At 38.3% G+C, this 121019-nt stretch overlaps 18 protein-coding genes and 3 pseudogenes across 18 annotated transcripts; all 21 read left to right on the top strand.

Moving 5' to 3' along the window:
- The first annotated feature begins 2339 nt into the window (after positions 1 to 2339).
- Positions 2340 to 3752, top strand: LOC115412623 (trace amine-associated receptor 13c-like). The gene is made up of 2 exons (XM_030125223.1): positions 2340 to 2509; positions 2936 to 3752. The coding sequence occupies exons 1-2, from the start codon at positions 2340 to 2342 to the stop codon at positions 3750 to 3752; spliced, it is 987 nt and encodes a 328-aa protein (XP_029981083.1).
- Positions 3753 to 6512: 2760 nt separating this feature from the next.
- LOC115412622 (trace amine-associated receptor 13c-like) lies at positions 6513 to 7913 on the top strand. Its single transcript, XM_030125221.1, has 2 exons — positions 6513 to 6682; positions 7097 to 7913. The coding sequence occupies exons 1-2, from the start codon at positions 6513 to 6515 to the stop codon at positions 7911 to 7913; spliced, it is 987 nt and encodes a 328-aa protein (XP_029981081.1).
- Positions 7914 to 9646: 1733 nt separating this feature from the next.
- On the top strand, positions 9647 to 10931 carry LOC115412621 (trace amine-associated receptor 13c-like). Its single transcript, XM_030125220.1, has 2 exons — positions 9647 to 9816; positions 10112 to 10931. Exons 1-2 carry the CDS (start codon positions 9647 to 9649, stop codon positions 10929 to 10931), a joined length of 990 nt encoding a protein of 329 aa, XP_029981080.1.
- Positions 10932 to 16145: 5214 nt separating this feature from the next.
- On the top strand, positions 16146 to 17494 carry LOC115412784 (trace amine-associated receptor 13c-like). The gene is made up of 2 exons (XM_030125446.1): positions 16146 to 16330; positions 16675 to 17494. Exons 1-2 carry the CDS (start codon positions 16158 to 16160, stop codon positions 17492 to 17494), a joined length of 993 nt encoding a protein of 330 aa, XP_029981306.1. The 5' UTR covers positions 16146 to 16157.
- Positions 17495 to 20080: 2586 nt separating this feature from the next.
- LOC115411986 (trace amine-associated receptor 13c-like) lies at positions 20081 to 29534 on the top strand. The gene is made up of 3 exons (XM_030124291.1): positions 20081 to 20250; positions 21351 to 21478; positions 29464 to 29534. Exons 1-3 carry the CDS (start codon positions 20081 to 20083, stop codon positions 29532 to 29534), a joined length of 369 nt encoding a protein of 122 aa, XP_029980151.1.
- Positions 29535 to 32554: 3020 nt separating this feature from the next.
- On the top strand, positions 32555 to 33864 carry LOC115412460 (trace amine-associated receptor 13c-like). The gene is made up of 2 exons (XM_030124988.1): positions 32555 to 32727; positions 33045 to 33864. The coding sequence occupies exons 1-2, from the start codon at positions 32555 to 32557 to the stop codon at positions 33862 to 33864; spliced, it is 993 nt and encodes a 330-aa protein (XP_029980848.1).
- A 4484-nt stretch (positions 33865 to 38348) lies between these two features.
- LOC115412673 (trace amine-associated receptor 13c-like) lies at positions 38349 to 39649 on the top strand. Its single transcript, XM_030125287.1, has 2 exons — positions 38349 to 38521; positions 38839 to 39649. The coding sequence occupies exons 1-2, from the start codon at positions 38349 to 38351 to the stop codon at positions 39647 to 39649; spliced, it is 984 nt and encodes a 327-aa protein (XP_029981147.1).
- A 3682-nt stretch (positions 39650 to 43331) lies between these two features.
- LOC115412676 (trace amine-associated receptor 13c-like) lies at positions 43332 to 44635 on the top strand. The gene is made up of 2 exons (XM_030125291.1): positions 43332 to 43504; positions 43825 to 44635. The coding sequence occupies exons 1-2, from the start codon at positions 43332 to 43334 to the stop codon at positions 44633 to 44635; spliced, it is 984 nt and encodes a 327-aa protein (XP_029981151.1).
- Positions 44636 to 51978: 7343 nt separating this feature from the next.
- On the top strand, positions 51979 to 53944 carry LOC115411985 (trace amine-associated receptor 13c-like). Its single transcript, XM_030124290.1, has 3 exons — positions 51979 to 52151; positions 52469 to 52952; positions 53609 to 53944. Exons 1-3 carry the CDS (start codon positions 51979 to 51981, stop codon positions 53942 to 53944), a joined length of 993 nt encoding a protein of 330 aa, XP_029980150.1.
- Positions 53945 to 57380: 3436 nt separating this feature from the next.
- Positions 57381 to 58687, top strand: LOC115412667 (trace amine-associated receptor 13c-like). The gene is made up of 2 exons (XM_030125280.1): positions 57381 to 57553; positions 57868 to 58687. The coding sequence occupies exons 1-2, from the start codon at positions 57381 to 57383 to the stop codon at positions 58685 to 58687; spliced, it is 993 nt and encodes a 330-aa protein (XP_029981140.1).
- Positions 58688 to 60360: 1673 nt separating this feature from the next.
- LOC115412780 (trace amine-associated receptor 13c-like) lies at positions 60361 to 61758 on the top strand (annotated as a pseudogene).
- A 402-nt stretch (positions 61759 to 62160) lies between these two features.
- Positions 62161 to 66416, top strand: LOC115411984 (trace amine-associated receptor 13c-like; annotated as a pseudogene).
- Positions 66417 to 70223: 3807 nt separating this feature from the next.
- LOC115412781 (trace amine-associated receptor 13c-like) lies at positions 70224 to 71634 on the top strand. The gene is made up of 2 exons (XM_030125444.1): positions 70224 to 70393; positions 70815 to 71634. The coding sequence occupies exons 1-2, from the start codon at positions 70224 to 70226 to the stop codon at positions 71632 to 71634; spliced, it is 990 nt and encodes a 329-aa protein (XP_029981304.1).
- Positions 71635 to 73864: 2230 nt separating this feature from the next.
- On the top strand, positions 73865 to 75262 carry LOC115411983 (trace amine-associated receptor 13c-like). Its single transcript, XM_030124289.1, has 2 exons — positions 73865 to 74034; positions 74443 to 75262. The coding sequence occupies exons 1-2, from the start codon at positions 73865 to 73867 to the stop codon at positions 75260 to 75262; spliced, it is 990 nt and encodes a 329-aa protein (XP_029980149.1).
- A 5236-nt stretch (positions 75263 to 80498) lies between these two features.
- Positions 80499 to 81864, top strand: LOC115412735 (trace amine-associated receptor 13c-like). Its single transcript, XM_030125369.1, has 2 exons — positions 80499 to 80668; positions 81045 to 81864. Exons 1-2 carry the CDS (start codon positions 80499 to 80501, stop codon positions 81862 to 81864), a joined length of 990 nt encoding a protein of 329 aa, XP_029981229.1.
- Positions 81865 to 83747: 1883 nt separating this feature from the next.
- On the top strand, positions 83748 to 85134 carry LOC115411982 (trace amine-associated receptor 13c-like). Its single transcript, XM_030124287.1, has 2 exons — positions 83748 to 83917; positions 84312 to 85134. The coding sequence occupies exons 1-2, from the start codon at positions 83748 to 83750 to the stop codon at positions 85132 to 85134; spliced, it is 993 nt and encodes a 330-aa protein (XP_029980147.1).
- An 804-nt stretch (positions 85135 to 85938) lies between these two features.
- On the top strand, positions 85939 to 87025 carry LOC115411981 (trace amine-associated receptor 13c-like). Its single transcript, XM_030124286.1, has 3 exons — positions 85939 to 86108; positions 86529 to 86873; positions 87013 to 87025. The coding sequence occupies exons 1-3, from the start codon at positions 85939 to 85941 to the stop codon at positions 87023 to 87025; spliced, it is 528 nt and encodes a 175-aa protein (XP_029980146.1).
- Positions 87026 to 102010: 14985 nt separating this feature from the next.
- On the top strand, positions 102011 to 102871 carry LOC115411980 (trace amine-associated receptor 13c-like; the record flags this gene model as incomplete). Its single annotated transcript, XM_030124285.1, has 1 exon — positions 102011 to 102871. A coding segment is annotated over one exon (861 nt), but the record flags the coding sequence as incomplete, so codon positions are not given.
- A 3815-nt stretch (positions 102872 to 106686) lies between these two features.
- LOC115411978 (trace amine-associated receptor 13c-like) lies at positions 106687 to 108092 on the top strand. The gene is made up of 2 exons (XM_030124284.1): positions 106687 to 106856; positions 107282 to 108092. Exons 1-2 carry the CDS (start codon positions 106687 to 106689, stop codon positions 108090 to 108092), a joined length of 981 nt encoding a protein of 326 aa, XP_029980144.1.
- A 3813-nt stretch (positions 108093 to 111905) lies between these two features.
- On the top strand, positions 111906 to 113310 carry LOC115411977 (trace amine-associated receptor 13c-like). The gene is made up of 2 exons (XM_030124283.1): positions 111906 to 112075; positions 112500 to 113310. The coding sequence occupies exons 1-2, from the start codon at positions 111906 to 111908 to the stop codon at positions 113308 to 113310; spliced, it is 981 nt and encodes a 326-aa protein (XP_029980143.1).
- A 4386-nt stretch (positions 113311 to 117696) lies between these two features.
- Positions 117697 to 118537, top strand: LOC115411976 (trace amine-associated receptor 13c-like; annotated as a pseudogene).
- The last annotated feature ends 2482 nt before the right edge of the window (positions 118538 to 121019 follow it).

The following is a 121019-nucleotide window of genomic DNA, read 5'->3' as shown; positions in this document are numbered from 1 at the left end:
TGGACTGTGTTGTATTGTATACCTTCAGTCCAGAGGATGGCACGGTTCCTTTAAGCAGTAGCTTCTTCTTCATAAAGGGGTGGATGTTATTCAAAAGTTTAGTTTGCTAACACCTACTAAGTTGAGGATTGTATTTTCCTTCTGCTTCCATAAATGACACACCATTATTAATATATTCTAATAGTTTCATCAGGGCCAGCTGGGTCCTTTATGGGGCTCTAAAAGGAATTTAAAGTGGAACTCTGCAAGATTTTACCATTTTGGTTCTTCTTCACTGCTTATGTAGCATTTTTCTCTATGGAGGTCCCCCTACAGTTTCCAAGTACATAGTCACTCTCGTAAAATGCACACTTAACCCTCCCCCTTCAACCATATACATTTGACTTCAACAAAGCCAGCGACGAGTAGGCAAAAAATAGTGACGGGGGGACATGCGGACAGGAACCCCCCAGCCATCCAGGTGGACAGGTCACACTGACACGCCAGTCAGGGGCTCCATCTGCAGCCACTAGCACTGTGCTGCTAACATTAGTCACACAGCTTAAGAGCTAATAGGCTAACAAACATCAGCAGTTCCCACCTGTCACCGCGTCCCGGTGCCACTAGCGACTAGCATGCTATCATCTCAGGGTGAACATTTATAACAACAACAATCATCTAGCCCTTCACCTGTATAAGAGACAAGTATCATACAATACCAGGTATGACCAAACATCAAGGCGAGTTGTTAAGCCAGTCGCTATTTAGATAAAAAAAAAATTAGACATGTGTCATATAATGAATTACATACTACATACATCTCGCAAAAACTGGACAAACTGACAAAATTCTGTGGCTAGTAGTAAGAATGCACTCCTGAGCTAGACAAAGGATGCTCTAGTAAACTGAACGAACATAAACACACCTACGTGACACAAACAACCATGATTACTAGGGAGTATGCTAACATCTCCGTTAGCTAGCAAGCATCTGGGCATTGTTCATAAAATGAGTTCATAAATGAGTAAACACTGTTACAACCAATAACATCATCAAGAGCACAAATCCACGAAAATACATGGACTATAGAGAATTTATCAGTGATACAAATACAGCAGCAACAACACCAAGTCTGCATCCGTTCAGATGCTTAGTTTTCGTTCAGCTCTCACCATTCTGCTAAAGCTGGACCAACCCAGACTCTTGTCTTGTCTCTTGTCTCATCTTGTTTGGTCACTCACTCCTTTCTTCTTCCTCCGTCCTCTGACAACGACCACCTCTTCCTTTTCTCTGCCAGCTCTGCTATGGTAAACGCCTGTGAAATGAAGGCATGGCTTGCTTATGTTTACAGCTACCCGGCCATACCTGGCTGGGGGAGTGTTTGTGTCAAAGTGCCCTAAACCGCGCCGTTTCTCGCGAGAGACGAGACCTAGGCCACCAGGATGGTGGCAGAGAACTTGCAAGTGGCATATTCGGCCTTAGAGACACTAGTGGGAAGGAGGAGGGCTTCCAAGCTCCCCCTAACAAGCCATTTAACCATCACAAATTACTCTGAAATTGTTTAATTTAAAAATGTTACATATTTCCACTTTAACATGGAGACCCCCACCACCTCTGCATTCCCAGTGTCACTGACTATTGAAAACCCTATAAGTCAGGTCCATAAGTACTTGGACAGTGGCACAAATTTTGTAATTTCTCTTCTGACACTGCCACAGTGGATTTGAGATGAAACAGTTCAGATGTGGTTGAAGTGTGGATTTTCAGCTTTAATTCAAGGGGTTTAACAAAAGTATTTTGTGAACAGTTTAGGAATTGCAGCCATTGTCGTGATGGAAAAAATGCCAAACTCAAGGCTTCAACACAGTGGTCTATAAACTAAAGAAAGATGACATGGGAGATAAGAATTACCATGAGATAAGCATTACTGACAGGTTTCTCATAAATTGAAGTACAGACATGAAGTGACTATTCATGTAGTACAATAGTCAAGAAAAAGCTAGAAAGGTACTGAAACATGAACTGTTCAGCAGAATCAATAGTTAAACTAAGTCTATCATTTTTAGATTTACTCAGTTTTTTCTTCATTGCTATTGTCTTTTTATAGTTGATAGTTATAAAAATGATATATACTCCAGTAATTTTGTTTGCTTTGTCAACTGTTTATCTTCAAAACTATTTTGAAAGAGTCCAGTCTAATCAGTATGTGATCAGTATGTAGACCATGTTCAGTCCTAGGAGTGGCTTCTGAACACTGAACCAGAATATGATGCAAGAATTTATTTGAATATTATTTGGGGTGGAGATAAAATATACGACCAATGCTCCTTGGAGTTTATTCTCTTCTCCTCTCTCTGATGATGGAAACCTTAGAGGAAGCTGAGCTCTGCTTTCCATCATTAAACAACTCCTGCAGGAAGCCGGGTCGGTCTCAGTTGGAGGACGTGATCGTTTTCACCCTGCTCTCCTCCATCAGCGTGACAACAGTGGTTCTGAACCTGCTGGTCATCATCTCTATCTCCCATTTCAGGCAGAGATAATCTTCTCTGCTTGACATATGCAATGCATTATTTTTTTTTTTTTTAAACTACTGAAAAGAAAAAAAAAAGTTTAGGGGAAAGCACCTGCTAATATTTCTGCTGACACCATTAGACAGTCAGTCAGGCATCGGTTTAACTTGTTTTATACATGCATTAGGAGTTAAGATGATAAAGAAATTGAGAACGCTGATGATTCATGAGGTTTTCCTATTCATGTTTTTACCATTTCTTCAGTAGATAAATAGGATTGATGGATAAGATGTTTCCATAGTGCTTCAATCAATGCTTATCAGTTATTTGTGAGTGTGTTTACATTGTGTCTGACCACATCTAGTCCTAGTTAATAATATCTAATACTCATGTTATAAATGCTTTAATACAACATTGGGTTGAATGCTACTGTTTTCCCATTTCAGGCAGCTCCACACCACCACCAACCTCCTCCTCCTCTCTCTGGCTGTCGCAGACTTCCTTGTGGGTTTTCCTCAGATGCTATTCCTGATTTTCCAAACCAGTGGATGTTGGATCCTTGGTGACATTGCGTGTACGATGTATTACTTTTGTGGTTTTCTTGCTGTCAGTGTGTCAGTCGGATGCATGGTTCTCATATCAATTGACCGCTATGTGGCTATTTGTGACCCCCTGTTGTATCCTACAAAAGTCACTATGAAAAGAGTTCAGTTCAGCATTTATCTGTGTTGGATATTTTCTGCTCTTCATGCCAGTTGGATACTGAGAGATTTACTCAAACAACCAGGCAGGTATAGTTCCTGTTATGGAGACTGTCTAGTTATCATTAATTTTGCTGAAGGACTTGTCGACCTTATTGCCACATTTTTTGCCCCTTTTCTCATCATCACAGTTTTATACATGAGAGTATTTGTGGTGGCTGTGTCTCAGGCTCGTGCCATGAGATCCCATGTTACATCAGTCACACAGCAGCATCCAACTGTAACTGCACAGAAATCTGAGATAAAAGCAGCCAAGACACTTGGTATTCTTGTAGTTGTTTTCTTATTGTGTTCTTGTCCTTATTATTGTTTCACTGTTGCAGCTGAAAGCAACTCATTTGATTCTTCTTCTGGAATTGTTGAAACTTGGCTCGTATATTTTAACTTCTGTCTGAACCCTGTCATCTATGCTTTTTGTTATCCCTGGTTCAGAAAGTCTGTAAAACTTATTGTGACACTTCAGATACTGAAGCCTGACTCCCGTGAGGCCAATATACTATAGAGAGACATCATTCAGAACCCATTCTTTGTGTGATATAGTGACTTAATTGGTTGTATGTCTGTTGAAATTAATGACACTTTAAAAGAGTTTGTAGTTACTCTACATGAATAACAATAAACTTTGTAAAATGTAGATTTATCACATCATAAATGTAGGTTATTATGATTCCAACTCTGCCCTGATTTAAACTATAGATATTCACTTCATTATTTTACAAATAGTGAAAGTTATTGCTGTGCTTGGATATTTTACCAAAAAATAAATAAAGAAATAAACAGTGTATGTTTCTACAGCCATATACAGGTTCGAGAACATGAATTTTGTCTGAGATCATCTACCCATCCTTAATACTGTGGGGAGACATGTTGAGACCCAGGCCTCACTTCACCACATCAAAAATCCTGTGATCACAGCAGATGAAACCTTGTTAAATCATAATCATCACTTAAGCTTGGCAGACTGCTGATTGAAAATTACAAGTTTTCTTCTCAGTCAAAGAGAAAAAGAACTCTACGTTCAAGTAGATGCATCTATTACCCTTTCATCATTATCTGTTCTGTCAGTTACAAGCAGCTATGGCCCAAAATGTGACATACGATGTCACAACAGTCATAATCTTGGCAACAAAAGTCTAATCAGTTCATCCTTACATAGTAAAGTAAACAAATGTGCAAAATTAGGACAAAAAAAAAATTGTGAATGCATCCCTGTGATATTACATTCAGATATGAGTCACAGCAAGCTGGACCTTTGGCAAAAAAGTTTCCACAGTTCTTCCTTGCAACCAGGTGAATATCTTACCAAATTATGTGACATCTTATGTGATTCTGTCCAACTATTCCTGTTCCTTTTAAGCAGGAGCTTCTTCTTCATAGAGGGGTGGATGTTGTGCTAAAGTTGAGTTTGCTAACACCTACTAAGTGGAGAGTTGTATTTTCCTTCTGCTGCAATAAATCACACACCATTATGAACATATTGTAATGGTTTCATCAAGATCAGCTGGGTCCTTTATGGAGACCTAAGCAGAATTTAACATGGAGACCCCCGCCACCTCTGCATTCCCCCAATGCTAGTGACTATGAGAAGATGAATTTTGTTTGAGATGGTCTCCTCACACAATAAAAAACTGAAGTTTGGTGGCAATATGTTGAGAATGAGGCCTAAATCCATCACATCAACAATCTTTGACAGCACCAGATGAGACCTTGTTAAATTATGGTCATCACTTCAGCCTCAGAGACTGGACTGGTTAAATATTAGAAGTTCTGACTCAAAAGTTATGGGGACCTAAGTAGAAGTTAACATGGAGACCCCCACCACCTCTGCACTGCCAATGTCACTAGCCACATTTACACAGAGATCCCAGAAAAAAGGTGAGATGGTGATCCCACCATTTTTCCACCACTGACCGATTTACACAGCCAAGCTGAAGGAGTAACAGAGGTAACACAGGCTGGACTTTTACACAATGGACCTGTGTTCCAGAATCAAAGGGGCGGTGATGCAGCACTACGCAACATATAGTATGACATATCACTTCCACGTTGGAAATACCCCAAGCATAGCGGTGTTGCTAACCTCTCCAGAGTTGACCCGTCTTTCACCGCTCCACAAATGTTAGCATGGATAGAGTCCTCTGCCAAAGTGACAACAGCTCGCAAATCTCAGCATCTCCCCAGTTTGGCATCTTTCTGGTCACATTGATATGTTTGTTTACTGTATGCGCCCTGCAATCATTTTTAAATCCCCCGGCTCGGGGGTCGCAGACGCAATACGTCATCAAAATGACACACCTTGGTTGTGGAATAAGAGGTGCTCCTTTTACATAGCGTTCATGATTCCACCTTTATCACGGCTCTGTTACTACCTCCAGAGGCGTTACAGAGCTTTGACTGAGGTGGGACCAAATGATCCCACCATTTGGTTTACACAGATAGTGTTCCAGAATAAAGATGACATTCCCGTAACAGAAGTGTTGTGTTAAAGGGGCTACTGACTATTCCCAGTCCTACAAGTCAGACCCATAAGTATTTGCACAGTGACACTAATTTTGCAACACTGCTTCCGTACGCCACCACAGTGGATTTGAGATGAAACAGTCAAGATGTGGTTGAAATGTGGACTTTCAGCTTTAATTAAAGGAGTTTAACTAAGATATTGTATTTACCATTTAGCAATGGCAAACATTTTGGTGATGGAAAAAATGCCAAACTCAAGACTTCCACACATTGTGCCTTGAGCGTCATGTTTAATCTGCACTTTACAAAACTTTAAACCTCAATCATGAAATCAGAATTATTGAGAATTTTTTTCACAAATTCAAATGCAAACATTTGAAATTCAAATGCAAACATCTGAATTTGTCTATTCACATTGTGTAGTGATTGAAAAAAGACAGAAAAGTATTGAAACAGGATGAGCTGTTCAGCAGAATCAATTGCTAAGAAATACTAAATTTATCACTTTTAGTTTTTCTTCATAATTGGTAAATGACTTTTTCTAACAGATAGATATAAAATTAAACATGCACTAGTGATTTTGTTTGCTTTTTAAACAGTTTCTCTTAGAAACCATTTTGAAAGGAGTCCAGTCTAATCAGTTTGTGATCAGTATGTAGACCATGTTCAGACCTGGGAGTGGCTTCTGGACACGGAACCAGAATATGACGTATTCATTTTTGTCTTTGAATATTACTTTGGGTGGAGATAAAAGATCCAACCAACACTCCGAGGAGGTTATTCTCCTCTCGTCTCTCTGATGATGGATGCCTTAGATGAATCCGACCTCTGCTTTCCATCATTAAACAACTCCTGTAGGAGGATGAGTCGCTCTCAGTTGGAGGCCGCGATCCTTTTCACCCTGCTCTCCTCCATCGCTCTGATCACTATGGTTCTGAACCTGCTGGTCATCATCTCTATCTCCCACTTCAGGCAGATATGACTTTCTCTGCTTGGCCTATACAATGCATATTTTTCTGTATTACTGAAAGGGAAAAAAAAAAGGTTTCGGGCAAAGCACCAGTTAATGTCTGAGCTGACAGCATTAGACGGTCAGAGTTGGGCATTGGTTTGTTTTAAACCTGCATTAGGAATTATGATGTTCATGTTTTTACCATTTCTTCAGTAGATCCTCAGGGCTCATAAATGTGTGTTTTCATAGGGCTTCAGTCAATGCATATGAGTTACTTACTACTACTACTTACTACTGTTTAGATTTTACCTTACATATATTTTTATATAGTGTCTGGCAATTTCTGCTCCTAGTTAATAATATCTAATACTTATGTTTTCCTTTTATAAATGTAGTATAGCATTGGGTTGAATGATACTGTTTTCCCATTTCAGGCAGCTCCACACCACCACCAACCTCCTCCTCCTCTCTCTGGCTGTCGCAGACTTCCTTGTGGGTTTTCCTCAGATGCTTTTCCAGATTTTCCAGACCCGTGGATGTTGGATCCTTGGTGAAATTGCATGTACTATGTATTTCTTTTGTGGTTTTCTTGCTGTCAGTGTGTCAGTAGGAAACATGGTTCTCATATCAATTGACCGCTATGTGGCTATTTGTGACCCCATGTTGTATCCTACAAAAGTCACTATGAAAAGAGTTCAGTTCAGCATTTATCTGTGTTGGATATTTTCTGCTCTTCATGCCAGTTGGATACTGAGGGATATACTCAAACAACCAGGCAGGCATAGTTCCTGTTATGGAGACTGTATTGCTATAATTAATTTTGCTGAAGGACTTGTCGACCTTATTGCCACATTTTTTGCCCCCTTTATTATCATCACAGTTTTATACATGAGAGTATTTGTGGTGGCTGTGTCTCAGGCTCGTGCCATGAGATCCCATGTTACATCAGTCACACAGCAGCATCCAACTGTAACTGCACAGAAATCTGAGATAAAAGCAGCCAAGACACTTGGTATTCTTGTGGTTGTGTTTATTTTGTGTTCTTGTCCTTATTATTGTTTCACTGTTGCAGCTGAAAGCAACTTATTGACCTCTTCATCTGGTGTTGTTGAACTTTGGCTGATATATTTTAACTCCTGTCTGAACCCGGTCATTTATGCTTTTTGTTATCCCTGGTTTAGAAAATCTATTAAATTCATTGTTACACTTCAGATATTGCAGCCTGGTTCCTGTGAGGCCAACATACTGTAGGCGGACATTGTTCCATTACTACAACCAGGAATTCATTTTTTCTCCAACTTCATGCACAAACATTAAAGGCTATATAGTACAAAAGTAACTGCGGATGAATTTTCTCCATGTTTGTTGAAAATAAAGATATACATAGCAAAATAATTGCATGTGATGTGGGTTTGCTCATATTTACAGGTTTGTAATAAATGTTCTGACATTTAACCAAATAAGATGAGAAACATACTGTGCTCCTGCTACATTCAGGTTCAGCAAACAGCTATTGTGTTCAGTGTTACAGCTTTGTATAAAAAATGATGTGATCACTCTACAAATCATAAAATCCCACTAAACACAAAACAGCTTGGTTACTGCTTGATGCAGTGGAACTTTTGTCATTTTAGACTTCACCTCCACTGACTGGTAACCCTAAAAATAACAGCAGGCATGCAATTTTCTACATACAGCGTAATTTACTATCTAATGCAAAACTAATGACCTCTGTGTAAAAACAGGACCAATAGCATTTTTTACAGATTAAATACATTTTAAATAAGCCTTGTAACAGTTTACCTAGTTTACATTGTATATTAATTTTTAAAAAGTGACAATAAAGGGCACAGATTCATGTAGTGCTTTTCTTTTGTCCTACCTCCATTATTCATTCACCCTGTAGCTCAGTTCCTTGGAATTGTTTGCCTGCTTAACAATTCTGCTTATCGATTTCGCCTTCGTCACACATGCGTGATGACATCACATATTAACTGCATTGTTTTGGTTTAGAACGTAGCCAACATGGTGTCGAGGCAGAAACATACCTAAGTATGGCTATATTTCAGGTGTAAACACGACACCAGGGTACTTGTAACACTTGCAAAGCTTCCATTTCTTCAAAGAGGGGAAATACCTCCACTATGCTAAAACATCTGTCCACACCTAATGCAGTTCATTTGCAGGAATGTCACGTTTCATACACTACTTAGCGACCCTTGTGAATCTAGTGGCAGAGAAAACACCAGGGTGTCATCCAGGCCCAGTTGTGGGGGGAGTAACAAACGTCCTGCCCCTTCAAATATAATTTCTGAAGGTAGGGAAAAGGGAAATGAGGTCCACAATAGAGGGATAAATAGAGGAATTAGTAGTGTGTCTTAAATTTCACTTTGTACATTTGTATGGTGTGACCACCCCCCCATCATCTGTTATTATTATTTGTGCATACTGTATATATATTCTGCACAGAGATGGAAATATAAAAGACTATTAATGCAAACAAACCCCTCTGTACTCTTTTATTCCCTCACCCAATGAGAATCGATAAGGAATGGGATCGATAAGTAAAATCGATAATGGTATCGGAATCGTTAAATTCTTATCAATTCCCATCCCTAATTCCCATCCACCACTTAGCTGTTCTAAAATCACTGGAAGGCTTATTGTTTCATTTTGTTCTTTAGAAGTATAACTAATTGGTTTTTTTTTTACATAGTTCCCAAGAATAAGCCAGAACACAAAATTACACATGCAAAATTGGAAAATTATACATGCACATATGAATTCCACCAAATTAGTCTGCGCTTGTGTGTTTCACTGCCCAACTATACTCTGGAGTATAAGGACGGGCTTCTCAATACATGTCATATCTGACTCTTCTTGGGCAGGGAGATAAGATATTGTAAAGATAAAACAGCAGTTGATGCAGAGCTTTCATCAGAAAGCTGGTAGGAGCTTACGTTCTTCTCCTCCTCTCTTGGACAATGGAAACCTTAGAGGAAGCCGAACTCTGCTTTCCATCATTGAACAACTCCTGCTGGAAGACAAGTCGCTCTCATGTGGAGGCCACGATCGTCTACACTGTGCTCTCCTGCATCACTCTGATCACTGTGGTCCTGAACCTGCTGGTCATCATCTCTATCTACCACTTCAGGCAGAGATAATCTTCTCTGCATATGTTATACAATATGTTTATCATTATTCTCATAATTGCAGTTAATGTCAGGGATACAATGAGTCTGTTCATATACATAGTAGATGAATAGTACTTATAAATAGTCTGTTAATTGTAGAGGTTTTTGTCAATATTTAATGTCTACTGAGCTTTTAACATTTATTATATTGAGGCATATTTTTACTATACCTGACAAATTATACAACCAGTATTGCACCATCTACTTCCTTCTTTACCTGTTTCTATATAACAACTGTATTTCATTTAATTCCAGGCAGCTCCACACCACCACCAACCTCCTCCTCCTATCTCTGGCTGTCTCCGACTTCCTTGTGGGTTTATTACAGATGCCATTTCAGATCTTCCATTACAGAGGCTGCTGGATCCTGGGTGATTTTGCTTGTGTTGTTTATTACTTTTCAGCTTTTCTTGTTGTCAGTGTGTCAGTAGGAAACATGGTTCTCATTTCAATTGACCGCTATGTGGCTATTTGTGACCCCATGTTGTATCCTACAAAAGTCACTCCGAGAAGAGTTCAGATCTGCATTTATATGTGTTGGATATTTTCTACTATTCATGCCAGTTGGATACTGAGAGATTTACTCAAACAACCAGGCAGGTATAACACCTGTCATGGAGAATGTGTACTTGTAGTGAATTTTGCTGAAGGAGTTTTTGATCTTATTGTTACTTTTTTAGCTCCCTTTCTCATCATCACAGTTTTATACATGAGAGTATTTGTGGTGGCTGTGTCTCAGGCCCGTGCCATGAGATCCCATGTTGCAACAGTCTCACAGCAGCATTCAGGGACTGTCACTGCACAGAAATCTGAGCTGAAAGCAGCCAAGACACTTGGCATTCTTGTAGTTGTGTTTATTTTGTGTTCTTGTCCGTATTACTGTTTCACTGTTGCAGCCGAGACCAACCTGGTTGGGGCATCGTCTGCAGATGTTGAGCTTTGGCTGATATATTTTAACTCCTGTCTAAATCCTCTCATTTATGCTTTTTGTTATCCCTGGTTCAGAAAATCTATTAAACATATTGTGACACTAAAGATACTGCAGCCTGACTCTCGTGATACCAACATACTGTAGAAAGATACTATTCTGTCTGTTACAGGAAACTCTTTCATCATGTAAACAAATTAAAATTAACATTTTATAAATAATTGTGGAAAATGTTCTGTAGACATACATAGAGAATGTGTCTTTATTTTATTATATGATTAATGTGAATATGACAGTTCAAAAACTCAGCTGTCACTGGTGTTACTGTGAAAACAGTGTACAACTTATTTTCATTGCATGACATCACAACCCTATGAATTATCTTTAAAAATAATGTTTGGTTGTATTGTTATGCTGTCATTTGATCAGAATTAACTGCTTCTAATAGGGTTTATTGGTCATACATAGAGGATTTCACACTTTCACCACTCTGAACTGGTCATGTTATATAAAAACACAACATAAATGGTGACTAAAACAACCAATTTCCTTCTTCAGTTCATAACAGTTGGGCTCAAATCTGATCCTTTCAGCTTAGTAAGTTATCAGTGCTATCAGGTTTCCTAAAAGGAGGGACATTTTCTGTGGGCAGGTGCAGGAAAACACAGAGGACAGAGAAGCACTCAGAAGACTTTCTGGATGTATTACCCCGGAAACAAGGAATGAGCACGAGAACAGGTTTCTCAATGCAGGAATTGAAGAATGTACTTCCCAACGTACAAAGTTATGTAATACAATTGTCAGATGGACAGAGTGTGTCTCCATGATTGGTTGTCTAGTGTAGATACACCTATGAAATGGTTGTGCGCCAAACCTTACAGATGACATAGCAACGGACACGTGTGCACAGATAATTTAGGAAAACTACTGTATGTCTATGAACCTTTGGATGTAGAAATGTTGTCTGCACATCCTAATGGAGGTCAGAGAAAAGGCAACATGTACAGAATGCAGCATAACATGACCTGAAGCCTGACCTCTACTAACTACAAATTGTTTGCTAAAACCCAAAGATGTCAGAATTTCTGAAACACAAGGAAGGCTACCTTATTTTGTTGAATAGGAAATACATTTGGCAACATATAACACTCTGTGACGCATTAGACAGTGGTCTGAATCCTGGTAGAAGCTGTGACAGCAATGTCATTTAGCCCATATGCTAACATATTTTTTTAATGCCATGCGATCTGCCTGCACTACGTTCACCCCTGGTCGAAATGTATTGGCCATACTATCAGTGGAAAAGACACTTGTCAGGGACATGCCTGGCTTTAACAATAGAGTCATGGAAAAATGTTTATGTTTGAAGGATAGATGGGTGAAATTTACTCATAAAAGAATAAATGACTGAAAACATATACTGTGTATTTTTGTTTTAATTTAAATATAATACTATATATATATATATATATATATATATATATAAATAATAAATCATATTTTAAAATAGTGGCCCATGTACTTTGGTGTATCCTAGTTGTGACAAATGGTTATAGTGCATCTGAAAACTGACTTGCAAACTGCGCCTCACCAAAAAATTATTTCACCAGCTGCCACTGGTTAACTATATCGTCCTCAGGACCTTGTGGAGTTTCTCACAACTATGAGAAAAAGAGTAAAATTGAAGTCTTGATATTTGTACCTGGTAGTACCTGTGATGTCACTCTGGAGTAAATGCAAAACCCACTGTAAAAAAAACTCATAGTGTTATAATGCACTGTGATTGTTAAACTGGACTGACTGATCAACTCACTGATGAAATGTACCTTTTATCTATATTAAAAAAGCCAAGTGGCCTCTGTGTGCATGCATGTATGTGTGTCCGGGAATTCACATAAAATCCGTGAAGAGCTGACCACTGCAGTGTTGCATACTTATGTATTTTTGGTCAAGGAAGAGACTAGCGAAAACAGCAAGTTGATAGGACCAATATTTGGAGAGATATTAGTCATTTTGGAATACAATAGCCTTAGGCTGCCTACATAGTAAACATGTGCGATGTGTGCAAGAGACTAATGCAACGCAAGCAACACATTTCTTTTCATAGTCAACACATTGAATGCAAGCAAGCCGGGGGACGTGTAATATGCGATACACCGCTCATGCAATAGGGCTCCGAGTCAGGTACAGTCCAGGTGTCAAACCAGGTGATATTCAGATCAAAAAGGCTACTGAAGAAGAGTGTATTCTGATGTTTGTTGCACCAGACATTTTGAGGGTAGGAATACTAACTCATATTCACTGGAGAAAAATCACATACACAGCCACTGGTAACGTTCAACCCGGACTCACTGAGCCCGTGTCACTTTTTATTAGTGAACATCCTGTTTGACCTTTCAGTTTAAGAGCACAAAGAACACAGAACAGGTTGTAATACATAACAATGCTGATTTTGAATCACTGGCGCAAAAAAAAAAAAAAAGCCAAATATAGACGGTGGTATGTTCGGCTTCTGAACGGCAGCAGAGACGTAATCAGGACAAGGAATTCATAGCTTTTGTTCGGCCTATGCAAATTCTAGAACGGGAGAGGCTTTTCCAATATTTCCGAATGTCTGTCTGCGACCTGCTGGCTCGAGGAGCTCGCTTTCTGACGGAGACTCCTGTGAATCACTAAGATCTTCTTCTGCAAAAATAACGTGTTGAATTAAACTACATCCCTTGCGTATTGCCCCTACCAGTGACGTATGGTATTACATGTGCCGCTGCTTCGCGTATCAAAAAAAATGGACAACATATTTTGAGATGCAAGCACGCATCATGGTGGCCAATGCGTCTCAATTCGTTGCAATGTGTTCGCGTCTGCATGCCCTTGTGTTGACTATGAAACGGCCCTTACAATCACATTGCTATGGCCAGAATGGTTTGGCAGTGACTGCTGTTTAAATGCGGTACAGCATGCACAAATACACAACAGCATAACAACTACCACATCTAGAACCCGTGGATCCCAATGGGTCAATGTGCAAGTCACATTTATCCTTTAGCTATCATGAGTGCTTGATCTTATATTTGCAGGCCTCCTTCATGATAATACAAGTTGACATTATATTTCCTTCATACTGACCTGCTTTTACAGTCTGACTGTAAGTTTTACAAAAAAGAGCAAGATTATATTGTTTAACTGCAAATCAATACACTCCATTACAGAAATCACAGCTGTAGTTTGATATACTTGTTTTTCTCCCTTTAAACCAGCAGTGTCAAACATACGGCCCACTGGCCAAAACCGGCCAAACAAAAGTTCCAATCCAGCCCACAGGAGAAATTTGCAATGTCTAAAAATTACACAGAAGACCGTAACAGTCAAGGGTGTCACTTGACTAAATATTTTGTGTATTTGTAGATCCACTGCAATCTGTACGTTGTAATGCACATGTAAATAAAAAGCTCAGACATACACTGTTAAAACTGCCCTTTGGTTGTTCATGGTTTTTCATGTCATTCACATTTTTTGTCAAAGGATAGTTTGTAATTGCAAATGTAGCACCCTACCCCATGTGACTAAGAATACTTACAATTAATTATTTCAATCTGTCACTCTGGGCGGGCTCTGGGTTCTTCAGTTATGTTTTGTGGTGTTGTATCAACTTAAAATAACAGTTGCAACAGATGATATACTTTTAATCATCAGAAATATGTAAGAGAATTAATTGTTTGGTGCTTCCACTTAGTAGGACATGAAACAAAATATGATGAATGCCAAGAAGAAGAATTATGAATTTAATTAGTTTGATGTGGGCTGGTCCCTTTCTTTGTTTCACTCAATATATTTTAACTCTGAGCTAGTAGTAATTGTTATTTTAACCAAATCAATATTTTATAATGAATTTTATTTACTACTCACATACAGTACTTTAAAAATAAAGTCAGTGTATTTACATCAAATGATGAGTATCACACACAACCCTAATTATCACTTATTAAAGGCAATAAACTTTGACAAGCAAAATAAAATAAAGGCACGTGCAACTGATTTTGTACTCACACTGTCCACAATTGGCGTGTGGTGTGTATAGATGATGGAAAAAGAATGAGGAGGTTATGGATGGTGAAGAAGAAGGGAGAGAGGAGATCCAGTGACCACGGCCTTGACACACGTGACTTCTGGCTCTCAGCCGACACCTGTCACTCACAGCTCCGACGGAAAGCAAGGTCCAAGAAGTGTATGTTGGTCCTGTCCTCTGGCAAACATATATACATGTGGTTTAACCCATTATATCGACACTCTCTATGCATTTTCATAAAATCATTCTGAGTTCACATAGCATACCACATTAACACATTTAGCACAAGTAACGTGAGGCTTCTAGAGTTTAGCGTGTGTAAACCACTGTTAGCATGCTAGCGCGCTAATCACGTTTAGCTTTACATTGCAACATTATCAGCAATAACAGTCCGTGACCACCACAATACAAACATTTACCTTCTGTACGCTTTTGTATGCCCATTTACCATCGACAAACTCTGCATCTATCCTGGTAGGAGGGCAATACTCTAGTATAACAGCACAATCCCACGTCGTTTCTTCATCGTTCTCTCAAGCTGTTTCTGCGTTGACCTAACCTGCCTCCTGGATGTCCCACCCCCATATGTCACGATTGGACGACAGTTAAATGACAACAGCAGGAAACCAATAGACAAGCTTCACAAAATAAATGACACATCAAAACATTTTCTTGCTCATGCAAAACCCAACAGACAATTTTATTACAGCATTAAAATTAATTACTGTCTTAGCTTTGGCCCTTTTCTCTTAAACAGAAACACAAACCGATTCCTTATTGCAAATACATGAATTACAATCAAATGAACGTGATTTGTTTTTATAAGCATAACTTATTTGTTATTTATTTATTTATTTATTTATTTGTTGAATAGATCAACTTATTCATATTTATTACTTTTTTGTTTTTTTAAGACCGGGCTACATGAACATTTCCATAATGCAAATTTTCTCGTTTTTTTGCACGAATACAAAGAGACAGATTTGGAGTTGTCATCATTTATAGATTATTATGATATGGTTTGGTGTAGGCCGTGAACTAAAATGAGTTTGACAGCCTTGCTTTAAACATTACTTTAGGTGAAGGAAAATATAAATAATTCAGCTGTTTGACAAAGACCTCAGACCGATAAACCACTTGGGGTTTACAGTGATCTGTTCAACTACACCCAAGAGTCCTGGGAGTGGCTTCTGAACAGAACCTGAATAAGACTTAAACTTCTGCCTTTGAATATTATTTTTGGTGGAGGTATAATGAAGACACAGTCAAAGCTCCCTGGACTTCATTCTCTTTTCCTCCTCTCTCTGATGATGGAAACACTGGATGAAGTCGTGTTCTGTTTTCCATCGTTCAACAACTCCTGCAGGAAGACGATTCGACCTCATGTGGAGGCCACACTCATCTACACCCTCTTCTCCTCCATCACTCTGGTCACTGTGGTCCTGAACCTGCTGGTCATCATCTCTATCTCCCATTTCAGGCAGTGATAAACTTCTCTGCATACTAAAAAACAAATGCATTTTGTTATTATATTTGGAAAAGAAAGACCTTTAGCGAGTATATTGTTTACCAGTGTTTACAATTCATTGATTTAGAATATTTGTGTAGTTTTATATGTTCCTCATTTCATTATTCATTATTATTCAATTGGAATAAGGATGTATGCTTTTCTTGTGTATCCTTAAATCAAACATGTTTTCTAGTGGTTTCATATCAGTTTAAACTCATGTTTTTACTGTGCCTTACAATTTAGACTTCAATTATTGCTTTTCCTTCTCTATCTGCCACTGTATAACTTCATTTTAATCATTATTTATTTTTCAGGCAGCTCCACACCACCACCAACCTCCTCCTCCTCTCTTTGGCCGTCTCAGACTTCTTTGTGGGTTTATTACAGATGCCAGTTGAAATTCTCCTTTTCCAAGGCTGTTGGATCCTGGGTGACTTTGTGTGTGCCATGAATTACTTTCTAGGTTTTCTTGTTATCAGTGTGTCAGTAGGAAACATGGTTCTCATTTCAATTGACCGCTATGTGGCTATTTGTGACCCCATGTTATATCCTACAAAAGTCACTCTGAGAAGAGTTCAGATCTGCATTTATATGTGTTGGATATTTTCTACTCTTCATGCCAGTTGGATATTGAGAGATTTGCTCAAACAACCAGGCAGGTATAACACCTGTCATGGAGAGTGTGTACTTGTAGTGAATTTTGCTGAAGGAGTTTTTGATCTTATTGTTACTTTTTTAGCTCCCTTTCTCATCATCACAGTTTTATACATGAGAGTATTTGTGGTGGCTGTGTCTCAGGCCCGTGTCATCAGATCCCATGTTGCAACAGTCTCACAGCAGCGTTCAGGAACTGTCACTGCACAGAAATCTGAAATGAAAGCAGCCAGAACACTTGGCATTGTCGTAGCTGTGTTTATTTTGTGTTCTTGTCCGTATTATTGTTTCACTGTTGCAGCTGAGACCAACCTGGTTGGGGCATTAACTGCAGGTGTTGAGCTTTGGCTGATATATTTTAACTCCTGTCTAAATCCTCTCATTTATGCTTTTTGTTATCCCTGGTTCAGAAAATCTATTAAACATATTGTGACACTAAAGATACTGCAGCCTGACTCCCGTGAGACCAACATACTGTAGAAAGATACTATTTTGTCTGTTATAGGAAACTCTTTCATCATGTAATCAAATTAAAATGAACATCTGATAAATAATTGTGGAAAATGTTCTGTAGACATACATAGAGAATGTGTCTTTATTTCATTATATGATCATGTGAATATGACAGTTCAAAAACTCGGCTGTCACTGTGAAAACAGTGTACAACTTATTTTCATTGCATGACATCACAACTGTATGAATTATCTTTAAAAATAATGTTTGGTTGTATTGTTATGCTGTCACTGGATCAGAATTAACTGCTTCTAATAGGGTTTATTATAAAGGATTTCACACTTTCACCACTCTGAACTGGTCATGTTATATAAAAACACAACAAACGGTGAATAAAACAACCAATTTCCTTCTTCAGTTAATAACAGCTGGGTTCAAATCTCATCCTTTCAGCTTAGTAAGTTATCAGTGCTATCAGGTTTCCTAAAAGGAGGGAAATCTCCTGTGGGCAAATGCAGGAAAACACAGAGGACAGAGAAACACACAGAAGACTTTCTGGATGTATTACACAGGAAACATGGAAGGAGCACATGACAACAGGTTTCTCAATGCAGGAACTGAAGAATGTACTTCCCAACGTATCTTGTCTGATACAAATATCAGACAGAGTGTGTCTCCATGATTGGTTGTATAAACCTTAAAGCTGCGTATGACTTTCACCACTAATTTTTCTTCAGATTTGTAAAACCTGAGTTATAGCCTCCTTATCACAAATCCATTAGTCTTTCCGTGCTAATGCACCTAAATCACTTCCCTCACGGTGAACAACTTCGAAGTGTACTCCATCATAAGCCGTCTGTTTGTTTGTGTATGAAACTCAAACCAAATCGTCACTCTGGCCTTTTTGGAATTCCACGCAGCTGCAGCACCAAGAAGCAATGAAGCCGTTTCTGTGTTTCTTGCTGATGCAGCCATACTGTGACTGCGTGGAATTCCCATTCCCACAATGCACTCTGCGACAAAATTTCTGAAAAGGCCCAAGTGACATATTGTTTGATATGTTAACAAACAGATGGTTTGTGATGGAATACATTTCAAAGTTGTTTCACCGTGAGGGAAGTGATTTAGTTACATTAGCACGGAAAGACTTATGGATTAGTGATAAGGAGGCTATCACTCGGGTTTTACAAATCTGAAGAAAAATTAGTGATGAAACTCATACACTGCTTTAAAGATGACAGCAACGGACAGATGTATGCACAGATAATCTAGGAAAACAAGTGTATGTCTATGAACCTTGGGATGTAGAAATGTTGTCTGCACATCCTGATGGAGGTCAGAGAAAAGGCGAAGTGTACAGACAGCAGCATAACATGACCTGAAGCCTGACCTCAGAACTAATTGTTTACTAAAACCAAAAGTTAGCTACCTTATTTTGCTGTATAGGAAATACACTCAGCAACATATGAATCCACACAAGTCCTGATGCTTACTGGTTTGTTTCTCACATGAGCAAGTATTTGGAGATTACACAAAACATGTTGCAACCTGTATTACTTCACTTTATATTTTTATTTTGTAGCTAACAGTATTCAAGTTATGTACAGCTGCTGGTGGTGTAGTTAAAAGCATCAAAGACAGTGCTGTTTTACAGAGTCTGGTAATACTGCAGATATATGCTGAGTCAATAATATTCACATAGTGTATTATTACTAAAGGAACAAGCTGCTCTTTGCTCATAATCAAGTGGAAATATCACATGACATTTTTATCCGGTGTTGTCATGGTATACAGAGCAGATCAGAGTCCACTTGTTTGGTTAAGAAGCCTTTAATCAAAGCCTCAAGGACAGAAGTTAGCGAGGCAGAACGCAACACAAAGATCTGACCATGTTCTAATCATGTTATAGTCACAATCACGGACACATCTGGTAAAGAGATTTTCCATCAGTCGTGTTAATTATATCGTCCTCAGCACCTTGTGGAGTTTGTCAAAACTATAAGAAAAAGAGTCAAATTGAAGAACTGATATTTGGACCCAGTGATGTCTGTAGTGTCACTGTGGAGTCACATGCAAAACCTTACAATGGACTGTAATTGTTAAATTGGACAGACAGGTCAACTCACTGATGAAATGTAGCTTTTATCACATTTATCCTTTAGCTATAGTGACTGCTTGATCTTATGTTGGCAGGCCTCCTTCAGGATAATACACTTTAGCAACATAGTTCTCTCATACTGACCTGTTTTTACAGTCTGTCTGTATGTTTTACAACAAAGAGCAAGATTACATTGTTTAACTGCAAATCAATACATTCCATTACACAAATCACAACCGTAGCTTGACAGACTTGATCTCATCCCTTTAAACATTACTTTAGGTAGAGAGGAAGATAAAAATAATTCAGCTGTTTGACAAAGAACTCAGACCGATAAACCGCCTGGGGTTTACAGTGTTCTGTTCAGCTACACCCAAGAGTCCTGGGAGTGGCTTCTGAACAGAACCTGAATAAGACTTAAATTTGTGCCTTTGAATATTATTTTGGGTGACGATGTAATGAAGACACAGTCAAAGCTCCCTGGACTTCGTTCTCTTCTCCTCCTCTCTCTGATGATGGAAACGCTGGATGAAGCCGAGTTCTGTTTTCCATCGTTCAACAACTCCTGCAGGAAGACGATTCGACCTCATGTGGAGGCCACACTCATCTACACCCTCCTCTCCTCCATCACTCTGGTCACTGTGGTCCTGAACCTGCTGGTCATCATCTCTATCTCCCATTTCAGGCAGAGATAAACTTCTCTGCATACTCAAAAACAAATGCATTTTTTATTATACTTGGAAAAGAAAGCCCTTTAGCAAGTATATTGTTTACCACTGTCTACAATTCATTGATTTAGAGTATTTGAGGAGTTTTATATGTTCCTTATTTCACATAGTGAATTAGAATAAGGATGCATTCTTTTCTTGTGTATCCTTAAATCAAATATATTTTCTAGTAGTTTCATATCAGTTTAACCCTTTCATGCATGAATTATGAGAACCTTAATCAAGATTTTTTTTTTTCCTGAGAGTTTTTATTTCTCTTTAGGCATGACAAAAGCAATGTGATGGATTTTTTTTTTTTTTTTTTTTTTTTATGAACCTATTTTTCACTGGGTTACAGAAATGTCCAGTCAGCTGGACACCATGCATTTACTGACATACTATGTGAAAATTATGAAATACATTATTTTAATTCTGTTAATCTGTTCTCACATTTTAACATTCTATAACCTCCTGAGACCCAGCAATGCATTTTTGTCCTCTGTATGGGACAAGAGTTTTACAGCGTTATAAAAAAAAAAAAAAAAAAAAAAAAAAAAAAATGCTGTCCATTGCAAAGGACATTCCATAATTTTAAAAAAATCTATCTGAAAAAACTGTCATATCATGCTGTTTCCAATCAAGGCAATTATTAAATGTAAAAAAGCCAAAACTTTTCCTTCCCTGGGTCTCTACTTATTACTCAGATATGCCAAAAAAAATTGTTGTTAAAAAAAAAACCAACCTGTTAATTACAGTCTAATAACCATTGGAAATTGATTAACACTCAAATATGTTACTGCAGGTCAGGTTGATCAAGAACAGTAATGGTATGAGTTGCATTGTATGGGATGATGCATAAGCGTCCACTGTGTTGGTTGATATGCAAGTAAAACAACAAAATCCATGAATATACAAGAGAACAACTTTGAACAGCTGTCCACTGTAGTGACCACTAGGCATGAAAGGGTTAAACTCATGTTTTTACTGGGCCTTACAATTTAGACTTCTATTATTGCTTTTCCTTCTCTATCTGCCACTGTATAACTTTATTTTAATCATTATATTCTTCCTTTTTCAGGCAGCTCCACACCACCACCAACCTCCTTCTCCTCTCTTTGGCTGCCTCAGACTTCCTTATGGGTCTTCTACAGATGCCAGTTGAAATCCTCCTTTTCCGAGGCTGTTGGATCCTGGGTGATTTTGTATGTGCCGTGAATTACTTTTTAGGTTTTCTTGTTGTCAGTGTGTCAGTAGGAAACATGGTTCTCATATCAATTGACCGCTATGTGGCTATTTGTGACCCCATGTTGTATCCTACAAAAGTCACTCTGAGAAGAGTTCAGATCTGCATTTATCTGTGTTGGATATTTTCTGCTCTTCATGCCAGTTGGATATTGAGAGACGTTCTTATCCAACCAGGCAGGTATAATTCCTGTTATGGAGAGTGTCTAGTTATAATTAACTATGTTGAAGGAGCTGTTGATCTTGTTGCAACTTTTTTAGCCCCAGTTATTATCATTACAATTTTGTACATGAGAGTATTTGTGGTGGCTGTGTCTCAGGCTCGTGCCATGAGATCCCATGTTACATCTGTCTCACAGCAGCGTCCAATTGTAACTGCACAGAAATCTGAGATAAAAGCAGCCAAAACACTTGGCATTCTCGTATTAGCTTTTCTTCTGTGCTCTTGTCCATATTATTGCGTCACTGTTGCAGAGGAGAACAACTCGACTGAGGCCTCACTAGTAGTTGTTCAGATGTGGTTGTTATATTTTAACTCCTGTCTAAATCCTATCATCTATGCTTTTTGCTATCCATGGTTCAGGAAATCTATTAAATATATTGTGACACTTCAGATACTGCAGCCTGGCTCCCGAGACACAAATATACTGTAGAAAGACAACAGATTTTCTTTGTAACTGGAAGCTCATTCATTTAATGTTAAAGTTAACACAAAGTCACGACTATGAAGTAAAAAATGTAGTAATCTGTTTATTTAAAAAACACATTAGTAGAAAAAAAATGTCTTTAATTGACATTTAAATGTATGTGACCTGTGTTAAAATTAAGGATTTGGTTTCTTTACATGTTCAACAAAAATACTAGTTCTTGGCAAAACAGCATTTTCCTCCCATGCACCTAGGTCATGAAATAATCTCCATTTTAGTATCATAAAGAATCATAAAGAATGCATTGAGAGAGGAATGTTTTTTTTTGAGAGAGAGATCACTGTGTTTGAATAGCTTTTATTTGGATTTACTGGTAATTTGTGTATCCTGTACATGTTGATTTTGTATGACTGCTACCTTGGCCAGGTCTCCCTTGGAAAAGAGACCTCTGACCTCAATATGACTACTTCCTGGTTAAATAAAGGTAAATAATAATAGCAATCATCATCATAGCTGCATACAAAAAAAAATTGTGAATGACACAGGATTCCAAATGTTGCAGCAATTTTATAAATAATGATTTGCACTATAGCCAACATGTATGATTTGATTGGAATGACCTCATGGCTCTATAACAGTCTTTTTCATGTAGGGCACAGGTGTCAAACATGCGGCCCAGGGGCCAAATATGGCCCGCCAAAGGGTCCAATACAGCCCCTTGGATGAATTTGCAAAATGCAAAAATTACACTGAAGATATCAACAATTAAGTGTGTTAAAATCATTTCAGGTCATTTCAGTCTAAAGTGGATCAGAACCAGTAAAATACTATCATAACCTATAAATAAAAAAAACTGTAAATTTGTCTCTTTGTTTTAGTGTAAAAAAAAAAAAAAGTAAAATTGCACAAAAAAATTGACATTTACAGACTAGCCTTTAACAAAAAATGTGAATAACCTGAAATGTCTGAAGAGAAGTATGTGGAATTTTAATAATATTCTCCCTGTTATTTAATGTTTTGTGTATTTGTAGATCCACTGTGATCTCTAAGTTGTGATTCACTTGTATAAATGATAAACTAAGGCAATACATTGTTAACACTGCACTTATTTTACTAAAGAATTTTCAGGTTGTTCATATTTGTTCATGCTATGTTCAAGTGCAATTCATAGACGTAAACACTTTCATTACGGAATTTACTTTTTTCACTCAAAAGTTCTTATCCTATTATTTATATTGTTTTACTGGTCTGGCCCACTTTACATCATATTAGGCTGGATGTGACCCCTGAACTAAAATGAGCTTGACAACCCTGATGTAGGGGGTCAGCACAAACATTTTGACCTCATTCTCACTCTTGTCATCTTACTGCAGAACCCCAAATCACAACAACCTCCTCATTACATGGTGTACTTCATGTAATAACCCCCCCCCACACACACACACACACACACACACACCCTTTAAAAGCCTGGTCTACTGTGATTGGTCAACAACAGTCGTGGTGAAATGACTCATATTGTCCTAATGATGACCCATAACTGGTCACTCATATGTTCTCTAATGGGGACATAAACATTTGAATGAATTTCAATGGAAAAAAGAACATAAAGCCCTGAAGGCATCAAAAGGTTAAGTTTTCCAGGAAATTACAGCACTTTAAGCTGAACTTATTCTGCTTTTCCCACTTTTCACTTTCCATTATTGTGTTACATAGCGCCCCCCCCCCCCCCCCCCATGTAAAAGGTGAAGTAAGTTTCAAAGTGGCCCACCACAGGGAGCCTCCTTCGTCACAGAAGACAATGTCATGAGGTCTGTGAAAGCTCCGAGTTGGTTCTTTGCTCTTTTTTTTTTTTTTTTTTACATGGTCTACATCAGGGGTATCAAACATGCAGCCCAGGGGCCAAATGCAGCCCGCCAAAGGGTCTAGTTCGGCCCCAGGGATGTTTATGTTTATGTTTATGTTTACGCATTTGGCAGACGCTTTTTTCCAAAGCGACTTACAGGGGAAAACCAATTAAATCACTCAATCAATCAAATTTTATTTATATAGCGCCAGATCACAAAAAAGTTATCTCTTGACATTTTATATATAGAGTTGGTCAAAACCAGACTCTAAGTCAATTCTACAGAAACCCAACAGAATCCTCCAGGAGCAAACACTTGTGACTGGTGACAGTGGCGAGGAAAAACTTCCCTTTAACAGCAGAAACCTGGAGCAGACCCAGACTCCTGGAGGATGGCCGTCTGCCTTGACCAGTTGGGGTTAAAGAGAGAGAGTAGAGAAGGGGAAAAAGAGAGAGCGATAGAGATAGAGACTGGGGGAGAGGGGGAGAGTAGGGGGAGACACATGGAGGCGGTTGAGGATAAGTGAGTGGTGATGATGAGGGCAGGGAAGAGGCCGGACCACCGCAGCAGGTCCAGAGATAATCGTGAAAGAATCTGTGGTTGTCCTGGGAAAAACCTTATTAGAATATTTAAAATGGAATGTTTGAAAGTGCTAGGACAGGAGGTGCTCTCGGAAGAGCTGGGTCTTCAGGAGCTTCTTGAAGATAGGCAGGGATGACTCTGTTCTTGTAGCACTTGGTAGAGCGTTCCACCAACGTGGAACGACCCATGAAAAGAGCCTGGATTGTCTTGTACAAGGTCTGGGGACCACCAGACTACGTTCCCCAGACGAGCAGAGTGGTCGTGGGGCGATATAAGCTTTTATTAGTGCACCTAAGTAGACAGGAGCAGACCCACTGAGAATTTTGTAGGCTAGGATTAAAGATTTGAATTTGATGCGGGCAGCTATGGGTAGCCAGTGTAACTCAATGAGTAAGGGGGTGACATGTGCCCTTTTAGGCTGATTGAAGACCAGACGCGCTGCTGCATTCTGGACCATCTGTAGTGGTTTGACAACACAAGCTGGGAGGCCCGTTAGAAGAGCATTGCAGTAGTCAAGACGGGAGATAACCATAGTCTGCACCAGGAGCTGGGTGGCCTGTTCGGTTAGGTATGGCCTGATCTTTCTTAGGTTGAACAGAGTGAAACGGCATGATCGGGTGACAGAGGCAACGTGATCCGTGAAGGTCAACTGATTATCAATCATGACTCCCAAGTTACGTACTACACTGGTAGGAGCCAGAGGTATGGAGTCAATAGTGATGGAGATGTCCAGCTGTATGGTTGGCTTAGCTGGGAAGACCAGCAGTTCAGTTTTGGACAGGTTCAGCTGAAGGTGATGGGCTTTCATCCATGCAGATATGTCAGAGAGACAATCTGAGATCCGCACTGAGACTGTGGAGTCATCAGGTGGGAATGACAGATAGAGCTGGGTATCATCAGCTCTATCTGATGATGTTTTTGTCAAGTGCAAAAATTCCAGTCTTGAATTGAAATAAGCAAAAAAAAATTTAGCTTGAATTGAGGAAAACATCTTGAATCAGGCTAAAAAAAAATCTTCAATTAAGTAAAAAAAATCTTCAATTAAGCCAAAAAAAATCTCAAATTTAGCAAAAAATCTTGAATTAAGCCAAAAAAAAAAAATCTCCAATGAAGTCAAAACAAATCTTGAGTTAAGCCAAAAAAAAAAAAAAATCTTCAATTAAGTAAAAAAAAAATCTTCAATTAAGCCAAAAAAAATCTTCAATTAAGCCAAAAAAAAAATCGGTAATTTAGCAAAAAATCTTGAATTAAGCAAAAAAAAATCTTCAATTAAGTAAAAAAAAATCGTGAATTAAGCCAAAAAAAATTCTTCAATTAAGCCAAAAAAAATCGGTAATTTAGCAAAAAATCTTGAATTAAGCCAAAAAAAATCTCCAATTAAGTAAAAACAAATCTTGAATTAAGCCAAAAAAAAAAAAAAAAAAATCTTCAGTTAAGTAAAGACTAATCTTGAATGAAGCAAAAAAAAAAAAAAATTAAATTAAGTAAAAAAAAAAAATCTTGAATTTAGCAAAAAAAAAATTAAATTAAGTAAAAAAAAAAAAAAAAATCTTGAATTTAGCAAAAAAAAAAAAAAAAAAATCTTCAATTAAGTAAAGAAAATCTTGAATTAAGCAAAAAAAAAAATCTTCAATTTTAAGTAAAAAAAATCTTGAATTAAGCAAAAAAAAGTAAAAAAAATCTTCAATTAGGTAAAAACAAATATTGAATTAAGCCAAAAAACAAAAAACAAAACTTCAGTTAAGTAAAAAAAAAAATCTTGAATTTAGCACAAAAAAAATCTTCAATTAAGTAAAAAAAAAAAAAAAATCTTCAATTAAGCCAAAAAAAATCTCAAATTTAGCAAAAAATCTTGAATTAAGCAAAAAAAAAATTCTCCAATGAAGTCAAAACAAATCTTGAGTTAAGCCAAAAAAAAAAAAAATCTTCAATTAAGTAAAAAAAATCGTGAATTAAGCCAAAAAAAATCTTCAATTAAGCCAAAAAAAAAATCGGTAATTTAGCAAAAAATCTTGAATTAAGCCAAACAAAATCTCCAATTAAGTAAAAACAAATCTTGAATTAAGCAAAAAAAAAAAAAAAAAAAAATCTTCAGTTAAGTAAAGACTAATCGTGAATGAAGCAAAAAAAAAAAAAATTTAAATTAAGTAAAAAAAAAAAAAATCTTGAATTTAGCAAAAAAAAAAAAAAATTAAATTAAGTAAAAAAAAAAAAAAAATCTTGAATTTAGCAAAAAAAAAAAATCTTCAATTAAGTAAAGAAAATCTTGAATTAAGCAAAAAAAAAAATCTTCAATTTTAAGTAAAAAAAATCTTGAATTAAGCAAAAAAAAGTAAAAAAAAATCTTCAATTAGGTAAAAACAAATATTGAATTAAGCCAAAAAACAAAAAACAAAACTTCAGTTAAGTAAAAAAAAAAAAATCTTGAATTTAGCACAAATAAAAATCTTCAATTAAGTAAAAAAAAAAAAATCTTCAATTAAGCCAAAAAAAAAAAAAAAAAAAAAAAAATCTTCAATTTTAAGAAAAAAATCTTGAATTAAGCAAAAAAAAAAAACAAAAACAAAAACAAAAAATCTAGAATTAACAACCTAATTTTGTTTTAGTGCAAAAAATAACATTAAATTATGAAAATATTTACATTTACAAACTATCCTGAAACAATTAAATGTGAATAAGCTGAACAAATATGAACAACTTGACATGTCTAAAGAAAATTAAGCACAATTTTAACAATTTTCTGGCTGTTACTAAGTGTTTAGTGTCTTTGTATATTTGATCCATAATGCACATGTAGAAATGATAAGTTGAGGAATAATACTATTAAAATTGCATAACATTTTCTTACGTTTTTTAATTTAAATTTCAGTTTTTTCAGAGGTTTTTTTTTGGATAGTTTATGAAAGTAAGTATTTTCATAATTTAATGGAGTTTTTTTTTATGCTAAAACACAGACAAAAATTTGGAGTTGTCATTGTTTATAGGTTATTATGTTATTATTTTACTGGTTCGGCCCACTGCAGATCAAATTTAGCTGAATATGGCCCCTGAACTAAAATGACTTTGACACCCCTGGTCTACATCGTCACGTACTACAAACAGTGCAGGCCTAGCATCAAGAACACACCTACAAGCTGCAGTCAGAGCAGAGGTCAGGACAAATGTTTAGCCATATCTAGAAGATGCTGTTTTTTGCTCTGTGAGGAGGCGACTTCTTCATGTGCATTTCTACAGAAAGTAGACTGAGAGACAAGAGCTAGAAATGAATTTTTAACACAATTATTCAACACTTCGACCCCAGCTTTTTACTGTGTTCACTTCAGTTCACCCTGGACTGCTTTCTGGCCACAACTTAAAGTTTTCCAAAGAAATGGGACCCTTTTACACTGTCTTTTATTAAACAGATTTTAACCCTTTATAGGGCACTCATTGACACACTATGAAAATCAAAATTTCACCCTTAGTGTGCCACTGGACATCGACATCTACCTCCTTGTCAGTTGCCGTAACAAAAATCTCCCTCCTTTTGCCATGAACCATCCAAGAAGCATTTGTTAAAAAGTAAACACATGCAATGAAGCAACTATTATAAGGTCATAAACTGATTAAAATCACTCAAATTCACTAGTTACAGCTTCAAATTTTCAATAAAATCTCTCTGAATCCCTGTATAATGTTATAAACATAACGTGCTGCACACTTTTAATACACCTAAGCCAAATGTAGTGTAAGATTCTGTTGAAAGTTACTGCCCTGTAATTTAGATTAAATTGTCTTTGTGTAATACTTATTACAGACAGATTTATATGTGAAAGTACTCAGATATTATAACTACACAACGTACAAGAAACAGTAGGTCAAGGTCAGTTATTTTCAACAGGCCTCTGCTCCATGCCGAGAAGTATCCACACTATAAATTTGGTGCAGATATCTCAGTGCATTCTTCAGATAATGCGATTATGTCATTGAATGGAAAGACAAAACAGACAGATGACAAAACAATTACAATACCCTTCGGCCGAGGGGTAAAAATAGAACTTCCTATTTGACTATCTATTTTGTGTGTGTTTTTTTTACAATACCATTACAAAAGTGTTTAATCACAGAACATATCATATTTAAAATAAGGACTGGATGTCAAAATTTAAAGAATATCAACATAAAATCAATCTAAAACCCATGTTTGTTACACTGTCCTTCTACACTCCTAGGATTGGCCTCTGATCACAAAGATGGAGTATGACGTATCTGACTTTGTCCCTGGTTATCCTTTTGGGTGGAGCACAAACATAACTTATATCAGCGGTATGACAGAGTGCAGATCAGAATCTGTCTGTGGTTTGTTTTCTTCTCCTCTTCTCTCTGATGATGGAAACATTGGATGAAGCTGAGCTCTGCTTTCCATCATTAAACACCTCTTGCAAAAAGACCATCCACCCTCATGCGGAGGCCACCGTCATCTACACCCTGCTCTCCTTCATCACTCTGGTCACTGTGGTCCTGAACCTGCTGGTCATCATCTCTATCTCCCACTTCAGGCACACATAATCTTCTCTGCATGGCCTATACAATATGTATTTATTCTGCTGAAAGACAGGGACTATGGCCTTGAACAAGGCAAATAGAGCTTAAATGTCACATTTAACTGACGAGAACAGAGTTTTAAATTTCTTGTGTTTATTATAATTATTATTTACAGTAGTTGTGTCTGATTAAAGCACTAGAAGATTAGAGCATTTGGGTATTAGTTTATCTTTATTAGTTATGTTGAAGTAAAAAAAATCTTAAATGAATTTTTTTTGTAAACTTATAAATCTCTTTTCTCAATTTGTTGTGGGCTATGTGTTAAATAACTATATTCTTCCTTTTTCAGGCAGCTCCACACCACCACCAACCTCCTCCTCCTCTCTTTGGCTGTCTCAGACTTCCTTGCAGGTCTTCTAGAGATGCCAGTTGAAATCCTCCTCTTCCGAGGTTGTTGGTTCCTGGGTGACTTTGTATGTGCGGTGTATTGCTTTTTTAGTTTTCTTGTTGTTAGTGTGTCAGTAGGAAACATGGTGCTTATTTCAATTGACCGCTATGTGGCTATTTGTGACCCCATGTTGTATCCTACAAAAGTCACTATGAAAAGAGTTCAGTTCAGCATTTATCTGTGTTGGATATTTTCTACTGTTCATGCCAGTTGGATTCCAAGAGATTTTCTTAAATACCCAGAAAAGTACAGCTCCTGTTATGGAGAGTGTCTTGTTGTAGTAAACTCTCCTGAAGCAGCTGTTGATCTTGTTGTGACCTTTTTAGGCCCATTTCTTATCATCACAGTTTTGTACATGAGAGTATTTGTGGTGGCTGTGACTCAGGCTCGTGCCATGAGATCCCATGTTGCATCAGTCCCACAGCAGCGTTCAGGGACTGTAATCGCTAAGAAATCTGAGCTGAAAGCAGCCAGGACACTGGGTGTTGTTGTGCTTGCTTTTCTTCTGTGCTCCTGTCCATATTATTGTTTTACTGTTGCTGCTGATTATAACTTACCTGGTTCATCAACAGGAGCAGCTGAGCTGTGGTTGTTATATTTTAACTCCTGTCTGAACCCTGTCATCTATGCTTTGTGTTATCCATGGTTCAGACGGTCTATTAAACACATTTTGACACTTCAGATACTGCAGCCTGGTTCTTGTGAGGCCAATATACTATAAAGAGATGCAAATTCTATTCTCTATAATCTGCTTATCATATAATTCAAGACTAAAGATTACTATGAATATGCTAAATAATTGTGGATATTTTTTCTGTGTGTTTATTAAAATAAAAGGACAAGAATTGCAAATTTCTCTTTAATAGATGTTATTTATCTGACTTGGTATCACTCATAGTATTTATTCACTTTCATGTACAAAACATGTTACTAGTAGTTGGGAAGATTCACATACCAACTGTATGTAACATCAATATCACTTTTAGATGTATTCTGATGAAATTTAAGACCTATGTTTTAAAATTACAGTGACTCCAGTCAAGTCCTCTGTATTTCATAATTTTACAAATAATGACATAACTTGTCATTTGCATAGTTGAATATTTTATTTACCTTGACACAGATCTGCTGCTGCTGCTGCTATATAGTACAGGTTTGAGAGAGCATATAAGACCCAAAGCAAACTACAGTACATACAAGTGTAAAACATATTAAGGCCTCTGTTGACACCAGAATTGTGTAAACTTTTCTAATAAGGTCTTGTTACATCCCATCTGACATTGTTGAAGAGATTACAACATCAGTCTGAAACTGAATTGAAAGCAGAAGCTGATTATATTTCAGTGTAATCATTATTACTCAATAGATTAAATGGTGGCACTTAAAAGTGTTTGTTTCACAACAAAATTACAACTTTTAGTTGATTTTTGATGATGAGATATATTTTATTCTTTACATCGAGGCAGGGTTTCTGAGTGATTTTTTACAGTGACAAAAGAGGAAAGAAAGAAAAAAATGAACAAAAAGGCCAAAGTAAGTTGTCATGTGATACATATTATCATGAACATATGATTAATGAAGCAATTTAGAAATGTAAAAACATGCAAATGTCTTTGTGACATACAAATATATCACAAAACATCAAACTACATACTTTGTTAAATAAATAAATAAATAAATAAATAAATAAACCTTTTTAAAATGTATTATTTTTCTTGCACAGAACTTTAGAGGAACGATTTAAGTGTGTATAAAATATTTAACTGTTCAGCATGGTCAATAATAGTGTCACAATCACTATAATTGATCGCTGGAAAGCCAGGACTTCTACAGTCATGAGACAAATAAAATAAAAGAAGATCTTTGAATTCTGTGGTTTTACATATTAGGACACTTCAACAACTGATCAGTTCCAGGTTCTAAAATTATTTCAATCTAACTCAGTGTTTTTCAACCTTGGGGTCAGGACCCCACGTGGGGTCGCCTGAAATTTCTAGTAATTGATAGAAATAAAAACTTACAAATAAAAAAACATATGGTGAGTTGACAGAGACAATCACAATCCATATAAGACATAACAAACTGTGAAGCTGAAACTGAAGCACTGTGGTACTGTTTATTTTTCAAATATTCATATGAGAGGGAGAGTGTTTCACAAAAATGACCACTGTTGCAAAGTTACTCACAACTGATTTGTGTTAAATGCGCAGGTTCAGCATGTAACGTGAGTGGACATGATGGGTTACACACAAAACCTGGAATGAGACTGAAGTTTCATGATAAACCCACATGTCTGGATTAGAAAAACCACATCCTCAAATTTCTCACAGTGTCTTTATTTACAGTGGTATGTAAGTCCATTTACAGCCATGTTTTCCAGATCAAATGTACTGACACCTAGGTAGCTTTTCATGTCCCATTTTTGGTCCTATTTTTGGCCTCGATATTTCATTAAAAATTTATTAATTTTGGGATGGCTCAGAGCAAGAGTGTGTGTGTATATATATATATATATATATATATATATATATATATATATATATATTTTTTTTTTTTTTTTTTTTTTTTTTTTTATTCCCCCCGCCCCCCCATTTATCATAAGTCATCATTAGGTACATCCTGGGAGGGGGGGTGGGTCTACATTTCTCTTTTATTATTGGGTCTGAAGAGCTGGCAAAGTGTCAGGTACCAAAATAAACCCGGTTTCATGGAAACACCCATGTACCTGAGGATTCCAGAATCAAACATAAGACCATCTGTCCAAAAGTCCAACATCACAAAGGCATTGACTCCCTTTGTGTTCATACTAATCATGTTTTGTCCATTTATTCAACTTCAACAGACTTAAAGTTTAATCCACATGGTCTGACTCAAGGTAACCTCATGTTGTTGCGTCATTGTACATTATGTCATTGGTTGGGGGAGTGGGGGGCGGGCAAAGAAGACTCAGACAAATGAAATAAATATGCTTGGACTGGATAGTTACTAGAGTATGGAGACCTTGGAAGGAGGGGAATTCTGCTTTCCACAGCTGCTGAACATCTCCTGCAGGAAACCAGTGCAGCATCATGCAGAAACTGTATTCATTTACATCCTGCTCTCCTCCATTTCTCTGCTCACTGTGACTCTCAACCTGCTGGTTGTCATTTCCCTCTCCCACTTCAGGCACAATCATATTTTAACATATCATATTTTTTTCATTTTCTAAAAGCTGGTTTTATGAGAGAAGCTGTAACTTTGTCTTATCATTAATACAATCTAACAAACATGTTTTTCATTCAGTGTTGTTATGGATTATACTTTTATTACAATAACTATTACATTATTATAATAATAATGTTTGCATGCTTTTTACTCTGTAGAGTGTGTATTAACATTTTATTCATTTAACCTTTGCATTTCATATGTTTGTGAAAGATAATGTTTTTGTGACTGACTTCTAAAGATGAACATATTCAGTAATGCTGATTTCTCTCCCTCAGGCAGCTCCACACCTCCACCAACCTCCTCCTCCTCTCTCTGGCTGTATCAGACTTCCTTGTTGGATTCGTGCTGATGCCCATTCAGATTCTCCTCATTGGCGGCTGCTGGGTTTTAGGGAGTTTTGTGTGTAGTTTGTTTTATTATGCTACATTCATCCTTACATCTGCTTCAGTAGGAAACATGGTGTTAATATCTGTCGACCGATATGTGGCTATTTGTGACCCTCTGCAATATCCCACTAAAGTCACTCCAAGAAGAGTGAGAGTCTGTGTGTGTCTGTGTTGGGCCTTTTCTGTGTTTTATAATGGTTTGATACTGAATGACTTTCTAAAACATCCAGATCGATATAATTCCTGCTATGGAGAGTGTATTGTGGAAATCGATCACATCACAGGAGCTGCTGATGTTATTTTAACCTTCATTGGGCCCATTACTGTCATTGTAGTTCTGTATATGAGAGTATTTGTGGTGGCTGTGTCTCAGGCTCATACCATGAGATCACACATTGCATCTGTCACACATCAGCATTCACAGACTGTAACTGCACTGAAATCTGAGGTGAAAGCAGCCAGGACTCTTGGGGTTGTCATAGTTGTGTTTCTGATATGCTTCTGTCCTTATTTTTATCCTTCTCTCGCAGGTCAGGACATGTCAACCAGTATGGAATTTTCAGTTTTTGGTGTCTGGTTGCTGTTATTTAACTCCTGTTTAAATCCATTGATCTATACATTTTTCTATCCCTGGTTCAGAAAATCCATTAGACTTATAGTTACTTTTTATATCATGAAGCCGGACTCCTGCAATGTCAGTCTAATGTAGAGATGCATGTAGAGAGGTTTGGATGAGTGGGATTGTGGGATACCACTACATAACCATCAAATGTGAATTAAAGTAACCCACAGAAGTGCATGCTGTATCCTACAAAAGTCACTATGAGAAGAGTTCAGTTCAGCATTTGTTTCAGTTGGATTCCAAGAGATTTTCTTCAATACCCAGAAAAGTACAGCTCCTGTTATGGAGAGTGTCTTGTTGTAGTAAACTCTCCTGAAGCAGCTGTTGATCTTGTTGTGACCTTTTTAGGCCCATTTCTTATCATCACAGTTTTGTACATGAGAGTATTTGTGGTGGCTGTGACTCAGGCTCGTGCCATGAGATCCCATGTTGCATCAGTCCCACAGCAGCGTTCAGGGACTGTAATCGCTAAGAAATCTGAGCTGAAAGCAGCCAGGACACTGGGTGTTGTTGTGCTTGCTTTTCTTCTGTGCTCCTGTCCATATTATTGTTTTACTGTTGCTGCTGATTATAATTTACCTGGTTCATCAACAGGAGCAGCTGAGCTGTGGTTGTTATATTTTAACTCCTGTCTGAACCCTGTCATCTATGCTTTGTGTTATCCATGGTTCAGACGGTCTATTAAACACATTTTGACACTTCAGATACTGCAGCCTGGTTCTTGTGAGGCCAATATACTATAAAGAGATGCAAATTCTATTCTCTATAATCTGCTTATCATATAATTCAAGACTAAAAATTACTAAGAATATACTAAATAACTGTGGATATTTTTTCTGTGTGTTTATTAAAATAAAAGAACAAGAATTGCAAATTTCTCTTTAATAGATGTTATTTATCTGACTTGGTATCACTCATAGTATTTATTCACTTTCATGTACAAAACATGTTACTAGTAGTTGGGAAGATTCACATACCAACTGTATGTAACATCAATATCACTTTTAGATGTATTCTGATGAAATTTAAGACCTATGTTTTAAAATTACAGTGACTCCAGTCAAGTCCTCTGTATTTCATAATTTTACAAATAATGACATAACTTGTCATTTGCATAGTTGAATATTTTATTTACCTTGACACAGATCTGCTGCTGCTGCTGCTATATAGTACAGGTTTGAGAGAGCATATAAGACCCAAAGCAAACTACAGTACATACAAGTGTAAAACATATTAAGGCCTTTGTTGACACCAGAATTGTGTAAACTTTTCTAATAAGGTCTTGTTACATCCCATCTGACATTGTTGAAGAGATTACAACATCAGTCTGAAACTGAATTGAAAGCAGAAGCTGATTATATTTCAATGTAATCACTATTACTCCATAGATTAAATGGTGGCACTGAAAAGTGTTTGTTTCACAACAAAATTACAACTTTTAGTTGATTTTTGATGATGAGACATATTTTATTCTTTGCATCAAGGCAGGGTTTCTGAGTGATTTTTTACAGTGACAAAAGAGGAAAGGAAGACAAAAAATGAACAAAAAGGCCAAAGTAAGTTGTCATGTGTTACATATTATCATGAACATATGATTAATGAAGCAATTTAGAAATGTAAAAACATGCAAATGTCTTTGTGACATGCAAATATATCACAAAACATCAAACTACATACTTTGTAAATAAATAAATAAAAAAACCTTTTTAAAATGTATTATTTTTCTTGCACAGAACTTCAGAGGAATGATTTAAGTGTTTGTAAAATATTTAACTGTTCAGCATGGTCAATAATCACTGGAAAGCCAGGACTTCTACAGTCATGAGACAAATAAAATAAAGGAACATCTTTGAATTCTGTGGTTTTACATATTAGGACACTTCAACAACTGATCAGTTCCAGGTTCTAAAATTATTTCAATCTAACTCAGTGTTTTCCAACCTTGGGGTCAGAACCCCACGTGGGGTCATCTGAAATTTCTGGTAATTGATAGAAATAAAAACTTACAAATAAAAAAAATATACGGTGAGTTGACAGAGACAATCACAATCCATATGAGACATAACAAACTGTGAAGCTGAAACTGAAGCACTGTGGTACTGTTTATCTTTCAAATGTTCATTGTGGTCAGTTTCAGATGCTGCAGCTCTTTCATAATTCATAGTTTTAGTTTGAGTTCTTGTTTGTTCAGTATTAATTGTCAGCCTTGTAAATCCAAGCTGGACTGACTGTACATATCCTGACCAAGGAAAATAAAATTCTCACTTTGTGCAGTAATCTACACCTGGATTTTCTGCCTCCGTCCATAATAATATACACTATATAGCCTAAATGTCATCTAAAATTAACATTTATTTGCAACCTAGTATAGCAAAGTATCACATGATCAAAAACAAATTCATTTTAGCAAAAAAAATTTTCAATTTTGAATGTCTGGGGTCGCCAGAAATTTGTGATGTTAAAATGGAGTCACAAGCCAAAAAAGGTTGGAAACCACTGATCTAACCTCATGTGTGGGTAGCACTGTTGCCTCACATCACGAAGGTCCAGGGTTCGATTCCATCCATGGGCCTTTCTGTGTGGAGTTTGCGTGTTTTCCCCGTGTGTGTGTGGGTTCTCTCCGGAAACTCTGGCTCCTCCCACCATCCAAAGACATGCACTGATAGGTTAATTGGTTAATCTAAATTGCCCATATGTGTGAATGCGAGAGTGACTGGTTGTTCATCTCTATATGCCAGCTCTGACGACTCAGCCAGGGTGTACCCCGCTTTCACCCAAACGTAGCTGGGATGGGCTCCTGCGACCCTAATGAGGATAAAGCGGGTTCAGAAGATGAATGAATGAATGAACCTCAAGTGTAAAATAAAAGCAACAGATTCCATTCTATTATTTAACAAAATGAAAATGATGATGCAGTGTGTGAAACATCAAGTACACCTAGGAGGGTAAGTACACAGGTCTTGCTAATTTTATCGATCACCACCTTTATAAAAGCACAGGTTGCTTGCTAGCCTGGGGAATTCAGGTGTGTTCATGCAAAGCTAAGAAGGAAAAACAATCTTAGACAGACAATTGTTGCTGTACATTGATCTGGGGAGGATTTTAAGGCCAGTTCCAAACAATTTAAAATCAATCAGTTGACAATGAGAAGATTATTCACATGTGCGAAATATTTAAGACAGGAATGAATATCACAGCCAACTCACCCCAAAGTCAGACTGAATGATGCTCAGAGAAACGGCAAAAATCCCAACAGCTGCTGTACGTGTTAGACTCCAAAGGGGCTGATGACTCCACTATGTTATATGTTAAAGTTAAAGGCTGTACACTTACAAAATGACTGAATATGGCTTGCACAGCACCAGATTTGGTGGAAATCAACCATAGTATATCAACACAAATACTACATACCACCGACCAAGCACGGTGGTGGAGGGCTGAGAAGTTGTAGGACCTGAGCATTTTGCAGCCACTGAGTCGACCATGAACACTTCCAAATGGGTGCTTCTATGAAACTGGTCCCTAAAAGCAGGACGAGGGCTAAAAATTCAAACAAGATGTGGACTAAAGTTATGAAGCAAGTTTAGAAGCACTTTGGGTCTGTTTAAAAAATAAATATTTACTCAGATAAAAGAGAAACTATTTTTCAGATAAAACACATTTGTATTCGACACGTGCATGCAAAAATCTGCATGTAACACGGTAAAAAGGACACGAAAATTACGCACTACTAGTTTTTCAGAAACCTTTTTATTCTCTCACAGGTACATTTTGGGAATCAAAGTAAATATGAGAGGGAGAGTGTTTCACAAAAATGACCACTGTTGCAAAGTCACTCACTATTGATTTGTGTTAAATGCGTAGGTTCAGTGTGTAACACGAGTGGACATGATGGGTTACACACAAAACCTGGAATGAGACTGAAGTTTCTTGATAAACCCACATGTCTGGATTAGAAAAACCACATCCTCAAATTTCTCACACTGTCTTTATTTACAGTGGTATGTGAGTCCATTTACAGCCATGTTTTCCAGATCAAATGTACTGACACCTAGGTAGCTTTTCATGTCCCATTTTTGGTCCTATTTTTGGCACCGATATTTTATTAAAAATGTATTAATTTTGGGATGGCTCAGAGCAAGAGTATAATTTTTTTTTTTTTTTTCAATTATCATAAGTCATCATTAGGTACATCCTGGGAGGGGGGGGGGGGGGTCTACATTTCTCTTTTATTATTGGGTCTGAAGAGCTGGCAAAGTGTCAGGTACCAAAATAAACCCAGTTTCATGGAAACACCCATGTACCTGAGGATTCCAGAATCAAACATAAGACCATCTGTCCAAAAGTCCAACATCACAAAGGCATTGACTCCCTTTGTGTTCATACAAATGATGTTTTGTCCATTTATTCAACTTCAACAGACTTAAAGTTTAATCCACATGGTCTGACTCAAGGTAACCTCATGTTGTTGCGTCATTGTACATTATGTCATTGGTTGGGGGAGTGGGGGGCGGGCAAAGAAGACTCAGACAAATGAAATAAATATGCTTGGACTGGAGAGTTACTAGAGTATGGAGACCTTGGAAGGAGGTGAATTCTGCTTTCCACAGCTGCTGAACATCTCCTGCAGGAAACCAGTGCAGCATCATGCAGAAACTGTATTCATTTACATCCTGCTCTCCTCCATTTCTCTGCTCACTGTGACTCTCAACCTGCTGGTTGTCATCTCCATCTCCCACTTCAGGCACAATCATATTTTAACATATCATATTTTTTTCATTTTCTAAAAGCTGGTTTTATGAGAGAAGCTGCAACTTTGTCTTATCATTAATACAATCTAACAAACATGTTTCTCTTTCAGTGTTGTTATGGATTATACTTTTATTACAATAACTATTACATTATTATAATAATAATGTTTGCATGCTTTTTACTCTGTAGAGTGTGTATTAACATTTTGTTCATTAATCCTTTGCGTTTCATATGTTTGTGAAAGATAATGTTTTTGTGACTGACTTCTAAAGATGAACGTATTCAGTAATGCTGATTTCTCTCCCTCAGGCAGCTCCACACCTCCACCAACCTCCTCCTCCTCTCTCTGGCTGTATCAGACTTCCTTGTTGGATTCGTGCTGATGCCCATTCAGATTCTCCTCATTGGCGGCTGCTGGGTTTTAGGGAGTTTTGTGTGTGGTTTGTTTTATTATGCTTCATTCATCCTTACATCTGCTTCAGTAGGAAACATGGTGTTAATATCTGTTGACCGATATGTGGCTATTTGTGACCCTCTGCAATATCCCACTAAAGTCACTCCAAGAAGAGTGAGAGTCTGTGTGTGTCTGTGTTGGGCCTTTTCTGTGTTTTATAATGGTTTGATGCTGAATGACTTTCTAAAACATCCAGATCGATATAATTCCTGCTATGGAGAGTGTATTGTGGAAATCGATCACATCACAGGAGCTGCTGATGTTATTTTAACCTTCATTGGGCCCATTACTGTCATTGTAGTTCTGTATATGAGAGTATTTGTGGTGGCTGTGTCTCAGGCTCGTACCATGAGATCACACATTGCATCTGTCACACATCAGCATTCACAGACTGTAACTGCACTGAAATCTGAGGTGAAAGCAGCCAGGACTCTTGGGGTTGTCATATTTGTGTTTCTGATATGCTTCTGTCCTTATTTTTATCCTTCTCTCGCAGGTCAGGACATATCTACTAATGTAGCATTTTCAGTCTGGGTACTGTTTTTTAACTCCTGTTTAAATCCATTGATCTATACATTTTTTTATCCCTGGTTCAGAAAATCCATTAGACTTATAGTTACTTTTTATATCATGAAGCCGGACTCCTGCAATGTCAGTCTAATGTAGAGATGCATGTAGAGAGGTTTGGATGAGTGGGATTGTGGGATACCACTACATAACCATCAAATGTGAATTAAAGTAACCCACAGAAGTGCATGTTGTATCCTACAAAAGTCACTATGAGAAGAGTTCAGTTCAGCATTTGTTTCAGTTGGATTCCAAGAGATTTTCTTAAATACACAGAAAAGTACAGCTCCTGTTATGGAGAGTGTCTTGTTGCAGTAAACTTTCCTGAAGCAGCTGTTGATCTTGTTGTGACCTTTTTAGGCCCATTTCTTATCATCACAGTTTTGTACATGAGAGTATTTGTGGTGGCTGTGACTCAGGCTCGTGCCATGTGATCCCGTGTTGCATCAGTCCCACAGCAGCGTTCAGGGACTGTAATCGCTAAGAAATCTGAGCTGAAAGCAGCCAGGACACTGGGTGTTGTTGTGCTTGCTTTTCTTCTGTGCTCCTGTCCATATTATTGTTTTACTGTTGCTGCTGATTATAATTTACCTGGTTCATCAACAGGAGCAGCTGAGCTGTGGTTGTTATATTTTAACTCCTGTCTGAACCCTGTCATCTATGCTTTGTGTTATCCATGGTTCAGACGGTCTATTAAACACATTTTGACACTTCAGATACTGCAGCCTGGTTCTCGTGAGGCCAATATACTATAAAGAGATGCAAATTCTATTCTCTATAATCTGCTTATCATATAATTCAAGGCTTCATTAAAGACTACTAAGAATATACTAAATAATTGTGGATATTTTTTCTGTGTGTTTATTAAAATAAAAGAACAAGAATTGCAAATTTCTCTTTAATAGATGTTATTTATCTGACTTGGTATCACTCATAGTATTTATTCACTTTCATGTACAAAACATGTTACTAGTAGTTGGGAAGATTCACATACCAACTGTATGTAACATCAATATCACTTTTAGATGTATTCTGATGAAATTTAAGACCTATGTTTTAAAATTACAGTGACTCCAGTCAAGTCCTCTGTATTTCATAATTTTACAAATAATGACATAACTTGTCATTTGCATAGTTGAATATTTTATTTACCTTGACACAGATCTGCTGCTGCTGCTGCTATATAGTACAGGTTTGAGAGAGCATATAAGACCCAAAGCAAACTACAGTACATACAAGTGTAAAACATATTAAGGCCTTTGTTGACACCAGAATTGTGTAAACTTTTCTAATAAGGTCTTGTTACATCCCATCTGACATTGTTGAAGAGATTACAACATCAGTCTGAAACTGAATTGAAAGCAGAAGCTGATTATATTTCAATGTAATCACTATTACTCCATAGATTAAATGGTGGCACTGAAAAGTGTTTGTTTTACAATAAAATTACAACTTTTAGTTGATTTTTGATGATGAGACATATTTTATTCTTTGCATCAAGGCAGGGTTTCTGAGTGATTTTTTACAGTGACAAAAGAGGAAAGGAAGACAAAAAATGAACAAAAAGGCCAAAGTAAGTTGTCATGTGTTACATATTATCATGAACATATGATTAATGAAGCAATTTAGAAATGTAGAAACATGCAAATGTCTTTGTGACATACAAATATATCACAAAACATCAAACTACATACTTTGTAAATAAATAAATAAATAAACCTTTTTGAAATGTATTATTTTTCTTGCACAGAACTTCAGAGGAACAGGGGCGGCCGTGGCTCAGGTGGTAGAGCGGGTCGTCTAATAACCAAAGGGTTGGCGGTTCAAATCCCGCTCTATCCTTATCAGTCCGTTGTGTCCTTGGGCAAGACACTTCACCCTCCTTGTCTCCAGTGCCACTCACACTGGTGAATGTTTGGTGGTGGTCGGAGGGGCTATAGGCACGAATTGGCAGCCACGCTTCTGTCAGTCTGCCCCAGGGCAACTGTGGCTACAGATGTAAGTTACCACCACTAGAGGGAGAATGTGAGAGCAAATGAATAATGGATCAATAATGTAAAGTGCTTTGGGTGTCTAGAAAAGTGCCATATAAAATCCAATCAATTATTATTATTATTATTATTATTATTAACAACGATTTAAGTGTGTATAAAATATTTAACTGTTCAGCATGGTCAATAATAGTGTCACAATCACTACAATTAATCACTGGAAAGCCAGGACTTCTACAGTCATGAGACAAATAAAATAAAAGATCTTTGAATTCTATGGTTTTACATATTAGGACACTTCAACAACTGATCAATTCCAGGTTCTAAAATTATTTCAATCTAACTCAGTGTTTTTCATCCTTGGGGTCAGGACCCCACGTGGGGTCGCCTGGAATTCAAATGGGGTCACAGCCAACTCACCCCAAGGTCAGACTGAATGACGCTCAGAGAAACGGCAAAAATCCCAGCAGCTGCTGTACGTGTTAGACTCCAAAGGGGCTGATGACTCCACTATGTTATATGTTAAAGTTAAAGGCTGTACACTTACAAAATGACTGAATATGGCTTGCACAGCACCAGATTTGGTGGAAATCAACCATAGTATATCAACACAAATACTACATACCATCGACCAAGCACGGTGGTGGAGGGCTGAGAAGTTGTAGGACCTGAGCATTTTGCAGCCACTGAGTCGACCATGAACACTTCCAAATGGGTGCTTCTATGAAACTGGTCCCTAAAAGCAGGACATGAGGGCTAAAAATTCAAACAAGATGTGGACTAAAGTTATGAAGCAAGTTTAGAAGCACTTTGGGTCTGTTTACAAAATAAATATTTACTGAGATAAAAGAGAAACTATTTTTCAGATAAAACACATTTGTATTCGACACGTGCATGCAAAAATCTGCATGTAACACGGTAAAAAGGACACGAAAATTACGCACTACTAGTTTTTCAGAAACCTTTTTATTCTCTCACAGGTACATTTTGGGAATCAAAGTAAATATGAGAGGGAGAGTGTTTCACAAAAATGACCACTGTTGCAAAGTCACTCACTATTGATTTGTGTTAAATGCGCAGGTTCAGTGTGTAACACGAGTGGACATGATGGGTTACACACAAAACCTGGAATGAGACTGAAGTTTCTTGATAAACCCACATGTCTGGATTAGAAAAACCACATCCTCAAATTTCTCACACTGTCTTTATTTACAGTGGTATGTGAGTCCATTTACAGCCATGTTTTCCAGATCAAATGTACTGACACCTAGGTAGCTTTTCATGTCCTATTTTTGGTCCTATTTTTGGCCCCGATATTTTATTAAAAATGTATTAATTTTGGGATGGCTCAGAGCAAGAGTATAATTTTTTTTTTTTTTTCAATTATCATAAGTCATCATTAGGTACATCCTGGGAGGGGGGGGGGGGGGGGGGTCTACATTTCTCTTTTATTATTGGGTCTGAAGAGCTGGCAAAGTGTCAGGTACCAAAATAAACCCAGTTTCATGGAAACACCCATGTACCTGAGGATTCCAGAATCAAACATAAGACCATCTGTCCAAAAGTCCAACATCACAAAGGCATTGACTCCCTTTGTGTTCATACAAATGATGTTTTGTCCATTTATTCAACTTCAACAGACTTAAAGTTTAATCCACATGGTCTGACTCAAGGTAACCTCATGTTGTTGCGTCATTGTACATTATGTCATTGGTTGGGGGAGTGGGGGGCGGGCAAAGAAGACTCAGACAAATGAAATAAATATGCTTGGACTGGAGAGTTACTAGAGTATGGAGACCTTGGAAGGAGGTGAATTCTGCTTTCCACAGCTGCTGAACATCTCCTGCAGGAAACCAGTGCAGCATCATGCAGAAACTGTATTCATTTACATCCTGCTCTCCTCCATTTCTCTGCTCACTGTGACTCTCAACCTGCTGGTTGTCATCTCCATCTCCCACTTCAGGCACAATCATATTTTAACATATCATATTTTTTTCATTTTCTAAAAGCTGGTTTTATGAGAGAAGCTGCAACTTTGTCTTATCACTAATACAATCTAACAAACATGTTTCTCTTTCAGTGTTGTTATGGATTATACTTTTATTACAATAACTATTACATTATTATAATAATAATAATGTTTGCATGCTTTTTACTCTGTAGAGTGTGTATTAACATTTTGTTCATTAATCCTTTGCGTTTCATATGTTTGTGAAAGATAATGTTTTTGTGACTGACTTCTAAAGATGAACGTATTCAATAATGCTGATTTCTCTCCCTCAGGCAGCTCCACACCTCCACCAACCTCCTCCTCCTCTCTCTGGCTGTATCAGACTTCCTTGTTGGATTCGTGCTGATGCCCATTCAGATTCTCCTCATTGGCGGCTGCTGGGTTTTAGGGAGTTTTGTGTGTGGTTTGTTTTATTATGCTTCATTCATCCTTACATCTGCTTCAGTAGGAAACATGGTGTTAATATCTGTCGACCGATATGTGGCTATTTGTGACCCTCTGCAATATCCCACTAAAGTCACTCCAAGAAGAGTGAGAGTCTGTGTGTGTCTGTGTTGGGCCTTTTCTGTGTTTTATAATGGTTTGATACTGAATGACTTTCTAAAACATCCAGATCGATATAATTCCTGCTATGGAGAGTGTATCATTGAAGTCGATCACATCAAAGGAGCTGTTGATGCTCTTTTAACCTTCATTGGGCCCATTACTGTCATTGTAGTTCTGTATATGAGAGTATTTGTGGTGGCTGTGTCTCAGGCTCATACCATGAGATCACACATTGCATCTGTCACATATCAGCGCTCACAGACTGTAACTGCACTGAAATCTGAGGTGAAAGCAGCCAGGACTCTTGGGATTGTCATAGTTGTGTTTTTGATATGCTTCTGTCCTTATTTTTATCCTTCTCTCGAAAGTCAGGACATATCAATTAATATCGCATTTTCAGTCTGGGTGCTTTATTTTAACTCCTGTTTAAATCCATTGATCTATACATTTTTCTATCCCTGGTTCAGAAAATCTATTAGACTTATTGCTGCTTTTTATATCATGAAGCCGGACTCCTGCAATGTCAGTCTAATGTAGAGATGCATGTAGAGAGGTTTGGATGAGTGGGATTGTGGGATACCACTACACAGCCAGCAAATGTGAATTAAAGTAACCCACAGAAGTGCATGTTGTATCCTACAAAAGTCACAATGTGAAGAGTTCAGGTCGGCATTTGTTCCAGTTGAATTCCAAGAGATTTTCTTAAATACCCAGAAAACTACAGCTCCTGTTATGGAGAGTGTCTTGTTGTAGTAAACTTTCCTGAAGCAGCTGTTGATCTTGTTGTGACCTTTTTAGGCCCATTTCTTATCATCACAGTTTTGTACATGAGAGTATTTGTGGTGGCTGTGACTCAGGCTCGTGCCATGAGATCCCATGTTGCATCAGTCCCACAGCAGCGTTCAGGGACTGTAATCGCTAAGAAATCTGAGCTGAAAGCAGCCAGGACACTGGGTGTTGTTGTGCTTGCTTTTCTTCTGTGCTCCTGTCCATATTATTGTTTTACTGTTGCTGCTGATTATAATTTACCTGGTTCATCAACAGGATCAGCTGAGCTGTGGTTGTTATATTTTAACTCTTGTCTGAACCCTGTCATCTATGCTTTGTGTTATCCATGGTTCAGACGGTCTATTAAACACATTTTGACACTTCAGATACTGCAGCCTGGTTCTCGTGAGGCCAATATACTGTAAAGAGATGCAAATTCTATTCTCTATAATCTGCTTATCATATAATTTAAGACTAAAGATTACTATGAATATGCTAAATAATTGTGGGCATTTTTTCTGTGTGTTTATTAAAATAAAAGGACATGAATTGCCAATTTGTCTTCAATAGATGTTTTTTATTTGACTTGGCATCAGTCATAGTACTTATTTACTTTTCATGTACAAAACATGTTAGTAATTGGTGGGAAAATTTCTTACAACACATGCCAACTGTGTGTCACATCAATATCACTTTTAGATGTATTCTGATGAAATTCAAGATCTGTGTTTTAAAATTACAGTGACTCCCGTCAAGTCCTCTGTATTTCATTATTTTACAAATAATGACTTGTCGACCATGAACACTTCCATCTACCAGAGGATTCCAGAGTCCAACATAAGGCCATCTGTCCAACAGTCTGACATCAATCACAAAGACACTAACTTATTTTTCATTTATACATTTTCACTCACAAATATATCCACTCCTTTCATCATAAAGTGATCTTTCTTTTTTTAAACAGCCATGGGGGTCATTTGAGTACAGGTCTTGAGTACAGCCCCCTCTTGTTTGCTATGGTGATGGACAGGCTGTCAGATGAGGGTAGGCAGGAATCTCCATGCATTATAAATCAGTGGCGGTTGGTCAATAGAGGGCGCTAGGGCACTGCCCAACCTGTCTGACATGAAGAAGAAGATGATAGGAATCAAAATATTTTTGCAAAAATATGAATATTTAAATAAACAAGCTATACACGATACAGCCTATGAGTACTGTGTATAATACGCATGTAAGCGTAGTTTAAAAATGTCTTTGGTCATTGTCGTGCTGTGGCTACATCTAAAGGTAACAGCCAAAAGTAGGAGGAGTAGTTAAAGGGGTTGTAAAACTGTGTAGGAACATCATCAGCATGACCCTGAACAACTTCATAGCCTTGCACTAAACTAGAACACTGAGGAACATCTGTTCTGTTCTGACCAAACACAAGCATCCTCTTCACAAGCATGACAGGTCACTTCCATGAGTATTTGTCACTAATTCCCATGTAGTCTATGCTTCTACGTAACTGGCTCTAGCTAGTATTACTTCATACACAGTACATGGAAGCACCAGTAGGAGGGGTTTTCCTCTTGTGGTGTGTTGTCCATGTTCAGACGTGCATCATTTACATTATAGCTGTTAGCTTAGCTCTGTTTTGTAGACATAAGCCAGGCCCAGTAAAATCACAAATGGTCTTTCTTTTCATTTTATATCAGTTTGTGTTGTGAGTAAAATGAACTAAAGATTCATTGTATACACTATAACACAGTAACGTCATATTAGTAATGGGAAGCCTGATTCTTTTTACTAACTCAATTCTTTTGGCTTGTTCATCTCTTGTGAACTGATTTAGAATCGATTCATTTGATTCACCATTTTAAAAAAAAATATGGTCAAATCTAGCAGGTATTGGTTGCAAACTGGTGGTGTTAAATTGACAGGTAGAAGAAACAATCAATCTAATCCTTAATATCTGTCTTTTCTGTCCATCTGTGACTAATGTAATCAGAAAATTACAAACATTAATAAAGATTTTCCACTAGTATATCAACATAGTACTACTTTGTCAATAGTTAATTGTATTTAGTATGCTTTTAACTTTTTATCTATCTATCTATCTATCTATCTATCTATCTATCTATCTATCTATCTATCTATCTATCTATCTATCTATCTATCTATCTATCTATCTATCTATCTATCTACAGGGTGGGGAAGTAAAATTTACAATATTTTGAGGCAGGGATTGAAAGACAGTGTATGACCAATTAGTTTATTGAAAGTCATGAGAATTTATTTGCCACAAGAAAATTGACATAATAGAAAATGTTTTTATTCTATGTGTCCTCCTTCTTTCTCAATAACTGCCTTCACACGCTTCCTGAAACTTGCGCAAGTGTTCCTCAAATATTCGGGTGACAACTTCTCCCATTCTTCTTTAATAGTATCTTTAAGAAAGTCGACATTGCTGTGTGATGTTCTATTGGTAGTAGGGCTGGGTGATATGACCTAAAATCAATATCACGATAATTGGGTAGTTTTACCACGATAACGATAAATGCACAATAAATAACCCGCCCCCCAACCCCCACCCCGGCCCGCACAAGGACCACGGCAAAGTGACTTCCTTTTGTTCATTTATTATAAACATTTTACCTTTCTCGTAAACTTTTTTGAACATACGTTTATGTATTGGCATTTTGGCAGTAATGTCTTTGTTGAGGTAATGTCTCTTGTAAACAAATATAAATATTGCCAAGTGCAAAAGAGGTTCTTCTGGCTTGTAAACAATAACAGAAATAAAATAAATCAATACAACGCTAGAACAATAGAAGAGGTATACGTTTTACACATTTTTAACAAACATTTGAACTAGTGCAATGACCAAAGTGCAAAAATGTCAGTGTAACACTGATTAGAAACAAAACGAGCTTCAAAAGTGCACTTAAAAAAACACAAGCAGAATTGCTTTCTCAACTCAAAAGATTTCAACCTGACTCCCTGCAGTTACATATTATCACTCTAAACACTAATATTTAGTTTAGGTTTTTACTTAGAAACACTAGCATGTTAACCATTTCTGGTTTAAGGCATGATCTGAGGCATGTAACAATGTTGCCTCCAGAGCTGAAAACTCGCTCAGATGGGGAGCTAGTGGCTGGTATACAAAGGTACTTTTTTGCCACCTTACTCAGAGTGGGAAAGTGGACATGATGTTCTCTCCACCAATCTAGTGGATTTCCCTCACTATCCTGCAAAGGGGACACCAAGTAGCTGCTCAGCTCTGCTTCTATTGCTTGCTGGCATGACACAGTGGGTGCATTTGAAGATGCTGCCTCGCTTCCTTTGAAAAAGCTACCCAATGACTTTCTTGGCTTCTTTGGTTCAGAAGATGACGATGTAGAAGGCTGAGGTTCAGTTGCAGTGTTCCCTTCGGTTAACTGTGTGTAGTCTGCAGCTGCTGACTCCATCTCTCTTTTCATTTTTTCCTGAATGGCGAGGACACGATCTGCAGAAATGTAGGATGCCTTGAATCTGGGATCAGTAAAACTGGTCATGTCCAAAAGGTCCTCAGTGGTCGGATCTGAGAACTTCTCATCAAGGTATGCCAGGATGTCAGATTTTATGGCTTTTGTCAGATCAACATCATCATCATCCTCAGCCAGCACCCGTGACTGGAGAATGTGTAAGACAGGCTTCACGGATGAAATTGTCACATACTCTTCACCTGACAGAGCATCTATGAACTCCACCAGTGGAGCAAGGGCTTTGTTCATGGCCTCCAACACATCCAAGTCAGACCAGTTTGGTATCAGATGCCTTGAGGTTTTGCCATCAGAGAGGACCTGTGATAATAATAATAATTATTATTATTATTATTTTTATTGCATGTATGTTGTGCTTTTCAACTTAATATATTTTTTAAATAAATCTTTTGACTATTTTCCCAAATGCCTAAATTTAAAAGAGTGGTGGAAACTATTTTGTTGTAATCACTGCTGTTGAAAGCCAACTGCCTCTTTAAAATGCATTGAAACTTAAGTCCCTAGCTTTGTATGAAACAGTTCTTACGTTATGAAAAAAACTTTTAAATGACAACAAAGCAACAACAGAAAAGAAAATTAGTATCTAATTCTGAGCCCAGTAACATATACAATAAAATAAAGCACTAATGATAATAGCTTACCTGTATGATGGCTTTCTTTTGTTCAAGTAGCCTTGCTGTCATCAACTGCATTGATCCCCATCTGGTGGGGCATGATGTTTTAAGTTTGTGTTGAGGCAGGTTTAACTCTATCTGTGCCTTGCACAAAGCTTTCTTCTTCTTCCAACTACAGGAGAAGGAACTGACTATTTTTTTTTTTACAGATCTTCATGGCCCGGTCCACAGCAGGTTGTTTTTTGAGAGCATTTTCTGAAACAGACACACACATAAACACAATTTAGCTTTTATTTGCAGATAAAGCATAATTTAGTATTTGATATGGTCAACTTTGTACAATGACACAGAGAGCATGAGATGCAGTGGTGGAATAAGTACTTAATTTTCTTATCTAGGTAAAAGTTCTGATACAAAAGCAATAAATGTACTTAGGTTAAAAGTAAAAAAAGTACTTTACAAGTAAAAAACAATTCACTCAAATTATCTGAATAAACTAGGACTAAATCTCAACTAAAACAAGATTAAACCAGGACTAAACCAGGCCCTGGCTAAAGTGTTAATTTTAAGAACTAAATATGTTGAAAATTCTTTTACTTTTGCAGCAAATCAAAAACGTAGTGAAGTACAAAGTACACAGGCTATGAAATGTAATAAAGTAAAAGTATCCATCCCAAAATGTACATTAATATAGCTTCAAATTTGTACTTTTTACTTAGTTATTCCTCACTGATTAGCTGCTATAGCCACGTAAGTGTCATTTTATTCCTAATATACACTGCTGAATAATTACTAATGGTTGTTTAGGCTTTCTTTCCTATTATCCCTACATTGTACAAAGTTAGTCACAGGAACACACACACAGAGTTAGCTTATGCCAATAATACAGTACAGTTGACTTCGTTACCACCAATATATCCCAATTAGGTGAGCACACTTACCGATTGCCAAGTGGAGTCTGTGTCCAAAACACTGTACCCGCATCCACTGGTTGAGCTCTGCAGCTTTGACAACGTTTGTACCATTGTCTGTTGTGATAGCCACGAGATTCAGTTCTCTGAGGTCCCACGATGAGAGCATGAGTTTCAGGCCCTGTGCTATCATCTCTCCTGTGTGCTCATTTGGAAAATACGCCGTTTCGAGCACTCTGGTGCGCAGTTTCCACTCGTCAATAAAATGTACAGTTAGGCTCATGTAGGGCTCCATGGTACGACTGGACCACAGGTCGGATGTGGCGGCGAAATGCTGGACCTGTTTTAGCTCGGCAGCAACCTTTTCTCTCTCAGTCTGAAACATTTTGGGGAGCACAGTTTGTGAAAAATATTTTCGCGATGGCACGTCGTACCTTTTGTCAGCAGTCTGGATTAAATGTCTAAACCCTGGACGTTCTACTGTACCCATGGGGACCATATCCTTAGCTATATGGTAGGCAATAGCGGTTGTAATTTCGATCCACCTTTTTGACGTCCTCTCATATGGACTCACGCCTGCAAATGCCTCCGTTATCCTCTGCTGTCGGGGGGAGGTAGCACGCTTCGTACCTTGCTTCTCGATTTGAGCTTTTCGTGCATCTTCGAACTCAACAGCGTGCTTGTGCTGCAAGTGATGGAAAAGGTTGGACGTGTTGCCTTGGCTCGTCACAACAGCTTTCAGACACACCTTGCATTTTGTGTTCTTCTGTTCAAAGTCATCTTTGTCGAAACCAAAATATTTCCAAATTACAGATGTTGAGTTTCTTTTCGGCACAAGCTCAGTCGGATTTTCTTCGGCTAATTCCACGTCTTCGACTGTGTCAGTCACTTCAACATTCAAACTGTCCGCCATAACTCTGCGCAGCGTCTTCTCTCTTGTTCAGACAGGATTGGTAGAGTCACGTGACTACACGGTACGTCAGGGGCCACTCTACTCGCTGCTGCTGCTGCTACTACTACTACTTGAAGGGGAATGAACAATAGTCTACCAGCACAAGTTAGAATATATAGACTTTATTTATTATTAAAACACCGAAAATTACCGCCATGGGCAAAATGACGACGGTCATCGTCGTCATTTCCGGTAACGGTAAATTTACGGTATATCGCCCAGCCCTAATTGGTAGCATGTTCTAAAACGCCCCAAATACCATAATCCAGAGGGTTTAGATCTGGGCTAGAAGGTGGCCATAAACATGATTCCCAAAAATTGCTAAACTTGGATTTGCAGAAATCTTGTATTTTTCTAGCTGTGTGGGCTGGAGCACCATCCCGTGTCCATACATAATTTCCATCTGGGTAGTTTGCTTTAAGCCATGGCAATACCTGGTATCTGGATGGATTTGGTTGGATCCTTTAGGATTTTGGATTTGAGAGCTTTAATAAAACCTTTGGTATGTTTTTTCTTGCTTCCTCCACTTCCAGACTTTCTCGTAATAGTTTTGCTCATAGTCATTCTCTTCTTTACATTATAAACAGTCTTTATGGACACTCCAACTATTTTTGAAATCTCCTTTGGCGTGACGAGTGCATTCAGCAAATCACACACTCTTTGACGTTTGCTTTCTTGATTACTCATATGGGCAAAAGTTCCTGAAAAGGTATGGATAATAGTGTTAGGAATGATTATGACATCAATATATGTTTGGTTTCAAAACAATTGACGTAGTGCCTGCTGAGAAAAAACAACTAAATGTTCTTTGTAAATTTTGCTTCCCCACCCTCTATCTATCTATCTATCTATCTATCTATCTATCTATCTATCTATCTATCTATCTATCTATCTATCTATCTATCTATCTATCTATCTATCTATCTATCTATCTATCTATCTATCTATCTTTCTTTCTTTCTTTCTTTCTTTCTGTCCCCACGGTTTGACTTAAGGTAACCTCATGTCATTATATCATTGTCATTATGTCATGGGTTGGGGGTGGACAGGGGAAAAGAACATTCAGATAAATTAGGTAAATATGCTTGGACTGGAGAGTTACTAGAGTATGGAGACCTTGGAAGGAGGTGAATTCTGCTTTCCACAGCTGCTGAACATCTCCTGCAGGAAACCAGTGCAGCATCATGCAGAAACTGTATTCCTTTACATCCTGCTCTCCTCCATTTCTCTGCTCACTGTGACTCTCAACCTGCTGGTTGTCATCTCCATCTCCCACTTCAGGCACAATCATATTTTAACATATCATATTTTTTTCATTTTCTAAAAGCTGGTTTTATGAGAGAAGCTGTAACTTTGTCTTATCATTAATACAATCTAACAAACATGTTTCTCTTTCAGTGTTGTTATGGATTATACTTTTATTACAATAACTATTACATTATTATAATAATAATGTTTGCATGCTTTTTACTCTGTAGAGTGTGTATTAACATTTTGTTCATTAATCCTTTGCGTTTCATATGTTTGTGAAAGATAATGTTTTTGTGACTGACTTCTAAAGATGAACATATTCAATAATGCTGATTTCTCTCCCTCAGGCAGCTCCACACCTCCACCAACCTCCTCCTCCTCTCTCTGGCTGTATCAGACTTCCTTGTTGGATTCGTGCTGATGCCCATTCAGATTCTCTTCATTGGCGGCTGCTGGGTTTTAGGGAGTTTTGTGTGTGGTTTGTTTTATTATGCTTCATTCATCCTTACATCTGCTTCAGTAGGAAACATGGTGTTAATATCTGTCGACCGATATGTGGCTATTTGTGACCCTCTGCAATATCCCACTAAAGTCACTCCAAGAAGAGTGAGAGTCTGTGTGTGTCTGTGTTGGGCCTTTTCTGTGTTTTATAATGGTTTGATGTTGAATGACTTTCTAAAACATCCAGATCGATATAATTCCTGCTATGGAGAGTGTAATGTTGTAATTGACCCCATCACAGGAGCTGTTGATGCTCTTTTAACCTTCATTGGGCCCATTACTGTCATTGTAGTTCTGTATATGAGAGTATTTGTGGTGGCTGTGTCTCAGGCTCATACCATGAGATCACACATTGCATCTGTCACACATCAGCATTCACAGACTGTAACTGCACTGAAATCTGAGGTGAAAGCAGCCAGGACTCTTGGGGTTGTCATAGTTGTGTTTCTGATATGCTTCTGTCCTTATTTTTATCCTTCTCTTGCAGGTCAGGACATATCTACTAGTATGGCATTTTCAGTTTTTGGTGTCTGGGTGATGTTATTTAACTCCTGTTTAAATCCATTGATCTATACATTTTTCTATCCCTGGTTCAGAAAATCTATTAGACTTATTGCTGCTTTTTATATCATGAAGCCGGACTCCTGCAATGTCAGTCTAATGTAGAGATGCATGTAGAGAGGTTTGGATGAGTGGGATTGTGGGATACCACTACATAGCCAGCAAATGTGAATTAAAGTAACCCACAGAAGTGCATGTTGTATCCTACAAAAGTCACAATGTGAAGAGTTCAGTTCAGCATTTTTTTCAATTGAATTCCAAGAGATTTTCTTAAATACCCAGAAAAGTACAGCTCCTGTTATGGAGAGTGTCTTGTTGTAGTAAACTCTCCTGAAGCAGCTGTTGATCTTGTTGTGACCTTTTTAGGCCCATTTCTTATCATCACAGTTTTGTACATGAGAGTATTTGTGGTGGCTGTGACTCAGGCTCGTGCCATGAGATCCCGTGTTGCATCAGTCCCACAGCAGCGTTCAGGGACTGTAATCGCTAAGAAATCTGAGCTGAAAGCAGCCAGGACACTGGGTGTTGTTGTGCTTGCTTTTCTTCTGTGCTCCTGTCCATATTATTGTTTTACTGTTGCTGCTGATTATAACTTACCTGGTTCATCAACAGGAGCAGCTGAGCTGTGGTTGTTATATTTTAACTCCTGTCTGAACCCTGTCATCTATGCTTTGTGTTATCCATGGTTCAGACGGTCTATTAAACACATTTTGACACTTCAGATACTGCAGCCTGGTTCTCGTGAGGCCAATATACTGTAAAGAGATGCAAATTCTATTCTCTATAATCTGCTTATCATATAATTTAAGACTAAAGATTACTATGAATATGCTAAATAATTGTGGGTATTTTTTCTGTGTGTTTATTAAAATAAAAGGACATGAATTGCAAATTTGTCTTCAATAAATGTTTTTTATTTGACTTGGCATCAATCATAGTACTTATTTACCATAAATTCTGGACTATAAGCCGCTAATTTTTTCCCACGCTTTAAACACTGCAGCTTATACTCCGACGCGGCTTATACGATGATTTTACCTTGTTACATGCCACACCCCAGGGGAGAATCTGTCTATTGTTACCAGGTATGCAGGAATGGATAACATTAACAACTTAACCTTTATAAAGTTAATATTAACACACACAAAAGGGGAACTTTTAAGGAAAAATAGTAAACCTTCAAATGTTAATATTGTTTCACAATTATACAAAACAAAACTCTGAATGAAAACACTCAATAAAGCTCTCCAGAGACTGTCATAAATTTAAAGCATCTCAGAACTAATGCACACGTCGTCAGAGACAGCGAGTGCATATTGAGGTACAGACACTGCCGGTGGCTCACTTCCAGTACCATGGCACCAGCACCTCAAGCCTCTTGCAGTACCATGGCACCAGCACCTCGAGCGGCACCATGGCGCCACGGCGGTGCGCCACGGCACCATGGCTCAGTGCCAGGTGCCACAGCTCGGTGCCAGGTGCCATGGCGCCGTGGGACCATGGCTCGGTAACACAGCTCAGCTCGGTACCACGGCTCGGTACCAGGTACCACAGCACAGTGCCAAGTACCGTGGCATCTTGTCCCTACTGCACGTCATGCGTAATGTTTAATGAAAATGATATTACAACAGACATAATTACTTGTTTTTAATCTTTATATTTTAAAAATAAATTAAAAGTCCTACTCTAACGAAAAACAAAAATTTTTTCACTTTCAAGTGTCTTTCAAGTCATTTTAAGTCCGTGAATCCACAGCCGGCGCAAAAGCAAGTCAATCCCGTATCGGCACGAATCCAAAGGAAACCCCGATAAGTCCACCGACAAAAAAAAAAAGAAAGAGAAAATGTGCTTTTATTACTATCCTTTTATTGCCTCGGTTTTTGTCTTTTGTTTTTTAATCATTATATTAACAACGAATCAACCTATAGATATGACAGCAAGCTCACACATATCATACCCATTTACATACAGGGAATAATTTCATTTGAACTCAAAGAAAACCTTTATCCAATTACCGGCCAGTTTTGATGCAATGAAAAAAAAGGTTCCACTCGGTCCCATAGACTCCCATAGAAGCCAGGCTTCGACGGGGAGATGCATTGACCATAGATCGTATGAGGAAACAGCGCAACGGGAATGTATGAGAAGTCAACAACATCGAGTCTGATGATTTGTGATAAAGCTGATTCTGAACAAACTCGTCTGTGAGATGAACATGTTTTAACACATGTGTAGTCAATGAAATGTCAACACAACCAAACATATTTAACCATTTAATTTTCGTAATGATAGGGGAAGCCAGGCTTCTCTTGCAGTCTATGAGAAATCACCACTGGTGGACACCCGCGGCTTATAAACCGGCGCGGCTTATACATGTACAAAATTGATTTTCTTTCTAAAATTAGGGTCTGCGGCTTATATTCAGGTGTGGTCTTTAGTCCGGAATTTACGGTACTTTTCATGTACAAAACATGTTAGTAATTGGTGGGAAAATTGATTACAACACATGCCAACTGTGTGTAACATCAATATCACTTTTAGATGTATTCTGATGAAATTCAAGATCTGTGTTTTAAAATTACAGCGACTCCCGTCAAGTCCTCTGTATTTCATTATTTTACAAATAATGACTTGTCGACCATGAACACTTCCATCTACCAGAGGATTCCAGAGTCCAACATAAGGCCATCTGTCCAACAGTCTGACATCAATCACAAAGACACTAACTTATTTCTCATTTATACATTTTCACTCACAAATATATCCACTCCTTTCATCATAAAGTGATCTTTCTTTTTTTAAACAGCCATGGGGGTCATTTGAGTACAGGTCTTGAGTACAGCCCCCTCTTGTTTGCTATGGTGATGGACAGGCTGTCAGATGAGGGTAGGCAGGAATCTCCATGCATTATAAATCAGTGGCGGTTGGTCAATAGAGGGCGCTAGGGCACTGCCCAACCTGTCTGACGTGAAGAAGAAGATGATAGGAATCAAAATATTTTTGCAAAAATATGAATATTTAAATAAACAAGCTATACACGATACAGCCCATGAGTACTGTGTATAATACGCATGTAAGCGTAGTTTAAAAATGTCTTTGGTCATTGTCGTGCTGTGGCTACATCTAAAGGTAACAGCCAAAAGTAGGAGGAGTAGTTAAAGGGGTTGTAAAACTGTGTAGGAACATCATCAGCATGACCCTGAACAACTTCATAGCCTTGCACTAAACTAGAACACTGAGGAACATCTGTTCTGTTCTGACCAAACACAAGCATCCTCTTCACAAGCATGACAGGTCACTTCCATGAGTATTTGTCACTAATTCCCATGTAGTCTATGCTTCTACGTAACTGGCTCTAGCTAGTATTACTTCATACACAGTACATGGAAGCACCAGTAGGAGGGGTTTTCCTCTTGCGGTGTGTTGTCCATGTTCAGACGTGCATCATTTACATTATAGCTGTTAGCTTAGCTCTGTTTTGTAGACATAAGCCAGGCCCAGTAAAATCACAAATGGTCTTTCTTTTCATTTTATATCAGTTTGTGTTGTGAGTAAAATGAACTAAAGATTCATTGTATACACTATAACACAGTAACGTCATATTAGTAATGGGAAGCCTGATTCTTTTTACTAACTCAATTCTTTTGGCTTGTTCATCTGTTGTGAACTGATTTAGAATCGATTCATTTGATTCACCATTTTAAAAAAAAATATGGTCAAATCTAGCAGGTATTGGTTGCAAACTGGTGGTGTTAAATTGACAGGTAGAAGAAACAATCAATCTAATCCTTAATATCTGTCTTTTCTGTCCATCTGTGACTAATGTAATCAGAAAATTACAAACATTAATAAAGATTTTCCACTAGTATATCAACATAGTACTACTTTGTCAATAGTTAATTGTATTTAGTATGCTTTTAACTTTTTATCTATCTATCTATCTATCTATCTATCTATCTATCTATCTATCTATCTATCTATCTATCTATCTATCTATCTATCTATCTATCTATCTATCTTTCTTTCTTTCTTTCTTTCTTTCTTTCTTTCTTTCTTTCTTTCTTTCCCCATGGTTTGACTTAAGGTAACCTCATGTCATTGTATCATTGTCATTATGTCATGGGTTGGGGGTGGACAGGGGAAAAGAACATTCAGATAAATTAGGTAAATATGCTTGGACTGGAGAGTTACTAGAGTATGGAGACCTTGGAAGGAGGTGAATTCTGCTTTCCACAGCTGCTGAACATCTCCTGCAGGAAACCAGTGCAGCATCATGCAGAAACTGTATTCCTTTACATCCTGCTCTCCTCCATTTCTCTGCTCACTGTGACTCTCAACCTGCTGGTTGTCATCTCCATCTCCCACTTCAGGCACAATCATATTTTAACATATCATATTTTTTTCATTTTCTAAAAGCTGGTTTTATGAGAGAAGCTGCAACTTTGTCTTATCATTAATACAATCTAACAAACATGTTTCTCTTTCAGTGTTGTTATCGATTATACTTTTATTACAATAACTATTACATTATTATAATAATAATGTTTGCATGTTTTTTACTCTGTAGAGTGTGTATTAACATTTTGTTCATTTAACCTTTGCATTTCATATGTTTGTGAAAGATGTTTTTGTGACTGACTTCTAAAGATGAACGTATTCAATAATGCTGATTTCTCTCCCTCAGGCAGCTCCACACCTCCACCAACCTCCTCCTCCTCTCTCTGGCTGTATCAGACTTCCTTGTTGGATTCGTGCTGATGCCCATTCAGATTCTCCTCATTGGCGGCTGCTGGGTTTTAGGGAGTTTTGTGTGTGGTTTGTTTTATTATGCTTCATTCATCCTTACATCTGCTTCAGTAGGAAACATGGTGTTAATATCTGTCGACCGATATGTGGCTATTTGTGACCCTCTGCAATATCCCACTAAAGTCACTCCAAGAAGAGTGAGAGTCTGTGTGTGTCTGTGTTGGGCCTTTTCTGTGTTTTATAATGGTTTGATACTGAATGACTTTCTAAAACATCCAGATCGATATAATTCCTGCTATGGAGAGTGTATTGTTGTAATTGACCCCATCACAGGAGCTGTTGATGTCGTTTTAACCTTCATTGGGCCCATTACTGTCATTGTAGTTCTGTATATGAGAGTATTTGTGGTGGCTGTGTCTCAGGCTCGTACCATGAGATCACACATTGCATCTGTCACACATCAGCATTCACAGACTGTAACTGCACTGAAATCTGAGGTGAAAGCAGCCAGGACTCTTGGGGTTGTCATAGTTGTGTTTCTGATATGCTTCTGTCCTTATTTTTATCCTTCTCTTGCAGGTCAGGACATATCTACTAGTATGGCATTTTCAGTTTTTGGTGTCTGGTTGCTTTATTTTAACTCCTGTTTAAATCCATTGATCTATACATTTTTTTATCCCTGGTTCAGAAAATCCATTAGACTTATAGTTACTTTTTATATCATGAAGCCGGACTCCTGCAATGTCAGTCTAATGTAGAGATGCATGTAGAGAGGTTTGGATGAGTGAATTATGGGATACCACTACATAACCAGCAAATGTGACTGAAAGTAATTGAAAAAGTAACTTAATACCTGAGGAGGCTATTGTTACACAAAGGAGTGTATTTGAGTGAATTCAGTGTCATACTGTGATTTATGAATACACTCCTGATCAAAATTTTAAGACCAGCTGAAAAATTGCATGAATTCACATTTTGCACTATTGGATCTTAAGAAGGTTCTAAGTAGAGTTTCAAAATGCAAAAAGATGAAATGGGAGTGAGACAAAAAAAAGAGTAAGCCAGTTATTGAAAACAACAATTAAACTGAAATAGACTGTTCATCAGCCAATCAAAAGTTTAAGATCACAGCCTTTTAAAAGCCAAAATCTGTGCAAAAATATGGATTCAGTGTCATTTCCTGTCAGGTATTCACACTGTCATGACCTCCTGATGGAAAAGGCCAAAAAGCTTTCTCCCTTTGAACATGGTCAGATTGAGTTGCATAAGCAAGGCCTCTGCCATCGCTGCTGAGGTTGGACACAGTAAGACAGTCATTTTGAATTTCTTAAAAGATCCTGAGGGTTACAGAACAAAAAAGTCAAGTGGTAGACCAAAAAAATACTCTTTTTTTTTTGTCTCACTCCCATTTGTTCTTTTTGCATTTTGAAACTCTACTTAGAACCTTCTTAAGATCCAACAGTGCAAAATGTAAATTCTTGCAATTTTTCAACTGGTCTTAAAACTTTGATCAGGTGTGTATGTGGCAGCACCACATTGTTGAGATGTTCCTCAGTAGTAGTGAAGGTGGAGTGTGACATGAATTTAACAAAATACAGGGAAATCCTGGACAGTCCAATTCAGTTACTTCAGTTGAAATAGTTAAATCAGTCACTGAACACTTTTGTACACTGATGTGGCTCCTGTCTGCCTTTTATTACAAACCTGGCACTTCCATCTGACTTACTGCATATTTCTAGGATCGAACTTGAATGTTCTTCCCAAATTACACTACTGAAAAACATAACATCAAAAGACATTAACTGTGGGGGGGGAGGGGGGGGGGCATAGACAGTGGACTGTTATTAGAATTCAACTTCAGTTTATGAATAACTATGGTAACATGCAATCCATTACTGTTGCTGGCAATTTTGTGAATGATTCTATATCCTACAGAGATTGTGGTGTAAATAAAAAACAAACAACTGAATATATGTTTTAATGTGTTTAAATTAGTCCAGATTCTGGATGTGATTTAAATCTGCAGTTGTATGGGTTTCATTTTCTTTTGCAATTAAAGCTGACAGGGCCCCAGACTGTCATGTTTGTATAATATGAATAACTTCAACTATGAGATTCAATGTCTAAGTTGCATAGTTGTGATTAGATTTTTATCAGATTACTTAATACAATATAATGGAAATACTGCCATGGTTTGATCAAGGCCTTCCTTCATCTACCAGGTAAAATCTAAGTCAAATAAATCTAATAGTCCATGTTTGTGTTGTACTGTCCAGTTACACTCAGGAGTACTAGTACTGGCTTTACACACAGCTGGTGTGTGACGTATTTGACTTTGCCCTTCTGAATGTGATATCGAGAGGAGAGAAAATAAAAGAAATCAGCTGTAGGATGCAGAGCTTTGACCTGAAAGCTCGTCATGAGTCTGATGATGGAAACAACAGAGGAAGCCCAGCTCTGCTTCCCATCATTCAACACCTCCTGCAGGAAGACGAGGCGCTCTCAGTTGGAGGACACGATCGTCTACACCCTGCTCTCCCTCATCACTCTGCTCACTGTGGTTCTGAACCTGGTGGTTGTCATCAGCATCTCCCACTTCAGGCAAAGATAACCTTCTCAGCATTGCTCATACACTGTTTTTTTTTTTTTTAATTATTATACTGAAATTCAAGAAAAATGGGCTTGAGCAAAGCCATAGATAGTCTGATGATAGTGTAAGAACATTTGGACAGTAATTTAAGATAACCTCTTTCAATATTTAGAAACTATCAGAAATCATATTTAGAGTTGTTTTTTGTTGTTTTTTTTTAAATTCAGTCTGCTTCTTTGACCAAACTTCTCTTCAACTTTGACCCATGGACTTGACCCATGAATATATGCATTTTATGAGTGCATGTTTTTACTGTATCTGACAAATAATATCATAGTATCACAATCTATAAAAAAAACATTTCCTTCTATATGTAACTGTGTCTCTATAACAATGTTTTTCACAATTCTTTTATTTCAGGCAGCTCCACACCACCACTAATATCCTTCTCCTCTCTCTGGCCGTCGCCATTTCCTTGTGGGTTCTGTACAGATGCCACTGCAAATGTTCTATTACGGAGACTGTTGGCTCCTGGGTGACTTTGGATGTGCTTTGGATTGCTCTTTTAGTTATATCATTGTCAGTGTGTCAGTAGGAAACATGGTTCTCATATCAATTGACCGCTATGTGGCTATTTGTGACCCCATGTTGTATCCTACAAAAGTCACTATGAAAAGAGTTCAGTTCAGCATTTATCTGTGTTGGATATTTTCAGTTCTTCATGGTACTTGGATACTGAGAGATTTCCTCCAACAACCAGGCAGGTATAATTCTTGTTATGGAGAGTGTGTGTTAATAGTCCACTATGCTGATGGAGTTGTTGATCTTGTGGTCACTTTTTTAGCTCCTATTATTGTCATCACAGTTTTGTACATGAGTGTATTTGTGGTGGTTGTGTCTCAGGCTCGTGCCATGAGATTCCATGTTACATCTGTTGCACAGCAGCATTCAGGGACTATAACTGCACAGAAATCTGAGCTGAAAGCAGCCAGGACACTCGGTATACTTGTAGTTGTTTTTCTTCTGTGCTCCTCTCCATATTATATTTTCACACTTGCAACAGAGAATCACTCGGTTGAGCCGTCAGCAGCAGATGCACAGCTTTGGTTGTTATATTTTAACTCTTGTCTAAATCCTGTCATCTATGCTTTTTGTTATCCGTGGTTCAGGAAATCTATTAAACATATTGTGACACTTAAGATACTGCAGCCTGACTCCAAAGACACAAATATACTGTAGAAAGACATCAGGTGTCCTCTGTATAACTGGTGATACAAAAATAGAGAGTTTGACTTTGGCACACTTCTTTCATTCATTATATTCAGGTTGCGTCATCTATATTATAAAAGCCAAGTGGCCTCTGTGTGTGTGTGTGTGTGTGTGTGTGTGTGTGTCCAGGGAGTCACACAAAATTTGGAAAGAACTGACTGCTGCAGTTTGGCATACTAATGTATTTTTGGTCAAGGAACAGACTAGCGAAAATGGCAAGTTGATAGGGCCAGTATTTTGGGCGATATTATTTTGGAATACAATAGCCTTACAATCACGTTGCAATGGCCAGAACGCTTTGGCGGTGACTGCTGGACAAATGTGGAACAGCATGCACAAATACAGAACAGCATAGAAACCACATGGATCCCCATGGGTCAACATGCTCGTAGGATTTAACCTTGATTTCATGGAAAGAAAAACAGACCATTGTTATTGATGGGAAAGTTTTGTAATTTTTGGTGCTGAGTTGGATCCCACTGGGCCTTTCTGTGTGGACTCCAGACACAATTACACTATAAAAAGACATCAAGTTTTCTCTCTGTGTACTAAATTGCAATTAAAGTTGAAGTTATGGTTGAATAAACAATGATTTTGCTGAATATTGTGGAAATAACTTGACAAAAAATTGACTTAACAGATTATTTCTTTCATGAGAGTCTGGTTCAGTCATAGGATTTAAAATTAAAGCCAGCCAAACAAATTTCTTAATTCAAAGGGGCCTTAAATGTCAGATAAATCCACAGTTATTTACTATTTTGCAAAAGTTTTCTCCGCAGATTAATGATGTCATGCACATACAGCAGTGGTGGCTGCTCGTCTTTCAGAAAGGGGAAGCTCATTGTCAGCTTACATCAAAAAATTGTCAAGTTATTTACACATAAATTTGGCCCTCCGTTCCTTTTTAAGAAAATGGTCAGTGACCTTATCGTACCAAGTAGGCGTCTTTTCCAGGGACTTGATAGCTAGTTCACTCCAACCTAGCCAACAGTATGATTGATTTAACTATCTACAAAACGATATTAAACTTGAACAAGAAATGATTAAATTATGTAACCGAAACAAGAAAACATTGAAATTATGTTAAACTGAAACAAGGAAGTACAATGAGTGGGTTTTATTTACAGTGCAAGGAATGAACAAGTAATTTCGTAGTGGTTTCTCTCTCGATTTCACAAGCAGAATGCGTGAATGTATTAAACTGAACTCTGTCAAGTGAAGGAGTAGATCTCAAAATAGCTGTCAATCAAACGGGATTCAACCTTTCAACTGATCCTCCAATCAGCACGTGGAAGCCCAGTGTCCAGCCCAGCTGAGGTCCGCCCACAGCTCCATTCACGGCGGGACAACATCGTGGCATTTATCCAATTACCATCCAGTTTTGAGGCAATGAAAAAAACTGTTCCACTCAGTCCCATTGAAGTGCATGGACGCTGAGCATCTACAGGCAAATGCACTGAGCAGAGATCGTATGAGAAAACAGCGCAACGGGAATGTATGAGAAGTGAACAAAATCGAGACTGTTGATTTGTGATAAAGCTGATTCTAAACGAACTCGTCTGTGAGATGAACGTGTTCGAACACATTTGTCGTCAATGAAGTGTCAACACAACCGAACATATTTGACCATTTAATTTTTGTAATTTTAGGGGAAGCTGAGCTTCCTTGCAGTCTATGAGAAATCCCGTCTGATATACAGTGGTGTTTTCTCTTGATCAACTCCTCCCTTGCGTCAGAATAAAGCGACCATCCAAAATGAAGCCTCCTTCCAGCTCATTCAACACTTTCAGAGACTAGTTTTAAAAATGAGATGTCTGCCTTACACCATCATGGTCGTGAATAATCTCATAATCTCTAAATTAGTGTTTGTTTAAATTTATTGTTTTTACTTGTCTTTTAAACCCTGCATTCTTTCATAGCGTGTGCTGATGACCACTTGGCCAGGTCATCCTTGTAAAAGAGGTCTCAATGGGACTGTAATTGGTTAAATATAGATTTAAAAAAAACTACACAGGCACAGGAGTAAATCCAATTTAGACACAGGCTTAATTTAAATTTTTAAACACAAATATAACACCAAAGGCTACCTGGTTTATGTTGCTATTTCAACTGTATTGAATGTGACTGATATTTATTAACCCATAAAGATCCAGTGCTACTTTTCTGTCAGTTCCCAAATGAATCTTTCTCTCTATTTAACTTTTTTAAAGTGATTTATCACCATTTATTGCAAAATTATCTTCTTTATTTTGCATTTTTTCAGTGTAAATTATGTATTTTCTATATCTAATTCACTGATCATGTAGTTTTGTTTTGTTTTTTTATTAAAGCTCAGATTAAAGTTGAGGGTTATTATATCAGAAACAAAGAAAACTGAAAAAAGGGACTTTCAGTAAAATATATCATTAACTGAACATAAACCCAGTGTCTCCATCTACTGTCACTGACCAAACTCCATGGGTTTTACTGGTGAATCAATGTTGTAGAAGATGATGGTGTTTCCATGGTAACTACGGAGCCTCTGAACATTCAAACGGGTCATATCTGATGACCATGAAAAGATGACAAACTGCATTTTACACCAATTACTTACATGAATTGATAGGATTAGTGGATCATAAGTAGATGGTTTTGGTCAACAGTGGATGTTTGAGTCTTTATGGGTTAAAGGAGGCTTAGTTCACTTTAGTCACAAGGCCTGACTTTTGGCATCACTAGAAGAACCATATAATCTCAGGCAGCCATCAGGCTTTTAGCATAAGTATCTCATGATTCTTTGTCAAGTGTATTGCCACACACTATTTCTGCTGCACACATCACACAGGAGTTAACACAAACTGAAGAGTTGGAGAAACAATTACCAAGTAAAACAGTGTATTCCACGACCAACAGAGAGAGTTCAATAAAAGTGTGTTCACGTAGATCATCATTTAGCTCATTCTTAGCGTCCTGGTACTCAACACGAGGTTCTACTGGTTTGTATGTACATCTGTGTAATGCAGAATAATATTTTCACTTATTTTTGTAATGTATGCTTACCAGACTATCACAACTGTCATTGAATTAGACACCCAGGTTGGATATTGATGTCATACAAGAATCACACCACATATACTCAGCACAATATTCATTTATTCATTCATTTTCTGAACTGCTTGGTCATCAAGAGAATCATGGGGAGGCTTATACCAGCTGATGCCCATAAAGTTGGGATAAGATATTTTTCCCTATTCTCGTGGAATGGTTGTGACAATGTGATTTATTGCTGATCGATAAAGTGTAACTGGGACTCAGTATGTAATTACTGCAAAAGGTCATTGCTGATGTGCAGAAATAGGAATAAAAAGAGGAATGTGTCTGAAAACAATGTTATTACAACTTTATCAGGCTAATGTGTATTATGTTATACACTGTAGCATATAAATTACAAATATTTTATATATATATATATATATATATATATATATATATATATGTGTGTGTTTGTGTGTGTGTATTTTTTTTAATCAATTCCTTGCTTCCCTATGCCAATTGTCACTAAATCACTCCAAGCCAGAATCTGTTGTGATAAACGGATGACTGGAAGAGTCACTATATAAAACAGCAGCCATTAAATTTAATATCTAGGTTGCATCAGGTTTTTTTTTTTAAACTTATTTATTGGATACAGAGACATTCAGCATATAATCATAAGACTTACATTGTTGTATATCCTCAAAGGACAACTGAAAGTATCACATCAGATAGACTCATACCAGCAGATCTACACATAAACAGAGCAAAACAAAAACAACAAGACAAGCACGCAGAGAGCGCAGACCTCTGCCAAGACAGATCTGCTTTCTTTGGCTGTCGCAGACTTTCTTGTGGGTTTTACTGAGATGCCTCTTCATATCCTCTAGTATGGAGACTGTTGGCTCTTGGGTGACGTTGGATGTGCTGTGATTTGCACTTTTAGCTTTTTCACCGTCAGTGTGTCAGTAGGAATCATGGTTCTCATATCAGTTGACCGCTATGTGGCTATTTGTGACCCCATGTTGTATCCTACAAAAGTCACTATGAAAAGAGTTCAGTTCAGCATTTATCTGTGTTGGATATTTTCTGCTGTTCACACTTTTTGGATACTGAGAGATTTCCTCCAACAACCAGACAGGTATAATTCCTGTTATGGGGAGTGTGTACTCGTAGTAAACTATGCTGAAGTAGTTGTTGATCTTGTTGCGACCTTTTTAGGCCCCATTCTTATCATTACAGTTTTATACATGAGAGTATTTGTGGTGGCTGTGTCTCAGGCTCATGCCATGAGATCCCATGTTAAATCTGTCACACATCATTGTCCAGAAACTGTAACTGCACAGAAATCTGAGATAAAAGCAGCCAGAACACTTGGCATTGTTGTAATAGTATTTCTTCTGTGCTGTTCGCCATATTATATTTTTACAGCTGCAGCTGAAAGTAACTTGGTTGAGGCTTCATCTGGAGGCACTGAGATTTGGTTTTTATATTTTAACTCCTGTCTAAATCCTATCATCTATGCTTTCTGTTATCCGTGGTTTAGAAAATCAGTTAAACACATTCTGACACTTCAGATACTGCAGCCCGACTCCAGAGACACAAACATACTGTAGAAAGACATCAGGTTTCCTCTGTAACTGGTACTGCTGTGTTGTAAGAGTAAGAGTTATTAATGGATGAATTTGTTGCATGTTCTTTGAAAATAAAAAGACAAAAATAGAGAATTTGACTTTGGCACATTATTTCATTTATTTTATTCAGGCTGCATCATAGGATTTAACTTTGTTTTCATGGAAAACAAGGTATTCTCTCCATGTCTGTATGGAACCTCTAAGTACTCCAGCTCCCTTCCACCATCCACAGACATGCACCTTAACAGGTTACTGGTCAATGCAAATCTCCAAAAGAGGACCTCTTATGTTTCATGCTTGTTTGCAAAAGCCATTACATCAAACAGAAGAGTTCAGTATTGTTAGGCATCATGTAAAATCTGCATGAATGTGATGTAATAGCCCATGTTTATGTTCTACGGTCTAGGCCAGGGGTGCCAAACTCATTTAATTCAGACGTCACATACAGCCCAATGTGATCTCAAGCAGACCAGACCAGTGAAATAATAAGCACAATAACCTTTACATAATAATCCAGATTTTTCACTTTGTCTTAGTTTGAAAAAAGTCAAATTGGATCATGAAACTATGAATAACCTGAACAACCATGTACAGCCTGAAATTTCTTCAGAAAAATGAGCAATTTGACCAATATTATGATGTAGGTTATTATTAACACAGCTTGCAGATCACAATGAATTATTCTATTACTGTATTAAAAATGTAACTTTTTTTCTCTTAAAGCATTTCAGGTTGTTAATATCTGCTCAAGTTATTCACATTTCATTGTGAAAAGACAGTTTGTAAATGTAAATATTTTCATAATGTAATTTTACAACTTTGACTGTTAACATCTTCTGTGTAATTTTTGCATTTTGCAAATTCATCCTGTGGGCCAGATTGGAACCTTTGGCGTTCCTGTTTTGGACCACGAGCTGAATGTTCCTGGGCTAGGTACACCCATTAGGACCAGGACCAGCTTTGCACAGATGTAGCACACATGAATTATAAAGATATGTAAGTGCATATGTGGATTCCTTTTTCAAGTGTCAACACTAGGGTTGGGTATCATGGCCAATTTCCATAATCGATTCGATTTCGATTCATAAGGTTCTGAATCAATTAATTGCGATTCGATTCGATTCAATATCAATTCGATTCAGTATTAATTGACTGATTCAGAGTAATTTAGTGATACCAAAGTACAATTTTGAGTTGTAACCTGATTATTTGAGTACCGCAGTCATGCAACACATCAATACTGGTGTCAATATTGATATTAGAAAGGAAACTAGAAGCACTCGGAGAGCGCAGACCTCCGCCAAGGCTGATCAGTGGCCCCCCCCGTGGGCCCCCCCACCACCGATCACCACCAAAATTTAATCATTTCTTCCTTATCCCATTTCCAACAAACCCTGAAAATTTCATCCAAATCTGTCCAGAACTTTTTGAGTTATGTTGCACAGTAACGATCAGTGCCCCACCCCCCCACCCCCCGTGGGCCCCCCCCACCCCCGATCACCACCAAAATTTAATCATTTCTTCCTTATCCCATTTCCAACAAACCCTGAAAATTTCATCCAAATCTGTCCAGAACTTTTTGAGTCATGTTGCACACTAACGATCAGTGCCCCCCCCCCGTGGGGCCCCCCCACCCCCGATCACCACCAAAATTTAATCATTTCTTCCTTATCCCATTTCCAACAAACCCTGAAAATTTCATCCAAATCTGTCCAGAACTTTTTGAGTCATGTTGCACACTAACGATCAGTGCCCCCCCCCCCCCGTGGGCCCCCCCACCCCCGATCACCACCAAAATTTAATCATTTCTTCCTTATCCCATTTCCAACAAACCCTGAAAATTTCATCCAAATCTGTCCATAACTTTTTGAGTTATGTTGCACACTAACGATCAGTGCCCCCCCCCCCCCCCCCCCCCCCCCCCCCCCCCCCCCCCGATCACCACCAAAATTTAATAATTTCTTCCTTATCCCATTTCCAACAAACCCTGAAAATTTCATCCAAATCTGTCCAGAACTTTTGAGTTATGTTGCACACTAACGGACAGACAAACAAACAAACAGACAAACAAACAAACAAACCCTGGCAAAAACATAACCTCTTTGGCGGAGGTAATAAATATGAAATTTCAGCAGTAAGTAGCTGGATGTGCTCTTAAATAATGAACGGGACAGAAACATTACCATGTTTATACAGTGGCTCAGAACGAACTTCTTTGTCATCTTTATTCTGTTTTATGGCTGGAGGCCTCTACTCACTGGGGGTGGGGGTGGGTGCTCCGTGATTGTTGGTCAGAGCGGAGCTGGGCTGGGGGGTGTGCGCGCTCCGTGAATATTGGTCGGGGAGCGATGGGGGTGCGGTGAGGGCTGGGGGGGGGCGTAGCGGTCGGACATTGTCGCTTTACTCTTTCTCTAACTCCATACTCAACCATAGGTGATAGTATGGATCCATGTTATTATTCCAAGAATGATCGGGTTCCGCAACCCGCCGGGTGGCTGCTTCCTTCACACTGCGGGTTCGAGTTTGAGGCCGGGTGGAGGGGGAGGAGAGGTTTTCCTCACCCTTCCTCTGTGTCTTTTCCGCGTCAGAGCTGTCGTGAGTGAAACCAAGTCTTCCTCAGGGGTTCACGAGATGGAGCCGCCCATGGTTCCGCGTACTCCCGGTCCTGCTCTGAAAAATCGATCTCATCCACTATTAATCGATTACGCAAAATTAAAATGAGATCAATCTAAGATCGATTAAATCGATTTTTTTACCCAGCCCTAGTCAACACATTATGACAGCTACATGTTGTACTATATTCTCCTTTAGTTTCTAATCATTTCCTGAACACGTGGTTTTCAATACAAATTGTCAAAACAAATGGGGAACTCTTATAACAATGGTGAACTCTTCTGGAAAAAAAAAAACAGCAATCGATAAAAAATAAATTAAATAATAAAATTATGTAACATGGACCAAATTTTGTTGGTAGCTCTTTAGTTTACTCTGAAATGCCACCCCTTGCTTATACAATAACACAATAAATGTCACAAAATGTATGTTCATCCATAATTGTATTCATTTTTTGCAAAGTTGTTGTGTTGATGATAGGAGTCAGACTTCTGTGTAAAACCTTCTTCATCACATGCCAAAAATTCTCAATGTGGTTCAGGTCTGGACTCTGTGGAGGCCGATCCAAGTGTGAAAATGATGACTAATACTCCTGAACCACTCTCTTAATTTGAACCTGATGAATTCTTGTATTATCACTTTGGAATTTGTCCGCGTCATCAGGGAAGAAAAAAATCCACTATTGTCCAAATGTGGTCATTCAGTTAATTCAGGTTCAGCGGGACTCATTTTATGGACACATAATGTTACTGAACCTAGAGCTGACCAACTGAATCAACCCCAGATCATAACACTGCCCCCACAGGCCTGTACTGAAGGCACAAAGCATGATGGGTAATCACTTCATCCGTTTCTCTTCTCACACTGATGCATCCATCACTCTGGAACAGGGTCAGTCTGGACTCATCAGACCACATGACCTTTATCCATTGAAACACAGTCCAGTCTTTGTGCTCTCTATCAAACTCAGCTCAGCAGAACAGTTCAAAAATAACATAATTTTATTTTTTGGGGGGCAGGGAGGGGGCCTTTGTCATTTCCCAGACTGGGCTGGAGTGTGACGTATCTGATTTTGCCCAATTTGGGCGGAGAGAAAAAATTAAAAATAAATCAGCCGTATGACATACAGCACTGATCAGAAAGCTCTTCTCTTCTCCCTCCATCTCTGCTCTGCTGATGGAAACATTAGAGGAAGCCCAGCTCTGCTTTCCAGCAGTCAACAACTCCTGCAAGAAGTCAACAGGCTCTCACTTGGAGGCCGCAATAACTCACACCCTGCTCTCCCTCATCTTTCTGCTCACTGTGGTTCTGAACCTGGTGGTCATCATCGCCATCTCCCACTTCAGGCAGAGATAAACTTCACTGGTTGATAGAATGTGTATTTTCTATTATTACACTAATGTACAGGGTTAAACGTCAACAGTTAATGTCTCTGATAGGTACATTAGTTTATTTGAACAGTATTTGCAGATGACTAGTTTTGATATTTAGAAACAAATATTCTTTTGAAAAACTAATCCTTAATATTTTTGTCCTATTCACCAACACACTCCTAATATTACACTCCTGATTACATCCTTTTTGTCTGCTTCATGAGTGTGACATGATTGTTCAATAATTGTTAAATAAAAGTGTAATCAGCTTCATTGTATTCATTTTTACTGTGCCTGAATTGCTTCTCATTGCTTATTATATCTAAAAACTATATTATCTTCAAAACCGCTGTTTTACAACCATGTGTTTATTCATTATATTTTCCTCTTTCAGGCAGCTCCACACCACCACCAACCTCCTCCTGCTTTCTTTGGCTGTTGCAGACTTTCTTGTGGGTTTTACTGAGATGCCTTTTTATATCTTCCAGTATGGACAATGTTGGGTCCTGGGTGACTTTGGATGTGCTGTGATTTGCACTTTTAGCTTTTTCACCGTCAGTGTGTCAGTAGGAAACATGGTTCTCATATCAGTTGACCGCTATGTGGCTATTTGTGACCCCATGTTGTATCCTACAAAAGTCACTATGAAAAGAGTTCAGTTCAGCATTTATCTGTGTTGGATATTTTCTGCTGTTCACACTTTTTGGATACTTAGAGATTTCCTCCAACAACCAGACAGGTATAATTCCTGTTATGGGGAGTGTGTACTTGTAGTAAACTATGCTGAAGTAGTTGTTGATCTTGTTGCGACCTTTTTAGGCCCCATTCTTATCATTACAGTTTTATACATGAGAGTATTTGTGGTGGCTGTGTCTCAGGCTCGTGCCATGAGATCACATGTTAAATCTGTCACACATCATCGTCCAGGAACTGTAACTGCACAGAAATCTGAGATAAAAGCAGCCAGAACACTTGGCATTGTTGTAATAGTATTTCTTCTGTGCTGTTCGCCATATTATTTTGTTACAGCTGCAGCTGAAAGTAACTTGGTTGAGGCTTCATCTGGAGGCACTGAGATTTGGTTTTTATATTTTAACTCCTGTCTAAATCCTATCATCTATGCTTTCTGTTATCCGTGGTTTAGAAAATCAGTTAAACACATTCTGACACTTCAGATACTGCAGCCCGACTCCAGAGACACAAACATACTGTAGAAAAGACAGCAGGTTTCCTCTGTAACTGGTACTGCTGTGTTGTAAGAGTAAGAGTTATTAATGGATGAATTCGTTGCATGTTCTTTGAAAATAAAAAGACAAAAATAGAGAATTTGACTTTGGCACATTATTTCATTTATTTTATTCAGGCTGCATCATAGGATTTAACTTTGTTTTCATGGAAAACAAGGTATTCTCTCCATGTCTGTATGGAACCTCTAAGTACTCCAGCTCCCTTCCACCATCCACAGACATGCACCTTAACAGGTTACTGGTCAATGCAAATCTCCAAAAGAGGACCTCTTATGTTTCATGCTTGTTTGCAAAAGCCATTACATCAAACAGAAGAGTTCAGTATTGTTAGGCATCATATAAAGTCTGCATGAATGTGATGTAATAGCCCATGTTTATGTTCTACAGTCTACGCCAGGGGTGCCAAACTCATTTAGTTCAGACGTCACATACAGCCCAATATGATCTCAAGCAGACCAGACCAGTGAAATAATAAGCACAATAACCTTTACATAATAATCCAAATTTTTCACTTCGTCTTAGTTTGAAAAAAGTCAAATTGGATCATGAAACTATGAATAACCTGAACAACCATGTACAGCCTGAAATTTCTTCAGAAAAATGAAAGATTTGACCAATATTATGATGTAGGTTATTATTAACACAGCTTGCAGATCACAGTGAATTATTCTATTACTGTATTAAAAATGTAACTTATTTTCTCTTAAAGCATTTCAGGTTGTTAATATCTGCTCAAGTTATTCACATTTCATTGTGAAAAGACAGTTTGTAAATGTAAATATTTTCATAATGTAATTTGACAACCTTGACTGTTAACATCTTCTGTGTAATTTTTGCATTTTGCAAATTCATCCTGTGGGCCAGATTGGAACCTTTGGCGTTCCTGTTTTGGTCCACGAGCTGAATGTTCCTGGGCTAGGTACACCCATTAGGACCAGGACCAGCTTTGCACAGATGTAGCACACATGAATTATAAAGATATGTAAGTGCATGTGTGGATTTCTATTTAATGTGTCAACACATTATAACAGCTACATGTTGTACTATATCCTCCTTTAGTTTCTAATCATTTCCTGAACACATGATTTTCAATGCAAATTGTCAATACAAATGGTGAACTCTTCTAGAAAAAAAAATTAAAAAGTTAAATAATAAAATTATGGAACATGCACAGTATTTTGTTGGTAGCTCTTTAGTTTACTCTGAAATGCCACCCATTGCTTATATAAAGCACAATAAATGTCACAAAATGTATTTTCATCCATAATTGTATTCATTTTTTGCAAAGTTGTTGTGTTGATGATAGGAGTCAGACTTCTGTGTAAAACCTTCTTCATCACATGCCAAAAATTCTCAATGTGGTTCAGGTCTGGACTCTGTGGAGGCCGATCCAAGTGTGAAAATGATGCCTCGTGCTCCTGAACCACTCTCTTAATTTGAACCTGATGAATTCTTGTATTATCATTTTGGAATTTGTCTGTGTCATCAGGGAAGAAAAAAATTCACTATTGTCCAAATGTGGTCATTCAGTTTATTCAGGTTCAGCTGGCCTCATTTTATGGACACATAATGTTACTGAACCTAGAGCTGACCAACTGAATCCACCCCAGATCATAACACTGCCCCCACAGGCCTGTACTCTAGGCACAAAGCATGATGGGTAATCACTTCATCCGTTTCTCTTCTCACACTGATGCATCCATCACTCTGGAACAGGGTCAGTCTGGACTCATCAGACCACATGACCTTTATCCATTGAAACACAGTCCAGTCTTTGTGCTCTCTATCAAACTGATGGTGGTTTAAGAAATGAGATGCAACTCACTGCATCAGTTTAAGTTACACAACTTATTACCAGAAACATATTAATCACTGCAGTTATTATGCAACAGGTGTCAGCCTTTTTTATGGTCAGTGTATTGTGCCTATGCGTAGACGTTGTAACAATCAAATTAAAGATTCATGAAATATTTTAATTGTAAATGTTAAACTCAGCAAAACAATTAAAAAAATAGTATAATTATATATTTTCTGGGGCAGGGAGGGGGCCTTTGTCATTTCCCAGACTGGGCTGGAGTGTGACGTATCTGACTTTGCCCAATTTGGGCGGAGAGAAAAAATTAAAAATAAATCAGCCGTATGACATACAGCACTGATCAGAAAGCTCTTCTCTTCTCCCTCCATCTCTGCTCTGCTGATGGAAACATTAGAGGAAGCCCAGCTCTGCTTTCCAGCAGTCAACAACTCCTGCAAGAAGTCAACAGGCTCTCACTTGGAGGCTGTGATGATTTACACCCTGCTCTCCCTCATCTCTGTGCTCACTGTGGTTCTGAACCTGGTGGTCGTCATCAGCATCTCCCACTTCAGGCATAGATAAACTTCTCTGCATTGCTCATATACTGTGTATTTTTTTATTATTATACTGAAATTCAAGAAAAATGGGCTTGAGCAATGCCATAGATAGTCTGATGATAGTGTAAGAACATATGAACAATAATTTAAGATAACCTCTTTCAATATTTAGAAACTGTTAGAACTTATATTTAGAAAAAATGTGTTTTGTTTTTTTTTTAATTCAGTTTGCTTCTTTGACCAAACTTCTCTTCAACATTTAATATTAGACATGACCCATGAATATATGTAGTCTATTTTATGAATGCATGTTTATACTGTATCTGACAAATAATATCATAGTATCACAATCTATAAAAAACATTTCCTTCTATATGTAACTGTGTCTCTATAACAATGTTTTTCGCAATTCTTTTATTTCAGGCAGCTCCACACCACCACTAATATCCTTCTCCTCTCTCTGGCCATCGCCGATTTCCTTGTGGGTTCTGTACAGATGCCACAGCAAATGTTCTATTATGGAGACTGTTGGCTCCTGGGTGACTTTGGATGTGCTTTGTATTGCTCTTTTGGTTATATCATTGTCAGTGTGTCAGTAGGAAACATGGTTCTCATATCAATTGACCGCTATGTGGCTATTTGTGACCCCATGTTGTATCCTACAAAAGTCACTATGAAAAGAGTTCAGTTCAGCATTTATCTGTGTTGGATATTCTCAGTTCTTCATGGTACTTGGATACTGAGAGATTTCCTCCAACAACCAGGCAGGTATAATTCTTGTTATGGAGAGTGTGTGTTAATAGTCCACTATGCTGATGGAGTTGTTGATCTTGTGGTCACTTTTTTAGCTCCTATTATTGTCATCACAGTTTTGTACATGAGTGTATTTGTGGTGGTTGTGTCTCAGGCTCGTGCCATGAGATCCAATGTTACATCTGTTGCACAGCGGCATTCAGGGACTATAACTGCACAGAAATCTGAGCTGAAAGCAGCCAGGACACTCGGTATACTTGTAGTTGTTTTTCTTCTGTGCTCCTCTCCATATTATATTTTCACACTTGCAGCAGAGAATCACTCGGTTGAGCCGTCAGCAGCAGATGCACAGCTTTGGTTGTTATATTTTAACTCTTGTCTAAATCCTGTCATCTATGCTTTTTGTTATCCGTGGTTCAGGAAATCTATTAAACATATTGTGACACTTAAGATACTGCAGCCTGACTCCAAAGACACAAATATACTGTAGAAAGACATCAGGTGTCCTCTGTATAACTGGTGATACAAAAATAGAGAGTTTGACTTTGGCACATTCTTTCATTCATTATATTCAGGTTGCGTCATCTATATTATAAAAGCCAAGTGGCCTCTGTGTGTGTGTGTCCAGGGAGTCACACAAAATTTGGAAAGAACTGACCGCTGCAGTTTGGCATACTTATGTATTTTTGTCAAGGAACAGACTAATGAAAATGGCAAGTTGATAGGGCCAGTATTTTGGGCGATATTATTTTGGAATACAATAGCCTTACAATCACATTGCAATGGCCAGAATGCTTTGGCGGTGACTGCTGGACAAATGTGGAACAGCATGCGCAAATACAGAACAGCATAGAAACCACATGGATCCCCACGGGTCAACATGCTCGTAGGATTTAACCTTGATTTCATGGAAAGAAAAACAGACCATTGTTATTGATTGGAAGGTTTTTGGTCCTGAGTTGGATCCCACTGGGCCTTTCTGTGTGGACTCCAGACACAAATACACTGTAAAAAGACATCAACTTTTCTCTCTGTGTACTAAATTGCAATTAAAGTTGAAGTTATGGTTGAACTAAATAAGGATTTTGCTGAATATTGTGGAAATAAACTGACAAAAAATTGACTTAGATAATTTCTTTCATAAGAGTCTGGTTCAGTCATTGGATTTAAAATTAAAGCCAGCCAAACACATTTCTTAATTCAATTCATGGCATGTGCTGATGACCTCTTGGCCTGGTCATCCTTGTAAAAGAGGTCTCAATGGGATTGTAATTGGTTAAATATAGATTAAAAAACTACACAGGCACAGGAGTAAATCCAATTTAGACACAGGCTTAATTTTAATTTTTAAACACAAATATAACACCAAAGGCTACCTGGTTTATGTTGCTATTTCAATTGTATTGAATGTGACTGATATTTATTAACCCATAAAGATCCAGTGCTACTTTTCTGTCAGTTCCCAAATGAATCTTTCTCTCTATTTAACCTTTTTAAAGTGATTTATCACCATTTATTGCAAAATTATCTTCTTTATTTTGCATTTTTTCAGTGTAAATCATGTATTTTCTACATCTAATTCACTGATCATGTAGATTTTTTTTAATAAAAGCTCAGATTAAAGTTGAGGGTTATTATATCAGAAACAAAGAAAACCAAAAAAAAAAAAAAAAGGGACTTTCAGTAAAATATATCATTAACTGAACATAAACCCAGTGTCTCCATCTACTGTCACTGACCAAACTCCATGGGTTTTACTGATGAATCAATGTTGTAGAAGATGATGATGTTTCCACGGTAACTACGGAGCCTCTGAATGTCCAAATGGGTCATATCTGATGTCCATGAAAAGATGACAAACTGTATTTTACACCAATTACTTACATGAATTGATAGGATTAGTGGATCATACGTAGATGGTTTTGGTCAACAGTGGATGTTTGAGTCTTTATGGGTTAAAGGAGGCTTATTCCACGTCAGTCACAAGGCCTGACTTTTGGCATCATTAGAAGAACCATATAATCTCAGGCAGCCATCAGGCTTTTAGCATAAGTATCTCATGATTCTTTGTCAAGTGTATTGCCACACACTATTCCTGCTGCACACATCACACAGGAGTTAACACAAACTGAAGGGTTGGAGAAATATTTACCAAGTACAACAGTGTATTCCACAACTAGGGCTGGGTATCATGGCCAATTTCCATAATCGATTCGATTTCAATTCATAAGGTTCTGAATCGATTAATCACGATTTGATTCGATCCGATATCGATTCAATTCAGTATTAATTAATTGATTCAGATAAATTTAGTGATACCAAAGTACAATTTTGAGTTGTAACCAGATTATTTGACTACTGCAGTCATGCAACACATCAATACTGGTATCAGTATTGACATTAGAAAGGAAATAAATACGATATTTCAGCAGTAAACAGCTGAATCTGCTCTTAAATAATGAACAGGACTACAGTGGCTCAGAACGGACTTCTTCATCATCTTTATTCTGTTTTACAGCTGGTGGCTTCTACTCCCGGGGGGGGGGGCGCTGGTAGCGTAGCGGTCGGACATCTTCGCTTTACTATTCCTTTAAGTCCATACTCAGCCATAGGTGATAGTATGGATCCAAGTTAATATTCCAAGAATGACCGGCTTCCGCGACTCGCCTCAGAGAGCCTCTGGCCGACCAGTTCCATCACACTGCGGGTTTGAGTTTGAGGCCAGGAGGACCTCCAGCCGAGGGGTTTTCCCCACCCTTCCTCCGCGTCTTTTCCGCACCAGAGCTGTCGTGAACAAGATGAAGTCGCCCCGTCTTCCCCAGGGGTTCACAAGACGGGGCCAGCTGCGCTTCCGCATACTCCCGGTCCTGCTCTGAAAAATCGATCTCATCCACTATTACGCAAAATTAAAATGAAATCTAAGATCGATCAAATCGATTTTTTTTACCCAGCCCTATCCACGATTAACAGATAGAGTTCAATAACAGTATGTTCACATTGATCATCGTTTAGCTCATTCTTAGCATCCTGGCACTCAACACCAGGTTCTACTGGTTTGTCTGTACATCTGTGTAATGCAGAATAATATTTCTACTTATTTTTGTAATGTATGCTTACCGGACTATCACATCTGTCGTTGAATTAGACACCCAGGTTGGATATTGATGTCATACACGAATCACACCACATATACTCAGCACAATATTCATTCATTCATTCATTTTCTGAACCACTTGGTCATCAAAAGGATCATGGGGAGGCTTATACCGGTTGTTGCCCATAAAGTTGGGATAAGATATTTTTCCCTGTTCTCATGGAATGGTTGTGACAATGTGATTTATTGCTGATCGATAAAGTCTAACTGGGACTCAGTATGTAATCATTGCAAAGGTCATTACTGATGTGCGGAAATTGGAATAAAAAGAGGAATGTGTCTGAAAATAAAGTTATCACAACTTTATCTGGCTAATGTGTATTATGTTATATACTGTAGCATATAAATTCTAGATATTATATATATATATATATATATATATATATATATATATATATATATATATACACACACACACGTTTTTTTTTTTTTTTTTAATCAATTCCTTGCTTCCCCATGCAAATTGTCATGAAATCACTCCAAGCCAGAATCTGTTGTGATAAATGGATGATTGGAAAAGTCACTTTTTAATATCTAGGTTGCATCGGGGTTTTTTTTTTTTAACTTATAATTTATTGGAGACAGAGACATTCAACATACAATCATGAGACTTACATTGTTGTACATACTCAAAAGGCAAACTGAGAGTATCACATCAGATGAATTCATACCAGCAGATCTACACATAAACAGAGCAAAACAAAAACAAAAACAAAACTTACTGCGTGTGTGCGTGGGGGGGGGCAACACAGGGGACCATCTCGGGTTGTATAGTTATGATCAGTGTTTTACCAGGATACTCAACACAATATAGAATACAATAGAATAGAATAGAATAGAATAGAATAGCCTTTATTGTAGTACTGCACGATATATCGAAATGATTGTAATATCGAGAATGTTGTGCCTTACGATAGAGGATCAGACATTATCATATATAACAATAATCACTTTTCCCGCCGCTTCCCCTCTGTTCTCCTTCCTGAAGAATAGCCCACCCCTTTTCCCACTTACTGCACTGCAGCAGCAACACATTAACAACAATGGAGTCTGACTCGAGACAAGTTGTGGAAGATGAGCAGGTTTGTAAAAAAAGAAACAATGGATCAGTCGTATGGAGATGGTTTGGATTTAAGGTTTCAGATGTAGAGCAGAAAAATGTATTCTGCAGGTTATGCCAAAAACCTGTTCCGACCAAATGTTCAAGCACTACCAATCTCTTTCACCATTTGCAACAGCGACATAAAGTTGAATATGAAGAGTGCCTTAAACTGCGTATAACAAGTCAGTCAGAAAATACAGATCAGACCTCTAACCCGAAAACAACACAAGTCACACTGCAGAACGCACTTTCTCGTACCGCCACTTCAGAAAAAACTAGTAAGAGGTGGCGTGACATCACGAAAGCTGGAGCTTACCACATCGCCAAAGACATGGTTCCAATTACAACAGTGGAACAGATAGGGTTTATTCAGATGCTAAAAACTTTGGAACCCAGATACCAGTTGCCTGGACGAAAACATTTTGCAAGCGAAGTGCTACCAAAATGTATAAGGAAGTTCGAGCCAGCATGGAAACCCGCCTCGCTAAAGTGGCGTATTTTGCTCTGACATCCAACATGTGGTCCAGCAGGACCTGTGAACCATACATGTGTGTGACAGTACATTTCATAGAAGAGTGGAATATAAAATCTGCCTGTCTCCAGACAAAGTTACTTTCCCCAGGATGTACAGTACATCTTATAGGTATTTCATTGTTTGAAAGTTAAATGATTAGTAAATCATTGCATCAAGAGCTTGTTTACATTATTTGATTGGTTACATGTTTGGATATTTGTACAATTTACGAAATGCTTGAATTGCATTTACAGAGGAGGAAACATATTGATTGGCAAAAAAAAAAAAAACTTAAGTGGATTGAAGCTTTTGTAAATGACAAGCTGATTTGTTTTTGGCCAGTATCTTATCGGTTTACATTTTGCATAAATTTCATCTGTTTTGTTTCATAGTAAAAGAAAAAATAGTTATTTATTATTTTATTTCGCTTCAAGAGAATTTTGTGAATTCATGCACAATTTGCACGTTCGTTTTGTGCTGCTGAACATTGACAGAAGTGCCTTTGTGACAGTTGTCACATGTGGTTTTGACCAAGAACTGCCTTATTGGTATTAATTTGCAGGAAAAAAAAAAAAAATCAAGATATATTGTATATCGCCATTCAGTTCAAAAATATCGAGATATGAGTTTTTGTCCGTATCGTGCTGCCCTACTTTATTGTCATTGTGTGTACAATATAATTAGACATGTTTCGACCAGGCCTTCCCATGTCAAAGATCACTGACCCCTTGTTTTCTTCATATATCATGTAAAAGTGAGTATAATAAATGTAATAGCCAAAGTTTGTGTTCCACTGTCCAGCTATACTCAGGAGTACTACACACAGAGCTAGAGTGTGACGTATTCAACTTTGTTTTTTTCAATTTGATTTGGGGCAGAGAGAAAATAAAATAAATCAGCTGCATGACATTGGGTTAACATGCAGAAACCTGACAGAAGAATATTCTCTCCTTATGATGGGAACATTAGAAGAAGCTGAGTTCTGCTTCCCGTCATTAAACAACTCATGCAGGAAGACGATGCGCTCTCACATAGAGGACACAATCATCTACACCCTGCTCTCCCTCATCACTCTGCTCACTGTGGTTCTGAACCTGGTCGTCGTCATCTCTATCTCCCATTTCAGGCAGAGACAAAATTATCTCCATCAGTTTTACAATGTGTATTTTACATTTTTGTTCTTGTGATTTAAAGAAAAACAGACTTAAGGGAGGCCTCAGTTAATTTAGAAGTTTAATACATTTGAACAGAAGTTTAAGATAACTGCTTTTGATGTTTTTTAAAAAAAAACAGTAGTATTAGTATATAGTATTTTTTGTACTTCCACCTTTAGATTGTTCACTGACTCTCCTCTAACAGATCAGTATTTACCAATTCTTTGAAACAATGCAATTTACTCTAATTATATTCCTAAAATAATATTTCCAAATGTGCTTCTATAACTGCTGTTATATAAATACTGTGTTGAATAGATATATTTTTTTCATATTCTTCCTTTTCAGGCAGCTCCACACCACCACCAACCTCCTCCTGCTTTCTTTGGCCGTCGCGGACTTTCTTGTGGGTTTTATTGAGATGCCTCTTCATCTCTTCCAGTATGGAGACTGTTGGCTCCTGGGTGACTTTGGATGTGCTGTGATTTGCAGTTTTAGCTTCTTCATCGTCAGCGTGTCAGTAGGAAACATGGTTCTCATATCAACTGACCGCTATGTGGCTATTTGTGACCCCATGTTGTATCCTACAAAAGTCACTATGAAAAGAATTCAGTTCAGCATTTATCTGTGTTGGATATTTTCTGCTGTTCACACTTTTTGGATACTTAGAGATTTCCTCCAACAACCAGACAGGTATAATTCCTGTTATGGGGAGTGTGTACTTGTAGTAAACTATGCTGAAGTAGTTGTTGATCTTGTTGCGACCTTTTTAGGCCCCATTCTTATCATTACAGTTTTATACATGAGAGTATTTGTGGTGGCTGTGTCTCAGGCTCGTGCCATGAGATCACATGTTAAATCTGTCACACATCATCGTCCAGGAACTGTAACTGCACAGAAATCTGAGATAAAAGCAGCCAGAACACTTGGCATTGTTGTAATAGTATTTCTTCTGTGCTGTTCTCCATATTATATTTTTACAGCTGCAGCTGAAAGTAACTTGGTTGAGGCTTCATCTGGAGGCACTGAGATTTGGTTTTTATATTTTAACTCCTGTCTAAATCCTATCATCTACGCTTTTTGTTATCCATGGTTTAGAAAATCAGTTAAACACATTCTGACACTTCAGATACTGCAGCCCGACTCCAGAGACACAAACATACTGTAGAAAGACATCAGGTTAGGTTATTTCATTTATTTTATTCAGGCTGCATCATAGGATTTAATCTTGTTTTCATGGAAAACAAGGTATTCTCTCCATGTCTGTATGGAACCTCTAAGTACTCCAGCTCCCTTCCACCATCCACAGACATGCACCTTAACAGGTTACTGGTCAATGCAAATCTCCAAAAGAGGACCTCTTATGTTTCATGCTTGTTTGCAAAAGCCATTACATCAAACAGAAGAGTTCAGTATTGTTAGGCATCATGTAAAATCTGCATGAATGTGATGTAATAGCCCATGTTTATGTTCTACGGTCTAGGCCAGGGGTGCCAAACTCATTTAGTTCAGATGTCACATACAGCCCAATGTGATCTCAAGGAGACCAGACCAGTAAAATAATAAGCACAATAACCTTTACATAATAATCCAAATTTTTCACTTTGTCTTAGTGTGAAAATAGTCAAATTGGATCATGAAACTGAATAACCTGAACAACCATGTACAGCCTGAAATTTCTTCAGAAAAATGAAAAATTTGACCAATATTATGATGTAGGTTATTATTAACACAGCTTGCAGATCACAGTGAATTATTATATTATTGTATTAAAATAACATTTCAGGAGCATATTTGCTCAAGTAATTCGCATTTCATTGTGAAAAGACAGTTTGTAAATGTAAATATTTTCATAATGTAATTTGACAACCTTGACTGTTAACATCTGTGTAATTTTTTGCATTTTGCAAAATCATCTCGTGGACCAGATTGAAACCATTAGTGGGCCTGTTTGGGCCCACAGCCCGAATGTTTGACACCCCTGGTCTATGTACACCCATTAGGACCAGGACCAGCTTTACCCAGATGTAGCACACATGAACTAAAAAGATATGTTGGTGCACTTGTGGATTTCTATTTAATGTGTCAACACATTATAACAGCGACATGTTGTACTATGTTCTCCTTTAGTTTCTAATCATTTCCTGAACACATGGTTTTTAATACAAATTCTCAATACAAATGGTGAACTCCTCCTTTGGAAAAAATAAATACATAAAATAACAATAATAAAATAATGTCACATGCCCAATATTTTGTTGGTAGCTCTTTAGTTTACTCTGAAATGCCACCCATTCCTTATACAATAGCACAATAAATGTCACAAAATATATTTCCAACCATAGTTGTATTCATTTCTTGCAAAGATGTGTTGATGATAGGAGTTAGGCTTCTGTGTAAAACCTTCTTCATCACATGCCAAAAATTCTCAATGTGGTTCAGGTCTGGACTCTGTGGAGGCCGATCCAAGTGTGAAAATGATGTCTCATGCTCCTTAATCACTCTCTCTTAATTTGAACCTGATGAATTCTTCCTTCATCAGGGAAGAAAAAATCCACTATTGTCCAAATGTGGTCATTCAGTTTATTCAGGTTCAGCTGGCCGCATTTTATCAACACATGTTACTGAACCTAGAGCTGACCAACTGAATCAACCCCAGATCATAACACTGCCCCCACAGGCCTGTACTGTAGGCACAAAGCATGATGGGTAATCACTTCATCCGTTTCTCTTCTCACACTGATGCATCCATCACTCTGGAACAGGGTCAGTCTGGACTCATCAGACCACATGACCTTTATCCATTGAAACACAGTCCAGTCTTTGTGCTCTCTATCAAACTCAGCTCAGCAGAACAGTTCAAAAATAACATAATTTTATTTTTTGGGGGGCAGGGAGGGGGCCTTTGTCATTTCCCAGACAGAGCTGGAGTGTGACGTATCTGACTTTGCCCAATTTGGGCGGAGAGAAAAAATTAAAAATAAATCAGCCGTATGACATACAGCACTGATCAGAAAGCTCTTCTCTTCTCCCTCCATCTCTGCTCTGCTGATGGAAACATTAGAGGAAGCCCAGCTCTGCTTTCCAGCAGTCAACAACTCCTGCAAGAAGTCAACAGGCTCTCACTTGGAGGCCGCAATAACTCACACCCTGCTCTCCCTCATCTCTCTGCTCACTATGGTTCTGAACCTGGTGGTCATCATCACCATCTCCCACTTCAGGCAGAGATAAACTTCACTGGTTGATAGAATGTGTATTTTCTATTATTACACTAATGTACAGGGTTAAATGTCAACAGTTAATGTCTCTGATAGGTACATTAGTTTATTTGAAGTGTATTTGCAGATGACTAGTTTTGATATTTAGAAACAAATGTTCTTTTGAAAAAGTAATCCTTAACATTTTTGTCCTATTCACCAACACATTCCTAATTTTACACTCCTGAGCGTGACATGATTGTTCAATAATTGTTAAATAAAAGCGTAATCGCTTCATTGTATTCATTTTTGCTATGCCTGAATTGCTTCTCATTGTTTATTATCTCTAAAACCTGCATTATCTTCAAAACTGCTGTTTTATAACCATGTGTTTAATCATTATATTTTCCTCTTTCAGGCAGCTCCACACCACCACCACCAACCTCCTGCTCCTCTCTCTGGCTATCGCAGACTTTCTTGTGGGTTTTCTCCAGATGCCTCTTCATCTCTTCCAGTATAGAGACTGTTGGCTCCTGGGTGACTTTGGATGTGTTGTGATTAGCAGTTTTAGCTTCTTCATCGTCAGTGTGTCAGCAGGAAACATGGTTCTCATATCAGTTGACCGCTATGTGGCTATTTGTGACCCCATGTTGTATCCTACAAAAGTCACTAAGAAAAGAGTTCAGTTGAGCATTTATCTATGTTGGATATTTTCTGCTGTTCACACTTTTTGGATACTTAGAGATTTCCTCCAACAACCAGACAGGTATAATTCCTGTTATGGGGAGTGTGTACTTGTAGTAAACTATGCTGAAGTAGTTGTTGATCTTGTTGCGACCTTTTTAGGCCCCATTCTTATCATTACAGTTTTATACATGAGAGTATTTGTGGTGGCTGTGTCTCAGGCTCGTGCCATGAGATCACATGTTAAATCTGTCACACATCATTGTCCAGGAACTGTAACTGCACAGAAATCTGAGATAAAAGCAGCCAGAACACTTGGCATTGTTGTAATAGTATTTCTTCTGTGCTGTTCGCCATATTATTTTGTTACAGCTGCAGCTGAAAGTAACTTGGTTGAGGCTTCATCTGGAGCCACTGAGATTTGGTTTTTATATTTTAACTCCTGTCTAAATCCTATCATCTATGCTTTTTGTTATCCGTGGTTTAGAAAATCTGTTAAACACATTCTGACACTTCAGATACTGCAGCCTGACTCCAGAGACACAAACATACTGTAGAAAGACATCCGGTTTCCTCTGTAACTGGTACTGCTTTGTTGTAAGAGTAAGAGTTATTAATGGATGAATTTGTTGCATGTTCTTTGAAAATAAAAAGACAAAAATAGAGAATCTGACTTTGGCACATTATTTCATTTATTCAGTTTATTCAGGTTCAGCGGGCCTCATTTTATGGACACATAATGTTACTGAACCAAGAGCTGACCAACTGAATCCACCCCAGATCATAACACTGCCCCCACAGGCCTGTACTGTAGGCACAAAGCATGATGGGTAATCACTTCATCCGTTTCTCTTCTCACACTGATGCATCCATCACTCTGGAACAGGGTCAGTCTGGACTCATCAGATCACATGACCTTTTTCCTTTGAAACACAGTCCAGTCTTTGTGCTCTCTATCAAACTGATGGTGGTTTAAGAAATGAGATGCCACTCACTGCATCAGTTTAAGTTACACAACTTATTACCAGAAACATATTAATCACTGCAGTTATTATGCAACAGGTGTCAGCTTTTTTTATGGTCAGTGTATTGTGCCTGTGCGTAGACGTTGTAACAATCAAATGAAAGATTCATGAAATATTTTAATTGTAAATTTTTAGCTCAGCAAAACAGTTCAAAAATAAAATAATTTTATTTTTTGGGGAGCAGGGAGGGGGCCTTTGTCATTTCCCAGACAGAGCTGGAGTGTGATATATCTGACTTTGCCCAATTTGGGCGGAGAGAAAAAATTAAAAATAAATCAGCCGTATGACATACAGCACTGATCAGAAAGCTCTTCTCCCTCCATCTCTGCTCTGCTGATGGAAACATTAGAGGAAGCCCAGCTCTGCTTTCCAGCAGTCAACAACTCCTGCAAGAAGTCAACAGGCTCTCACTTGGAGGCCGCAATAACTCACACCCTGCTCTCCCTCATCTCTCTGCTCACTGTGGTTCTGAACCTGGTGGTCATCATCGCCATCTCCCACTTCAGGCAGAGATAAACTTCACTGGTTGATAGAATGTGTATTTTCTATGATTACACTAATGTACAGGGTTAAATGTCAACAGTTAATGTCTCTGATAGGTACATTAGTTTATTTGAATTGTATTTGCAGATGACTAGTTTGGATATTTAGAAACAAATGTTCTTTTGAAAAAGTAATCCTTAATATTTTTGTCCTATTCACCAACACACTCCTAATATTACACTCCTGATTACATCCTTTTTGTCTGCTTCATGAGCGTGACATGATTGTTCAATAATTGTTAAATAAAAGTGTAATCGCTTCATTGTAATCATTTTTGCTATGCCTGAATTGCTTCTCATTGTTTATTATATCTAAAAACTGCATTATCTTCAAAACTGCTGTTTTATAACCATGTGTTTAAGCATTATATTCTCCTCTTTCAGGCAGCTCCACACCACCACCAACCTCCTGCTCCTCTCTCTGGCTATCGCAGACTTTCTTGTGGGTTTTCTACCGATGCCTCTTCATATCTTCCAGTATGGAGACTGTTGGCTCCTGGGTGACTTTGGATGTGCTGTGATTTGCACTTTTAGCTTCTTCATCGTCAGTGTGTCAGCAGGAAACATGGTTCTCATATCAGTTGACCGCTATGTGGCTATTTGTGACCCCATGTTGTATCCTACAAAAGTCACTAAGAAAAGAGTTCAGTTCAGCATTTATCTGTGTTGGATATTTTCTGCTGTTCACACTTTTTGGATACTGAGAGATTTCCTCCAACAACCAGGCAGGCATAATTCCTGTTATGGGGAGTGTGTACTTGTAGTAAACTGTGCTGAAGGAGTTGTTGATCTTGTTGCGACCTTTTTAGGCCCCATTCTTATCATTACAGTTTTATACATGAGAGTATTTGTGGTGGCTGTGTCTCAGGCTCGTGCCATGAGAGCACATGTTAAATCTGTCACACATCATCGTCCAGGAACTGTAACTGCACAGAAATCTGAGATAAAAGCAGCCAGAACACTTGGCATTGTCGTAATAGTATTTCTTCTGTGCTATTCTCCATGTTATTTTTTTACAGCTGCAGCTGAAAGTAACATGGTTGAGGCTTCATCTGGAGCCACTGAGATTTGGTTTTTATATTTTAACTCCTGTCTAAATCCTTTCATCTATGCTTTTTGTTATCCGTGGTTTAGAAAATCTGTTAAACACATTCTGACACTTCAGATACTGCAGCCCGACTCCAGAGACACAAACATACTGTAGAAAGACATCAGGTTTCCTCTGTAACTGGTACTGCTGTGTTGTAAGAGTAAGAGTTATTATTGGATGAATTTGTTGTATGTTCTTTGAAAATAAAAAGATAAAAATCTGACTTAGGCACGTTATTTCATTTATTATATTCAGGCTGCATCATACAATATAACCTTGTTTGCATGGAAGGAACAACAAACCATTGTTATTGATGGGAAATTATTGTAATTTTTGGTCCTGAGTTTGATCCCACTGGGCCTTTCATTGTGGTGTTTGTTATTCTCTCCGTGTCTCCATGTCTGAGTACTCCAGCTCCCTTCCACCATCCACAGACATGCACCTTAATAGGTTATTGGTCAAATCAAATCTCCAAAAGAGGACTTCTTACGTTTCATGCTTGTTTGCTAAAGCCATTACCATCAAACAGAAGCGGTCAGTATTGTTAGGCATCCTGTAACATCTGCATAAATGTGATCTACTGTGAAAAAGTCAAATTGAAAATGAAAACATGAATAACCTGAACGACCATGTACAGCCTGAAATTTCTTCAGAAAAATAACCAATTTCACCACTATTATGATGTAGGTTATTATTAACACAGCTTGCATATCACAGTGGAGCTATTATGTTGTTAAAATTGAACTTTTTGTCTTAAAGCATTTCATGTTCATACTTGTTTAGGTTATTCACATTTCATTGTGAAAAGATAGTTTGTAAATATAATATCAGGGTTCTCACTAGGATTTTTTCACAGCATAGGGGCACCATGTACGCGGGTCCAGGAGCATCCTCCCCCGGAAAATTTTGAAATTTATAACTCTCTGAAACACTATTTCCTGCATTTTGAGGGGAAAATTTTGAGGAATGAAGCCAAGTTTTTTTCTTTGTTACAACAATGATTAAAAGCAAAAACTGTTGTTTTTTTTTTCAATTTATGAATGGGAATTATTGATGGGAATTACTCCATACGGGAACTTGACACAAATTGATACTCAGAGACAATATACAAGAAGAAATAACATTTTATTCCAAAGACACTGTCTAGGATAATACAAGCCATGTGAAGACAAACATTGTTTCTTTAGAAGCACTAAGAACTTTACTTGACATTTAGCTTCCCTTTCTGTTTGCCATCCCAGTTATCACAGGCCAGGTCAAAATCAAAGTCATCATCTGGCCCCTCGATAGCAATCATCAGCAGGTGGTTGAGGGTGTCTGCCTTCAATCTGTTCCTCAGTGGCGTCTTGACCCTCATCATTGTTGAGAAGCCACGCTCACAGTCTGAAAGGGTACAATAGTCAATGGTAGAGCCCAACTGATTAATCGCCCCCCATCCCGGCAAAAATCATGGACTGCTACTGTGCGCTCTGACAAGGATGGACCGCTAACCCCCCGCCACTCCAAAAATCACGGACCCCACCTCTCATCTTATGAAGTATCCACCCCCCCACACACACCCATGTCTGTGCACTTCCTGTCTACCTCACACAGTTTCATTCTGCAGGCAGGCCAGGGTATTTCTAGTGTAGGGGAGACTGGGGATAGTTGTAACACAGGTCAGTTGTAACTCTCGCTATTGCTCCAATCAGGAACAACTTAGGACTCACCTAATTCACTCTGCACATGCTCAGTTTAGTCCTTAGGCCACATAAGAAGTTGTAGTGCCGTGAGGCAGACACATCAAAATTTGTGAGTGAAAACATAATTTTGTAGTAAGTAATATTTTTTGCACTAATTATTTTTGTGACTGCATAGTTTGCATTTGAAAGTTGTGTAAATTATATTTGTGAGAAAAACAAAGATTTATGCAACTGTTTATCCACCTGTCCACAACTATCTAATATAAGATTATATACTGTGTAGATCAGTGTTCTTATTTCATATTTCAGCCAATATATCGGTTATCAGCCAATATCGGATATTGACCGATATATTGGATATTGGCCTTTTTTAGCCCCCAATATCGGTATCGGCATCAGCCCTAAAAATCCCATATCGGTCGGGCTCTAGTCAATGGTGTTAGCTTGCTGTGCTATACAAGCTATTTATAGCAATTTCAAGCATGATTAAATATAACAATAATCTATGTTGCAATATAGAAATCAAATGTCAGGAAATCTGAGACCCTATACCTGCTGTAGATACAGGGATAACGGCTATGGCTTCAGCCAGCCTCGCGATGTTGGGCATGGTGTCTCCATGTACCTGCCGCACCTTGCTCAGGATGTCATTGGTGGTGAGGTGGTTGTACTGAGTGAGCATGAGGGCACACAGCCCTCATGCTCACTCGTACTCACTCAGCACCTCCTCCCTGCTGACCTCTTCCCGGTAGCGTTCGCAGAGTACCTGGAAAATAAATTACCAAGACAGGGTTTGTGAGAAACCGTTACGGCAAAGAATCTGGCAAATATAAAGCACACAATTTGCTAGAAATACACTGCGTGAACCGGAGTGTGTCCTCATACTTTGATCAAAATGATAAAAGTACAAAAAAAGCTATATATACCTCAAGTTTGTGTGTCTGATCCTGATCCGCCTTATCAGGGTTGAACACATTGAAGCAGGACATCAGCATGTTGTCAGGAAACCAGTCCTGCAGGTTTTGGATCAACTTCTCCAGGAAGGGCTTGTAGATCTAGAACATGTCCAAATTAGCAACATGTTAGTGACCTACTGATTGCAACTCTCTTAAGAGACACTTTTGAGGATGATGCAGTCTCTTCCATAGTACCTGCACAACTAGATAAGTAGAAACTTTGAATTCTAACGTGGTTGATTTTATTATGTAACTTGTTGTATAAATCTTACACAACTTTTAATTATTCATCTTTTGACTGTGGTAATAATTGTATTTACTTACATTCTTCACAAACAGGTTCTCTTCAGCCTCGCTGTACTGGATGTCTGCTGCCTCCTTGGTCTCCTTCAGAAACCCCTCCAGTCCTTGGAAGTGGTGCCCTGGCCTCTCCTTCAATCTTGTCAGGGCATCAATTGTTGCATCTACGTTGATATCAATGTGGCTGTAATCCATGTTGTGTTTCTGTAAAAATTAGATAATTGATTGAATAGACAGTAATACATTTGTCAATCTAGACAGATTCATCTTGTCAACTAATTAAAAGTCATTTCCTTCTATAATTATAAAGTTACCACATATCTTAACAAAGCATACTTGGAGCAGTTTTGAAAGCTTGGCCAAGAGGGGTAGGACATCCGACAGCAAGAGGAGTGTTGCCACGAACTTGAAGGTCTTAAGGAACATTGCAAGTCCTCTTGCTGCCGCTTCGTTCCTTTCTGCAGCTTCTCTCTCAAGGCTCATGACCACAGCAGAAAAGGTCCTGCGCAGAGCTTTCACTGCCTGGTTGTGAGAGAGCCATCTCACATCTTTGGCCCGGGACAACTTGATGCAGTTGTCCTTTGAGTTGACAATGGCCTGAATAAAAGAGGACAGAAAGAAAAGAAAGTTTGTATTAATGAATTATAAATGAAGAAACGTTTCACCTACACATCTTAATGCATGATCATTTCACAACAGGGAAATTAACATAGAATCGCATATTTAGCTGTTAGTATTCACCTGGATTTCCTGCAGGCTGGACGTCCTCACTGGTGAATACTCATAGAAGCGGTACAACTGGCCAAGTGTGTCCTTGAACTTGACCATGTAGGACCATGTGGCCCTCAGCTGCCTGTCCAGCTGCCAGGGCCAACCTGTGGGCAATGCAGTGGACGTTCACCAGCTTCTGGTTCCCCTGCTTCAGTTGTGCAGCAACCTATTGAAAGAGATAGATTGAGAGTGTAAAAATGATGTTGATGTCAGTTTTGGACATGTTAGGTACTATCAGTGGGTTTTTTGTAGATAGTTGATGGCTAGAAAAACAATAGGCAATACCAGAAATAAGATACTCACTGAAACATTAATGCACTTAAATAAATGAAGCTTAAGTGTGACTTACTCCATTGGTTTTCCCAACCATGACAGCTGCCCCATCCGATCCAAATCCTGCCATTCGTGCAATGTCCACATCGATGGATCGCAGGAAGGTCTTGATGGCTCTGACGATTGTGTCTGCTTTACCATCAGGAATGTCTCGAATTCCCAGGAATGATGTCACTACCTGTTGAAAACAAATCATTGTGAACGTTCTTATATTCGTGTTTTGGTCTGCCATTTTAATCTAAAATTTAATGCGTTACGTTGTTTCTCTAGGCACAACAGTGCATAAGTAGGAAAGAAACCACCATTCACACTGGCTGGAAAATCTGGTTACCTCATGTTTGTTGTTTAGATATCAGTCAAAGATGATTAACTGCTTTATCACTGCAACATCAGTTGTCTCATCAATAAGGAGGCTGAAGTAGGGGCTTGTCTTAAGTCAGCAAGGATCTGGTGTCAAGGTACATCAGCGAGCACCAGCACCATCTCTGCAATTGTTTCCTCTGAGGTGTACTTTGCATTACCAGCCTGGAATAACAAAATACCAAACTTTATTATCACATCTTGAATCTTAAAGGCTACATCATAACTTACCTAAAACAAAACTCTACCATCAATTAAAGCTCCAAGCAGCACTGGGTGGGACCTCGCACCAGACGTTCCGCCTCCCGTGACTGTCGACACCTCAGCTCCACTCACACCTCTCCGTCCTGATACGAGCTCCCACCGTTTTGTGTCTGTCATCCTTACAGAACACCAGCAACCCTCTGCTGAAAGCACTACCACTTTTTAATGAGGCTTTTATTTTGGAAAAACCCTACTGTGTGTAAGTGTGTGTGTGAGAGAGAGACAGAATCACTCTGAATGAATTGAAATTATACAAATAGTTGAACATAAAAGTCATGATTTACCACATTTCAGGCTTTTATTTTGAAAAAAACTATTGTGTGTGCATGTGTGTGTGCCTTTGAGAGAATAATTTTTAATGAATTAAAACTGTAGAAACACTTGAGCGTTTGGCATAAAAACGAAGAAGTTATTTAATAGTCATTATGTATTATTTTAGATAAGGCTTTTATTTTGAAAAAATGTACTCCGTGTACTCTGTAATGTGTGCAAAATGTCAAATATCCACAATACAATGCAGCAAAAGCAGTTTTAAAATTAAAGCTACAAGCAGCATTGGGCGGGACCTCGCACCGGGTGTTCCGCCTCCCCCACGATCCGCCTCCCAAGACCGTCGACACCTCAGCTCCACTCACACCTCTCCGTCCCGATACCAGTTCCCACCCTTTAGTGTCCGTCCTCCTTACATCTCTACAGAACACCAGCGACCCTCTGCTGAAACACCATCACCTTTAAAATGAGACTTTTATTTTGGAAACCCTACTGTGTGTATGTGCATTTGTTTTGTATGTGAGAGAAAGAATCAGTTTGAAAAATGAATTGAAATTGTATGAATAAGTGAGTATAAAAGTGATGATTTACCACATTTAAGGCTATTATTTTGGAAAAACCCTATTGTGTGAGCATGTGTGTCTGTGAGAAAGAGTACTTTTGAATGAAGAAACATTATACAAACAGTTGAGCATTTGGTCATAAAAATGAAAAGAAGTTATGTAATAGACATTTTGTATTATTCCTAATTGAGTTTTTATTTTGAAAAAATGTACTCCGTGTACTTTTGAATGTGTGCAAAATTTCCAATATCCACAATACAATGCAGTAAAACCTGTTTAAAAAAAAAAAAAAAAAAAAAAATTTTGGATTGCTTGGGACTTGAACCAGGGTCCTCCTATTCAATAGGCAGCAACATTAACCACTGCACTATAGACAAACATGTGCAATAATGCACCAGCAAGAGTTTTATAGGGATTTTGCCATTGTGAAAAGTGAAAGTAAACATAGTCTTTAAAAAATCGCCATTATTCCATAACCGTAGGTCATATCTGAAAAATTCTTTCAGTTTTGGATTCTGCAGACTTGTGGGAATTTAATGAGGTATAACTTTTGTGTCAAAAGTGTGAAATGAATAAACAGTAATTGCAGAAGCATAGAGTAACTTTCAAAGGCAGATTGCCAACTTCCTGTTGGAGTTAGCTCATGAGTGTCAGTGTATGATTTGTCGGGCTCAATCAGACCAACATTTTGGCATTTGTTTCATGTTTCTGTGACATTCCTACTGGCCGCTAGGGCAGTTTTTGTCTATTTTTTAGTACATAGGTGGCGCTACAGAGTCCATTTTGGCACCCAAGGGGTTAATTTTGATATTGAATCAAAGTGTTCACCAGCCATGACATACATGGCAAATTTGGTGAGTTTTGGAGCATGTTAAGGGGGTCAAATGGCAGTCTAAAGTGGAAAAAGTATGAAAATAAACAAATTGTTATAAATCAATAACTGTACATCCTATCTCAAAAATTTTTGCATGTAAGCATTGTGGTGAGTCCTGTGAATGGATAGATATGTCACACGTTGGGAAAAAGTCCAAAGTGAAAAATGAGTTCCAGACATCGCAACTTTCCGGGCTCATAAAAAAAAAACAAAGACAGTTAAGACTAAGTTACGAGATCACTTTTTTGAGGAGGGTTCACTCTATCTTTTGGTGCTATTTAGAAGTCAATATGACAAACAGTGTCATACGAGTTACTTTTAAAAATTTTATTTTGAAAGGCATATTGTGAACTTCCTGTTGGAGTTAGGTCATAAGTGTCAGTAATATCATTTGTAGTGCTTCATCCAACAAAGTTTTTGGCACTGGTTCCATGTCTCTACGACATTCCTACTGGCCACTAGGGCCGTTATGGTGTTTTTTCACATAGGTGGCGCTAGAGAGCACTTATGGGATTAAGTTTTTTCATTTTATCGAATTTTTTGCCAGGCCTGACGTGTGCCAAATTTGGTGAGTTTTTGAGCATGTTTAGGGGGTCAAAATCCAGTTCAAAGTGACGACAGTATAATAAAAAACGAATGAAAAACGATAGGGCCTTGCATCCAGGCAAGGCCTCTCACTGTGTGAGAGGGCCTTACCTTTTGGCTCAGTCCCTAATTATCTCTTAAGAATACCCAGTGGCATGGCAAACTTTTATTAGGAACAGTTAATAAATAATAAACCTTTCAGAACCCCATATATAACAGAGTAGAACTAACCTTGTTCATGTGAGCAAGGTACAACAGTCCCAGACCCTTCATCATGTCCAGGAGACTGGCAAACTTGGTGGTACGCGCGACTTCCTGCTTCGTCAGCCAGTACATCCCTTGCAGCGCTGCCCTCTCTGCAAACTTGGCAGTTGCAGCCATGACTACTGCCTCTCAATGCTGTGCTGACTTCTCATGTCTACCAAGGCTGATCCTCTCGAAGATGGTGCAAGGCAGTTTGCTCCAAACCCTTACACCTTCTTGCCGTTGAGGGTGGTGGACTGAGCAAATATTGCACAGCATTCCTTAAACAAAGAAAGACATGCCATTGAACAGATAATAAGACAAAAAAACACACAATAGTTACATGTTATCAATTTTCTGACATGAAAAAAAGAGAAGACAAAAAATTTATTGTCCGTGTCCTTTATAATGACTATATACATGCAGCAAAAACAGCAATTGGCAATGGCATTAAACCATCAAAAACTTTAAAAAATTTCTATGGTCACAACTGAGGGTGGTTTCCATTGAAAGTCACGCTGTTTGCCGACATCAGTCAGGCATCGGCATCACAAATGGCACACGGTGGTATGCACTTTTTTTAGACCTAAGAAAAGGCTAAATTGCCGCTAAACCAAGCTAAAACATAATAGCTGGCAGGAGAGCTTGCACCAGGCATCGGTTGAGATGAGACATTACCCTAGCAATGGCATGGAGACAACTTTGACTGACAGCGGCACGTTCTGTTAACAAATACTACGCTAAGTGGATCATCCGCTCATTCATCGAAGTGATTAGAGAACCAGCATATTGTACAGAGCGAAATAAATAGCATCAGTGATAGAATAATGCAAAAAGGATGAACTATAACAGCATCGGCTAAAGTCAAAGTCAAAAATCAATAGATTATCGTAAAGATGAGGTACATACCAGAAAATCCATCAGAAGTAATTTCCATTCAGGGAAATTCTTTCTTCCATGCAGGATCAAAGCCTGTCTTCTGCTTCTTCTTATCCCTCTGCCCTCCATCTACCTTGGCCGTTTCTGGGGCACCATCTTCGACGATGACTGTGGCTGGCTCACCATTGTCAGGGCCATTGGCGTGAATATCCCGTGACCGTCTTTTCAACGCTCGCTCAAAAAACGATGCAATATTACCCTTGCGTTTGGCGTTGCTCCCGCACTTCAACGCAGACATGATCGTAGAAAAATATTCACTTGCACGAAATTAGGGATAATCGGAGCTGCACTCATACTACACGCACGCACAGGCTAAATTTTAGATATAATTTTCCACGGGTGATCGGTCCGTTTAAATAAGATACTGTAAATTGATTGAAGTCTCATTGTCAGCCAATGAACGTAAGGCAAGTGCTGTTGCCAGGCGGGCGTCAGACAATACCAAGGCACACAAAGGGTTACTGATTATATTGTTCTCATTTCCTGTCTGCAGCGCTTTGCGCCAAGACAAAGGAATATATTTTTTCAAATTCAAATCTCGTTATCATTACGCTGGATGATCACACACACGCACAAAAAAACACCGCTGCACTGGTTGAAAGACAGCGTCGCAGGTCAAATCTCAGCGTCGGGGCCCCCCAGGGACAGCGTCAGGGGCCCTGACATTCAATGACGCTAGCGAGAACCCTGAATATATAATAATGTAATTTGACACCCTTGACTGTTAAAGAAGCGTATGACTTTCATCTAGGGCTGCTCAATTATAGAAAAAAAAATAATCACGATTATTTTAGCAATAATTGAAATCACGATTATTAAAAATGATTATTTGTTAACCTTAAAGTTGTTTATTTTTTTCTTGCAAAACAATGTAAGATATACTCTTTAAATATAAATAAAACTTTTAACCATTAAAACAAAGTATGTTCACTTTTGTACGAAACCAAAAAATCTTTGAATGCAAATAAGTATACTGTAAATTCAAGTATGTTTCCTTTTCTAAACAAATAGCGCACTGGAATTAAACTGCTCTAGACTTGCCATAGAACTGGAGCAATAAAAAAAAAAAAACCTCACGTAAAGTGCAAATTATAAATTCAAGTATGTTCAGTGTAGTATGAAACATAGTAAATTCAGTGGCGTGCCGTGACGTTTCAGTTAGGTTAATACGGGAGTTGCAGCGTAAAGAGATTCGGAGACTGAAGATTGCATTGTGGACGAAGTTGTAGACAGAGTTTTTTTTATGTGTTTTAGTTTTTCATAAGATTATGATAAAGGTTGCGGTGGTTAAACTTTAGATGGTTAAAAAGGTTTGCTGTGTTACCGGTCGGTGCGGACACAACTACGAAACACTTTTTGCACGTAATGGGTTTTTGCTCTTCATCAAACCCAAAGTGATTCCATACAATTGAATTTGACTTGCCTTTTTTGTTTGCCAAGCACTTCTGCTGCGATTCTCCTGCTATTTTTCCAGACTGCTAGGTACAACTTTCCTCTTGGGGTGGACCTGCCGGCTAGCAGGAAGCAGTAGCTTAGAGGGGGGCGGGGCAGAGCAGCTCATGGGAGCTTGCGTGCGGGTGAATTAAACAACTCAAAATTAATAATCGTTTTTTCTCGATTACATAATTTTTGTAATCGTTGCGTGTAATAATCGAAATCGTAATTGAATTTCGATTAATTGCACAGCCCTACTTTCATCACACATTTTTTTCAAATTTGTAAAACCCCAGTGTAGCCCATCTATGCCCAGTGTATTAAGGTAAGGCCCCTGAGTTCCTAATTAACTCATTAGATACTTAAATAAATAGAAATCTAATTACTTATTGTTCTTAAAGGTGGGGTACGAGATCTTACAAAAACGGTTCTAGCAAACTACATTTTGAAAATACTCAATTCAAAAGTCCAAACCCCTTCCTTCAGACATCCCTCCAAAGCCACACCTCCAGAGTACTGGCATGCACAATGCTTGCAACAGCAACAATTCGCCAGCTCTGGCCCCGGCCCTGACTCAAGCACCGGCTCTGGCCCCGTGCAGCCCTGGCTCAGGCTCCGACCCTGGATACGGGTGCCGGCTCCAGCTGCAGCCCCGGATCCAGCCCCGATCTATGCATACCTCATTCAGTCTCCTCCAACACCTCCGCTCTTACAGAACAGCCCCAATTCATACCTAGCATGTCATTTTCGTGAGCAGCCCGCAATGCAAGGCACTGCTCCCTACCTCAAATCTGTGATGGTATCACGTGATGGGCCCACAGAAGTTTGTTTGTTTTTTTTTTTACATTAAATCTTTATTGAATGAAGTAGAGTAGACAATGTACACAACAAGAAAATAACATAATAAATTTGCCAGGGGGAATACACTACAATACAATGTCCAAATCAGAGCAAATATTGATGGTTTTTATAACCTTTTTGTTTCCAGATGTATCTAACAGCTTTGAATAAAGTTCAACATCTTTCAAAAAATAAATAATATTTGGTTTTGTGCCACAGAACTTACATTTGTGAATGAAAAATTTCGCAAGTAAGAGAAATAAATTAATTATAAAAAAAGTTGTTGTTTTTTTTTTCTTTTGGTGTATCTGGGCCCAGAGAAGTGATACCGCTGTAAGTCAGCCGTGCGCGCGGACCGCATAATATGAGTGATCCCCATGCAGCTGTATTTCAACTGCGGGATCCGTGCGTGAAGCCACGGCTTACACTGGTGTCACTACAGCGGATTCATTAACAGATTTAAAGTCCGGTCATTACACGGACTTCTGTGAAACACTGCTGTCACAGATAGGAGGAAGAGCCTACGGTAGCCCGCAGGTGCGCGGCCCGGAGGCACGAGAGAGATTAAATCGATTTGACTATTTCCCTTTTTTAAAAATCGTCCTAATCAAAAAATCTGATTTCAATCTAAAATTGATCAATCGTGCAGCCCTAATGTTAGCGACAAAACAGTTTGCCAGTGAACTTCCCTCCTAATGTAGCTAATATAGCCGAGCTCTATTTTTCCAAACCAAAACAGTTGAACAGTACCTGGTTTAGTGTTTCAAAGGGCTGATGTCTGCTCCAAGGTCATGTGCTGAAGGTAGGCGCAGCCGTGTCCCAAGATGGCGGTCCCGTCCTCTGGTCCTGCTCAACTCCAAGCACACAGTGTCCGGAAAAATAGTAATCCAAAGGTTAACGTCTCACACTCTCTAAGATCCCCAGATATGACCAAAGTTCATATTCTAGGCCGGAATTATGAGAAACAGTCTTCATAGAAAGCTGGGATAGCTATTCTTGTCCACAGAAGCATATTCACTTAGCCAGTGAATGCTAATACACGTTGAGCTAAAGAGTTCCACTTGAGTCGGAAAAAAGTACTTAGCTACAGGACTATCTTCGAGCTGAAAACGTCCATAGCACTCCAAAGAAAAGAAGAACAAGTATTTATCTCCGACTGCTGATTTAACAATCTCAAACTTGTCTACATCCTACGAAAACAGCAACACGTTTTAATTTTTTCTCCTGTGGTTTTCCTCTCGATATTAAGCTAGCACTTATCAGTACATTCATTTCCGGTTTCACAAGCGTAAAGCTAATACAAATACTGACCAGGAACCGTTATATACAGACACTGCACTTCCTTTTACCTTTCAAAATAAAAAAAAGATGAAATGCATCGAATCCATTGTACGTTACAAATGTTTTTTAAACTCATGTCCAGGTACTTTTAAAAGTTTTAAACATATTGCACTACAAATAAAATAGTATTTTAACATATGTATGCTTTTTAACCCTTTTAACTGTAAATAACACCATGAACATCTATTTATTTATTTGTATTAGTGATTAGTGATTTAGTGATTTATTCCGAACATGCAGTGAAATTTAACATATATGCACTTGCAAAACATACATAATAATACAAATATCAAGAATCATAACAATCTTAATCAGAAGAAAAGCACAATAATTACATTTACATGCCCGAAAAGGGGTGGGAAGAAGTATAACTTATTTAATCCCACCCCCTCTCCCTACAATATTATCAATAATATATGTCCCTCTTCCCTTTACAATACTCTTCTATATTTATATATCTATTCACACACACATGTTCACATTTTTGTCAAGGTCACACCCAGTGATAGCCTAATTTTCACTAATTCATTAGTCTTTCCATGCTTACGCTCCTGAATCATTTCCCTCACGGTGAACAACTTCAAAGATGACTCCATCATAAACACAGTCCGCTTGTTTACAAAACAAACTGAAATGTCACTCAGGCCTTTTCAGAAATTTTGTCACAAAGTGCATTGTGGGAATGGGAATTCCATGGAGCAGCAGTTTCGCTGTGTCTTCCAGAGTGTTGAACCCAATTGTCGTCTTTACCTCCATCCACCGACTATACTCATTCTTCAAAACAACCCTGTGGACTGTATAATTTTATGTTGTAGCGATCTGGCTCATTTTCTTGCTGAATCTGTGAGAAACCTCTTCCGCTCTCCACAATGCACTTTGCAACCAACTTTCTCAAAAGGCTCCTGTGACGTTTCAGTTTGTTATGTAAACAAGCGGACTGTGTTTATGATGGAGTAATCAATGAAGTTGTTCACCATAAGGAAGGTGATTCAGGTCCATATGTAGAGAAAGACGAATGGTGTAGTGATAATTAGGCTATCACGGGGGTTTTACAAATTTGGAAAACAATTTGTAATGAAAGTCATACACTGCTTTAATATCTTAATTTTTATAAGAATTTTTGCATTTTGCAAAATCATCCCATGGGCCAGATTGAAACCATTAGTGGACCTGTTTTGGCCCATGGCCTGAACATTTGACACCCCTGGGACACCATATGGATCAGGACCAGCTTTACACAGATGTAGCACACATGAATTAAAAAGATATGTAGGTGCACTTGTGGATTTCTTTTTAATGTGTCAACACATTATAACAGCTACATGTTGTACTATGTCCTCCTTTAGTCTCTACTCACTTCCTGAACACATGGTTCAAATTGTCAGTACAAATGGTGAACTCCTCCTTTGGAAAAAATAAATAAATAAAATAATGTAACACACAATATTTTGTTGGGTACTCTTTAGTTTACTCTGAAACTACACCTATTCCTTATACAATAGCACAATAAATGTCACAAAATATATTTCCAACCATAGTTGTATTCATTTTTTGCAAAGATGTTGTGTTGATGATAGGAGTCAGACTTCTGTGTAAAACCTTCTTCATCACATGCCAAAAATTCTCAATGTGGTTCAGGTCTGGACTCTGTGGAGGCCGATCCAAGTGTGAAAATGATGTCTCACGCTCCTGAACCACTCTCTCTTAATTTGAGCCTGATGAATCCTTGTATTGTATTTTATGGATTTGTCTGTGTCATCAGGGAAGAAAAAATCCACTATTGTCCAAATATGGTCATTCAGTTTATTCAGGTTCAGCTGGCCTCATTTTATGGACACATAATGTTACTGAACCAAGAGCTGACCAACTGAATCCACCCCAGATCATAACACTGCCCCCACAGGCTTGTACTGTAGGCACAAAGCATGATGGGTAATCACTTCATCCGTTTCTCTTCTCACACTGATGCATCCATCACTCTGGAACAGGGTCAGTCTGGACTCATCAGATCACATGACCTTTATCCATTGAAACACAGTCCAGTCTTTGTGCTCTCTATCAAACTGATGGTGGTTTAAGAAATGCGATGCCACTCACTGCATCAGTTTAAATTAAACAACTTATTACCAGAAACATATTAATCACTGCAGTTATTATGCAACAGGTGTCAGCTTTTTTTATGGTCAGTGTATTGTGCCTGTGCGTAGATGTTGTAACAATCAAATTAAAGATTCATGAAACATTTTAATTGTAAATGTTAAACTCAGTAAAACGGTTAAAAAATAGTATAATTATATATTTTTGGGGGCAGGGAGGGGGCCTTTGTCATTTCCAGACTGGGCTGGAGTGTGACGTATCTGATTTTGCCCAATTTGGGCGGAGAGAAAAAATTAAAAATAAATCAGCCGTATGACATACAGCACTGATCAGAAAGCTCTTCTCTTCTCCCTCCATCTCTGCTCTGCTGATGGAAACATTAGAGGAAGCCCAGCTCTGCTTTCCAGCAGTCAACAACTCCTGCAAGAAGTCAACAAGCTCTCACTTGCAGGCTGCAATGATTTACACCCTGCTCTCCCTCACCTCTGTGGTCACTGTGGTTCTGAACCTGGTGGTCATCATCTCCATCTCCCACTTCAGGCAGAGATACAATTGACTGGTTGATAGAATGTGCATTTTCTATGTTTACACTGATGTACAGGGTTTAAAGTCAACAGTTAATGTCTCTGATAGGTACATTAGTTTATTTGAATTGTATTTGCAGATGACTAGTTTGGATATTTAGAAAAAAAAATACTCTATTGAAAAAGTAATCCTTAATATTTTTGTCCTATTCACCAACACACTCCTAATATTACACTTTTGATTACATCCTTTTTTTCGGCTTCATGAGCGTGCCATGATTGTTCAGTAATTGTTAAATACAAGAGTAATCTGCTTTATTGTATTCATTTTTGCTGTACCTGAATTGCTTCTCATTGCTTATTATATCTAAAAACTGCATTATCTTCAAAACTGCTGTTTTATAACCATGTGTTTTTAATCATTATATTCTCCTCTTTCAGGCAGCTCCACACCACCACCAACCACCTCCTCCTCTCTCTGGCTGTCGCAGACTTTCTTGTGGGTTTTCCACAGATGGCACTTAATATCTTCCATTATGGAGACTGTTGGCTCCTGGGTGACTTTGGATGTGCTGTGATTTGCACTTTTAGCTTCTTCATCGTCAGTGTGTCAGCAGGAAACATGGTTCTCATATCAGTTGACCGCTATGTGGCTATTTGTGACCCCATGTTGTATCCTACAAAAGTCACTATGAAAAGAGTTCAGTTCAGCATTTATCTGTGTTGGATATTTTCTGCTGTTCACACTTTTTGGATACTTAGAGATTTCCTCCAACAACCAGGCAGGCATAATTCCTGTTATGGGGAGTGTGTACTTGTAGTAAACTATGCTGAAGTAGTTGTTGATCTTGTTGCGACCTTTTTAGGCCCCATTCTTATCATCACAGTTTTATACATGAGAGTATTTGTGGTGGCTGTGTCTCAGGCTCGTGCCATGAGATCCCATGTTAAATCTGTCACACATCATCGTCCAGGAACTGTAACTGCACAGAAATCTGAGATAAAAGCAGCCAGAACACTTGGCATTGTCGTAATAGTATTTCTTCTGTGCTGTTCTCCATATTATATTTTTACAGCTGCAGCTGAAAGTAACTTGGTTGAGGCTTCATCTGGAGGCACTGAGATTTGGTTTTTATATTTTAACTCCTGTCTAAATCCTATCATCTATGCTTTTTGTTATCCGTGGTTTAGAAAATCTGTTAAACACATTCTGACACTTCAGATACTGCAGCCTGACTCCAGAGACACAAACATACTGTAGAAAGACATCAGGTTTCCTCTGTAACTGGTACTGCTGTGTTGTAAGAGTAAGAGTTATTACCTCCACCAAGGAGGTTATGTTTTTGTCATGTTGGTTTGTCTGTCTGTCTGTTTGCATGCAAGATATCTCACTGATCTGCCTTGGCGGAGACCTGCGCTCTCCGAGTGCTTCTAGTTAATGGATGAATTTGTTGCATGTTCTTTGAAAATAAAAAGACAAAAATAGAGAATTTGACTTTGGCACATTATTTCATTTATTTTATTCAGGCTGCATCATAGGCTTTAACCTTGATTTAATGGAAAACAAGGTATTCTCTCCATGTCAGTATGGAACCTCTAAGTACTCCAGCTCCCTTCCACCATCCACAGACATGCACCTTAACAGGTTACTGGTTGGATTGACCAGTAACCTGTTAAGGTGCATGTCTGTGGATGGTGGATCTCCAAAAGAGGACCTCTTATGCTTCACGCTTGTTTGCAAAAGCCATTACATCAAACAGAAGAGTTCAGTATTGTTAGGCATCATGTAAAATCTGCATGAATGTGATGTAATAGCCCATGTTTATGTTCTACAGTCTAGGCCAGGGGTGACAAACTCACTTAGTTCAGACGTCACATACAGCCCAGTGTGATCTCAAGCAGACCAGACCAGTGAAATAATAAGCACAATAACCTTTACATAATAATCCAGATTTTTCACTTTGTCTTAGTTTGAAAAAAGTCAAATTGGATCATGAAACTATGAATAACCTGAACAACCATGTACAGCCTGAAATTTCTTCAGAAAAATGAGCAATTTGACCAATATTATGATGTAGGTTATTATTAACGCAGCTTGCAGATCACAGTGAATTATTCTATTATTGTATTAAAAATGTAACTTTTTTTCTCTTAAAGCATTTCAGGTTGTTCATATCTGCTCAAGTTATTCGCATTTCATTGTGAAAAGACAGTTTGTAAATGTAAATATTTTCATAATGTAATTTGACAACCTTGACTGTTAACATCTTCTGTGTAATTTCTGCATTTTGCAAATTCATCCTGTGGGCCAGATTGGAACCTTTGGCGTTCCTGTTTTGGTCCACGAGCTGAATGTTCCTGGTCTAGGTACACCCATTAGGACCAGGACCAGCTTTGCACAGATGTAGCACACATGAATTATAAAGATATGTAAGTGCATGTGTGGATTTCTATTTAATGTGTCAACACATTATAACAGCTACATGTTGTACTATGTTCTCCTTTAGTTTCTAATCATTTCCTGAACACATGGTTTTCAGTACAAATTGTCAATACAAATGGTGAACTCTTCTGGAAAAAAAAAATAAAAAAAATTAAATGATAAAATAATGTAACATGCAAAATATTTTGTTGATAACTCTTTAGTTTACTCTGAAATGCCACCCATTCCTTATATAACAGCACAACAAATGTCACAAAATACATTTCCAACCATAATTGTATTCATTTTTTGCAAAGATGTTGTGTTGATGATAGGAGTCAGACTTCTGTGTAAAATCTTCATCACATGCCAAAAATTCTCAATGTGGTTCAGGTCTGGACTCTGTGGAGGCCGATCCAAGTGTGAAAATGATGTCTCATGCTCCTTAATCACTCTCTCTTAATTTGAACCTGATGAATTCTTGTATTATCATTTTGGAATTTGTCTGTGTCATCAGGGAAGAAAAAAATCCATTCATTCATTCATTCATTATCTGAACCCACTTTATCCTCTGTAGGGTCACAGGGGTCGCTTGGAGCCTATCCCGGCAACTTACGAGCGAAGGTGGGGTACACCCTGGACATTTTGCCAGTTCATCACAGGGCTGACATATAGAAAAAAACAATCACTCTCACATTCACACCTATGGGCAATTTAGATTAACCAATGAACTTATCAGTGCATGTCTTTGGATTGTGGGAGGAAGCCAGAGTACCTGGAGAGAACCCACACAGACACGGGGAGAACATGCAAACTCCACACAAAGGTCCCACCCCCTGTTGACTGGTGCTGGAATCGAACCCAGGACCTTCTTGCTGTGAGGCACCAGTGCTATCCACTGCACAGCCCAGAAAAAAAAAAAAAAACTATAGTGGAAGAAAATCCTCTACAGTCCAAATGTGGTCATTCAGTTTATTCAGGTTCAGCTGGCCTCATTTTATGAACACACAGGGCCGGATCTACTAAGATCCCAGTTTGCGTGTACAAATTTGCTTGCACAGTCTAGAATTTTGCGTGTGGGGTGGAACTGTGGTTTGCGGGTGATTTACTCAGATTGCTTGTGCAAATTACAACAGGTGCAAAATCTTGAAGACCGCCCTATTTAAATGAGGGTTTTGCGTGTGCTACTGGAGACAATACACTGTAAAAACTGCTGTGGGATCCACCAGCACTAATGGGAACAGTGCGCTGAGTGATCCAGACACATGGAAATGTAACGTTGAGTTGAGTGGAGTTATAGAAGGTATTGCATGACTCATTCATTCATTCATTTTTCATTTTAAAGGCGTGTGTGTGTGTGTGTGTGTGTGTGTGTGTGTGTGTGTGTGTGTGTGTGCGTGGTGTTGATGGGGTAGTTGGATTGAATGACTGTCACATGCACATAATACCTGATGTACCTGAATGTCGGTGCATATTTTTAATCACAATCATCAGGAATGGAAGAGTCCCGGAAAGTGTGTGTGTGTATGTGTGTGTGTGTGTGTGTGTGTGTGTGTGTGGGGGGGGGTGGCATACATCTCAATTATTTTTTTCTTCCGTCACTCCAAAAATGTTCACACGAGGATGAAAAATGCGTTCTCCACATCTCGTTTCATCATTTCTTTGTCTCCTAACCACAGCCATGTGTGCACAGTTACACATCCCACTCGTTTGTACCTCCTCTTGAGACGTGGTAAATATAGACACAGTTTCCATGAGCAAAATTGCTTTCTGGTTGGATAAATCCCTTTGCGTGTCCTAAATTAATACATTTACATTTTCTCCTCCCAGCACACACACAACTGCATGTAAACACCCCATATTGCATATTCATTGTGGCAAATGTACGAACTGGATGCAGACGCACTATTTTGCACCTTTGAAAGACGCAGCCCTTATTGCGCACTGTTAGTAAATCAGTTTGTACAATTTTTTTTGTGTGTGCAGTGAGTGTGCACATGTTTTAATACTCGCAAACCTTTAGTAGATCCGGCCCATAATGTTACTGAACCTAGAACTGACCACCTGAATCCACCCCAGATCATAACACTGCCCCCACAGGCCTGTACTGTAGGCACAAAGCATGATGGGTAATCACTTCATCCGTTTCTCTTCTCACACTGATGCATCCATCACTCTGGAACAGGGTCAGTCTGGACTCATCAGATCACATGACCTTTATCCACTGAAACACAGTCCAGTCTTTGTGCTCTCTATCAAACTGATGGTGGTTTAAGAAATGAGATGCCACTCACTGCATCAGTTTAAATTAAACAACTTATTACCAGAAACATATTAATCACTGCAGTTATTATGCAACAGGTGTCAGCCTTTTTTATGGTCAGTGTATTGTGCCTATGCGTAGACGTTGTAACAATCAAATTAAAGATTCATGAAATATTTTAATTGTAAATGTTAAACTCAGCAAAACAATTAAAAAATAGTATAATTATATATTTTTGGGGGCCTTTGTCATTTCCCAGACAGAGCTGGAGTGTGACGTATCTGACTTTGCCCAATTTGGGCGGAGAGAAAAAATTAAAAATAAATCAGCCATATGACATACAGCACTGATCAGAAAGCTCTTCTCTTCTCCCTCCATCTCTGCTCTACTGATGGAAACATTAGAGGAAGCCCAGCTCTGCTTTCCAGCAGTCAACAACTCCTGCAAGAAGTCAACAGGCTCTCACTTGCAGGCTGCAATGATTTACACCCTGCTCTCCCTCACCTCTGTGGTCACTGTGGTTCTGAACCTGGTGGTCATCATCTCCATCTCCCACTTCAGGCAGAGATACACTTCTCTGCGTGGTTGATAGAATGTGTATTTTCTATTATTACACTAATGTACAGGGTTAAACATCAACAGTTAATGTCTCTGATAGGTACATTAGTTTATTTGAACAGTATTTGCAGATGACTAGTTTTGATATTTAGAAACAAATGTTCTTTTGAAAAAGTAATCCTTAATATTTTTGTCCTATTCACCAACACACTCCTAATATTACAGTCCTGATTACATCCTTTTTTTCTGCTTCATGAGCGTTACCTGTTTGTTCAATAATTGTTAAATACAAGTGTAATCAGCTTCATTGTATTCATTTTTGCTATGCCTGAATTGCTTCTCATTGCTTATTATATCTAAAAACTGCATTATCTTCTAAACTGCTGTTTTATAACCATGTGTTTATTCATTATATTTTCCTCTTTCAGGCAGCTCCACACCACCACCAACCTCCTCCTGCTTTCTTTGGCTGTCGCAGACTTTCTTGTGGGTTTTCTACAGATGGCACTTTGTGTCTTCCAGGATGGAAACTGTTGGCTCCTGGGTGACATTGTATGTGCTGTGATGGGCACTTTTAGCTTTTTCATCGTCAGTGTGTCAGCAGGAAACATGGTTCTCATATCAGTTGACCGCTATGTGGCTATTTGTGACCCCATGTTGTATCCTACAAAAGTCACTATGAAAAGAGTTCAGTTCAGCATTTATCTGTGTTGGATATTTTCTGCTATTCACACTTTTTGGATACTTAGAGATTTCCTCCAACAACCAGGCAGGCATAATTCATGTTATGGGGAGTGTGTGTCAATAGTCCACTATGCTGAAGGAGTTGTTGACGTTGTTGTCACTTTTTTAGCTCCTATTATTATCATCACAGTTTTATACATGAGAGTATTTGTGGTGGCTGTGTCTCAAGCTCGTGCCATGAGATCCCATGTTAAATCTGTCACACATCATCGTCCAGGAACTGTAACTGCAAAGAAATCTGAGATAAAAGCAGCCAGAACACTTGGCATTGTTGTAATAGTATTTTTTTTGTGCTATTCTCCATCCTATTTTGCAGCTGAAAGTAACTTGGTTGAGGCTGCATCTGGAGCCACTGAGATCTGGGTTTTATATTTTAACTCCTGTCTAAATCCTATCATCTATGCTTTTTGTTATCCGTGGTTTAGAAAATCAGTTAAACACATTCTGACACTTCAGATACTGCAGCCCGACTCCAGAGACACAAACATACTGTAGAAAGACAGCAGGTTTCCTCTGTAACTGGTACTGCTGTGTTGTAAGAGTAAGAGTTATTAATGGATGAATTTGTTGTATGTTCTTTGAAAATAAAAAGACAAAAACACAGAATTTGACTTTGGCACATTATTTCATTTATTATATTTAGGCTGCATCATACAATTTAACCTTGTTTTCATGGAAAGAACAACAAACCATTGTTATTGATGGGAAATTATTGTAATTTTCGGTCCTGAGTTTGACCCCATTGGGCCTTTGTGTTTGGTGTTTGTTCTTCTCTCCATGTCTGGATGGAACCTCTAAGTACTCCAGCTCCCTTCCACCATCCACAGACATGCACCTTAACAGGTTACTGGTCAATGCAAATCTCCAAAAGAGGACCTCTTATGTTTCATGCCTGTTTGCAAAAGCCATTACATCAAACAGAAGAGTTCAGTATTGTTAGGCATCATGCAAAATCTGCATGAATGTGATGTAATAGCCCATGTTTATGTTCTACGGTCTAGGCCAGGGGTGACAAACTCATTTAATTCAGACGTCACATACAGCCCAATGTGATCTCAAGCAGACCAGACCAGTGAAATAATAAGCACAATAACCTTTACATAATAATCCAGATTTTTCACTTCGTTTTAGTTTGAAAAAAGTCAAATTGGATCATGAAACTATGAATAACCTGAACAACCATGTACAGCCTGAAATTTCTTCAGAAAAATGAAAAATTTGACCAATATTATGATGTAGGTTATTATTAACACAGCTTGCAGATCACAGTGAATTATTATATTTTGTATTAAAAATGTAACTTTTGTTCTCTTAGAGCATTTCAGGTTGTTAATATCTGCTCAAGTTATTCACATTTCATTGTGAAAAGACAGTTTGTAAATGTAAATATTTTCATAATGTAATTTTACAACTTTGACTGTTAACATCTTCTGTGTAATTTCTGCATTTTGCAAATTCATCCTGTGGGCCAGATTGGAACCTTTGGCGTTCCTGTTTTGGTCCATGAGCTGAATGTTCCTGGTCTAGGTACACCCATTAGGACCAGGACCAGCTTTGCACAGATGTAGCACACATGAATTATAAAGATATGTAAGTGCATGTGTGGATTTCTATTTAATGTGTCAACACATTATAACAGCTACATGTTGTACTATGTTCTCCTTTAGTTTCTAATCATTTCCTGAACACATGGTTTTCAATACAAATTGTCAATACAAATGGTGAACTCTTCTGGAAAAAATAAAAATTAAAAATTAAATGATAGAATAATGTAACATGCAAAATATTTTGTTGATAACTCTTCAGTTTACTCTGCAATGCCACCCATTCCTTATATAACAGCACAACAAATGTCACAAAATATATTTCCAACCATAGTTGTATTCATTTTTTGCAAAGATGTTGTGTTGATGATAGGAGTCAGACTTCTGTGTAAAACCTTCTTCATCACATGCCAAAAATTCTCAATGTGGTTCAGGTCTGGACTCTTTTGAGGCCAATCCAAGTGTGAAAATGATGTCTCATGCTCCTTAATCACTCTCTCTTAATTTGAACCTGATGAATTCTTGTATTATCATTTTGGAATTTGTCTGTGTCATCAGGGAAGAAAAAAATCCATTCATTCATTCATTCTTTATCTGAACCCACTTTATCCTCTCTAGGGTCACAGGGGTCGCTTGGAGCCTATCCCAGCTAGTTATGGGCGAAGGTGGGGTACTCCCTGCACAATTTGCCGGTTCATCACAGGGCTGACACATGGAGACAAACAATCACTCTCACATTCACACCTATGGGCAATTTAGATTAACCAATGAACTTATCAGTGCATGTCTTTGGATTGTGGGAGGAAGCCAGAGTACCTGGAGAGAACCCGCACAGACACGGGAGAACATGCAAACTCCACACAAAGGTCCCACCCCCCGTCGACTGGTGCTGGAATCAAACCCAGGACCTTCTTGCTGAGAGGCACCAGTGCTATCCACTGCACTACTGTGTCGCCCAGAAAAAAAACAAAACAAAAAAACAAAAAAAACAAACAAACAAACAAACAAACAAACAAACAAACAAACAAACAAAAAAAGACTATAGTGGAAGAAAATCCTCTACAGTCCAAATGTGGTCATTCAGTTTATTCAGGTTCAGCTGGCCTCATTTTATGGGCACACAGGGCCGGATCTACTAAGATCCCAGTTTGCGTGTACAAATTTGCTTGCACAGTCTAGAATTTTGCGTGTGGGGTGGAACTGTGGTTTGCGGGTGATTTACTCAGATTGCTTGTGCAAATTACAACAGGTGCAAAATCTTGAAGACCGCCCTATTTAAATGAGGGTTTTGCGTGTGCTACTGGAGACAATACGCTGTAAAAACTGCTGTGGGATCCACCAGCACTAATGGGAACAGTGCGCTGAGTGATCCAGACACATGGAAATGTAACGTTGAGTTGAGTGGAGTTATAGAAGGTATTGCATGACTCATTCATTCATTCATTTTTCATTTTAAAGGCGTGTGTGTGTGTGTGTGTGTGTGTGTGTGTGTGTGTGTGTGTGTGTGCGTGGTGTTGATGGGGTAGTTGGATTGAATGACTGTCACATGCACATAATACCTGATGTACCTGAATGTCGGTGCATATTTTAATCACAATCATCAGGAATGGAAGAGTCCCGGAAAGTGTGTGTGTGTATGTGTGTGTGTGTGTGTGTGTGTGTGTGTGTGGGGGGGGGTGGCATACATCTCAATTATTTTTTTCTTCCGTCACTCCAAAAATGTTCACACGAGGATGAAAAATGCGTTCTCCACATCTCGTTTCATCATTTCTTTGTCTCCTAACCACAGCCATGTGTGCACAGTTACACATCCCACTCGTTTGTACCTCCTCTTGAGACGTGGTAAATATAGACACAGTTTCCATGAGCAAAATTGCTTTCTGGTTGGATAAATCCCTTTGCGTGTGCTAAATTAATACATTTGCATTTTCTCCTCCCAGCACACACACAACTGCATGTAAACACCCCATATTGCATATTCATTGTGGCAAATGTACGAACTGGATGCAGACGCACTATTTTGCACCTTTGAAAGACGCAGCCCTTATTGCGCACTGTTAGTAAATCAGTTTGTACAATTTTTTTTGTGTGTGCAGTGAGTGTGCACATGTTTTAATACTCGCAAACCTTTAGTAGATCCGGCCCATAATGTTACTGAACCTAGAACTGACCACCTGAATCCACCCCAGATCATAACACTGCCCCCACAGGCCTGTACTGTAGGCACAAAGCATGATGGGTAATCACTTCATCCGTTTCTCTTCTCACACTGATGCATCCATCACTCTGGAACAGGGTCAGTCTGGACTCATCAGATCACATGACCTTTATCCACTGAAACACAGTCCAGTCTTTGTGCTCTCTATCAAACTGATGGTGGTTTAAGAAATGAGATGCCACTCACTGCATCAGTTTAAATTAAACAACTTATTACCAGAAACATATTAATCACTGCAGTTATTATGCAACAGGTGTCAGCCTTTTTTATGGTCAGTGTATTGTGCCTATGCGTAGACGTTGTAACAATCAAATTAAAGATTCATGAAATATTTTAATTGTAAATGTTAAACTCAGCAAAACAATTAAAAAATAGTATAATTATATATTTTTGGGGGCCTTTGTCATTTCCCAGACAGAGCTGGAGTGTGACGTATCTGACTTTGCCCAATTTGGGCGGAGAGAAAAAATTAAAAATAAATCAGCCGTATGACATACAGCACTGATCAGAAAGCTCTTCTCTTCTCCCTCCATCTCTGCTCTGCTGATGGAAACATTAGAGGAAGCCCAGCTCTGCTTTCCAGCAGTCAACAACTCCTGCAAGAAGTCAACAAGCTCTCACTTGCAGGCTGCAATGATTTACACCCTGCTCTCCCTCACCTCTGTGGTCACTGTGGTTCTGAACCTGGTGGTCATCATCTCCATCTCCCACTTCAGGCAGAGATACACTTCTCTGCGTGGTTGATAGAATGTGTATTTTCTATTATTACACTAATGTACAGGGTTAAACATCAACAGTTAATGTCTCTGATAGGTACATTAGTTTATTTGAACAGTATTTGCAGATGACTAGTTTTGATATTTAGAAACAAATGTTCTTTTGAAAAAGTAATCCTTAATATTTTTGTCCTATTCACCAACACACTCCTAATATTACAGTCCTGATTACATCCTTTTTTCTGCTTCATGAGCGTTACCTGTTTGTTCAATAATTGTTAAATACAAGTGTAATCAGCTTCATTGTATTCATTTTTGCTATGCCTGAATTGCTTCTCATTGCTTATTATATCTAAAAACTGCATTATCTTCTAAACTGCTGTTTTATAACCATGTGTTTAATCATTATATTTTCCTCTTTCAGGCAGCTCCACACCACCACCAACCTCCTCCTGCTTTCTTTGGCTGTCGCAGACTTTCTTGTGGGTTTTCTACAGATGGCACTTTGTGTCTTCCAGGATGGAAACTGTTGGCTCCTGGGTGACATTGTATGTGCTGTGATGGGCACTTTTAGCTTTTTCATCGTCAGTGTGTCAGCAGGAAACATGGTTCTCATATCAGTTGACCGCTATGTGGCTATTTGTGACCCCATGTTGTATCCTACAAAAGTCACTATGAAAAGAGTTCAGTTCAGCATTTATCTGTGTTGGATATTTTCTGCTATTCACACTTTTTGGATACTTAGAGATTTCCTCCAACAACCAGGCAGGCATAATTCATGTTATGGGGAGTGTGTGTCAATAGTCCACTATGCTGAAGGAGTTGTTGACGTTGTTGTCACTTTTTTAGCTCCTATTATTATCATCACAGTTTTATACATGAGAGTATTTGTGGTGGCTGTGTCTCAAGCTCGTGCCATGAGATCCCATGTTAAATCTGTCACACATCATCGTCCAGGAACTGTAACTGCAAAGAAATCTGAGATAAAAGCAGCCAGAACACTTGGCATTGTTGTAATAGTATTTTTTTTGTGCTATTCTCCATCCTATTTTGCAGCTGAAAGTAACTTGGTTGAGGCTGCATCTGGAGCCACTGAGATCTGGGTTTTATATTTTAACTCCTGTCTAAATCCTATCATCTATGCTTTTTGTTATCCGTGGTTTAGAAAATCAGTTAAACACATTCTGACACTTCAGATACTGCAGCCCGACTCCAGAGACACAAACATACTGTAGAAAGACAGCAGGTTTCCTCTGTAACTGGTACTGCTGTGTTGTAAGAGTAAGAGTTATTAATGGATGAATTTGTTGTATGTTCTTTGAAAATAAAAAGACAAAAACACAGAATTTGACTTTGGCACATTATTTCATTTATTATATTTAGGCTGCATCATACAATTTAACCTTGTTTTCATGGAAAGAACAACAAACCATTGTTATTGATGGGAAATTATTGTAATTTTCGGTCCTGAGTTTGACCCCATTGGGCCTTTGTGTTTGGTGTTTGTTCTTCTCTCCATGTCTGGATGGAACCTCTAAGTACTCCAGCTCCCTTCCACCATCCACAGACATGCACCTTAACAGGTTACTGGTCAATGCAAATCTCCAAAAGAGGACCTCTTATGTTTCATGCCTGTTTGCAAAAGCCATTACATCAAACAGAAGAGTTCAGTATTGTTAGGCATCATGCAAAATCTGCATGAATGTGATGTAATAGCCCATGTTTATGTTCTACGGTCTAGGCCAGGGGTGACAAACTCATTTAATTCAGACGTCACATACAGCCCAATGTGATCTCAAGCAGACCAGACCAGTGAAATAATAAGCACAATAACCTTTACATAATAATCCAGATTTTTCACTTCGTTTTAGTTTGAAAAAAGTCAAATTGGATCATGAAACTATGAATAACCTGAACAACCATGTACAGCCTGAAATTTCTTCAGAAAAATGAAAAATTTGACCAATATTATGATGTAGGTTATTATTAACACAGCTTGCAGATCACAGTGAATTATTATATTTTGTATTAAAAATGTAACTTTTGTTCTCTTAGAGCATTTCAGGTTGTTAATATCTGCTCAAGTTATTCACATTTCATTGTGAAAAGACAGTTTGTAAATGTAAATATTTTCATAATGTAATTTTACAACTTTGACTGTTAACATCTTCTGTGTAATTTCTGCATTTTGCAAATTCATCCTGTGGGCCAGATTGGAACCTTTGGCGTTCCTGTTTTGGTCCATGAGCTGAATGTTCCTGGTCTAGGTACACCCATTAGGACCAGGACCAGCTTTGCACAGATGTAGCACACATGAATTATAAAGATATGTAAGTGCATGTGTGGATTTCTATTTAATGTGTCAACACATTATAACAGCTACATGTTGTACTATGTTCTCCTTTAGTTTCTAATCATTTCCTGAACACATGGTTTTCAATACAAATTGTCAATACAAATGGTGAACTCTTCTGGAAAAAATAAAAATTAAAAATTAAATGATAGAATAATGTAACATGCAAAATATTTTGTTGATAACTCTTCAGTTTACTCTGCAATGCCACCCATTCCTTATATAACAGCACAACAAATGTCACAAAATATATTTCCAACCATAGTTGTATTCATTTTTTGCAAAGATGTTGTGTTGATGATAGGAGTCAGACTTCTGTGTAAAACCTTCTTCATCACATGCCAAAAATTCTCAATGTGGTTCAGGTCTGGACTCTTTTGAGGCCAATCCAAGTGTGAAAATGATGTCTCATGCTCCTTAATCACTCTCTCTTAATTTGAACCTGATGAATTCTTGTATTATCATTTTGGAATTTGTCTGTGTCATCAGGGAAGAAAAAAATCCATTCATTCATTCATTCTTTATCTGAACCCACTTTATCCTCTCTAGGGTCACAGGGGTCGCTTGGAGCCTATCCCAGCTAGTTATGGGCGAAGGTGGGGTACTCCCTGCACAATTTGCCGGTTCATCACAGGGCTGACACATGGAGACAAACAATCACTCTCACATTCACACCTATGGGCAATTTAGATTAACCAATGAACTTATCAGTGCATGTCTTTGGATTGTGGGAGGAAGCCAGAGTACCTGGAGAGAACCCGCACAGACACGGGAGAACATGCAAACTCCACACAAAGGTCCCACCCCCCGTCGACTGGTGCTGGAATCAAACCCAGGACCTTCTTGCTGAGAGGCACCAGTGCTATCCACTGCACTACTGTGTCGCCCAGAAAAAAAACAAAACAAAAAAACAAACAAACAAACAAACAAACAAACAAACAAACAAACAAACAAACAAACAAAAAAAGACTATAGTGGAAGAAAATCCTCTACAGTCCAAATGTGGTCATTCAGTTTATTCAGGTTCAGCTGGCCTCATTTTATGGCACACAGGGCCGGATCTACTAAGATCCCAGTTTGCGTGTACAAATTTGCTTGCACAGTCTAGAATTTTGCGTGTGGGGTGGAACTGTGGTTTGCGGGTGATTTACTCAGATTGCTTGTGCAAATTACAACAGGTGCAAAATCTTGAAGACCGCCCTATTTAAATGAGGGTTTTGCGTGTGCTACTGGAGACAATACGCTGTAAAAACTGCTGTGGGATCCACCAGCACTAATGGGAACAGTGCGCTGAGTGATCCAGACACATGGAAATGTAACGTTGAGTTGAGTGGAGTTATAGAAGGTATTGCATGACTCATTCATTCATTCATTTTTCATTTTAAAGGCGTGTGTGTGTGTGTGTGTGTGTGTGTGTGTGTGTGCGTGGTGTTGATGGGGTAGTTGGATTGAATGACTGTCACATGCACATAATACCTGATGTACCTGAATGTCGGTGCATATTTTTAATCACAATCATCAGGAGTGGAAGAGTCCCGGAAAGTGTGTGTGTGTATGTGTGTGTGTGTGTGTGTGTGTGTGTGTGTGGGGGGGGGGGGGGGGCGCATACATCTCAATTATTTTTTTCTTCCGTCACTCCAAAAATGTTCACACGAGGATGAAAAATGCGTTCTCCACATCTCGTTTCATCATTTCTTTGTCTCCTAACCACAGCCATGTGTGCACAATTACACATCCCACTCGTTTGTACCTCCTCTTGAGACGTGGTAAATTTTGACACAGTTTCCATGAGCAAAATTGCTTTCTGGTTGGATAAATCCCTTTGCGTGTCCTAAATTAATACATTTACATTTTCTCCTCCCAGCACACACACAACTGCATGTAAACACCCCATATTGCATATTCATTGTGGTAAATGTACGAACTGGATGCAGACGCACTATTTTGCACCTTTGAAAGACGCAGCCCTTATTGCGCACTGTTAGTAAATCAGTTTGTACAATTTTTTTTGTGTGTGCAGTGAGTGTGCACATGTTTTAATACTCGCAAACCTTTAGTAGATCCGGCCCATAATGTTACTGAACCTAGAACTGACCACCTGAATCCACCCCAGATCATAACACTGCCCCCACAGGCCTGTACTGTAGGCACAAGGCATGATGGGTAATCACTTCATCCGTTTCTCTTCTCACACTGATGCATCCATCACTCTGGAACAGGGTCAGTCTGGACTCATCAGATCACATGACCTTTATCCACTGAAACACAGTCCAGTCTTTGTGCTCTCTATCAAACTGATGGTGGTTTAAGAAATGAGATGCCACTCACTGCATCAGTTTAAATTAAACAACTTATTACCAGAAACATATTAATCACTGCAGTTATTATGCAACAGGTGTCAGCCTTTTTTATGGTCAGTGTATTGTGCCTATGCGTAGACGTTGTAACAATCAAATTAAAGATTCATGAAACATTTTTATTGTAAATGTTAAACTCAGCAAAACAGTTTAAAAAATAGTATAATTATATATTTTCTGGGGCAGGGAGGGGGCCTTTGTCATTTCCCAGACAGAGCTGGAGTGTGACGTATCTGACTTTGCCCAATTTGGGCGGAGAGAAAAAATTAAAAATAAATCAGCCGTATGACATACAGTACAGCACTGATCAGAAAGCTCTTCTCTTCTCCCTCCATCTCTGCTCTGCTGATGGAAACATTAGAGGAAGCCCAGCTCTGCTTTCCAGCAGTCAACAACTCCTGCAAGAAGTCAACAGGCTCTCACTTGGAGGCCGCAATGATGTACACCCTGCTCTCCCTCACCTCTGTGGTCACTCTGGTTCTGAACCTGGTGGTCGTCATCGCCATCTCCCACTTCAGGCAGAGATACACTTCTCTGCGTGGTTGATAGAATGTGTATTTTCTATGATTACACTAATGTACAGGGTTAAAAGTCAACAGTTAATGTCTCTGATAGGTACATTAGTTTATTTGAACAGTATTTGCAGATGACTAGTTTTGATATTTAGAAACAAATGTTCTTTTGAAAAAGTAATCCTTAATATTTTTGTCCTATTCACCAACACACTCCTAATATTACAGTCCTGATTACATCCTTTTTTTCTGCTTCATGAGCGTTACCTGTTTGTTCAATAATTGTTAAATACAAGTGTAATCAGCTTCATTGTATTCATTTTTGCTATGCCTGAATTGCTTCTCATTGCTTATTATATCTAAAAACTGCATTATCTTCTAAACTGCTGTTTTATAACCATGTGTTTATTCATTATATTTTCCTCTTTCAGGCAGCTCCACACCACCACCAACCTCCTCCTGCTTTCTTTGGCTGTCGCAGACTTTCTTGTGGGTTTTCTACAGATGGCACTTTGTGTCTTCCAGGATGGAAACTGTTGGCTCCTGGGTGACATTGTATGTGCTGTGATGGGCACTTTTAGCTTTTTCATCGTCAGTGTGTCAGCAGGAAACATGGTTCTCATATCAGTTGACCGCTATGTGGCTATTTGTGACCCCATGTTGTATCCTACAAAAGTCACTATGAAAAGAGTTCAGTTCAGCATTTATCTGTGTTGGATATTTTCTGCTATTCACACTTTTTGGATACTGAGAGATTTCCTCCAACAACCAGGCAGGCATAATTCATGTTATGGGGAGTGTGTGTCAATAGTCCACTATGCTGAAGGAGTTGTTGACGTTGTTGTCACTTTTTTAGCTCCTATTATTATCATCACAGTTTTATACATGAGAGTATTTGTGGTGGCTGTGTCTCAGGCTCGTGCCATGAGATCCCATGTTAAATCTGTCACACATCATCGTCCAGGAACTGTAACTGCAAAGAAATCTGAGATAAAAGCAGCCAGAACACTTGGCATTGTTGTAATAGTATTTTTTTTGTGCTATTCTCCATCCTATTTTGCAGCTGAAAGTAACTTGGTTGAGGCTGCATCTGGAGCCACTGAGATTTGGGTTTTATATTTAACTCCTGTCTAAATCCTATCATCTATGCTTTTGTTATCCGTGGTTTAGAAAATCAGTTAAACACATTCTGACACTTCAGATACTGCAGCCTGACTCCAGAGACACAAACATACTGTAGAAAGACAGCAGGTTTCCTCTGTAACTGGTACTGCTGTGTTGTAAGAGTAAGAGTTATTAATGGATGAATTTGTTGTAATGTTCTTTGAAATAAAAAGACAAAAACACAGAATTTGACTTTGGCACATTATTTCATTTATTATATTCAGGCTGTATCATACAATTTAACCTTGTTTTCATGGAAAGAACAACAAACCATTGTTATTGATGGGAAATTATTGTAATTTTCGGTCCTGAGTTTGACCCCATTGGGCCTTTGTGTTTGGTGTTTGTTCTTCTCTCCATGTCTGGATGGAACCTCTAAGTACTCCAGCTCCCTTCCACCATCCACAGACATACACCTTAACAGGTTACTGGTCAATGCAAATCTCCAAAAGAGGACCTCTTATGTTTCATGCTTGTTTGCAAAAGCCATTACATCAAACAGAAGAGTTCAGTATTGTTAGGCATCATGCAAAATCTGCATGAATGTGATGTAATAGCCCATGTTTATGTTCTACGGTCTAGGCCAGGGGTGACAAACTCATTTAGTTCAGATGTCACATACAGCCCAATGTGATCTCAAGCAGACCAGACCAGTAAAATAATAAGCACAATAACCTTTACATAATAATCCACATTTTTCACTTTATCTTAGTTTGAAAAAAGTCAAATTGCATCATGAACATATGAATAACCTGAACAACCATGTACAGCCTGAAATTTCTTGAGAAAAATAAGCAATTTCACCAATATAGTCATTTAGGTTATTATTAAAACAGCTTGCAGATCACAGTAAATTATATTATATTATTGTATTATTTTGTTAAAATTGAACTTTTTTCTCTTAAAACATTTCAGGTTGTTCATATTTGCTCAAGTTGTTCCCATTACATTGTGAAAAGACAGTTTGTAAATGTAAATATTTCATAATGTAATTTTACAACTTTGACTGTTAACATCTTCTGTGTATTTCTGCATTTTGCAAATTCATCCTGTGGGCCAGATTGGAACCTTTGGCGTTCCTGTTTTGGTCCATGAGCTGAATGTTCCTGGTCTAGGTACACCCATTAGGACCAGGACCAGCTTTGCACAGATGTAGCACACATGAATTATAAAGATATGTAAGTGCATGTGTGGATTTCTATTTAATGTGTCAACACATTATAACAGCTACATGTTGTACTATGTTCTCCTTTAGTTTCTAATCATTTCCTGAACACATGGTTTTCAATACAAATTGTCAATACAAATGGTGAACTCTTCTGGAAAAAATAAAAAATTAAAAATTAAATGATAGAATAATGTAACATGCAAAATATTTTGTTGATAACTCTTCAGTTTACTCTGCAATGCCACCCATTCCTTATATAACAGCACAACAAATGTCACAAAATATATTTCCAACCATAGTTGTATTCATTTTTTGCAAAGTTGTTGTGTTGATGATAGGAGTCAGACTTCTGTGTAAAACCTTCTTCATCACATGCCAAAAATTCTCAATGTGGTTCAGGTCTGGACTCTGTGGAGGCCGATCCAAGAGTGAAAATGATGCCTCATGCTCCTGAACCACTCTCTCTTAATTTGAGCCTGATGAATCCTTGTATTGTTATTTTGGAATTTGTCTGTGTCATCAGGGAAGAAAAAAATCCACTATTGTCCAAATGTGGTCATTCATTTTTTTCAGGTTCAGCTGGCCTCAATTTATGGACACATAATGTTACTGAACCTAGAAATGACCAACTGAATCAACCCCAGATCATAACACTGCCCCCACTGTGGAGAGAAATTTGTTTCTTTATTCATCAATCAAAAACAATGGCTTTGCAATTAAAAAGAATGGATTTGCAACCAAAGAAGAGATTTGAGAGCAAAAGACAGTAAGTGGCAATTAAAAAAAAAAAGATCAGTTTGCTTATAAATCAGTCCTCATTGCTTGTGAGTTAAAAACTTTTGCTTGAGACATCAAGAGTTTTGATTGAAAATCACTCCTCTTTGTTTGCAACTTCAAAAGTTTTACTTGCGAATTTAACTGTGCTTAATGGGCGGGGCCTACACCGATGGATGAGAGAAGAGTTTCTATTGGTGGGTTTGTCCTGGCTCCAGCGCCTGCTCCAGCTTCCTCCTTAAACCCACTTCTCCGTTGTGTTTATGTTACTGGGAAGTCAGTTGATACTCTGCGGCTCTTTGAAATTGAAATGTGTCCCATAAGTAAGAAAGAGAAATAAAGACAGAGTGACATAGGAGCCCACAGGATAGCCACAAACACAAGTGAGACGCAATCAGGTTAGCAGTTCTTCTGAATGTTTATCATTTTCCAGCACAACGTTTTCTGGTTTTCCCTACGTCGCTTCCCGGCCGGATCCGAGCTCACCTTGGACCCGGTCTGTGGTGTGCACTGACCGGGTCCATGGTGAGCCGGGACCGGGTCTGAGGTGCGCCCAGACCGGGTCTGAGGTGAGCTTGGATCTGGTCGGGAAGCGACGTAGGGAAAACCAGAAAAT

Source organism: Sphaeramia orbicularis, chromosome 21 (genome assembly GCF_902148855.1).
Source record: "Sphaeramia orbicularis chromosome 21, fSphaOr1.1, whole genome shotgun sequence".
Taxonomy (NCBI): Eukaryota; Metazoa; Chordata; class Actinopteri; order Kurtiformes; family Apogonidae; genus Sphaeramia; species Sphaeramia orbicularis.
The sequence above is the reverse complement of the archived record's forward strand: the minus strand, read 5'-3'. Positions and strand labels throughout refer to the sequence as shown.

Coding starts and splice junctions, on each gene's coding strand:
- LOC115412623 (XM_030125223.1), top strand. CDS start 2,340: ATGGAAACCTTAGAGGAAGCTGAGCTCTGCTTTCCATCATTAAACAAC. Junction 2,510..2,935: donor ATCTCTATCTCCCATTTCAG/GCAGAGATAATC, acceptor TTCCCATTTCAG/GCAGCTCCACACCACCACCA.
- LOC115412622 (XM_030125221.1), top strand. CDS start 6,513: ATGGATGCCTTAGATGAATCCGACCTCTGCTTTCCATCATTAAACAAC. Junction 6,683..7,096: donor ATCTCTATCTCCCACTTCAG/GCAGATATGACT, acceptor TTCCCATTTCAG/GCAGCTCCACACCACCACCA.
- LOC115412621 (XM_030125220.1), top strand. CDS start 9,647: ATGGAAACCTTAGAGGAAGCCGAACTCTGCTTTCCATCATTGAACAAC. Junction 9,817..10,111: donor ATCTCTATCTACCACTTCAG/GCAGAGATAATC, acceptor ATTTAATTCCAG/GCAGCTCCACACCACCACCA.
- LOC115412784 (XM_030125446.1), top strand. CDS start 16,158: ATGATGGAAACACTGGATGAAGTCGTGTTCTGTTTTCCATCGTTCAAC. Junction 16,331..16,674: donor ATCTCTATCTCCCATTTCAG/GCAGTGATAAAC, acceptor TTTATTTTTCAG/GCAGCTCCACACCACCACCA.
- LOC115411986 (XM_030124291.1), top strand. CDS start 20,081: ATGGAAACGCTGGATGAAGCCGAGTTCTGTTTTCCATCGTTCAACAAC. Junction 20,251..21,350: donor ATCTCTATCTCCCATTTCAG/GCAGAGATAAAC, acceptor TTCCTTTTTCAG/GCAGCTCCACACCACCACCA. Junction 21,479..29,463: donor GATCCTGGGTGATTTTGTAT/GTGCCGTGAATT, acceptor TTCCTTTTTCAG/GCAGCTCCACACCACCACCA.
- LOC115412460 (XM_030124988.1), top strand. CDS start 32,555: ATGGAGACCTTGGAAGGAGGGGAATTCTGCTTTCCACAGCTGCTGAAC. Junction 32,728..33,044: donor ATTTCCCTCTCCCACTTCAG/GCACAATCATAT, acceptor TCTCTCCCTCAG/GCAGCTCCACACCTCCACCA.
- LOC115412673 (XM_030125287.1), top strand. CDS start 38,349: ATGGAGACCTTGGAAGGAGGTGAATTCTGCTTTCCACAGCTGCTGAAC. Junction 38,522..38,838: donor ATCTCCATCTCCCACTTCAG/GCACAATCATAT, acceptor TCTCTCCCTCAG/GCAGCTCCACACCTCCACCA.
- LOC115412676 (XM_030125291.1), top strand. CDS start 43,332: ATGGAGACCTTGGAAGGAGGTGAATTCTGCTTTCCACAGCTGCTGAAC. Junction 43,505..43,824: donor ATCTCCATCTCCCACTTCAG/GCACAATCATAT, acceptor TCTCTCCCTCAG/GCAGCTCCACACCTCCACCA.
- LOC115411985 (XM_030124290.1), top strand. CDS start 51,979: ATGGAGACCTTGGAAGGAGGTGAATTCTGCTTTCCACAGCTGCTGAAC. Junction 52,152..52,468: donor ATCTCCATCTCCCACTTCAG/GCACAATCATAT, acceptor TCTCTCCCTCAG/GCAGCTCCACACCTCCACCA. Junction 52,953..53,608: donor TTGTGGTGGCTGTGTCTCAG/GCTCATACCATG, acceptor GCTGTGACTCAG/GCTCGTGCCATGAGATCCCG.
- LOC115412667 (XM_030125280.1), top strand. CDS start 57,381: ATGGAGACCTTGGAAGGAGGTGAATTCTGCTTTCCACAGCTGCTGAAC. Junction 57,554..57,867: donor ATCTCCATCTCCCACTTCAG/GCACAATCATAT, acceptor TCTCTCCCTCAG/GCAGCTCCACACCTCCACCA.
- LOC115412781 (XM_030125444.1), top strand. CDS start 70,224: ATGGAAACATTAGAGGAAGCCCAGCTCTGCTTTCCAGCAGTCAACAAC. Junction 70,394..70,814: donor ATCGCCATCTCCCACTTCAG/GCAGAGATAAAC, acceptor TTCCTCTTTCAG/GCAGCTCCACACCACCACCA.
- LOC115411983 (XM_030124289.1), top strand. CDS start 73,865: ATGGAAACATTAGAGGAAGCCCAGCTCTGCTTTCCAGCAGTCAACAAC. Junction 74,035..74,442: donor ATCAGCATCTCCCACTTCAG/GCATAGATAAAC, acceptor CTTTTATTTCAG/GCAGCTCCACACCACCACTA.
- LOC115412735 (XM_030125369.1), top strand. CDS start 80,499: ATGGGAACATTAGAAGAAGCTGAGTTCTGCTTCCCGTCATTAAACAAC. Junction 80,669..81,044: donor ATCTCTATCTCCCATTTCAG/GCAGAGACAAAA, acceptor CTTCCTTTTCAG/GCAGCTCCACACCACCACCA.
- LOC115411982 (XM_030124287.1), top strand. CDS start 83,748: ATGGAAACATTAGAGGAAGCCCAGCTCTGCTTTCCAGCAGTCAACAAC. Junction 83,918..84,311: donor ATCACCATCTCCCACTTCAG/GCAGAGATAAAC, acceptor TTCCTCTTTCAG/GCAGCTCCACACCACCACCA.
- LOC115411981 (XM_030124286.1), top strand. CDS start 85,939: ATGGAAACATTAGAGGAAGCCCAGCTCTGCTTTCCAGCAGTCAACAAC. Junction 86,109..86,528: donor ATCGCCATCTCCCACTTCAG/GCAGAGATAAAC, acceptor CTCCTCTTTCAG/GCAGCTCCACACCACCACCA.
- LOC115411978 (XM_030124284.1), top strand. CDS start 106,687: ATGGAAACATTAGAGGAAGCCCAGCTCTGCTTTCCAGCAGTCAACAAC. Junction 106,857..107,281: donor ATCTCCATCTCCCACTTCAG/GCAGAGATACAC, acceptor TTCCTCTTTCAG/GCAGCTCCACACCACCACCA.
- LOC115411977 (XM_030124283.1), top strand. CDS start 111,906: ATGGAAACATTAGAGGAAGCCCAGCTCTGCTTTCCAGCAGTCAACAAC. Junction 112,076..112,499: donor ATCTCCATCTCCCACTTCAG/GCAGAGATACAC, acceptor TTCCTCTTTCAG/GCAGCTCCACACCACCACCA.